Raw genomic sequence first — 144179 nt, 5'->3', positions numbered from 1 at the left:
CCTTCCCAAACAGAGATTCTGAATGAAACACTAAGTATACTAATAGATGAAAATCGCTAATGCTTTATCATGTCCAGCTTCCTGTTGGCAGTGACTGGAATCAGCTGTGAATTAAGTTATTGCTATTCATATGGCTGTTCATGTCCTTCAGTCTCTACAAATGCCTAAAGGGGCTTAAGGGAGTAAGGTCCTCTGCTGCCATGGTTGGGAAAGTGGAACTGTAGAGCCCTTTGAGAGTCTTTGTTTAGAGTAAAATGTTGATATATTCAGCCCAAAGTCATCCTTCACCATTATGTTTGCTAGTTAAGAATCTTTGTAAACAGTCTAAACTGATGTGCTAGTCTTCAATATGATGCAGAAGTTTATTAAAGGTACACTTTGATGAGTGAAAGTAATTAAAGAAATCAGACTGAAACATAAGACTTGTAGTACCATGTAGGATCAGTTTAGCTTTAGATGGTACAAGGACTGCATAAAAAAGAAAATTTTATTCCTGACCTAGCATGTAGGAATAAATAAAGGTTATTACTGAGCTAACTTCAGTTTAAAACTGTTAGAAACAGGTATTTACAAACCCTTTAAAATAATATGGTAGCTTATTCCTCTCTTTTTAAAATGTAACTGAAAAAGGACAGAAGACTAGTGAAGCTTACGAAAGAGTCCAGGCTGGTTGACAGAAGCATCTGTACCTTTAAAAAATCTGTTATACGAAATCCAGTAAAGGTCAAATGATGGTAATAAAGGACATGGGACATCATTTTGCCAAAGTTTCAGTAAATGGGACCCATGCTTTTATCATCAAGTGATCTTCTTTCTCTAGATTTTCATATTTCAGCATCATTGAAAAAAGGCTGTAGAATAACTACACATTAGCTGTACACATGATAGTAATTTTTTCTATGAACAGTAGTAAATACATAATGTTAACAGAGGCTCTACAGTCAACAATTTTTCTACATGTAGCTCTACAAATCACTAGTAAATGTTGAAGTCCATTTATTTAAAGAATCAATCTCCTCCCATCTGCTCACTTCAGTTCACCACATATTGTCTTCTTGGATAATCTCAGATTGTGCATTACGATTACAAAGGTGACTCATTTCAACCATGTTTAACAGCTAAGCAGACAAGCAATTTTTAAGGCTCTTGGTACATTATACTACTAATGGATTTTCATGATCATAGGTAGAAGTAATTGAATTTCCCAGTACAATTTAGAATTATAATAACCATATCAAAGAATAACTACCTAAAAATGAACAAAAATACATCACACACACAGTCTTTTCATTTTTACAGCTTTGCTTAAGCCTTCTCCCTGCCTCTCCATTTATTTGGTCACTTAAAATTGTATGCTTAGTTAAAAAACGTCTATATCCATTTACCGTAGTTAAATCTGTGTCAACTGTATAAAAGTGCTTAATAAATGAAAGAAAAATAATACCTGTGAAGTCATTATAAATTCCAGTAAGGAAAAAGATATATTTAATTTCTCCCCTTTTGCTCCCTTCTTTCCTCCTTCCCAACCTTTCCTCCAGCATCAACAATCCAAAATACATTTCAGACCCAAGAGAAAGCATCATAGTTTCCAGAACCATTTGATGTAATAAGCAAAAGTGGATGGAATAAGAAGAGAAGCATGCAATTTAATGCAGCTCTGACCAGCAAAGTGTCATAGCAGAAGCTTGGAGGCTTATCAGTAATAAGAGTTGGAAGTTCTAGAACTGTTTAGTTCTCGCACAACCCTCACGTTGGCCTTTACTATATGAGGGGCCCAGGGGGCCATGGGCTGGCAATGTCCAGGCAAGGTGCCGGGGTGGTGGGTGCCAGAGCAGGCTGGGCAGTTGGGGAGGCCAGTGGCTGGGACAGGACCAGGGCTGGGGCTCCAAGGCAGCACTCAAGCATGAGATGAGGACCTCATCAAGGCCTCTCCTGGCTACTTTTCACCTGGCTCCTGCTCGACAGCTGCAGCCCAGGTCCCGCCATGGTGGGGAGACAGAGCCCGCTGCTGCCTGCAGGGCCCTTCCCTGCCTCGGGAAGTCCAACCAACAGTGTGGTCACCTCCGTGCTGCTGCTGGTCCCTCCTGGGTGAGTGCCTGTAGGAGTTCCCAGTGCATAGCTCAGCTAGGGAAAAGAAATGTAACAGTACTGTCAATGTAACGACATGCCTTATGTCCAGCTAGAGCTAGAGAATTAAACGACAACTGCTCCGAGGGACTGAGACAAAGGAGGAACAGTTTTATATTTAACTGAGAACCTAAAGAAAACAGGCTTGAAAAGCTGTTTAGCAGGTGTCGTCAAGCACTGCAGTTTGTGGCGTGTTAGCTAGACCCGTATTATGTCAGCCTGTAACAGGCTCAAGACAAGGGTGCACATCCAGAACAACGCCAGATGGAGACAAGTGGGCCCTGTCCTGCTACGGATGTTCTGCCACCCCAGGGATGTCCTGTAGGTCTGCAGCACCGGGGTGAAGTGGCAGCTGGAAAGTAAAATACCAGGATGCTTTGGCTATGGCCTTGCATTTCACAGTTAGGACTGTGACCAGCAGTGTAACTGTGATCCCTGTAAACATAAAACACAGAGCTTGTGTTCTTTTCAAAACAAGGCCTGTTAATTTAAGCTGTTACAAAAAAAAACCAACCCCAAAACCCAAAAAAACAAACCACATATACAAAAAACCCCTTCCTTTTTTAAGAGCAGTCTCTACTTCTGTTTGCTGAGATGATTTTAAGCTAGCCAGTTTAGGAAATGTGGGCACTTCAGCTGCAAACTTTGTTGACCAGCTTGTTGCCACAAAATCCATCGGAGATTTAGGCAGCCTGCACTGAGCCTCAGCAGTCACTGGGTGAGTGACTTGTGTGAAGGCTGTTGGAACTCCAGTGGTCTCTTTGGTGCAGGAAGAACATGCAAAGGACAGGAGTCTCACAGCAAGATTAAAATTTCATAGATTTAATTGTAGCTTCTGGGTGACACTTCAGAAGAATTTATCAATTTAGTTGCTGATGGATTCATTTTAATCTCCCCTCCTGCTGTTTGACCTATGTGATAAGGAGTAAATAATCTGTAGCCCTGAATGACAATTGACACCTTGCAGCCACTGAACCTGAAATAATTAGCTTTTGTGAACTGACCTATGTTGCCATGTGAACAGATATACAGATTCAAACTATAATGCAGGCAAGAGGATTTAGCTGGTAGAACTAAACTCCATCAAATGTTGCTCTCAGTGAGAATTCCCAAGAAACACCACAGAGTTTGTCAACAGCAGCCAGATTAATTTTGACTGCCACAAAGAAAAGGAATAGTTGGAACCAGCCCTGCTGCAGTGCAATGAAGATGCACAGTAACAAAGCTGATAGCGTTCATGGTTAGTAAAGGCAGCTTTTGCTCCTAGAGCTTCACGTTTACTAACAGGTCATTACAATGCACCCAAGAGATAACACACCTTTTCCAGAGACTGAAAGTTGAACTACAGGCTGGGTCTCCAGTTCCCTATTTAGACTAACCCCTAACCTGAATTTACTGAGGTTCACCTAGAACATCTATTCAAGGTAAATATGTAGCACTAACTTGGAGAACCAACACCATTTTTTACCTTTGATCATCCAGATTTTAAATTTATGTCCATGTTACTGCACATAATATTTTTCCCCCACAATGCAGCCTTTCTGGTTTTATACCTTCCCAGACACAGCTGCATTTCCAGAACTGCTCTGTGACTATCCAGTTTAATTTTTATTCATCATGAGAAAAGCTTTGTGTTTGCCTGATATGCCAAAATCTGCTTCACAGGCTTGAAAAATTCCCAAGTATATTCCTTATCCATTCTGAGAGGGATGGGATACTTGGTATCTCAGCTCAGCATGTTTAAGCCATAGCTAGGCAATTCTTTTGAAACTCATTAGATAATTGGCTAGCCCAAATTTTGTAGACATTTGAAGAAAATTCTCATAGCTTAGCGTTCAGAGTGGTGTTTGAAGTCCGAGTAGAAAGTATTTTTCTCTCCCCTGTGCTACCTGTCATCCTGCTCCACAAGTAAGAACATACAGGAAAGAAAAATAATGGAAGTTCTGTTTCCTGAAGATTTTATAAAAAGCTTTCCTTCAACAATGTAAAGTCTTTTCAAATGAAAAAAACCTAACTACCTAGCATTCCTAGCTGTGTCAGACACTTATAGGCTACACTTATTTACACATCCATAAGTTTTAGCTCTACAAAACAAAAACAGGTAATAGGCTGAGATTAAACATTTGGATCAACAGTTGTCAGACCTTGTCAAATGCTGAGGTTTACATGGGGCATGGACCTACTGGCAAGCCAGAGTAAATTTACAGATTTTTGAAGTCATAAAGTAGCCCAAATATTACACCTGTTGGCTATGACTATGTGATCTAGAGTGCCAAATGATTATGATTTGGAGACTTGGAGTCATTTTAGTTCAAGTTCATTTTAGCTATCAAACAACCAGGTTTCCTACAGAATATTTTTCTGATCCACATGTTTGTGCCTTTAGAGCCTAAGCAGGCAGACAGCTAGAAGCTGATAATGACAAAGAACATCATAACTTTTTGATTTATTAATATCTGTGGGTTTATGATACAGATTACCTGGATTAATCTGGGAGATGTACATCCAGTGGAAGAACTCAGAGAAAGCATTTATGCAGTGGGTGTTGACACATGCACAGCCTATAGCAGCATCCTGAAAGTCATTGGCTCCCCTGTTACCATGTGACTGAATGCCTCTGTCCTTGAAAAATAATATTTAATGAAAGCCATAAATCTTCAATATAGTTTAATTTAGTTTGCGCTATACACCATTGCTCATCTTCTTTTGCCGATTCTTATCTTCTGAGTTATTGCCACCACTTGAGCATTTAACTAAAGTGGTATTTAATATTAAACTAGAGGGTTCATCACTTTCCTTGTTATCATATTCTTCAGCACTCAAAAATATATTTTCATTAGAATTAACACTAACAGTTCCTTTAATTGATGTTAGGTATGCTAGGTCACTAATCCAACGGTCTTTGCATTGTGTTCTCAGTATGGGTTAGCTTCATGTATTAACACAATCTCTTTTTGAACTGAAGACATGGGGGTTCACAGTTACAGGACATTAACTGTGTAGCATTTACTGATTTGTTAGGACCATTACGCATTCATCTTTTGTCAGTGAAGTAATTTTGGAAGAGCTTTTTAAAATCTACCTATCATACACATATAAAGGCAAATCTGTACACAAAAATGAAACATGATAACCTGATTTTAATTCTACTAAAACCAAGAAAATAGGTTCTTACAGCTGTACAGAAGGTGTATTCAAATGTATCAGCACACAGATTCAGCTGAATTTGAACGCATTGTGTTAATTTGCGGTTAAGAAATTTTGTAGTCTATAGATGATCTGGGTCTTAACAGCAAAGTTAAATCTTAACAGAAGCTATTTCTTGTGGTAAACTGACAGATTCAGCTTTATTGGGCTTCTATTTTCCTGTTACGGAGGTGTGACATTTAAACACTACTTAAGAGCTTGTTACCTTTCACTAAGGTGCTCTCAACTGTCAAGAAAGACCTGCAAAGATATCTAGATTTGCAGACTAGAGCTGCCAAAAATCTCCTGGCTGGTAGAATTTGCAGTAGCACAACGCTTCACTATGAAGCTCAATCAATTGATTCTTAAGTGGCCGTTATTTGTGAAGTAGACAGTCTGTTCATTAATGGAACTGATGAAGAGTGAGATGTTAACAGAAAGTATTTTACTGCCAGCTTTCAGAGCTGCAAGGGGAATATGCAGAGGGAAAGTGAGCCTTCAAAATCTCCATTCCTCATCATTACAGCTACATCCTTAGAAATGCAAAGAAAGCAGAGGAACAGCTTTGATGACTTGCCAAAGGTTGCCTTTTACAGCAATTCATGCCTCGGATAGTTTAATCATACCATGGTGCTTTTCTTCAGATATCAGTTTGAGAGAAGTCTAGTCACTAGGCTCTTATGCCCCTATTTAGCCTTGATTTATCAGAAGTTTGTGATTCTTTCTCATATGGCAAAAATCCCAGTCTTTTGAAAAGTGCAGAACTATGAACACATGCAGCACTGCTGTCTTCAAGTGGTGGAAGGTACATGTCCTTCTTTCACAGCCCTACACAAAGTGGACTTGATACTACTTGTGAAGAGTTGTCAGGGTGTATGAGAAGCAGCCATCTTCTCCTTTCAGCTCCTCAGAGGTTAGCCCTTGTAATGCAGAGAGATAACCTCTTCCCTCACTGCAAAACCCTATTGAAACCAGGTTTCAGCCCTCAACCTTTAGAAGTATGGTATGGACAGCTACCCTTTAAGAGAAGGACTAGTTACCAAAGATGGTAACAGTAAGACTTACTTTTAAAATGCCAATAATTGGTCTTAAAGGCTTTATTTTAAAGCTGTTGGTCAGAAAGAAGAAAACAGCCAGGTATGGCTTCATTTCTATCACCTCTGCTCAGAAACTGGTGAATACAAAGGACAGGACGGTGGACCTTTCCATGTTTAATGGATGAAGGTGAATTCTCAGTCATACTTTTGTTCCCCAGCCTTGGAAGGGCAGTTTCAGCTCAAGCAGAAGGATCACTAGACCTAAGTGTTCAGCAAGGAGATATCAACACAGGATTTTTCTCTGTTCCACAAGGCTCTAGAAATTCCTAGTGCTTTTGGATATTATGTTGACAACATGAGCCAAACTGTAGCATTTGTTTAATCATTTGACAGACTGCCACATATCTCAGGAGTTCAGGCAGGAAGTTAAAAACAACAATTAAGATCCCCTGTCTCAGTAAATTTGAGATATTTGAGGAACGGATCTTTTGGGGTGAGCTTTTGTCCCTTGCTGACCACAGCCTGCCATGTGAATACATTTAGAAAAGGCTCCAACAATCTTTTAATATTGAAAATATTAGGTAACTGAGCTGTTAAGCTCTCAGTCCAAACAAACCTTACCTTTTCAAGCCTCCACTTACAGAAAGTACCTCCACTTACAAACAATAAATTTCAAACTCCATTATGACATTTTGACAATCCTAATAATTTTTTCTAGTTACATCTTCCTGTTAACATGTCATGTGATTTGCAGAATTTACACTACTGCCACAGGACCTGTAGCACACTTATTTTCATTAATATTTCAGATTCTCAGAGACCAAGGAGGGATACTATTAGCTCCAAGTACCACATGACATGGAAAAAGAAGCTCTAAGATATCTAAATATTATCTCTGGCAACCTGCATTTTAGATACCAGTTGTGATTTCTGCTATGTTTTGCATCTGATGATAGTTTTGCCTTGTATCTGTTCTGTGCTGCAGTTTTCTTTGTTTTTATGCCAAGCAGTATATGTCTGAATATGCTTACAGTTTATTACTTATTTAAGGAATTTTGGCAAGATGAGTATTTTTTTTTTCAGTTCAACAACATATCACAAGCCTTCCCTCTGTTCTTGGAACAGACAGTTTGAAATGTGAGAATTTGGTTAGAACTGAACAGTTTCTTCCATTTTCTCTTAATGACACTTTCCAGTATATACCCAGAGGTAGCTGTAAAAATACAAGTGAAAGCAAGTATGTTCAGAATAATTTGTTTTGTCTGAAACTGGACATGCTCGATGCATTGTAATAACACAATTTCCTTTTTGATGTAGATTGTGTACGATGATGAAGTACATATTGCATCTGATGATCCCTAAACAGTTAAGCAATTGTCACAGCACTGACAAATCACCGCAAAGCAGAACATTTAATGCAGCTGCTGGGAGCCCATGTTTTCCTGCAGAAATAATAAATAGGTTGCAGATTCATCAACTCAATAAGCCTCAGGTTTTTATTCCTAAGTAGTTTCTTTCAGTAAGAAGTCAGCTCATCCATTGCTCAAATATATTCACCTACAGTTATTACTTCTCCATTAAAAAACTATCAATGACATGTCCTGTCTCAGGTCTTCAGGTCTTCACACTGAAGTACTGTAATGTAAAGTCTTACTTCTGAATCAATCGATTGTACTGATGTAGATAAGAATCTCTTGCTTTAGGCTTGTGACACCTGACACAGTAAAGACAACAGAACGCTTTCTGTCAAGTACAATGGGTGAAAAATTACGTTCCATTATGCATGAGTAGATCAATCAATTTATTATTTTCAAAAAACAGGCTCTTGAACCTATTCCACTATCTTCTTGCAAAAAAAGTACAAGTTGGTACTCAGCTGCCTGAGGATTATTGCTAATTTTGTTTCTGATGAGTATATGTGGTTCTCCTTCTATAAATCAAGTGATAGTACTGCATGACAATTGTAGCATGACCTGTACATTTCAAGGGAACGCACTGTCTACAAAATGGAGTCACTTCTCCTGCCTGGAGGTTTGAAGTGCCACTTGATTAAATCAGCCTCAGGCAGACCTGGAGGCTGGTGTTCTACTCCCTCGCAAGCAACTAATGATGCTAGGCCTGCAACTGCAAAACTTAAAGCAAAGCATTACATAGCACAGTAATTTCAAAGGGAATGCATATCTTGCAAGACAGATGCTCTGTAACTTAAGTCTTGTTTAATGAAATTAGATATCTTCTGCATATAAATGTGTGCTGAAGAACACATACTCCAGCTCACTAAAATCACATCCACGTTTGCTGTTCAAACAGCTCCATGTTAGGGCAGATTAATGTAATCAAAGGAAAGCGGTTATGCAGTCTCTTCACTACACGTACCAACTTGGTTAGAAAGTTTATAATGTTATCAGCCAACGGAAGGATATACAATGTTACTGTGTTGCTGACAGAAAGAGCAAATACCTGGATCATCCTTTTAGTCAGTATGTTCCTCTGACTTTCTCTGGAGGAGGTGGTGTTGCTGTAGCAGGACTGCAGTCTATAGCCTTCTCTTTTGAAGCTGCTTTTTGAAGATAATGGGCTACCCCAACCTCCTCCAACATGTCATCGCAGTCTTCCCACAAATCTCACAGAAGCTTGGCTGCCTGGCCCACATCACATCTGTGCGGCCCCTTGAACACACTGCTACCAACAGACTTTCTTTGAACACAAAAGCATGTTTTACCCCAATGCTCCCTTCTCCAGCTTTCATACGCTGACTCCTCTCCTTCAGTACCTCCAGCTTAGGTATCTTGAAACCTCCGTCACCTCCTCACAAGGCCTCAACCTTGTCCCCAGCCTCTCTCTCAAGGACCTCTAGGAAAGGAATTTCTAAGCTTGACATACTTGGACTCTTATTACCCAACACCTGACAATATAGTCCCTTCCCCAGATGCCTTTTCCTCTCTCCAGTCCTGGAGTTCCCATATATTCCCAGTGTAGCAGCCAGTACTTTCTCAATAATCACAGTCACGCTGCTACAGGAGCAATAAGGAAGCAGTATCACCTGCTTGTCCTTGAAGCCTCAAGTTGTTCTGGCAGTAGCCTAACCCCCTACTTTCTCCATCTGTGCACAGAAGACTACTTTCCTTCCTTGGCTATGACAATTTTGGAACGAATGGCAGTCCTTGATCTAAAAGATCTCAGTTATAGGATCAACACTCCTATAGCAATCCTGCACTTATTTGGCTTGGGAGTTCTACTCAAGAGACTAACACTGACACTCCTTAATGTACACCACGACTAGTGCTTTTCTTTCCCTTAAAATCACATGTAGGCATAAAACAAGATACAGAACCTTAAAGATTTAGATGTTTTCTCAGCTGCTATAAGCACACAAGTTGAACTACAACATTAATATTTAGATAAAGCCATGCATTTTTTATGCTCTTTGTGATGAAGTAAATCCCCCGATGGTATTGAGAAATTCTGCTCTGTAATTTCTAGTTATGAAGCAGAATTCATAATAGTCTATTTTTAAATGGAGATGAATACGAGTTTTGACAACTTTGATCATTTCTCTAGTTATACCACTACTTTTTATGCAGAGCCAGAAATGTGAAATAACTTTCAATCAATCATAGGCACCTGCCCTAGGCAAGAGAACCTGTGAGGTGTGCTTGTACATCATTTCTTGATACATGGAAAGAACTGGAAGTTAAGTGGCAACAATCAATTCCTCCCAACACTGTTTCATGTGTATTTTAATTACCTTCAGTTTTAAAACCTGACTGAACACTTGCTAAGATAATGAAAAAAGAAACTTTGCAGATATTTTTGTTTTATGAGAGCAACAGAAGCAAGGACACATTTTAGAATTATAACTGAAATACATGGACATTTTTTTTCCTTGACCCTTTCAACCTAATAAAAACTGCAGTATCCCAAACGTATGTTCTCTGTTGCAAGAAGACCCTATTCAGATGGATTCTGTAGAACAGAAATAACCTTTTCCAAACTGTGGTATTTGTCTCTGACATGAGGCCTGTCACCCACCATAAACAATAGTCTGCTCTTAATGTCTGCTTTACACCTTCGTCAGGGCTTGCAGCATGGTTTTGTTCAATCTTTGAAGAATCTTCTGTAAGAGGTGATCAATTTTTCCCCCTGGTTCATATGCCACAATTTAAAATGTATTGTGGCGAACTTTAAATAAGAGCATAACAAATTAAACTAGAGGAGTCCCTAGGCATTTAGAATGTTAACAGCTGGAGCACTGTAACAAATATTTTTCCAATTTAAAAAGCTCTAGCTCGTTAAGTGTGAAGGAAACTTCATTTCAGATCTTCAAATGCAACAGGCTACTAAACTTTTGAGTCAATTAACTTTTGAGTCTTGTCTTGTTCTCCAACCTGAATGTTAATAGAACTCTATTAATTTAACATTATACCTAAGAAAGAACAAACAATCCATTTCATATCTAGTAATTGTTTAAATGAGCCCAATTATAGGCCACCTTTAATGCCACATGTATTACATTCCTAAGTTCAGCACATACATATACTGTCTGCATTGTTGACTTTGAAATTTCTGTGCAGTAATCAAAATAATGATTATGCTGCAATGGTGAGAGTGATGGTTACAGACAGTCAAGGCTACATTTCCTTTCACTTTCATATCAGCAATTTTACCATTTCACCACTTTTATCCATCGTTTACTGTTTTCAATCCTGCATATTGCAGTTGGTATACATGTGGCTGTCTTGATTTTTAAGGGCATCTTAACATGCACAGAGTCCACATCTTAAAAAAATGCACTTGGGGAAAAGAACCACAGGTTCAGCTGCAGCTTGAAGTACAGTATGTTTTTCACTCTGCCGAACCACGTACTTCACTGTAAGGAATAGCATTAGAGATGGCAGGAAAAATTTCTAAAAATTACTCAGAAAAAAAAAAGAAATTCCCAGAAGTAGGAGGAGGGAGATGATCATTTGCAAAGAAGCTTTTAAACAGAAAGGTACCATGGGTGGAGTTTCAGCTCAGATAAACCACTACAGAGCAGGGAGTAGCTCCTTGTTGACACAGGATAAAATTAGATGAAGTGACATGACACTGTATGTAACTGTATGCTAGAGATCTACATAGCCAAGCTCAGGGGCTGAGTTTGTAGAGACAGAGTTTTCTGCACTCCATCATTTCTCCTTACTTATAAAAGAAGGAATATCAAGTTTCATTAACAAGATATACTGAAGAGGGAAACTCCATAGATTTGAGGGAAGAAGAGACTTGCACTAAAGAAAGGGCGTGCACAGAAACGTTCAGATTCCAGACATATATACCATGTTATCTTCAAGAGCGACAGCTACTGCTTAGTTTTTAAACCAGGATAATGTTTATCACAGGTGTTTCATGGATATGCAACAGGGGAGAGATATATTTTGAAGAAAAACTTCTTAAGCAGACAGTAAAGAAAAAAGCCCTGTTCACCAAAGATAACTGCAGCTAGTTATCATAACTCTCCTATGAGGCGGGAGACTGGCAGATCTGAGCCTGAACAGTGATTCTGCTGAACATCTTTCCTTGGGCACAGGGGGACTGAACGAACTTCAAAAGATCTTGTTTTCATCCTCCTTAGTTTCATTTTTTCTGTTCTTAGAGAAGTCTTACTTGTGTGTAACTGACTCCTCAAGAATTAGTTTCATGAAACAAGAAGTCCCAGGTCAGAAATCCCCCAACTCACTCGCGGTGCAAGGATCCAGATTGGGACCACCCTGAGGATTTAACATGCAAGCATGATGCTTAGGAGCTGCATGTAGCCTGAGAAAGAGCCTCCAGCTCCAGTATGCTTAACTGCTTTTCCTCTGAAGCTAGTCACACTATACCTAGAGTCAACTGCTATCCACGTGGTAGTGAATTCTGATTTAGACAACATTGCTCCTACTCATTGTCCTGCCCCAGACTTCAGAAAGCATATCACATTTTGAGACAGCATGCAAACCATGTAGAGAGAGAACAGAACCCATGAAGCTATTTTGTCCAGGACAAGAGACATGCTAAGTTATGCCTTGGAGAAATCAAAGTTCACTGTGGAATCTAATGCCAATAACTTGACAACTTACATACATACACCACCAGCTTTTACAAAAAGAAAGAAAGGGGAAAAAAGGGCAATAGCCTATTTTTCACTTTTGTCTGCAGTACACTTCTCTCTATTTCTACAGAGTAAAAGCTCATCTTCAAAATGTTATTCCCTTCTGTATCTCTTTCTGACAAAACTCTATTTTTAATCTAATATTTAATTGCTATAGCCTCTCACTGGATGCTCTGTCCCTCGAAGTAAGCAATACAGGCCTGCATTTCTGTTTCTCTTGTGAAAGTCTAATCCTACTCTATAAGGTTTATAGATTACACTAGCATTTTTATATCTTTTCTGTTTCAGAAAATCAGAATGTAAAGACAGTTTTAAATACCTTTTACTTGAAACTGAATAAGAATCAGTGAGCATTAAAGGCAGCTTCATCTTCATCCTGAAGAATGATTTACATCAGAGTAGAGAATAGGCTGGTACAATAACTGTAGTATTAAGAAATGCCAGTCTCATTTAACCTGTCTCCACAGGAGAGATTCAGTACAGATGGATTTCAAAACAACAATGAAAATTAAATGAATGTTAAAGAGCAATTCAGTTCCTATGTGCAATCTCAAGCTACTACACTCTTCACATTCCTATGTGAATGCAATTTGCTGCTATTATTCTAGCATAATTCAATTGTCTTAAGAACTAAGATCACAACCTCTTGAGCAGTGAATGAAGATAACAAGAGATGTTTAACCTGGAATACTAAAATTATATCTGAAGCCATTACTTTCTGAGGAGACAACGGCCTCAATAAGTAGGTACCATGAGAAATGTTTCCTAGCAAAATGTTTTTACATCATGACCGTTCTTTCCCAATTTTTGAGCTATTTCAGCTGAACAAAGTCTGAACCAGTACTTACACCTATTTAAAAAAATAAGAATGTTACCATCTTTCCTGGTGAGTTTCCTTCTCTGTTTTGGTGGGTTTAGAGCTCTCAAAGTTTCATCGTTTTATACAAGATGGACCAGGATGGATTAGTACAAGATAAAATTTCTTTACGACAATTAGGCATCTCCTGGGATCTTTTAAAGATCTCTTGTCTACATTATGAGAGAAAATGCTTTCCAAAACCATCCTGAAGTTTCACTCAGAAAAATCTCCCCTGAATGCATTACGCTGCCATTCACATCCAGAGGGAAACTTGAGCAACATGAGAAAACAGGAGGAATATACATTGTCTGAAGGAAAGTTAATGTTCAAGAAATTCAAGAAATTCCAAACCCAGTAGAAAAGTTGATTATAAGACCTCATAAGTAAAGACTTGACAGAGCAATATATCTTCACAAATCTGTAGAGGTGTCTGCTTTGAAATAGTCTTAACACCACCCCTGCCACTTTACTGGCATTTCCATCCACAGCGTAGGAGCACATCCTGGACAGCTCTCAGCAGACAGAAGTAAGACACAGGACTTACCTGGGATGTTCCCTGAGCAGATCATTTCACAGTCTATTAAAGGCCAATATTAGCAAGTCCCCAGAGAGGTGTTTTTGACAGGACAAGAGGCAATGGGTGCAAACTGAAACACAAGATGTTCTCTCTGAACACTAGGAAACACATTTTTACTGGGAGGGTGACCAACCGCTGCACAGGTTGCCCAGAGGGGTGTTGGAGTCTCCATCCTTGGAGATATTCAAAAGCCATCTGGACATGGTCCTGGGCAACTGGCTCTAGTTGGCCCTGCTTGAGCAAGGGGGTCAGACCAGGTGACCTCCAGAGGTCCCTTCCAACCTCAGCCATTCAGTGATTCTTTTTTTAATACTTTGGGGGAATGTCTTGTGCCAGGAATGCACCTGGAGAGAACCTGGCTTGCATTCCTAGATCCTTAAACTTTATGCAGAGGATGTAAGCCTTTATGGAGCCTGTAGTTTTCCAGGCTGAGCCCTTTCAAACCCCAGGGTTCAGGGCACAGAAGAATAAATACTCATTTTCATGTAAAAGACTGGCTCAAATCCTAAAGGCTTAGTAAATAGAAAAAGAGAAATTTTAACTCATCATTTGTTTTTGAAGGATCTGGCTGGAGTCAGTAACTTCTGTTGAGCTCTTCTTATGCAAAGTGACAAATTCCTAAGTCTGAACTTCTACAAAGATGGATTGCTAATGTCTTCCTATAGAAGCCTGAATCAATTAACACTTCACAAGGCTTAGGACCTGATTGCTTTCAGGTTCATGAAGTCTGCAGGCTGAATATTCAAGCAGTCAGGCCTCTGACCTTTCATTTGAGCCTCTCTGTTCAAAAGCAATAAAGATGCCAGGTAGATAGCTTCATTCAGAGTAGAACATCACCCTCTCTTTCAGCAATTTTGTTATCACCACTTCCCTGTAACTCCTGTGACATCTTGAAAATGTACTTCCCTGAGCCTTTTAATTACTCATGTGAAAGCTGAAGTACTTCTCCCAATAAGGCACTTGTGGTTGCAAAACATGAGACAGAAAAGTGACTAAGACCCATTTCTGTGGTCAGTCAATAGAAAGCATGGATCAAGATGTTCCAGGCAGCATCAGAGCTTGCTTAGCCTAAGAAAAGCTCAGGGTCTTATGCATCAGATGCAAGGAAACAGTCATCTTCATGTCTAGCTGGGGTCCTCTGTCAGGGCTGAGTTGCAAGAGAACGAAGCACAACTAAAGAGACAAGTAGTCTGAAGGAAGGTTCTTTTCCAGCTGAAGACCAACTTTCTGAATAGCTAGGGAGGATGCACGTACAAAGAAAAAGTGGCAGCAACAGCATATACTTCCACTTGACAGTACATGCATAGTCAGGTCTACCTTCATAGAAGTGAATGTGTTTAGCTTAGAACAGTTCAGCACGTTTCTGGCAAATATTTATAGGTTAGTCTGCAAGGAATTATGTTTAGTCAGAGAAACAATTGCTATTCCAAGTACAAAATGAGGAGGAAACATTATTCAGTAACTATGTGAAAAAATGAATCATATTTATGCCTCCTCTTATGGGCACTTACGTAGAAGTATCAGAATAAAATGTTATTTTAACTTATACTGACATATTATTTCAATAGGCATCTTTATTACACAAAATATGCATCATAGATCAATGTGAAGTGAATTTTGTTTTAATTAAAACTTTCTTTGTATTTATTATGAAATCCAGCTCATGATCACTACTCACTACTTCTCATTCACTACACCCTTCTCAGTGACTCACTGAGTACATCCCCTAACAAAGGGAATACCATCAGTCAGGAGCTCACAGATCAAGGATACCTGCTTATAGGACAGTACTTCTTCGGGCTTCATACAAGAGACACTTGAAGTTTGTTAATGTTGAAGTTTTCCAAAGCCTAAGGTACTTCCAAACATAGGACCCATGATGATGCCAGCTGCACTTTTTTTGTTGTTGGAGGACACCACTTTGAAGTGACCAAGTAAAGATACAAGATGAAAACATCACGCTGTTGCAGCAGTTGTGCTGGGGGGTGGAAGAAGGCAGGGACAGCCTCCTTTCCCACTGTTTTTAACAGAAGGAAGCAGAATCAAATTTGCTTGCTTTTTTGTAAGAATTATTCTCTTACAAGAACCACAACAGACTCTAGATGTTGTTTTAGTCATTGCATGACTTCAGAAGAGCAGCAAGACTGAAATCTGAATCAATCCTGTGGATCCTCTGAAGACAATGCACAAAAATGCTTTGGCTTTGGCAACCAAGAAAGTCAACACTAGCAATCAAAGAGTTAGGGTAGAAGTAAGCTAGTCCCCCAAAAAATGTTGGGTTAGAGGACCTACAGTTCTCCCTCAAGTCTTTTGGAGGTCAGCAAAACACCTTGATTCTTCTTGTCCTGTGTTTAGAATGTCTTTGTTCCTGAATCCAAGGCTCCTGCAGTGAGATGCTGGAGTCAGACTGGGCTTCCAGCCTGTACTATCCTAGTGTAACCTATACACTAAAGCATTTCTGCCTGAGAAGACAGCTATCAAGCACCATTTTACCTCATCAGAAAGCACGAGATTTCACATGCAAGGCTTTGCATTATTGAAGAGTTCTCTTACTTTAGGAATACTGTCTGGTCCCCTAATAGGGAGCAGTAACAGTGAAGAGTATATGCCATTGACTAAGGACATGAATAGCAAGCAGAGGAATTTATGACCATCAATGCTGAAGTATTACAGGAAATAAAACCTTACATAAATACAGTTAATACTAGGAAGATCTCAATGACAAGGTATCAATGCACACATTTTGCAAACAATAGCTCAACTTTCCTTTTTATCAGGAATTTAGTGGTAGATGACAAAGGCTACCATTCAGTGGCTTAACTATCAAATACATGAAAAAGCCTTTGCAGAACAATCTCATGTTAATTCCACTCATAGAATAGAATCATAGAACAGTTTGGGTTGGAAGGGACCTTTAAAGGTCATCTAGTCCAACTGCCCCTGAAATGAGCAGGGACATCTTCAACTAGATCAGGCCGCTCAGAGCCCCGTCCAACCTCACCTTGAATGTTTCCAGGGATGGGGCATCTACCATCTCTCTGGGCAACCTGTTCCAGTGTTTCACCACCCTCATCGTAAAAAATTCCTTCATTATATCTAGTCTGAATCTACCCTCTTCTAGTTTAAAACCATTACCCCTTGTCCTATTGGAACAAGCCCTACTAAAAAATCCGTCCCCATCTTTCTAATAAGCCCCCTTTAAGTATTGAAAGGCCACAGTAAGGTTTCCCCGGAGCCGTCTCTTCTCCAGGCTGAACAACCCCAACTCAGCCTTTCTTCACGGGAGAGGTGTTCCATCCCTCTGATCATTTTTGTGGCCCTCCTCTGGACCCGCTCCAACAGGTCCATGTCCTTCCTGTGCTGAGGACCCCAGAGCTGGACGCAGTACTCCAGGTGGGGTCTCACCAGAGCAGAGTAGAGGGGCAGAATCACCTCCCTTGACCTGCTGGCCATGCTTCCCTTGATGCAGCCCAGAACATGGTTGGCCTTCCGGGCTGCAAGAGCACATTGCCAGCCCATGTCCAGCTTTTCGTTCACCAGTACCCCCAAGTCCTTCTCGGCAGAGCTGCTCTCAATCCCTTCATCGCCCAGCCTCTCCCTTTTTTTCAGTTGACCACTACATTAAGTGGTATTCTTTAATAACAATTAGTTTCCCAATATTTCTAGTTATTTCTCCTTCATCTCTAGGATTCTGCTATCTTACAAATCCAACATGTTTTTAAAAAAGTGAAAGTTACTGCCATTTTATTTCGTGCTTTCTCATTCTGAGGGAAAAAGGGGGTTATAATGCACGCAGCCCTGGCTCCATACATTACAATATTACACAGTTCCCATCCTTAGCAATAAGAGAAATCCCTGAGTGAACTTTTCATTATAAGGGCACCTCAAGAAATGAGATATCAGCCTAAATGCATTCAGTGAACCAATGCTGTTTACCCAAGGCTACAAAGACTAAACAGTACACACTGCTCCAGGTTATTTTGGCAGCCCTTCCTATTTCACCTGTATAATCCAGCAAAGAGCTGGGACTGGGGCAGCTAATTTAATCAATAGAGTAGTTTTCTTTCATGAGCAGAAGGCTAACTGTCTCATTCAACACCACCAGTGTTTCGAAAGATCCAAGTTTCCAGGAAACACTGTTCCCCATGCACACACAACGCCAGGCATGCTTCCCAAACTCACCCTCCAGTTATTCTCTCTAGTTTCAACAGTCTTCTCCCATCCACTAGTTGATTAACGAGAATAAATGCAGTGGTCCCCAGTCCCTACTCGTTATAAATATGCACATCACAGACCACTTTCCAACACAGCCTAACTTCCAAGCAGCTCTTCAGACACCCCCCCCCCCCCAGCTTCTTCACCCTCCTCTGCTTTTCCCTTCTCACCGTATCACACATCCTCTTCACCAGCTGCCATCTGCTACAGCCACTAAACACCACTTCTGCCTCATTACAGCTACCGATTCACCCTCTGAACTCCCTGGCTTCTCAATTATATGATTTCCCCAGAAGCAGAGCTTGTGGCATCTCCTTTTAAAGGTCTGTCACCATTCTTAACATGCTTTCTATCTATCTATCTCCTTTATATCTGAGGAATGTTAAAATTGAAGTATAAACACATTTGATGAAGTGTAAAAATCTAAAAAGAGAGCTATAACGAGTTACACTGAGTTGGGGAAAACTGGAAAAAGCCTGAGGGTCTCATACTCTCTGGGTGAAGCAGCTGTTGCTCTTACAGCAGGTAATTTAAAGATCAGAATTACCAACTACTTAGACATCTCTAAATGGCACATTGAGCACTGCAAGTAAAAGTAAATGAAGCGTTAAGCTACCCACGAAAGCCTTTCATTTTCCCACAACAAAGGAGTATATGACTATATAAGACCAAAGCAAGTAATTTTATTTACAGATCTAGAACCTTCCAGGTGACTGAAAGTGGAAAGCCTGTCAGTAAAGGCCTAAGATAAGCTACTACAGCAATTAAATACTTCAGGAGAAAAATAAAAAAAAAAAATTATGTAATTTTTGTGATTATTTCCCAAGTCTTGTGTCTCATTGTGCAGTTAGCACACTAGCAGACTAGTAGGAATGAAATTTGCTGTACACATATACTACTGATTACTTAATTTTTATAGGAGGTAATGTCCAGCTCTTAAATGTCTTGAGGTCTCAGGTTTCACTTTGCAAGATGAGGTGGTGAGACAAACTTTAGCAGCTGTTTTATTTTCCAATAAAAAAGCCTTCTAAAGTATCAAAAAGGCTCAACTTTCAAAAGGGTCAAAATTGTTATAACCTTCCTTTAACCCACAGAAAAGGGAATAACTATTGTCTGCAGTAAAGGGCTGATTCAGATGTTTTTGTCTTTGATGCTGCTGTTGCTACTGCCCAAGATGCATACTTTTGTGATTCTCCTTGGACTGTCAGGACTGTAGATTTCTACTCAATCTCCAGTAACATGAAACTCATCAGTTTCAGATTACCTGGAAAACACTGTGTAAGAGCCCACATTTCCCCCTAGCAACCCCCATCCCATTGTTAGAAAAACCTCCAAAACTAGTAAAAGTATATTCAAGATAAGTGTCATCAGAGTCAAAGTACTTCTTTCTCCCAGGCTCAGTGTTGCGCAAGAGTTTCTTATCTTAGGCAAACTGTGGTGCAGCGAACAGCTGTATCCATTGTACTCTGAGTTACTGGCCTTAATTTTAACTGTTTTCCTGCTGCAGATGTTCTGGAGCTGTCTTTGCTCCCAACAAACCTCTGGTTTGCTGATCCATGAGTTTCCTCTTCACCGCTGACTGCTGCACTGTTTCTGATGGTTGTGTCCACGCTCGCTGTGTTTGACCCTAGACGCACAAGAGGTGACCCCTGGGATAGACAACTTTAGCTCAGACCATGGCAGGCTGGGTGAAAATCAGACTCAGCTCGACCAGAATTAAGGAGGCTTCTTTCCTTGCACAGTTGTGTCTTCTGCGTGATGCCATTGTGTCAAAGAGAATGAGCAGCTACCGGACTTCTCTCCACCACTGGGAGGTCCAGAAGGGTTGTGCGCGTGTGTGCGTGTGTGTGTGAGAGCCTGTGCACGTGTGCATGTGTGTGTCTGTGTACTCTCTAGTGTCTAATAAAGAGTCGGCTCATGCTGCTGCCTCACTGGGAGCACTTGTAATGTCTCTTCCCAGTTCCTGGTTTACTCTTTATACAGAGCTTATGGCAGGGTGAGGCTGACAAGTCTGAGACACTAATCATCTGCAGAGTTTGCCTGAAGCAGATCAACAGAATTGGCACTTATTTGGGGGAAAGGGAAGATGGATGACAACAGTCACACTTCCACACTGTGGTGATAGATGTCTCATTTCTTTAGGAGGCTACAGATTTTTGAGAACTTCTCTAGCTCTCCTCCAGATCAAGTTGTTTCTCTGTCCTCCATCCACAGAATGGATAGGGCATAAAGTGTTAATTCAGGTCCTTTTGCTTGATAGCTTATTACAGAGTGCAGATTAGTAGGTCTGTCACAGTCCCTTCCTTCCAGACCTGGAGAATCATCACCAGCATCCTTTGTTGTCCTGAAAGCCTCCTCAGCTTATGAAGTAATTAAACTTTCTAAACCATAGCTGGGAATATTTTTCTGTCGTATCAAATACCCATGATACTTGTGTGTGTGACCATATATGATTTCTCTTTCTGGAAATAAAAATAGAAAATAGTTTTGTCCATAAATTTCTTCTCGGGTTTATGTTTTGCAACTGGAAGACCAATTTTCCAAATGTGGCAAATACAAACAATACATTATTTTCCTTGTATGTTACATTCTTATTTTTAAAGGAAAGAAATTTTTTTTTCCTCTCTCTAGCTATCATTGTTTGAAAATGATATATGCAACTTGACCTTTACCAGCAGATGGCTCATATCTAATGCTATTCCATCCTTAGGAAGGATATAATTCTGAAAATCAAAACTATATCATCAAAACATAGCCACAGTATTAATCCTGTTGGCCACAGGGAGAACTCTCAGAGAATAAACATATTTGAGATAATGTCAAAGGTAATGTCAATAACAACTTACTAGTTCCTGTGTTTTCACTGGTCAATCAGAAATACACAGAGAATCAGGGAGATAAAAACTCTGCAGTAATAAATGTGACAAATGATGGAATAACATTTTCTTCTTCCTTTTCTCCTTTATTCAGTGCAATATTCACTGTGATTGAGAAGGTTGAAGAAAGTGTACGTTGATTAAGATTCATGTATGTCTAAAATAAGTTTTAATAAAAGATGAAATGCTATACACTGTATAATGTAACAGGTTCTTCTAAGACCAGAGACCAACAAGCTGTTTATAACTCTATGTAACGCTTTCTACGGGTAAATCTCTAAAGCCATTTATGACATATGCTATTCAGACCTGCCCTATATTTACAAGTTAAATCATGTATTAACTTGTCTTAGGTGATTCTTAATATGCCATGTTGCAAAGTGTGATCAATACAATGATCACTTTCTTTTTATACCTAGGTAAGAAGCTGAACATAGGATGGTCATATTTAAATGACAAAATAACTTTCTGTTGGGAACAAGTAAGTACTGGCCTGATTTGAAAATCATCAAAGCTAAGAAATGGGCACAGACAGTGGAAGAAAGTTTTCAGAAAAAAAACCATAAATATTATCAGGAATAAATAAACTCTTTGGTGCAAAAAATAAACATTCTGGAAAGCTATCTTTCATTCATGCAAAAAAGCAAACAATTGCACATAGCAAACCAATTTGTAAAATCCAGAAGTAGGTCATGCTTTTTACTAACAGGGAAGAAAGGTAAATGTAGTAAATAAAGTATTTACAATAAATAATCTAGCTGTTAAAGCCCTTTCATCAATTTTATTGATTGCTCCTGTGGAACTATGGACGTCACTAAAAGGGAAGTCTTAGAAGCAGACTTGGAAGCTGCTGTGACTTGCAGACAACTGTGGTGGGTTTTTTTAAATTATTTTTTTTTCTTTCACATTAGATAATGTGACATAAAATATGACAAGGACTGCTTCTGGAAGAAAAATACAGAAGAAATTAAGTACAATTAATCTCCACCCCACAACTGTTAAGTATCAGTATTTTAGCATCCTAGTTGACAAGATTTATCTTGTCCTTAGCTACTGTTAGTATTTTTTCTTTGTATCAGAAAAATGTATTTTTCTCCTGAAAGACCTGAGTTGGAACATTTTGATATTATTTCAATTAAAAATTTCTCATTTTTCAGGTGAAATTATTTTTATTCATACATTTCCTTAATCTTACTTTAAAAAGTATTTCAAAGACTCCACATTGAAGCAAACACATTAAAAACATAAGCAGTTTTGACCAACTCAGTATGAAAAATTTTTACAAACTAGTAAAATTACAGATAAAAATGCTGAAGTTTCACTATTGCCAGTGAATGATAAGGGAGGTGGATTTTTTTTTTAATGACCTAACCAACATTTACCAACTATGAGTTATAAATAGGCATCAAAAATTAGACATCAAAATACAAAAGGGAGAAATGGAAATTGAGGGAGTATCTTTGACAGGATAGGGAAGGACATAAGACACAAAAGAAGGGGATAATACAGCATATTTATATTTGGAAATTTCTCCTAAAAATACCTTTCAGTGAGCAGTCTCTCTTGTGTTTCCAGTCACTTTTTTTTTAAAAGGTTATTGACCTGTGTCGGGTACATACCAGGGTTTCCTCAGAAACCTGAAGAATCACAAGCAGCACCAAAAATAAACACATTAGTGAGAAGTTGTCCCCAATAGCTTTTAGTGCTTTAAAAGTGTTTCTTCTCCATGGGGCCAGTCCCAGGCATTTTGTTCACTGACCAGTTCTCCTTTTCAGCTGTTGGACCTAATTATGAGGACATTTTGGCAAAGGGCTTAAGCAGCACGACAGTATAACTAGCTACCTTCTCTTTAGTCAGATGTCTAGTTTGATGGTTTTAGTGTTACTTACTCTGCATCGCGCACAGGGTTGTGACTTAAAGTAGGGTATTTAATACTATGGCATCAGAGCTGGCTAAAGTAGGATATTTAATACTACGGCATTCAGGGCTTAGAGGTGTCTTGTGCCTTACGTGTTTTTAACGCTCTGTGTTGGACACAACTCGCAGCTCCAGCACACCTGCATCTCCTGCTGTAACACAGAACCCAGGACCAGGAAGGGCAAAAGAAAGAGCCTGAAAGTCTGAGGCAGTAAGAGTAGCTTTCCATTCTCCTCTTGCCTGAACTGAATGAAAGAAGCTGTGTAATTGATTAATACAAAGGCAAATTAATAAGAAAGGTGTTTTTCAGAGTGTGTGAGGCATGAATGACTGTTGCCCAGAGCCAGCAAGCAGAAGAGGCAAAGAGGAGAGAACCAAGGCAAAGGAAGTAGATTGAAAAAAAGGATGAGCAGGTGGGAGGGGAAGGAGCAGAGGTTTTGTTGCTGGGATTGATTGCCTCCTTGAAATCTGAGAAACAAAGGAAAAAAAGGGAACTACTTCTATTCTTCTGCACTGTCTAATGATACATGAAGTGACTTGTTAGAAAAGAAGAAGCAGTATCCATAACCTCAAAAAAGGCAGGAATTTTAATCCGCAGATTTTATTCTGTGAAACCTCCAAGAACAGCATCTCTTTCCTAGGGACTGAAGAACTGAGCAATTTGGGTTTTTTGCTGCCAAGCACCCTATAGAAACTGTGGTATATCATATATATTTTATAAACATATTTCTGTTCTTGCAATTTATAAACAAGGAAACAAAAAATCCTATTAGTGAAGTATTTCTGTCTGACATTATATTGTTGCCTGCATTGAAACATTTGGACTGTCTGGGAAATGGAAGTCACTAATGCATCAGCTTTTGATTTGCACTTCTCAGGAACTTTAATGAGCTAGCTGTGAGCAGTCTCCTATTCACTTGAAATAAAATAGCACTTAGAGGCATGGAAACAGAACCCATCCAAGATCTGGTTTTAGTTACAGGAATTTACAAAATGCCACACTTCAAAAAAAATAAAAAAAAAAAAAAGAGTTGTCTTTCTTTTTCAGTGTTCAAGGTGTGAGGAAGGACTGAGATTTATCACATCAGAGTTGCTTTTTGAGAAGAATTAGCCCTGTGTGCTGATTGAGGAGGACCGGCCACCTCCCAGTTTAATGACTAGCCTAGAGCCAAGGTAGGGAGGGACTCAGAGAAGCAGCGGGCTGCCTGGAAGAATGGGCCATTCAAGTTTGGGCAACTGGAATTACACAGATGATAGCAGAAATTCAGTGTTAATGGGAATTGGGTAGCTGGTGACCTGTACTACCTTTAAGTGAAAAAATAAATAAAGCTGAAGTAAAGAGAAGAAAGTCCCAAGGCAGGCTTTGATGCACTGAAGTCAGGTATTTGAGTTAGCTTGGACATTAGCATTCAGAGCTGAGCGAAATCAGGCAGCGGGGAAGGGCCACCTTGTGCGAGGCAGAGCGTTCCAGAAGGCTTTCATACACCTTGGAGTCTTATTCGATTCATGTTTTCCAAAACAAGTTTATGGCAATAACAAGAATGGCTGGAAGAGATGCTGGGTAGCAAGCAGAGTACAAAGGACATAAACATCAGAACGGAACACAGTACAGTGAGATTCAGCGCATTATCTCAGCTTTGTATTAATAACACTGCTGTGAGATGTTTCTGGACTGACTGACACTGTACATTGCATAAATCTAAGATTTAATATCACTTAGGGCAGGCGAGGGACGGACATGTGTTAGACCTGTTTTAGGAGGTCTAGCCCTAAGTTTGCACATAACGGACCTCATTGTGTAGTGAAAGACAAACACAAATGTAATATTATTTTTCTTTGTTTTGCCAAGGGCCTTGAGTAAAATTATACGCTAACAATTCTGCTAAAGGTAAGGAATCCCATAAGAACGCTCCCTACCAGACAATGCAGTCCCCTGTGGTAGAAGACGTGCAAAACCACCAGGACATTTATGAAAACTGATGAAAATATGTAACTAGCATTTAGCGAGGGAGGGCTGGAATGATTTGTCTCTCTCCAGTGAGGCGTCTCCTTCCTTGAGAGGGCTAAATATCCTTATTTGAAATGATGTATGCCCAAAGTGAATTGCAATTAAACTGTAAAAAAAACCCAACCACAAAACAGAAACAGACGAAAATTCAGACCAGAGCCATTTCTTGAATGTTTGGGGATACAGTGAGCAGCAGCTTTTCCTTGCAGAAGAGAGTTCCCTTACCTGAGAGAGGAGGGAGTTGGGAGTCCCTGTAAGGCTGCAGGGAGGTGAGCACCAGTGAAGGGATCCAGCACCTTCACGAGCTGTGCTTGTGACAGAGAAGCAGGGCAGCCAGGGACCCACAGACTGAAAGAAAGGTAAGGAATTAATCTGCCTTTGTGGGGGTGTTATGGAACTCCCCTGTGGTCATTGTGGACCTAGCCAGACTGCCTCTCTTCTGAGATGTGTCTGGGGCTGAAGCTGATGAGGGTGAGGGAGGAGGTCTGTGCCAAGGCAGGAGCTGGAACTGGGTTTGCTGGGGCCCGGACTTCCAATCTGCACTGGGGTGTGGGAACTGCACCTCTGGTGTGGGGACAGAGGAGTTCCTCCTGCAACAGACACTGAAAGCTAAAGGCAGAAAACTGATGTCTTTCCTCTCATCTTCCCTCCTGAAAGTGGATGGGGCATCCAAAGGATTTGTGGCACTGATGGGGCCAGCAGGGACCATCAGGCAGGCCAGGACCGGCCCTTCCAGGTCCGGCCCACTGGAGGCATAAGGAGGCAGGACCATTATCCTGTGTCTCCTAGAAATGGGTCTCTTCCCCAAGACTGACCTTGCTGGAGAGTGATTTTCTTCCTCAACAGCAGCAGCAGAAGGAAAATATTCATGCAGTTGACTCTTCGACCCTCACAGTCCAGCTCTGTCTGTGGCTAGGGAGATTGACTCACAGTGCAGTCATCAGGGGAAGGACAGAGCTGCCAGGGACAGAGACAGAAAGCCTGCAATGAGGGGAAGAAATAGTAACAGAGGGCACGGTAACCTCAGCCATCTGACTCATCTCCTGTCCATTTTTCTTGAAAAAGCTCATTTCATTCCACAGTGACAAGCAGGGAAAACTGCAGTGTGGCTGGCGTGGAGAGCTAGTGATGCACAGGGAAGCCAGTCGCTGCTCAGTATATCTGGTTTAAGACCCTATTTTGTATTGCACACAAATGCGTGATAGTTTTACCGTTTGTACCAAAATGCTCAGGCTGATGGTCCATCTTGGAAGCTGAACCACAATTAAGATACAGCTATCTCTGCGTACCTCTGCTGCTGAGGAATATCTGTAAATGCCCTCCAAAGTGAGCATCCTCACTCCTCAGTGGTACCAAAGGGAGCAGCAGGGCTGGCAAGGGCATCTAGCTACAAGAGACAATGTGGAGCTGCTGTCTTATATGGCACTGCTATGCCGATATCCCCAAGTGAGTTTATTTCTAATGGGCCTTCATGCCTGTCCTGGTTTCAGCTGGGATAGAGTTAATTTTCTTCTTAGTAGCTGGTATAGTGCCATGTTTTGGATTTAGGATGAGAATAATGTTGATAACACACTGATGTTTTGGTTGTTGTTGTGTAGTGCTTACACTGGTCAAGGACTTTTCAGCTTCCCATGCTCTGCCGGGGGCACAAGAAGCTGGGAGGGGGCACAGCTAGGACAGCTGACCCAGACTGGCCAAGGGGCTATGCCACACCATATGATGTCATGCTCAGCATATAAAGCTGGGGGAAGAAGAAGGAAGGGGGGGATGTTGGGCATGATGGCATTTGTCTTCCCAAGTAACTGTTATGCGTGATGGAGCCCGGCTTTCCTGGGGATGGCTGAACACCTGCCTGCCCATGGGAAGTAGTGAATGAATTCCTTCCTTTGCTTTGCTTGCGTGTGCGGCTTTTGCTTTGCCTATTTAACTGTCTTTATCTCAACCCATGAGTTTTCTCACTTTTGCTCTTCGGATTCTCTCCCCCATCCCATCAGGGTGGGAGTGAGCGAGCGGCTGGGTGGTGCTTAGTTGCTGGCTGGGGTTAAACCACAACAATGTCCCATCCTTACAGCACTGATTAGAGGTGTTATCATTACAATTTTGTTGTCTTGCTCTGCATAATAGATATTGAAATAAGCTGAGAGGAAATTGAGGCAGATGCAAGTAATGGAGGATTTGTACACATGGTCAATAAATAAGCCATATCCAGCAGAAGCAAGAAACAGAGATATCTGTTTCTGGTTTTGTTTGACTACTTTTTGCCAAAGTAGAAAATAACTTTGCAAATGTCCTCTTATTGTAGAAATTAATGTCTTTGTAATTATGTAAGACTGGCATTTTCTGGAACATATTGCACAATTTGTGTTAGTCATAGATGTTAGATGATACCAATTTGACATTCATAAACAAAAACTGCACCTAAAAGGCACAAATAACTTGGCTAACACATAGACAATTCATGATTTTACTTTAATTTTGCAGAACCATAGTGAATGTGTGTGTGCGCGTCAGCACAGTCAGGACGCAGGAACAACCACAAAACCACGGACGAAATGCAGAGAGTAAATTTATTTTCGTTACCTCGCCAATCAGGGGATCCTCCAAGCAGCACCTGGGCAGAGGCACACAAGGGGGGACAGAGGCACCACTGAGCTCGGTCCATGCTTGTGTGCCTCTGCCCGGGTGCTGCTTGGAGGATCCCCCGATTGGCGAGGTAACGAAAATAAATCCGCTCTTTGCATTTTGTCCGTGGTTTTGTGGTTGTTCCTGTGTCCTGTCTGTGCTGACTCGCACATTTGGTGTAGTTGCAGGATCCAGGAACAGCTATGCCATGGCCAGCAAAAAAGTCGGGGACTTGGGAGGTGACTCCCAGTATTCCGGGATGGCCCAGTAAGGAGTGCCAAACCCCCATGGCCACTTTCCTGGCTACATTGGCTCCGCCGGAAGCATGGCCTGAAATAGATGGTGGGGCGGTGGTTACTCCCAGACAACTGAAACGGCTATGCGCAGATTGCCATGGAAAGCGGCATCGGAGTCTTCTCGCAAGTTAGTGGGGAGATTGGGATGGTTATTAGTTACCGGTCCTAGAGCTCTTGATAGTGAAGTTGTAGCATTACGGAGTAAAATGAGAGTTGGAAAGGGGAGTCGGGACTATAAGATGCAAAGGTGATCACGCAAGAAGTCATTACTACTCAAGCAGAACTACTCAAGTCATTACTACTCAAGCATTACTACTCAAGCAGAACTCAAGCTTGCCATGGGCTGCAAGCTACTGTAGAGTGGCTAGTAGCACATATTGCTAATAAATGAAGGGACAGATATGGAAAAAGTAAGGTTTTGATTTCCCGAGTTTGTGCTCTCACCCCAAAACCTTCGTGGGATCCTGAGGAATGGGATAGAAATATCTGGGGTGAATCCTCGGACTCCAAGGTTGAATTTGAGTCAGATTTAGAAGGCAGGGAGGTGGTGGAAGCACAACCCCTCATACAAATGAGGGGGAAGCAGGAACAAGCAGATGAGGGAGTGCAGATCACATGTACGTACACCCTGAAAGGGTTAAGGGAATTTTTAGAGATCTAACAGCAAAACAGCAGGGTCAGCAATTCTCTAGCATGGATCAAGCTCAGTTGTGCCTGAGTCCCTGCTTGTGTGCCTCTGCCTGGGTGCTGCTTTGGGGATCCCTCGGTTGGCAAGGTAGTGAAAATAAATCTACTCTTTGCATTTCATCTGTGTTTTTGTGGTTGTTCCTGTGTCCTGTCTGTGCTGACTCACACAGTGTGCTCCTGTTGAGATACGCTACCAGTGATTTTAACAAAGAAACATCCAGACATAACTAAAGACAGACAAATGAGTATGTAAGAAACAAATGGGAATTTTATTGAAGCAAGACACGCATGTATTGTAACGGCAGTATTTGCAGTCTTAAGACTTTTATCCAGCGCATTACAGTAGGCCCTGTACCTTTGCAGGGAAAATATCTATACCACGCTTGGGTCAAAACTGTTACTAAAAAAACCATATTCATAAGATTAGGAAGGGGGTTTTTTGCTTAAAAATTAGGTACCTTAAGATACTTTGCCAGTGCATCCTTCATATTTTCTTATTTTACTTGGAACTATCCTATTTCTTTGCAAGTTTTTTTGGAGATGCATCAGCTATTAAAATGGTAAAAAGCAGCGCTGAGCTTTCAATATAATAGAAAATCCTTGAATACCCAGGAGGGAATTATCCCATTGCTTTTTCATGATCACTGTTTAGTCAGGGGATGAACTTGCAAAGGTTCCAGGTTTCTTACACCTTACTTCCAGCCCTCCAAGCAGCTTTCAAATTATGCATTTATTGCTCCACCTAGTGACCATAACAAATATCTCCACGGTCAGGAAGGATTCCTCAGTTCAGGAAACAATTGCAGCTCATGGGGCTCCAGGAACTGGAGGGTCACGAGAGGATGGTTAGCTGCTTAGATGCTCTGAGCTGCAGAGAACCACAAAGCAAGATGATTTACTTTTCCAAACGTCACTTTTGGGTGACATAGAAAGTGTCTGCACAAAGGATAGTGGTGAGTGATGAAGCTATTGCTAAGCTGCACAAAGTTGAAAAGTCTTCGTTTCATCCCAGTGTGGGATGCGAGTGAGTTCTGAGGTTTTTAAAAGACAGAGAACTGTCTCCAGTGCAGTCTCTAATGCAGGGACTGGATTAGGCTTGGCTTGCTGTCTGAGCTTCTTCTAGAGTTTCTTTCTGGACATCCTTCCTTCCAACCCTAAGACAACTCTTCTGACTAATAACAGCTAATTCAAAGCCTATCACTTGCAAGTCTCACTAGGATCACTGCCTATTACAGCATGGTTAAACTAGCAGAGCCCTAAATATTTCTTCACCCTTGGGGTGACTTTTGACTCCTTCTAGGGCCTTCAGTTTCCTCAAGCGAAAGGTGAATGTTAACTAAATGTGATGAGCTCCTACATAGACTGAGATTCCAGCCTTTCTGGGGTTTTAATAGACCTCTTTTTCTTCAGGCAGAAATCCGATGGCTGTGTCTAGCCCAGAAGGGAGTGGAATGTCTCCATATGCTGTTTTTTTTTTCCTGTTGTTTCTAAACAACAGAAAATTGTAAAATTCAGTTTCACTTCAGTGATTCCAGAGGCATATGTGCATCCAGAAAATAAGATCTAGCCTCAAGAAATATGTTTTTAAAAATGTGTCCTCTTGCACATGAAGATGGTAATAGGGATGAAGTAGGTGACATTTGTAGTTTGTGTGTCCAAGAAATTATTGCCTATTTCTGGATGGTTCTGTGGCTTTGCATCAGAATTACCCAGTCCTCCATCTGTGCACAGATGCAAATGCAATCATTGCCTATCTCCAGTTCATAAGGCTGCACCAAATACTACATTTTAAAACATAAATACCATATTCGAGCAACACTAGCTATTCTGTGTTTCAAAGCAGTAGTGGATAAATGCAGTTTTAAAAGGCTTTCCTTCTTCAAACTTGAAAAAAAAAAAGGCTTGTATTGCAAACAGGCCCATCTTAAGTGACTCCTGTGTCAATGTCTCAGAGAAGAGAAAAAAGCATCTTCTACTGCAGTGCTGAAAAATGTCAGTTTTATTCCATTTCTTGACGTAGAAGAAAATCAGTGCTGATGGATTTAAGAATAAAAATGGAAATGAAGTGTCATTTTAAACAGTAATCTAAATTCTAATTGTAAGAGAAATCCCACAACATTCTCAAACTTGCACTTCATTGTAATATGCTGCTGCTGTTCCAGGCTAATTAGTCCAAGTCAGTTATCTAATTACAATGAACAAAGAATATCATTATGTGTTGAAAAGATCATGTATAACTTCTATGAAAGTCTCAGAGCAAACACTAAGTCTAAGATTAATGTTTCCAGGGAGACAACCATCTTGATGTGCAGACGGCTTGAGAACTACCTAACATAAAAACTTTCTGAATGCTTCCAGTTCTGTTCCCAGAGTCATCCAGGCCTTGTCTTGGTTAAGGTCAAGCAAACGCCAAAGAGTAATGGTAAAATTTCAAAAAGGAAAAGCAGAGGAAGATGCAGAAATTTGTTTTTGCAGTGATAACCAAATTGAGGGTGGGCTATTCCATTTAGTTGGCAAAGACCCACCACAAAACACAGCAAAGCAAACGGCAAATTAAAAACCTCATCACTCAAGCTGCAGCGAAGGGTTCCCTCTCCTTTATTCCCCTTTTAGATGAGTTTCTGCCAGTGGGCACAACTTACCTTCCCTACATCTTTAATCTTTGCCCCTCCATAGGAGGTGTAGACCACCAAGGACTTAATCTTGACTCTTTTTGCTTCTCAAGCTGGAAATCCACTCTGACAGAACAGTAGATTTCCTTGGCAAGATCCAAATCTTGATACCTCTAACATCCAGTGTAGCTGATGTTTCCAGGGGCCCGAGGGGTACCTGAGGCAGGGATGACCTGAGTGCACGGTGGTACGTATCAGCCAGGATGAGGCACTGCCAGATGTCCCCCCGTCCTGGTGTAAGCCCAGGGTTGTTGTGTTTTTCCCCCTGTGACTTTGAATGTTCTGGGGCACTGAGGGGGCTCAGCACATCTCCCAGGTCATTTCAAGAGGGTTGCAGGCTACATGTTGGTGACTGCGTTAGAGTGACCAGTCATTGCCCTGTTGTCCTAAGTCCCAGTTAAGAGGCTTTATATGGAGCAGAGCATGGCAAATTTTATCTATAACTTAATTATTACTCTTTCTTCTGCACTAAAGGCTGGAGATTTCTGGAGCTGTTCTGTATGCTGCCTGGGGTTTGCACAGGCTCTCAAATTTTGCGGGTTGATGGAGTAGTGAATACCTATGTTAGCCACTCTGCTGTTATAGGTGCTATTTAAAATAAAATCCACTCTTCTCTTAAAATTGGCAGCTGCTCGTTCCTTGCAAAAAAATGTTATTTTATTCTTTATTTAAACTGAGTAAATTATAATCCTGGTGCCTTCATGGTGGTGTTTAAAAGCACTATACTGATCAAATTTCTTTAATAGCATATCTGTACAAAAGAGTAAATGGCTTAAGCTTGTTTCTAATAATTTTATTTTTCCAAACACAAGGATATCACACACTTTAACTGTATTACTTAAGTAAGTAATGCATGCTTCCAGTTCATTTAATTACAACCTTTTCCTTTATCCTGAGGAAGTTCTTTACAATGTACCTTATTTTTTTCTTTTCTTTTCTGGATGAAATATGTGAAATGTTAAATGAAAAAAAGTGTCCATTGGTATTGGGATAAGTAAAAACTTATATTGCACTGATGTCCTATTGCAAGAAACAGAAAAAAACACAGCTGGATCTAGGTGACTGAAAACATTCCCCATAAAGAAAACTGTAACTTTGAGTACTCGTTGCATTTGTTCAGACAAAGGTCCTGACTGGTGAAGTGTTTGCATTAATATGTCACAGTAAATTGGTCAGAGGAATTTCTCACCTATACGTGTTCTTCAAGTGTCATCCTGTGGCAAAACAAGCTACAGGAGTTAGGCAAAAAATTAATTGTTGGTCATCTGGAGGGACTGGCAGAGAAAGGTGGAGTGGGAATTTAAAAAATATATTCTAAAGTACAGGTATGACCTTCTACAAGTAGCCAGTAAGTGAAAGCAAGATGAAAATGTTGCATTGTGCCAGGCAAAAAAACTCAATGAAGACAGAGTTCCTGTTGTCTGACAGAATAAAGTTTGGATAGGAATGCTTTTCTGGTAGAAAACTTACTCTTGACAAGTAAATTATATGTTGTAAAACCCATTTGCTATGTAGTTGCCAGATATCTCATGACAAGCAAATTGAGCCAGGCTCAGCAAAGGTTCTTTAAAAGTCACCAACACGTTATAATAAAAATTAATCCCTCAGACTCAGATTCAGTTTTGCCTACGCTAGGCTGAATTCAATAGGTGATGAACCATGCAGCTTTTCATCATTGCTATGGACAGACAGGTTCTTGGGAAGGCTTTTGTTTGCTTTCCAGTCTTTCCTCTAAAGCCCTGCAAGCTGGCTATTGCATAATCATATAAGCAAAAAGCAACCCCACCTGAAGATGGCTGGTTGACATCCACATAGAAGACAAATAGCCACAAAGGAAGTGAAGGAAACATTAAATTATGTCATATTTGTGGGAAACTGTGGTATAAACAGACCAGGTGTAACTATGAACCTGAACTGGAGCTTGAGCTAGACTTTGATTTGGCATAGAGCATCTGTCAGAGGAGTGTATGCTGGTTTACAAATTCAGCCCTTTCCAGATGAATCACAGTAAGTCTTTTCAGCCAGGAACACAGGCAGCAGCTCAGCAGCACCCACTTCTCACCAGTTCTGTCCTCTTTGTGGATGATTGCCTTCCTGGATGCCTGCTGCCAGACTGGACATGAGCTCTGAGTTTCCCTTCCCGCTGTCCTCTTTGGGAAAAAATTAAGAGTTAATCCTTTCTCCCCAGGTCAGCAGCCTGTCTATTAATTTATCACAGCATCTCCAAAATGAATTCATTTGTACACCATTGTCTACTATGAATTTCAGGGTACTCAGAGACTTTGCACTCATACTTTATTAGAGAAGGGTAATTTTCATGGGTATAAGAATTATCTTGTCTTACTGACAGGTGCTTCTGAGAGTGGAAATCAGTGCAGTGCTGATTGCAGAGAGAAATAAATATACTCCATTCAAGCAGGAAGCTGTTTCTGCAGCAAGGAAAATATTTGATCCCTGAAAAGGCAAGTCTAGCTGTACGTCAGCAATGAACTTTCATATTTCTCGTAGCTATGTAGGAGGAAGGACACAAATGGAAGAAATTTCGTTAGAATTTGTTGGTACAGCCAAATTCACTTAGCGTCCAATCTCAGACAAGAAAGGCATGTAGAAACACTGTTAATTTTGCCTTGTTGGCCTTCCTCAATGCTTCTGACCTGAAGACAGCAGAAGAGAGGGCTACAGACTGCACAATATGCTTAGAAATGCCCCAGAAGTGTACTTTGGTGTCTTCCTGGACTCTAATACCATCACAGGAGGTACCAGCTGTTGCAGAACCCTTCTTGACCTGAGGGCAAATTCCTCCTGTCACATCTTCTGAGAAGGACCAGCCTGATCCAGTGCCCCTCAATAGGCTGGGGACCAGCTAAAGGCCCTTCTTTCGGGGAACTTTATGACAATATTGAAATTAAAGGTCTTTTTCCATCAGAAAGTAATTTTAACATCTAATAGCTTCATTTTGAAAGCTTTTTTAACTCTCAAGGGTCTATTAAGAATGTCTCAAGTTTCTACATTGTTTAAAAATTCTATAACAGAATAATTCAAAGACACTTGCTTTGCCCTTTCTTGATCTCCTTCCAGACCTTAACTATAGGTTTCGTCTCTTTTTAAGTGTTTTTAGTAACGTACGTGCCTTTTGGCTACAAAAGAAAAGCAAGCTGTGAACTGAAGAGATGACATTACAACCCGTGGTCCTGAAGTAAAACTGGACTAGCTGATGTTAGTGTGCAACACAACCTAAGTGTGCAAGAGAAAACTGGTAACAATGGTGTAATCTTTTCCTTTATTTCCTACTATTGCATTTAAAACTAGCTTTTTTTCTGTAAAGGTGCCATTGATGAAGGTGACTGTTGTGACAAAATCACAAGTATGCTGGTGGAAATAGGAGGCAGATTTGTGATTTTTGTTAGCCTTCCTGAACATGTATAATTGAATTTGGATCTCTAACACTACTGCAAGGGCACTTTTCTCCCCACACTCCTTCCCATTGCACTAATGTGCCAGTGGTTGGTAAAAACTGTTCCAAAGAGGCAAACTTTCTTGCCACTCAGCTTGCTATCACACTGTAGTTTATTTCTGACTCCCGAATGGCCCTACTTTCTGTATAAAGAATAGGAACCAGCTTCAGAGACTAAATTCATCCCTCTCTCTACCCACTAGGTGAAGACACATCATGGGGAGATCAGTGCCATAGATACCCTATCCTGATCTTGCTACTTGTCCTGTGACACTCCTCTGGACACACTCTACTAGTCTGATGTCCTTCTTATATTGAGGCACCCAAAACTACACACAGGACTCGAGTTGGGGCCGCACCAGTGTAGTGCAGAGTGGGACAATATCACCTCCCTCAGTGGGCTAGCTATGCTGTGCTTGATGCACCCCAGGGCACGGTTGGCCCTTTTGGCTGCCAGGGCACAGTTGACTCATATTCAACTTGCCATCAACCCAGCCCCCCAGATCTCTTTCCATGGAGCTGCTCTCCAGCCTCTTGTCCCCCAATTTGTACATATAACCAGGATTACTCCATCCCAGCTGGAAAATCCAGCACTTGCTCTTTTTAAATTTCATACGGTTGGTGATTGCTCAGCTCTCTAGTCTATCCAGATCTCCCTGTAAGGCCTCTCTACCCTCGAGGGACTCCACAGCTCCTCCTAGTTTAACATCATCGGCAAACTTAAGGTACATTCGATTCCTGCGTCCAGATCGTTTATAAAAGCATTAAAGAGCACTGGCCCTAAAATTGAGCCCTGGGGAAGCCCACTGGTGATTGGCCAGCAGCCTGATGTAACCCCATTTACTACAGCTCTTTGAGCCCAACCTGTCAGCCAATTGGTCACCCAACATATTATGGACTTGTCTAGCTGTGTGCTGGACATCTTGTCCAGAAGAATACTGTGAGAGACAGTATCAAAAGTTTTGCTCAAATCCAAAGCCACCACATCTACTGGCTACCCTTGGTCAACTAGATGGGTGACCTTGCCATAAAAGGAAATTTAGATGGTTAAGCAGGACTTTCTCCTTGTAAACCCATGCTGGCAATGACCGATGACTGTCTTGTCTCTCAAGTGTTTTTCAGTAACTCCCAGAATAACCTTCTCCGTAATTTTGCCAGGCACTGAAGTGGGACTGACAGGCCTGTAACTAACAGGGTCTTCCTTCTTTCCTTTCTTGAAAATTGGGACAGCATTTGCTAGCTTCCAGTTGATTGGGACCTTTCCGGACTTCCAAGACCACTGAAAAATGTTGGAGAGGGGTCCTGTGATGACACCAGCCAGCTGTTTCAGTACCCTGGGACGAATCCCATCAGGCCCCATAGACTTACATTCATCCAGTTGGAGCAGCAAGTCTCGAACTCAAGTTCAAGGTCAGCTGGGAGTTTATCATCCCCTCAGTCACAGTCTTCCAACACAGGGCTCCAGGGGTCCCAGGGCCCATCAGTGGTGTTAAAGACAGAAGTGAAGGCGGCATTAAATGTCTCTGCTTTGTCTACGTCCCTATTTGTGAGGTGACCCACCTCATCAAGTAACAGACCAACGTTACCTCTGATCCTCCTTTTGCTGTTAACATATTTAAAAAAGCCCTTTTTGTTGTCCTTCACAGTGCTGGCCAGCTTGAACTCTATCTGAGCTTTGGCCACACTAATTTTCTCTCTACAGTGGCAAACAGCGTCTCTGTAGTCCTCCTGTGTCGCCTCTCCTTGTTTCCAATGTCCATACACTTTCCTTTTCCGCCTAAGTTCTAGAAGAAGATCTCTACCCAGCCAAGATGGCCTTCTGCACCGCTTGCTTGACTTCTGACACTTTGGAAGTGCCTGCTCTGCGCTCCGAAGAGATGGCTCTTAAGAAGTGACCAGCATTCATGGGCCCCAATACCTTCAAACGCAGATTCCCAAGGGACCTTACTAACAAGTTCCTTCAGCAGCCCCAAGTCTGCTCTCCCCATATCCAGGGTTGAAGTTTTGCTGGCAGTTTTCCTCCTATCGCCAACGATTTGAAACTCAGCTACTTCGCGGTCACTGTGACCAAGACAGCCACCAATCACCACTTTTTCCACGAGACCCTCTCTGTTTACAAAGAACAAATCTAGGAGGGCATCATCTTTCTTAGTCGGCTCCCTTAGTACCTGCGCCAAGCAGTTATCTTCTATGTGCTGCAGGAATTTCCTGGACTGGTTTGTGTCTGCTGTATGATATTCCCGGTCAATGCCCGGGAAGTTAAAATCACCCATAAGGACAAGGGCAGCTCATCTAGAGATATCCCTTAATTCCTTATGGAATAATTCATCGGTGTCGTTGTCCGGGCTAGGAGGTTGTGACAGGTACAGTGTGTCCCCCTCCGCCCCCCTCCCGAAGGTCGGGGCTTTTAACCTGGCGATCACCGGCTTTTCGCGCCTCATTTTCCCGCCTTCTGCGCTCTGCCGCGCCCCGAGGCCCGCGCACCCCGCGGCAGGAGGGGCAGGAGGGGCGGGGCCTCTCGGTTGCCAGGCGGGGTCCGCAGCCAATGAGGCGCCTCGGCTCGGAGAAGCTTCTGGATCACGGCCAACGATGGCCACAGCGCAGATCGACCCAGGGCATAAATGGGGCGCCGCGGGGGAACCTCTTGGAGTGCTCTGCTCAGAGCGGTGGGCCTGCGTTTGGAAGCTCTCCCGCCGCGCCGCTGCCTGAGGAAACTTCCCGGGACTGAGTGCCCTCACCTCCTTCTGGTGAGTGATTCCTTCTGGATGCCCTGGAGTGAGCCCTCCCCACCACCCCTCCCCACCCCCGGTGAGCGATTGTGTCCTCTGGGTACCCACGGGAGGGAGGGAGAGAGTTTCCCCCCTTTGTGAGTGAGTGAGCGTGTGTGTGCGCACTTTGGATCATCGTTGCCATGTGTGTTGATGTGTAGTAGCGATACCCTGCCTGCCTGACACCTTGAATGTGTTACATGTTATGTTATCCGAGTGTTGGTTGATTTTGGTTTACTCCTGTTTCTCATTGGTTTCTGTTGTGCGGTTTTGGTTGCTTTGTGCAATAAAGTTGGTTTTGTCCTTAGTTTTGGTTAGTCTTAGCGTACCTCCGTGACAGTGGTCGACAGTAGACTCCCACAACAACATCTGCTTTATTTGCTTTCCCCATTCATCCTTACCCAGAGGCTCTCAACCAAGTCGTCACCAACTGTAAGTGCCATACAGTCCAACCCCTCCCTTACACACAGCGCCAGCTGAATGTGGACCATGAGATATTTCCCTAAGAAAGCGCAGCAGCCTTACTGCCTTTGTGGTTGTGAGGGCATTGCCCGAGTGGGTGCTAGCATGCCAGGTTCACGGAAGCAGCTGGCAGTTTTTTATCAGTGTGGAAAGATTTCAGACCCCTGTTTTCTCTGGGTGCTGATCTGTGATGATGCTAACTGCTTAGTGTATCGAGCCAAAAGTTGCTTTGACTGATGTTTTATTTTGAAAGGGGGGGTTGGGGAAGACAAAAAAGAAAGAGGTGGGGTTTTGTGGCTGTTCTGAAGTGCAGATCGAATGTTGCTGAAATACTGCAAGGAAGATGTGGCATGGTGTTGTGCCACACAGAGGTCAAGCCATCTCTCTTCATTCAAAGATCCCAGAAGAGGGGGACTGATTTGACATTAAGTATTGCAAGGCATGTGATTTTTTCCATAAGAATCTTTCCTTGAGACAAGTAAATTACACACTGTAAAAAGCAATGGTCCCACACTGTTTGTCAAATCTTGTAATGTAATTAGGGCTGATTTCTTTAAAACTGTCCCCCACCACCCCCCAAACTTTTAAAAGAACGTGACCCAAACAGCTTGGGTAAACAGGAACTCCCTTGATCTATGTGCAGTTTTACCTTCTCAGCCTGCGTTGGGAGAGGCTAAGCAGTCTTGTAGCATTTCTATCAGGAGGTAGATTCTTGAGGGACAGTATTATTTTTACAAGAACTGCCCTGTGGGGTAGCAGTGAAGGAACAGGACTGCAGGTCAGGAATTCTGAGCCAAGAAACTGATTTGATTCCATGTTATAAATAAAGTCCATACTGTCGTGGTTTAACCCCAGTCAGCAACCAAGCACCACACAGCCGCTTGCTCACCCTCCCCACTCTGCCCTGGTGGGATGGGGGAGAAAATTGGGGGGAAAAAAAAAACCAAACCTGTGGGCTGAGATACAGTTTAATAGGACAGCAGAGGAAGAGGAAAATAATAATAATCATGATAAGAGTATACAAAACAAGTGATGCACAATGCAATTGCTCACTACCCACTGACTCATGCCTAGCCCGTTCCCAAGCAGTGGTCACTGCCCCCCCGTTTATATGCTGAGCATGACATCACATGGTACGGCATAGCCCTTTGGCCAGTCTGGGTCAGCCCCCCTGGCTGTGCCCCCTCCCAGCTTCTTGTGCACCTGGCAGAGCATGGGAAGCTGAAAAGTCCTTGACCAATGTAAGCACTACTTAGCAACGACTAAAACATCAGTGTGTTATCAACATTATTCTCATACTAAATCCAAAACACAGCACTATACCAGCTACTAGGAAGAAAATTAACTCTGTCCCAGCTGAAACCAGGACACATACCTATATATCTAGATCTAAATCTAGATTATCTGGATTAGATGGTGGGGCTAAGCCACCACATTCATAAATGAAGAACTCATCAGAGAACTGACAGGAATCTTTCCTCTTGTAGGCAGAAACATGGGTCAGACAACCGGCTCAGCAGCACCAACTTTTCCCCTCTTGTTCCTTCCCTCCAGCTACCCTGTGAGGGTTGTGTGCCTCACTGCATTGTCCTGTATGGCCAAGGACCTCCCCTTTTCCACCGTTACTCCCTTTGGAAACAACTGGAGCATCAGAGTCGGTGGCAGGGCTGCATCCCTGGGACTGGGCTGACTGGAGAGCCTGGGTACATCCCAGCAGTGAGAAAAGCTAGGGCAGGACAGACCCGAGGGAGAGAGGGTGGGGAGAAGTCACCCTGGTTACAGCCATGGCTCCGAGGGGCTGTGTTGTCTGGGCCAGCCCCTGGATATCTGAGCCCCCAAGAAATGCTCAGGACAGCTTCAAGGACAGTGATGGGATGGGACAGGTAACAGCTCCTCCTCGTTACTCCTTCCTCCTCACACTTCTCCCCTGCTCCAACGTGAGGTGCTCCATGGGCTACTGTTCCTTCAGGAAGTAACCACCTCCTCTGGTAGGGTCCTCTCCCAGGGGCCGCAGGGAAACACCTGCCCCAGCGGGGCCTCTCCCGGGGCCGCAGGGGAATCTCTGCCGGGGCGCCTGGAGCCCCCCCTCCCCTCCTCCCGCTCCCCCCTCGGGGCTCGCAGGGCTGTTTCTCACCCTGCCGCCCTCAGCCCCAGCTGCTTCTCACAGGGGCTGCCCCTGCAGACCCCACTGCTGCTGTGAGCACCTGGGCACCTGCACCCGGTACAAGCTGATGTGCTGCAGGTGCTCTGTTTTGGGACATGGAAACAGAATATCAGAGGGCCAGGCAGAACTGTGCTATCACACCCTGCGAACTTCTCTTTCTGTGGCTAACGTAATTCTCTACAGCACAGAAGTACCCCGGCACCTTTGATCCTTTTTTTTCTGTTTGTTTTCTACAGCCTTATTCAAAGCCCAGCAAAGAGCATCTCTTACTTTAAAAAAGCCAAAAAATTTTACACAAGCTGTACGTGATCTGACTCCACTTAGTTTCTGCACGCAATGTATGGCTGTGTATGATGTATTAAGGATCTTGGATCCAAGGCTAGCCGTGTCTTTGTGACAGAATGCATAAGCACAAAGAAAATGGGTCCATGGTCATGGAATTTATTCTACTTGAAGAAATATTTTAAAATAATTACATATTTACAATTTATAATATAGTCATTTATACCAACAGCAGAAGTAGTAAAAAAACTGTAAAAGCGCACAAAGTCTCTGTAGAGCAAATAGTAATGTTAACAAATGAACTCAACAATTGCAGAAGAAATTACAAGCAAAATTTATTCATAATAAAATACAATATTCTAGGTGGTATTTTCTCTTTCCCATTTCAGTTTCATTCCCAAATAAATCCTGTGGGTTTTTGTTCCTCTGGAAGTGGCAGTTTTCTCTAGAACCAGATTGCTTTCTAAATTAAATGGTTCTAAAACTGTTATTTTCCAAATAGCAAAACTGAAATGAGCGAAAACCTGGTACAGAAGATTTCACTGCTGACTTTAATGAAGTTAAATCTTTGTTTCTGAAGAAAACATCAATTCAACTCCTTACAGGATTCAACAGAAAAAAGCATGCACATGCATGCATACTTTTTATCCTTAGAAATACGTAAAAATGAAAATACCAAGCCAATATCTGTACATTAGGGATATTATCTGAGTCACCAATTAAATACTCTAAGGCAAAAGAAGACAATATTAATGCAATTGTGTATAAATATAAGTGATATTCTGTGGATGGGGCAGAAGCCATAAGCTGCTCTAGAGAAATGATAGGGGGATGCCTGATCATCTCGAGCACAGCAGTTAAGAAAAATCACTATGTAAACCTAATGTCTTAATGGCATTATTGAGATGATTTTTTTTTTTTAAAAGATACAATGCAACTCAGGAACATGTCTGTTACTCACCAAACTCCATCAAAAAAAAGTTTAATTACATAAAAGAAATCCATTTATTTTAAGAAGTTATATATATAATTTTTTTTTTACAGACACTTAAAGAAATCATGTGAAAAAATACATTTTATGGACAAAAAATAGTTTCTCTTGTACTGATTTTAAGAAGCAAGTCAGTAAAAATAATAATCACAGAACTAATCTGAACAAAGCCAAACAGATAACAGTTCAGATGCAGTTGACTTGGAGAAAGCAATGCAACTCAAAACTAGCTCTTGGTCAGCTTGGGTTCTAGTGCCACCTGCTGAAATAACAGTATTTTTCCCCTTGCAACCATAGCTAATATACAATTTAAATTAATGCACTGCATTAGAAGGCAATAGATGAAGAAAGGTCACAAAGAAGATGAGGTGCTTGAGTAATCTAAGTGCACATCCAGAGTGCCATACACCGAACCTAGTAAATTGAGAACCTTCTCTTGAATGATGTCAACCTGCTCTGAAGGGCAATAATCATCCAAACTTGATCTGTAACAAGGAATTGAAAAAAGCATGAGAGAGATGAGACATCGCCCCCATCACCACATTTTGTATTCTTGTAATGCTTTGCGTCTAGGCTGAAGCTACTTTCGAACTGTTGTGAGTTCTGCCTCCCAGCATCCCTTCAAAGCATAGTGCTGTGCTTCTCCTCACTACTTTCAATGGTAACAGTTTGCCTGAAGTTGAACAGAAAGTCTGGAGCAGATTCAGAATGTGACCTATTCATCCTTCCAATTCTGCTCTGTTCCTGACTCTTGACACAGAACATGTTGGCAGTCAAAGTTCAAGCAAATGATCTAATTAAAGACTTGGTGGAAAGTTAAGACTGAAAAATTCAGATGGTACTAGTAAAAAAAAAAAATAGGTAGGAAAACTTGTAAAACAAATCTTTACAATCCGTGGAATATAATATTATTTACAGTATCTATTAATGAACTGTAAACAGATACTAGTAAAAAAGCAGAGCTGACGCTTCTTGGATTTTATATCTGTCAAGATCTACATAAATGATTCTGTATTTTCTCTGCAACAGTAGATGATAACCCTGCAGCCAGCCCAGGAAATACAGCTTTCTTTTAGTATAGATATTAGCCATACTATTTCTTGTTGACAAAAACAATTTCATGTCAGCTTCTGCTATTGTTGCCTGGCCTTTATGGGCACACTTAGTATTTTTGAAGCGATTAAATTACAACAATTTGTCAACAGATAAACTGTGGTCTTCAAATTAAGTTTTCCCAGGACAGATCCCTGGTTGTCCCAGTTCCCTAGCCTCAAACTCCATCCTGTTCTCCCAAATAATACCCTTACAGTCCTGGAAGTGTAACTTTTACCCCATACAAAGCTTTACTAGAGCTTTCTAGAATATAAATCCCTTTCAGCCTATTAGATGAAAACCACTTCCATCAGAAGTTTCACTGAAAACAGAAATCCTATCTGTAGTACAATGAACCCTAGAACAAGAGAGTAAGGAAGGTGTGATTTCAGCCCGTGCAGGCTTGTCCAAGCTAGCTTTGCTCTAACTACCACAAGTAATAAAAGTAGTGGAGATGTATGAACCCTAGTGACAGCTATCAGTCTCACGACACACAGGGCATCATCACAGGCTTTGTATAGCCTGTGCTGAAGCTCATTAAGACAGCATGTTTTCACTGCTTTTGAAATCTGTGCTAGCTACTCTAAAGCCCAGTAAAACTGGCCATCAGCACAGAACCTTCCTTTAGCTGTGTAGATACTGTCACTGCCTTATGATCAACATTTTCAAATATCCATTTTCAGTATGCTGTAGGGCTTCCACTTTAAGACAGAATTTAAGAAGTCCCAACCAGTGCTATGTTGATAGAATCATTTAGCTTCGTAAGCACAGTCTGAGCATTTTAAAGTAAAAATATCTACATAGTCTTACCGAGCAACTGTCACAAGTGTGGGCTTAGGCATATCTTTTAGTAGAATTTTAATGGATTGTATGAGACCTTCTATCTCCTCTTCAGTGCTAACATGGTGAGGAAGCTCCATATAATCACAGGTCAGACCGGCCTGATGGACCTACATGTAAATTAAACAGAGATTTAATTTCTGTTGATGAATTATTGATATAGCTTATCTTTGTAAAAAGTCTCTAAGATACCATCCCTAGCCCAGTAGGTAACTTACACCTCTTCAGGCAGTAACAGTTGGGCTTTTTTTCCCCAATTTGTTCTTTAAACAAAGAGAATAAAATTCTGGAGGTTGTATGGATTGTTTCAGTATCTCCAGTACACTGTACCTCTCCTATGAGTTCAGAGTATGCTGCAGCCCTTGAAGAGGATAGGTACCTTAAGTTCTATAAAGTATATTAACAGATGCTGGTGAAATGAAACCTTCCTTCACAGGAAGCAGCCTGAGACGTCACAGTCCTGAAAGATCACATTAATGTTCCCTAAATATAGACGAGTAGACTTTTAGAAGCTTTAAAAAGAAAAGCTGGCCTAAGATATAAAAAAAAGGAAAACTACCAAAATCTTTCAAAGTCCTAAATCAAGAAGCACATCTGAAATGAAGCATGATCTTTTGCCTCCCTGTTGAAGCTATTCTTTTGAAATCTGTCTATTTTCTGGTCTTTTACCTAGTCACCTACCATTTCGTAGTCTGGGCTTTCCATCCTGGTTTTCAAACTATGAACTAGTTGAACAAGTGACTTCATTCTGGAGTTAAAACAAAACCAAAACTTATTACATAAACAGCTGGAAACACATATATTTACCTTAAGTGGTTAAAAAAAAAAAAAAAGAGAGAGAGAGGAAAAAAAGAAGAAAGTAGAAGTTATCATGGCCTAGGATTTGAAAATGAAGTTTGCCCCTCTGTGTCATTTTGCACCTAATAAAAATGGAAATTATCAGTACTATTGTACTGTTTCACCAGGTCTTTCTTAGAAAGCCCCTATACTCATACCTGCCTCTGGCAAGACCTCTTTTAGGGCCGATCTGGAGAGAAGCTGTTGTAGCTCGAAGTTGTATGAACTAGATAGGAAATGCTTGTGGTCACTGTTACACAGGTCTGGCAGTAACTGCTGTATTTGATGGGGAAAATGAGTGATTTTCCTATCAAGGGAAAGCTTGGACTTTCGCTGTTTCTTTTCAGTGAAAACACTTAGTTTAAAAGCATAGCAGATACTGCTGAGATGTTTTGTGGACACTGTTGCTCAGGTACAGCCTTTCCTTCACTTCCATTTTTCCACAAGAAAGCAGAACCTTCAGGAACACCAAAGAAGTCCTTCTCCATATCCTCCACAGTTTGTTCCTTTTTTGAGAACTCTGCTTCACACAGATCACTGAATTTTTAGTCGCCAAATGTGCCTCCCTCCACAGACAACAGAATTTGCATGAAGCTGTACAAGGCTGATCTTGGAAGGCTTGCCATGGCACCGAAAACAGCAGACTGTCTTGTCTTTTGTTTTGTCTGACTCACTCTCCTCTAGAACTAAAGGAAAAATGGTAGCCTTGCATAGATCCTATCCAGCCTCTCTCCTTTTCTGTTAGTAAAGTGCTGGGCTAATCAGTTCCCAAACTACTGTTTGCATTTTAAGCCATTTAGAAATCTCCTACCCAGGATATGAAGCCCACTTCTGTAGGGTGTCTTCATCATCATTGTCACACAAATCTGCAAATGCTGCTTCCAGATCTTCTAGCTGATGAACACGGTTTTCAACACAATCCAGCAAGCCCTCCTTTAAATAAGCACATATAAAAGTACGTTAGGAAAAAAAGAGGTAAGAATGTCATGTCTTACCCTATGATTTAAATTCTGAAATGACTGATCTACTGGAAGTGGGGAGTCAGAAACAACTGATTCATTACTACAGAACATCTTTTCAAGAGGATCAGAATGAATGCCTGCAGAAGCTGTTATACCTTCAGAATAAATCACCTCTCTCTGCTCTGTCTTTCCCACAACAAATAAAAAAAAAAAAAAAAAAAAAAAGCCACGTTTACGTTCTGGCAGAATACACCGGGGAGAGCTAAGAAACTTTTTCTATATTTGTTTCTACAGCACTGAAATGCTCAGATGAGTACAAGCTTTTCATTTATATAACAAAAGGAGAATTTAATTTTTTAAGTTTAAAAAAAAAATGAATATTATTAAATCAAATGCATTTTCAGAAAAACAAAACCAAATTTGATGCTTTGACATTGTTTCAACTCTGTGTGCCTGAAAAAAACATGGAATTATTTTAAAATGTCAGTTATTGCTCTGATCCTGCAAAGGTTTATGCCCTTTCTTTAAAAGTTCAGAACACATAAAGATGCAATCTTCTTGGAGCGAGGCTACATACATTAATATAGTTGTACATGCAAACATTTGCAGAAAGAGATCCTACATAACATATCAACTGAAAAGCAATGCTTGGCATATTTGGTATTAAAAATGCAGTGGTGTGTGAAGGAAAATTATTAAAAAGCACATTGAAATAGATGGGTAACAATTAAGAACATAACAATTCCCTCTTAAGATTCTGCTGGCTGTATCATATAACAGATGATGATTCCTTTGCCCAGTGATGTCAACTTTGGGCTAATTTTTAAGAGGAGCTGAGAGTATCAACCATTCATGAAGTATAGCTTTATGATCATATCCTGGGGTATGAGTAAGATACTTTTCCAAGCAGCACCAGTAACTAACCTTAAAGAAACATCCGATCCCCCTCTATACTACTAAAAAACCAGCCAAACAAAAAAACCCCAAACGACACGCTATTTTTTATCTTGTAGAATGATAGAAATGTACATCTAACCATACTCTGGAGCTATGAAAACAGATTTTAAGAAACTAGACAGCTAGGATATTTTCTGAAACTTCGAAAAACACGAAGTTCACTAGCTTTCTACCTTCAAACCCTTTAAACTGACTGTCTCACTATAAAAACATCCATGAATCTAGTCTTGCCTGGTTCGGTTCTATACCTATCCATTACCCACTGTCTGCTAACCATTTCAGTTGCCTCCTATAAATTCATTGGCTTTTGTAACTAACTTATGCCTGAAATCATATTGGGCACTTAAATCACAAGCGTTTACCCCTTTTATATTTAACTACCTTTTAAATAGGTACCTGGTTTTATTGCTGATTGATTAAGAAATATGAAAATCAATTTGACAATCTTCCATATTATCTCAATTTCTTTATACACAAATATAAATTAGGACTCATTAATCTGTGATAATTATATGTGTTGAATCTCTCTGTAATAGTGTTCAGATGAGATTATGAAAGACAAGATCATGTTTAGAAATTACTTGGTGTAATGACCATTAATATGGCTGTTTCCATGGTTTGGGCTCAGGGCTGAATGACTATTTTGGCAGCTACAGCAGGCTTACATTTCCATGACTCAGAAGCACACAACGCATACAATGAAAAGTACATTATAGTGGTATAATATCATCCTTTCCATATCTAAATAAATAGGTAAAATACCAGTTAGGCATTCAGCACAGCTCTGACTATGAAGTAAAAGCAACTAGGGCAAGGAAGGGAAGAGCCTGGAAGGGGGGAAAAAAGAACAAACCACAAAAAAAACCCCAACAAAATAAAATAAAAAAAAACAAACAACAAAACAAACCAAAGCCCTGTTGAGCCATAAAAAGAACAAGACTGGAAATGACTATGTTTTCATTTCTTTCTTGTCAATTACCACTTGTTTACAGAAATTAATTTTCACACTCACGCTAGATATTTATGCAATTCACATGTTTAACCAAAATGTTTAATAGGAAAGAATTCCTAAGATGCTGCTGATTAGCATTCAGCATGCTGCATAGCTTAATTGGAGACCACTTCATTAAGCACTTTTCATAGGTTCCTTTCTTGTTGTAACTCATTTTCATTGGGTAAATCAAAAGAATCATTCCCTCATACATCCCACAAGGAAATACCATACCTCTGTTGCATTTCTATGAGGCTTCTTGAAATTGTACAACTCTTGCAAAAGCTCATATTCCGTCTTTGAAAAAGAAAAAAGAGGCAAAAAATTAGACTCTTCAAATGAGAAACAAAATCCTCAAAAGCCTTCCTTCTTCAAGAAAAGAATTTGATCACCAAGATCATTCCTCTAGTACTGCAGACAACTCTGTAAATGCAGGTGAGGAAGATGCTGTGAGGCTTGAGAAAGAAGCAACACTTCATGGCCTCAGCCAAGCATTTTGGAATTGTCTAACTTTAAACCTGACTTCAAGAACACAGCTTTAAAAGCTAAGTATTGACAATCTGTTAGTTAAAGACTCTCTGAAATTAAACATACATGTTGCTAAACTAAGGTCCCACTGAGATGCTGATTAAAACTGAGCTGGCAGATTTAGGCAGACAAAACCAACAGGGACGTATGACTGTAAATGAAAACAGGACAGGTAAAGGCTTCAGGCTGCCTGGCCAACAAGTTCACAAGTAAACTAATACAGGGGCTTGTCAGCCCTACTCCTTGATAATATTCAGGTTTATTTAATCAAGGATAAACAGATCTCATTATTTACTTAACAGCATTAAAAAGGTCAACACTCATGAATTTTTCAGAGCAGAGGGAGAAAGGAAGGGTACACTATTCAATTTTTACAGAAATACAAAGCATCTTTAGGACAACATTTTGGATTTTAGACTGTTTTGGTGGGAAGACAATCCTCTTCTGGACTGGTGAACTATATTTGCTTTTTAGCTTTTCCTTGGTTTCTTACATTTCAAGTGTTAACTTGGGAAAAATGTCTGGATGGAATTATTGTAATTTACAACAGAGGGAACATAGTTAAGAAATATTAACTGCAAATGAAATTGTTATATCAAAGAAGGTACACTAGGTGCTCTGTGCAAGACCACTTCCAAAAGTGGTTCCTAGAACTGAGAACCTATCATAGCACAAAACCGAAAAAAAAGCTCAGGAAAAAAAACAAACCCCACCCCCAAAACCCAACCAACCAAACCCCTTCAAAAACCTCCTCCATTATTTTATTCAGAATGTATTTCAAGCCCTAAGAGGGGTATTGAATTTTATTCTTATATGGCAAGACCCCAACAGTGTTTTCCCTTTGCTGTACGCTTCTCTTTGTGATTCAGAACAACTGGCATTGCATATTGTCTGAAGATACTGTGATCATAAATTCTGAATGTCAGAAGCTAACAGAGGTCAGGGGCACTCTATTCACTTCTTTACGGTGAACAAGGAAGCAGTAGTTTAGCTGAAACTTAAAAGATGTCAGATGTTCTCCCGCATAGTCTGAAGTTAAAACAATGTTAAAAAGAGAGATTTAAATGCTAAAAACAGTCAGGATATTGCAGAAGAATTTGTAAATCTAAATGCCACACCCAATTTTCAGGGCACATTAGTTAGTTCCTAAAAATCTGTTCACATGAAGAAAAGGTGCTAACTACTTTGCATTGTGGCTTTCCAGTATCATAAAAAAGGATACAATCTGTCATCCCTCCCTGATGAATCTTGCTGTGGTTATTTGGAACATTACCTTTGGAAACCCAAGCACAGCTTTTATGTCCCAAGCAACAGGCAGAAGTGAGCCATACACCTCTGAGCTTCAATGTGCACTCAATACCCATTTCAAACCTAAGGACCTACCCCTATTAGTTCTCTTGAGTGTACACTCCCTTAGAATGTCTCTCCTTCAAATATTACCATGAATCATTAATCATGATCAGCTGATCTGCTAATTTACCTTAGATGAAAGTTTCTCCATAGACATAAATGCTAGGACTGGTACTCTTTTTGTGAATGGTAGGAGGCCTCTCCATTGTCGCGCTTACCTGTGTGTACATTTCTTTGAATGGATTTTTAACGGAAAAAAAATCTAAGTCGATGTCTAAAACATATGCATCCCCTTTCTGCAGTACTTGGCAGACATCTTTAACAACTTCCCTTATTCGGCATTCACTGTTTCTGAGAGAGGTTGAAGATGAGCACTCTGACAATGTTTCTGCCTTTTTCAGGGCACTTGCATTTTGTATTTCCTTTTTCTTCAGACTTGGGGCGCTATGATCAAGGTCACCAGGAACCACTGATGAAGAGGGAGAAGCAGTGCTTGCTGCGTCATCTGTATTTAGTTTCAGTCTCTTAGCAGATGCTATTTCGCCATTTTCTTCCCGGCTGTTTGATGCTTCAGTAGGATTGATGAGAATGACGTGCAAATTTAAAGGCTTCTGGTTTTCTAGCTGATCAGCAGGAACATAAAGACCATCACTTAAAAAGTAATGATCTGTACCTGTAACCCTACAATGGACAATAACTCACAGTTAATATACATCTTTGCAAAGACCTTAGGAAAAAGCATGTGCACTAACGGGATCCTGAGAAGAATGAATAGATGTTTGATATACACAAAATTATTTATTTTAATCCACAGTTTTTTAAATTGAAGTTTTTTCCTACTTCTTTATTGCTGAATCAATATATTAAAATCCACTCTGTATTTTTTATGATAGCCCTACAAGGTTTTTAATGGATAAGAAAAAGATTATACATTGTGTGCTACTAAGGTTAATTTGCCATTGAATTGCATTTTAAAGACAACATCCAGAATTTAACAAGGTATTGTCAATATTATGGCATATAAGACTGCAAAGCTATGGATATTTTGTCTTGGATTGCCTACTTTTTAAGAAAAATTCTGTTAGTTGTGCTTGAGAGGTGCCCTGAAACCCATGGATATTGATTTAGTAAAAGTAAAATATTATTAATCAATAGGTAGCATTTAACTTTTCTTTACCACCAATAGGGATTCTCTATTCTAAGTGGGGGAGAGCACGTAAATTGAGGATGAATAGCTACATATCAATGGTATCCACTTAATTAAAAACAAACAAACAAACAAAACCCAGCAACACTGAAAACTCCCCTTACAGTGAAAATTTAAAGAATATTAATTTCAAGCCATATTTCAGTACGTTAAGCCGTAAGCATCATAAATTCAGATTAAAAAAATAAGCTTAAGAAGAAGTGTATTCTGCTGCTCACTTGCATTAAGGCCTCATTTGATTACAGGCTATCACCATCAATCAACCACAAAGACAAATAATTTCATGAGCAGCAGAAATTGGAAGCTTAGTTCCCCCGTGTCTTGTGGCTGGATTATCCTAGGCCTGCTGAGAGCCTGGATCACAACTTCATCTTGTTGATGGGGCGTTCACAGGGCCTCTTCTCAGAAATTCTCCAGGGTTCAACATGAGCTCATGCTACAGCCGTTCCTTTAGTGGGACACTAAGGTATCTATGCCTATCCATCCACCCGTTGTCAACAAAACTTTTAGAAAGTTCGTATTTCTGAGGACTCTCTCCCTTTCTTCCTTCATGATTGTTGTAAGCCTGGAACCTGAAGAAAAGGTACCTGACCACCTTCAAAACGCAGCTGGAAATGTTGTTTTCAAGGTTGCTAAGCCGACCAGAGGATCTGTGGGAGAGCTATTCAGCCATCATGAAGTATTTCTCTATGTGTGCTAGTTCTCATGGTTGAATGTAACTGAAAGCACCAGCTTTTGTCTTCTTATTTAGCTTTACTTTAGGTCTCAGATTCAGAATTGTAGAGCTTGTGTGTTTTATTTTAGGTGGTAAAACAAAGCATTTCTCTGCTGCCTTGTGTTAAACTTGCTTCAAAAGATTTATTCTGATATGCTGGCAAGAGACATGATTTGTAAACGTCCATTCAAGCTGTACAAAATCACAATGCAGTGAATATGGTGAATGTGAAATTGTCATTGACTGCATCCCAGAGAACGATGAGGGGCTCTGACTGGAACTTGAATCACAGAAGGATTAAGATTGGAAGGGACACCTGGAAGTCTCTCGTCAATCATCTGATCGAAGCAGAACTAACTTCAAAGCTAGCTCAGGCTGCCCAGGACCTCGTCCAGTTGATTTTTGACTTTATCAAAGAATGGAGAATTCACCATCTGCTTGTGTACCTGTCTCAGTGCTTAACGAGTATATCAACGTAAAAAAAACGAACAGAAATAGACAAACAAACCAACCAACCCCAAAAAACCACACATGAGAAAAACAAAATCATCAAGGCAAGGCAAGAGATTTCTCCTCTTATCCAGCACTACTGAGGTCACATTTGACATACTCTGCCCAGGTTTGGGCCTCCAGGACAAGAGAGATGACGACAAACTGAAGAAGGGCTGCTAAGGTGATCAGAGGGCCGGAGCACATGATGGGGAAGTGGGGGGAACTGGGTTTGTTTTGTCCTGATAAGGGAGGACTAAGGAGGATCTCATTGCTGCCCTCTGTTACCCACATTCTCTGTTAAAAATTACTGCTTTCTGAGATTTTGACTTTAATGAAGAGAACTAATTTAAAACTTGGGTAGCTGAAATGAAATGTGAATAGCTAGAATTACCTGTAAAAAAAAAGAATTTAAGGCACCATTTTAACTGCACCAACTCACACAAATAGTCAGTCACATTAGGTCATAAGGAACTCACAAATACAAATTACATTTTCAAATTTTTGTAGAAGAAGCACCCATGAAGAGCTATAGAGATAGCCTTTATATTGTCAGCATATGACAGCAGACAATTTACCTGATTGTAGTTGTTGATAAGTCTTTCCCAATTAAAAAATGATGTTTTCCTTCTGAGATCTGCTGAGCCCAGGGTGGGTGAAGCCATACTACTTGAGAAATATGGCCAGCATAAACAGCAGGCATAATCCAGTTCTCAATACTTAATTCACTGTAATGAATGGAGAAAGGCTGGAGATAATACTGCTACTTTCCCTGTAAGTAAAACATGGTCAAGAACACAACAAACATATTCCACATCTTGAAAGCCCCCATGCAAATCATCTGAAATTAGTACTCTGTGTAAGGTTCACATCATCAAAGAAAGAATAAGAGGGAAATCTTTATTCATAAGACAGACCAAAAATGTCTACAGTAGAATTTTAAAAGTTAGGATTATAGAGTGCAATCAGCTTCACTCTTAGTATGGCAACTTGATTATAAACTACATGGATTTGTTGTCCTTTTTCTCTTGATACACCACACAGAGGAAAGTACAAGGAGCATCATCAATGCTGTTCTAAATAACTTGAAACTGACCTCAAGGAGTACTTTATTGTAAACTGCTCTATGTAGATTTTAAATATAATCTCGGTAATTAAAGTGAGTCAATCAGCACCTACAGAACAGCAACTTTCTTGATTATCAATACCCTCTTTTTCATGTGTATGATACAGCCCACAAAACTTCTTATTGATCCAACAAAGAAAACAAAATATTGACTACGGCTAGCATGATACAATTACTTACACACCAATTACATCATCTTGTCATTGTTGTAAATCACCATAACACTGAAGCAATCGATACTTATTTTAAAACAGGAAAAGAAAGACAACAGCAAAGATCATTCTGTGGCTTGTTATCTACCGAAGAAGTTGGGGGAAAATATTGGTCTTAATGATCTTAATAGGAAAATCTTGTTCAACTTCACATATTTACCATGTCAACATAGGAGATATTATTTCAATCTCAAAGGCAATTTTTCAGTATGAAGAGAGAAAGGCTGTTTTAAAACCACAGCTCTTCAGACATAAAGCATCCACTCAGGGTGCTGTCCTTTTACTCAGAGGAACTAATTGACCTAATAACACGATATACTACTGAAAAACTAAACAAAGCAAATTTATAAGTCTTAAATTGCTTGATATGGGACTTAAATATTTGACCACATTCAATAAACACACACATAACTTTTTCCATCCAAAAAAATAAAGTTTTCAGCAAAAATAAAAAGACAGAAGATACACATTGAGACTGACTTACACTTCTTTTTTTCACACATCCTACACAGTCATACCAATATTCACTGTAAATCAAAGGCAGCAGGAAGCAGACTTAAAGTGTTCTGATGCAGTACCCAGGACTTACTTAAAAAGAGCTTCTTTGTCAAATACAGTGTCTGCAGGCATATTCACAGGAATAAGAAGGTCTGGATGGGAATCAAGATGAACAAAGCTGATGTTACTGGCAGGAAGATGCTTTGAACCAATGGCACGATAGATGAAAGGCAGCACCTAAAACACCACAAATAAAAATATTTCCATTGTAACCAGTGAACTGAAAAATGTAATGGCTTTAACAGCAAAAACACTAGTTCCACTCTTATTCCTTTAGAATTTGGGTTAGAGGGAGGAGGAGATGGAAAACAATACAAAGGGGAAACAACTCCAGCAGCAGGACAGCTCATGAACCATGATCATTATGAGCCCAAGAGTTCCACACAATAGAAGCTGCTGAAGAATCATAGTTTTACTCCCTCTTTCCTTCTTTATAGGAAGTCTTGTTTGCAGAAGCTCTTCTCACTAATCACTCAACTCAATTCCTAGTTTTTTTCATTTGCAGCTGAACCCCAGGAATGCCTTTCCTCTTCTGCAGAACATTGCCCCTGCATTGCCTTCTCCATGCTATAAAGCTTCCTTGCCATGCATGGGTGCTGTGGAGATAAACATCTCATTACGTGTCTTTTAGAAATTAACTAATAGCCAGTGAAAACTGACCCCACCATCATTTAAACTTCAGCTGATCTTTTAACCTATCCCCCTTGAAGAAAGGGCTTAGTTCCTAATCCTGGCATGATTTAGTGGCTGCGATCAAGAGACTACCTTTCTCAACTGCCCAACTTCATCCCCTGCTAAAGGTCTTCACTCATAGGTGGGAAAAACAGGAGATGAGGCAACTCATCAGTTTATAGCATAGCGAACCACTGAAATGCAATAATGTAGGGTGGCAAAGTGAGAAAACTGATGGCTGATTCACGATGCCTTTTACACTGAACTGCAGTACATGAAGTCCTTCCACAGTTATGGGAGAGTAACTGCCTTAGCTGCCAGAACAAATCCAGCACGGACTGTGAATCATGTTCCTATTACACAGGGAATGTGAAGACTGTAAAAGGACTGGGCAATAAAAATTACACGATCTTTACATTAAAACAGAAACGGAGCTAATTTTTTGGCATAAAAGTGATTAAGATGACAAATCCTGTGTACTGCATGGGCATAACCATAAAACATGACTGACAGCTGAAATTTGGACTGTATTCAATCTGTCTAGTAATAAATTCCTCAGTTTACTCAGTACATATGCAGTAATATGTACACTACTGTAATAGTAGATAAATCAAGGTTAAAAATAACAAGGGTTCCCTGATCCATGACTTAATACTTCTTTGGAAAAATGAAATAATCTGGCCTACCTGAAAAACCTACAATCTTTGCAATTAAAGTTAAAAAGTTCTTCTACTTTGGATGAAGAACAAAATTTCCTTTATACCAGCTGTTATTATTAATCAAAGTATGATGCATCCAGTGACACCTTGCCCTAGAGAAACATCAGTGTCAGCAAAGGACTATATAAAGTTTCTGTGAAATTCTTACGCTTTGGAATGAAAGGCCATATATGCTTTATGCAAGATAGACCAATGCCTATATGCACATATACTGAAAACTCAGCATATATATTTAGTATGAATAGACTTTGTTAATTGAAAACAGAAGTATAGAGAGTAAAACAAAGACGAATCATTAATATTCATTATCTCAGTACTCCTATCACAGTGACACTCTTAGTCCTTGGTGACCACGGAAAAATAGCTATCACAGCATCCTATTTTCCAGTGAGTCTTAGCAAAAATGACCTGCATTAAACTATTTACTTACAAGTTCAGAACATTATTTTCTTTAATAAACTTTATTACACTAAAATTTTCTGTTTGTGAAACACTGATAAATATTTTTCACTTTTTTCTCCACAAGGTTTTCATGCCCCCAGCAATCCTCAGTGAAATCAGTGGCTTTCTGCACCACTGGGTGAAGAATCTGCTCAGGACTAAGGTCTCAGTTTATGCCACTATAAACGAACCATATGAGAAAACAGAAACAGCTGTTCAAAAGCAACTTCTTCTTCACCCCCTTGTTTAATTACTTAACTAAAAAAGCAAAGTTCCAAATCTGACATTTCTTCTCAAGTGGCAGTCAATCTGCTTGTTAGGATGTGATTATATTTACCGATTTGCTGCTGACATGCCATATACTGTGTAGGGTTGAGTTTCAAAGTACTGCACTAACGCCTAGCTAACTCTAAGAGCAGCGTAATGCAGATATTATTTCCTTTCAACTACAGCAACTACGACCCAAAGAAGGAAAGAAAAAAAAAAAATAAATCAGCCATAATTGCTTAAAAAGATGCCAAAATCCGATCACGGCATTAATAAACTTAATCACTGAATCGGGAAGGAAATTCAGGTCACCTGGGCAGCGAACTTCATTTATGCTTCATTAGTGAAAGAGGACGCCGCGGAGGCGGGGACTATTCCTGAGGGAGCGCCGGCGAGAAGCCGGTTACCCGGCGGGAAGGCGCGTCCTGCCGGGAGGCAGCCGGCGACCGCACAGGGGCTCCGGCGGGCCCCTCCCTTCGCTTCCACCTGCCGGCCTAAGCCTCCGCGCCGCGCAGGCAGGAAGAAGCGAAGCTACTCCCCATGCACCACCCGAGGGATCCCCCATTCCACCGCCCGGCCCGGCCCAGCCCCGCTGCCCAGCGCCGGGCACTCACGTCCTGATGGTCCTCAACCACCCACACCGGCAGCGCCGGGTAGGCCCGCAGGCGGCCCCCGCCGGACCGGTCCCCGCTGCCAGCCGCCGGGCCACTCATGCCGCCGCGGCCACAGGCCGGGCAGGGCAAAGCCCGGCCCCAGCCTCCCTCCCTCCGGCGGGCGGTGCTTCCGCCCGCGGCGCCCTCCCACCGCTTTCCTCTTCCGGAGCCGGCGCGCTGCGGGCCGGGCTGGCCTCGGTGGCGGGGCGCCAGGTGGGCTCGGCGGGCCCGGCTGCCCGCTGGGGGGCGGCGGGGCGGGCTGCGCCGGGTCTTCCCTTGGGCCGCTCCGCTCTGCTCGCGGTGCCGCCGTTCCCCGGCGCGGTTCGTGGCCAGGGCGGGCGGCGGGGGCAGATCCGGGGCGGGGGGGGGGGCGCCGGTGCTGGCGAGCTCCTGGGTGCTGGTGTGGGTCGGTGTGGCGGGGCCCAGGCGGCCCCTGCCGGCAGCGCCTCCCGCCGCGGCCGGGCTGCGGCTGAGGCGGCCTCTCCGTGTGGGGCGGGAAGGCAGCGCGGCAGAGCCTGCCCGGCCGGCTGTCGGTTTCCTCGCCGGGTTTGTCTGCGCCGACCCTTCGGTGGCCGTTGGAGGCCGTTACAGACCGTTGGGAGCCGGTGGCTGCATGTGGCCTGGTCTCGGTGCCCTGTTGCTCTCAGCTGTGTGTCTGCAGGCAGAGAAGAGTTCTCGGTGTTTTTTAAGGAACCGATGTTACTTTTGTGTGTGGTTCCTTCAACCAGCACAATAAATTTCCTCTTCTGGGTGACAGGAAAAGGAAAGTTTGTCCTTTATAGTGTTTTTGAACTTACTTAAATTTAAATGAAAATGGAATGTGGCCAAACTTTGCAGCAGAGGGAGCTTTAAAATAATTTGGGCGTTTAAAATAATTTCATGTATATTTTTTTTTATTTTTTTCAGCTCTGATTCTGTGCATTCTGAAGCAGTGAAATTAAGGTGGTAGGACCAGAGTGGTTCTCTGGTGGTGAGGAAATCTTAGAGCTCTATTTAAGAGAGAGCTGATAAACAAGACCTTTTATTTGAATCCTGTGACATGTTAAAAAGAAATGTGCTTTAAGGCAAGGCACCGTGGTACAGTGACCTTTGGTTTAATTTGTTTAAAGCAATAAGAGTTTAACTCAGCCTGTTTAAATTAAATGTGTATATAAATGTCAGCAAAGTATGAAACAGTTTTCTGTTACAAGCCTGAGCTGTGTAAGATCATGACTGGAGAGCTAAAGCAAAATTGATTCAGCATCTAATGGATTAGAATTAATAATGACAAAAGGTTGCACTATTGCCAGACAAAATAATGGAAATGGACTTCTTCTCTCCCTTCCCCCCCTTATTTCTTTTTGAGAGTCTTTACAAGGTTGGATGGTACTGAGCAGGCACAGACTGACTGGAAGGAACAAGTGGCTTTACCATCATGGCCGCTACCTCCTAGAAAGGCGGGATTCTCACTTGCTTTGGCCTTTGGTTGCTGTGGAGAGGGAATGAATGCCACCACCACCAATTCCAGTGGCTTCCACTAAGCCTTGTGTGTGTAAGGAGAGACTTAGGGTCCTCTTGGTTCCTCCTCCTTGATGTCTGTCCTTTCCTCCTTCATTTCTTTTCCTTACTCCCTCTGGTTCATCAGAAGTTGTCTGCTGTCTCTCAGCAAGCTACAACTTTTGCAGCGCTGGCACCAGAATGCAGCAGAAAGCAGTGCTCTGAGCACTCCAGGTTGGCCATGTTGCATGGTAGCAGGTGGGAGAATAGTCTGCGCGTGTACTTCAGCATCAGCAAAGCCTCTGTAAAAAGGAGGCTTTGTTTCCTTTATCTGGTGATCTTTCCAATTATGTGTGTCCCTTGCCTTTCTTTCTCTCCCTCTGCCTTATGGAAAACAGGATTTAAGTTCTGTGACTGCGTAACTAATTTTTTTTTTTTCCTCTTCCTCCGTTCTAGCCAAGACACCATGAATGATTTTTAGATTTTATTTTAGATGTGTTTTCTTCCTTTTTTCCAGTTTTTGAAACTTAACATTGTAATTAAAGAATGAATTTTAACTTTAATGAAGCACAGTGGTTTTCATTTATAAACATTAATACAATGCATTAAATACACGCATAGTTTTGAGCAAGACTTAAGCCTACTTGAAGCAGTGGCAATTGCTGGAAAGGTAACAGGGCCAAGCTGGCAGCTCAGGGTGTTTTTTTTTTAGTCATTGTTTATTTCACTGAAATTGGAGTAACAGCACAGTCTATATAAAAATCTTTCTGCAACCTGAAAGATTCTCAGTCTACAAAAATATACCTACCTAACTTAAAATACTTTGAAATATCTGTTGAATTCAGTCCTTTACTAAATTGGGGTTTCAATGTTAATTGCTAGTATCTCATTTAAAATTTACATGATTTGTTGGACCAGGGAACTTGCAGTGAGGTGTTAGTAAAGTCATTCTTCCTGAAGTTTAGAATCATGGTCTAGAAAGGACTCCTTGTTATGGGACTAGGGATGACAACTGCGGTTGTTAAAATGAGTGGTTTCTTTGGTGTGAGGTATCTGAAGGCTTTATATCAAAGTGTCTGGTAGAGGTGCTTGTGTTCTTGGCCAGTCATATCAATCATTTGTTGAAATTAATGTTGTCCGAAGTCAGAGTGTGGTCCAGTTTGGGTTCTGGGTTAAAGACAGTAGAGTGCTTTCATGGATTAGAGGTTTAAGGAATCAAAGGGGCATAAATGACCCATAAATAGTAGAGGTCCGAGGAGCACAAAGCTCCCAGTGAAAGAGAGTGGACATCGTTCACTGCTTCTGTTAAAGAAAATTGCAGAAACTGGAATTTCAGCACTTTGGGAGTAGTTCCTGCAAATGCATTAAGGACATCCTACAAACATTGTGTGACACTGGACTTTTATTTTCCTCGTTAAAGGTGAGCCATGTCTTTCCATTCCGGGCGAGGATGTCCCCGTGGTCAGGGGGGACCAGGAGCAAGAACTTCAACACAGACCTACCGCCCTCAGAACCTACGGCAGCTTCACCCACAGCAGCCCTCTGTACAATACCAGTATGACCAGCAAACTGCCCCTCCAGCAACCTATTCAAACCCTCCCACCACGGGTTACATGCCTCCCAGGACAGACTTTGTGCCCTATCCTCCGCCAGTGCCCCCTTCCACGCAAAATCCCATCAGCCAGTGCCCCATGAGGCCACCGTTTCCAAACCACCAGATGAGGCAGAGCTTCCCGGTGCCTCCGTGCTTCCCTCCCGCTCCTCCGCCTGTGCCAAATCCTAGCAACGCTCCTGTGCCAGGAACTCCTGCCGGGCAAAGCACCTTTCCTTACATGATGCCTCCTCCCGCAGTACCGCACCCTCCCCCCCCACCAGTCATACCACAGCAAGTCAGCTACCAGCCTGTGTACCCCGCAGGGTATTCACAGCAATCGTTCCCACCACCTAACTTCAATAGCTATCAGCACAACTCTGGCTCCTTTCAGAGCGGCACTACCAACAGCAGCGGTGGCAGCAGCCATTTTCGGCACACGGGTCAGTACCAGGGAGAGAAGTCACAAAGTGACCGACGGTCTCCAGAGAGGAGCAAGCACTATGATGAGCACAGACATCGTGAACATGGTCACATCCACAGTGACAGGCATCGGTCCACTACCCATGGGGATCGTCGGGATCGAGGCCGGAGTCCAGATAGGAGGAGGCAGGAAAGCAGTCGGCACCGGACAGATTATGACAGAGGAAGGCTGTCACCTCATCACAGAAGTTACGAGCGTAACAGGTAACTTGAGGCATCTTCTGCCTGCAGAGGGAGAGCTGTCGTCATTGACCCGTAGTATTTGTTTGCACTGATGTTCTTCCCTCGCCCTTGTTTTTCCCTCTAGCTCAGGAGGTAGCCAGTACTCAGATCTGATGGAAAGAGCTATTGTTTTGACATCTTTCAGGTATGCTGCTTCTGCCTCACCTTTGCAAGCTTGGCAGACTTGTTGCCCTTGTCCGTGGAGATAGCTGGAAGCAAAGAAGCTCTCGTTTGAAAACTGAGTGGATTGCTGAGTAGTGCTCTGCCCTCATGGGTATTTACCGTAGAAACTTATGCACATGTGGTGTGAAAGTAGAGTTGGCACAACTTTGTGCAAAAGACTATGTTCAGAGTTGAGCCTTACAAACCATTAAGTCTCAGCACTTCAAAATTCAAGATGTAGGTACCAGAGTTAGGGTTCCAGGTGTTACTTGAATTTGGTCTTTCTTTGAGTAAGCTCTGTATTTGTAGAGAACCAGCACTTGGAGGGGTTTGTAGTCTGATAGGTGCACGTATCTAATCCCTGCAGTGAGGTGTTTTAGTGAAAAGCATGTTGCGCAGCGTTCTTCATCCTGCTCTGTCCTCATCCTCGTGGGACACCAGCACAGATGTGTGCAGGCTTCACGGGACCTCCCAGTGGGTGCTTAGACCTGCCCGTGTGATTCTGTTCAGGATGAAGACTTCAGCAAGCTAGCCTGTGATCTCAAGAGAGGACTGAGGTGAAAATTAGCATACACCAGTTAATAGAAATAGGCAAGTTGTAGGCTGTGTTGACATGTTACGATTCAGATGGATGAGTGTGGACTGCTTATTTTGGGATGTATCATGAAGTTTCTGTCCCTTTGCTTCATAGACACAAACAGCTTGCAAATTGTGAGCTGACCTGATGCAGTTTGCTGCATGGTGTTTTAGAGCAAACCACCATCAGCTGAAACTTTCAGATGTCTTAGATTTGCTCTCTTGGTGGCTCTTTTTGTGTCTAATGATCTAGGTCAGAATATTTGGAGAGAGATACCAGAAAGTTAAGTATCTAAATATTTAACAGGGCCCCTGGATCACATGCTCTAGTTTTAGAAGCTCTAAGCTTTTTCATGTAACATGTGAAACATGAATTTACACATAGTTCCTGTCGAAATGAAGCTACTTTCATTTAGATATGCAGAGATTTAATTGAAGAACCTTAGACAGCTGTATTAAAAAACAAAACAAACAAACAAACCCAAACTTCACATTCAGCAAGTTTACTTTGATTTCAAAAAAGGATTTTCCTAAAACTGGATGCAACTGGCATTAAGCCACTGGCCTTTTCTGTATGACGAGCTTGTAGAATTTTCTGCCCTTTGTAGGTGACTCAAATATTTGCCACATAATTTCACAATTTATTGTTTAGATTTTAAATTTCAGTTTTAAGTTTTGAAAATGCATGTTTTCAGCAGCATCTTTCTCAGACACTTGTGGATTACTGCTTGAGGCCAACTGCTTCCTGGGCTACTTGGCAATGTATCTGCTTATTTTAATGAGAACTGTTTGCCGCCCTTGGTGTATTTTTTGCACAGCATCCATCTCTCAAGCAAATCAGATGACATAGAATATGCTCTCTCTGAAGACTGAAATCCATGCTGAGCAAGGCACAGGCAGAGAGGATGAACGGGTGTGGGGAGGAACAGTAGATAATTTGTATGAACTTTGTGCTTTGTAAATTTGCGTTCTATTTCATGTTATGCATATGGAAACATACATGTATATGTTCATAAATAATCTTGACTCATTCTATTACCCTACCAAACCGCCCGAAGCACATATTTACAATTCCTTATGTATCAGCAGACTCATTTACTAGGACATTGGACAAATCCACAAATGATTGTGGACTAACGAGTTGTCAGCTGTTAGCAGAGTATGAAAACTGCCTGTGTGATCTTTGCTGCTTCATAAACACAGTAATTTCATAGAATCATTTAGGTTGGAAAGGACCCTTAACACAAGGCCAGCCATAAACCTAACACTGCCAAGTTCACCACTAAACCATGTCCCTAGGCGCCATGTCTACCTGTCTTTTAAATACCTCCAGGGATGGTAACTCAACCACTGTTCCAGTGCTTGATAACCCTTTTGGTGAAGAAATTTTTCCTAATATCCAACCTAAACTTCCCCTGGCACAAGTTGAGGCAATTTCCTTTCAGCCTATCACTTGCTACTCAGGAGAAGAGACTGACACCCACCTCGCTACAGCCTCCTTTCAGGTCTTCTACGAAGAGAGCAATAAGGTCTCCCCTCAGCCTCCTTTTCTCCAGACTAAACAACCCCAGCTCCCTCAGTCACTCCTCATAAGACTTGTGCTCTAGACCCTTCACCAGCTTCGTTGCCCTCCTCTGGACACGCTCCAGCACCTCTATGTCCTTCTTGTAGTGAGGGGCCCAAAACTGAACACAGTACTCGAGGTGCGGCCTCACCAGTGCCGAGTCTGGGGCACTATCACCTCCCTGGTCCTGCTGGCCACACTATTTCTGACATGAGCCAGGATGCTTTTGGCCTTGGCCACCTGGGCACGCTGCTGGCTCATATTCAGCTGGCAGTTGCCCAACACTCCTATGTCCTTTTCCCCAAGCTTTCAGTTAGTTTAAAGCTCTTTTGCCCCAGAAATATGTTTGGGTTGACAAGTTCTTTATGTGTATGTGCAAGCTGAGTCTTGTATATGAAATTCATAGTTTCAGCGTGATGCAGATTTTCTGTGTTTATCAGTTTTTTTGTGTGTGCTTGAGGTGGCTGTTGGGAAGAGAGAGCTTGCCTGAAACACTTGAATGCCTGCTGTGCTTACAAAGCTCTTGTGCATGGAATAGGTTTTCTTTCTCTTTATTGAGGCATTAAGAATGGTTAAAGCTATCTCACCCTTTGCCATTCTTAATAGAAGACGGAGAATGGCAACAAGTCCTGTATTGAATTTATAGAAGTTACCTCTGTATGGTATGAATTAACCGTCATATTGAGATAGATGGCTTTATGACAAAGGCAGAAGAAATAGGTGATTGTCTTTTACAAACTTCTTGAAGGTCAGCATTAAGAATGTCTAGGCTTCTAGCAGTCAGCACATGTATATAATTTTGCATAACATGATCTCAGTCTGCTTCTGTGCTCCTTTCAGGTGTGTAATGTATCAAATGCCAGATTTCTCATTTAACTTATGTTTTCAACTCTCCAAGGGAACGGGAGAGGGAGAGGCATAGGCACCGTGACACCAGAAGATCACCATCACCAGACAGATCCTACAAAAAAGATTACAAGAGAGCAGGAAGGTAAGGAAGGTTACATTCACTCTCTTGTATATTTGAGCCTCTGTGTATGCATGCATGTGAGTTTTTGTGTATGTATATGTGCATACGTGCCTGGGTTGAAACTCAGAAAAGATGAGTGTCTCAAATTTATAACCATCTGCGTACACATGCAGTTGTCAGTTATCTCAAGACCTTGTAGAGTTACAAACAAGATTAATCTCTGGGGAGAGGGCTTCGCTGCTGTGTCCCAAAGACTTACACCTGCTTCCAGTCTGTAAAGTACCAAGATTATTTAAAGTCATTCTATGTTTAGATCATCTTTTAAGAGCTTTTTTTTTGTATTGATATATAAAGAAAAAAATTCCTTCTGAATCCTGGATAGTTAAAGTCAGTGCAACGTTATTGGCTTTGTAGGCAGAGGAGACTGAAAAAAAAAAAAAAAAGTTGCTTTCCTACATTCAGCTTCTGAAAGCATTACTCTTGTAATACATAAGGAATATCACAGGTTGTGTTGTTCAAAGGAGTGCCAGAGTTAGGGTAACATAAACAGTGTGGCTTATAGAATAATAGAATCATTAAGGTTGGAAAGGACCTCCGAGATCATTGAGTCCAAACGTTAAACTAACTGCCAGGTCTACCTCTAAACCATGTCCCTAAGCACCACATCCACGCATTTTTTGAATACTTCCAGGGACCGTGATTGCATCACTTCCCTAGGCAGTCTGTTCCAATGCCTAACTACTCTCTCCATGAAGAAATTTTTCCTAATATCTAACCTAAATCTCCCCTGGCACACTTGGCCATTTCCTCCCATCCTGTTGCTTGCTACCTGGGAGAAGAGATGAACCCCCACCTCGCTACAGCCTCCTTTGAGGTAGTTGTAGAGAGCACTAAGGTCTCCCCTCAGCCTCCTCTTCTCCAGGCTAAACAACCCCAGCTCCCTCAACCGCTCCTCGTAAGACTTGTTTTTTAGACCCTTCACCAGCTTCGTTGCCCTTCTTTGGACACGCTTCACCACCTCAATGTCTTTCTTGTAGTGAGGGGCCCAAAACTGAACACTATTCGAGGTGTGGCCTCACCAGTGCCAAGTACAGGGGCATGATCACCTCCCTGGTCCTGCTGGTGTCGTGGTTTAACCCCAGCCAGCAACTAACCACCACGCAGCCACTCGCTCACTCCCCCACTGGTGGGATGGGGGAGAGAATCTGAAGGGCAAGAGGGGAAAACTTGTGGGTTGAGATAAGAACAGTTTAATAACTAAAGTAAAATAAAAATAGAACAGTAGTAATACTAATAATAACAATAATAATAAAAACAAGTAATAATAGTACAATAGTAATACAAAGCAAGCGATACATTCTACAATTGCTCACCACCTGCCAACTGATGCCTGGCACGTCCCCCCAAGCAGCGATCATTGTCCCTCCCCTGGCCAACGCCCCACCCCACCCCCCACTCATATACTGAGCATGACATCACATGGTATGGAATAGCCCCTTGGCCAGTCTGGGTCAGCTGTCCTGGCTGTGCCCCTTCCCAGCTTCTTGTGTACATGGCAGAGCATGGGAAGCTGAAAAGTCCTTGACCAGTGTGAGCACCACTTAGCACTACTTAGCAAGAACAAAACATCAGTGTATCATCGACATTGTTCTCATTCTAAACCCAAAACACAGCCCCATACCCCAAAACACAGCCCCATACCGGCTACCAAGAAGAAAATTAACTCTATCCCAGCTGGAACCAGGACAGCTGGCCACACTATTCCTGATACAAGCCAGGATGCCATTGGCCCTCTTGGCCACCTGGGCACACTGCTGGCTCATGTTCAAGCGGCTGTCAGCCAACACCCCCAGGTCCTTTTCCGCCAGGCAGCTCTCCAGCCACTCCTCCCCCAGCCTGTAGCGTCGCATGGGGTTGTTGTGACCCAAGTGCAGGACCCGGCACTCAGCCTTGATGAACCTCATACAGTTGGCCTCAGCCCATCAATCCAGCCTGTCCAGGTCCCTCTGTAGGGCCTTCCTACCCTCCAGCAGGTCAACACTCCCGCCCAATTTGGTGTCGTCTGCAAACTTACTGAGGGTGCACTCAATCCCCTCATCCAGATCATCAATGAAGATAGTGAACAGGACCGTCCCCAATACTGAGCCCTGGGGAACACCACTCGTGACCGGCCGCCAACTGGATTTGACTCCATTCACCACCACTCTCTGGGCTCGGCCATTCAGCCATTTTTTTACCCAGCGGAGAGTGCACTTATCCAAGCCATGAGCAGCCAGCTTCTCCAGGAGAATGCTGTGGGAGACAGTGTCAAAGGCCTTACTAAAGTCCAGGTAGACAAAGTCCAAGTAGCTTCTGTATAATCCTTCTAATAAAACTCTAATTCTTTTCTCATGCAAATAGTTTGTGGGCTATGTATTAAAACTTCTTTATATTGTAACTTTCAATTGTGAGTGATGTTACTTTTAGTTTTTAGTGATGAGTTTCTAACTTTGGAACAAAGTTAAAATCATCTAGAATGCAAGTAGGAGTTTTAATCTAAAATAGCATATATTTTTTCATTCTAATTCTTGAATAAGGTTTAAAATACAAAAGCACTTTGAATTTTAAGTCATTTTTTGTAGTAGGTCAGAACTACAAAGTACTCTTTATGTTGCACGTTAAAAGCAGGAAGAGGCAATTGGATATTGCTGTAGCTTATATGATAGAATGATGCACTGATCTGAAGCAAACTATTTTTTTTTCATTATAAAACTGTCACTGTTAAAATAATAAAGAGAATTGCTTTTGTTTGCTTTCTCCCACTAAGCCGGTCCCCAAGCAGAGAGAGAAAGAGACCCCGATGGGAGGAGGACAGAGAAAGGTGGTCTGAGAACCAGAGCTCCAGCAAAGAGAAAAATTATACTGCTATCAAAGACAAAGAATCAGAGGAGAATGCATCTGAAAAAAACGAAGAGGAAGATGAGGAATTACTTAAGCCAGTATGGGTTCGCTGTACCCATTCTGAAAGCTATTATTCCAATGACCCTATGGATCAAGTGGTATGTTTGTGAGAGAACTCTAAAATTCTGTACACAGTCCTTTATTGATTGTTTGATTACTTGATTAATATGAACCCTTCAGCAGGATCATGTTTTGTGTCTCTTAATCCTTCTCTCCTCCCAACCATGCCAGTCTTTTAACCCTGTTAAGGGCTTTATTTGTTGGTATTCTCTATTTTCATCAGTTTCTTCTGTCTGTTTTCATTCAGATCAGTGGTACATGGAAGACAGGTACTTTTTTGTCACCAGAAGGGAAGGGTGGTTTTTTTTTTTCATTATACCTGTGTTTGAGCAAAGATGCCTCAATCACCATATATTCCCACAACCTTGGAGAAGTTTTGTACAGAGGCAGGAAGTCAGGATTCTTTGTACTTGACAATAACACTTGCTGGTGGAGTAGTGACAGAGGAGGGGTGCTTTCTGGTTTTTTATGGTTTGTTTTTTTTTTTGTGGTTAGTTGGCTGTGGGTTATGTTTTTTGAGAATGACATGGAGAGTGAATTCATGGTGATTCAAAGCAGGCAACAAAATTTGCTGAGCTTTGTGTTTCTTGTGTTTGATAAAATTCTTAATTGCAAAATACTTCCACAGGTCTCCTGTTTCTTCTGAACCTGTTGAAAATCAATGCTGAGCTATACTAAATATGCCTAGCCATAGTTCTGCTTTGTTAGGCCAAAGATTTGATGATAATGCACCAGCAAATGAAGTAATTTCTCTGCTAATTCATCTGACTGAGCAATATAATGGTATGCTAAAGCCTTAACAAATATTTCCATGTTTAATTGAACTACACTGAGATCCATCTTTTCGCCCCCTTGCTTTTCATTGTGAAATGCTGGTGCGTGTTGTGTTTATGTGCTGTTTCAACACTGTCTTTTTGTTGTTGTTCTGTTTTTTAATTAACAGGGGGACTCTACTGTGGTAGGAACAAGCAAGCTCCGAGATCTATATGAAAAATTTGACGAGGAGTTAGGAAAGCGACAGGCAAAGGCCAAAGCAGCCAGGCCACCGTGGGAGCCACCAAAGACCAAGCTGGATGAAGATTTAGGTAGGCAGAAATGCTGACAAAGCTCTGAAATGGAATAATCTGTAGTTAACCTGTTGTTGGCAGTTGTTTGTATTTAATAATGTCAGTAGGTTAATACGTGTTTTTTAAATCCTTCCTTTCTGTTGCATATCCATGGGAGTTTTACTGTTGCTTTTTACTGAAGTAGAGCTAGATTCTTTACCCAGAAGGCGTAAGGGTATCGAGCACTGCCTTATGCTAAAGTCTCTTCCATGGCATGAAAGCACCCTGAGCATGATCAGATAGGCCAAAACATGGTGCACAAGAGGCTTTGAGGAGCTCCTGGTCTTATATTTCTAAAAAGGAAGCGAGAGTAGTGATGGTAAACTCATATGGCTGCTTGTTATGGCACTGAGTTCATCTTTCTTCTGGATTGTATTTTGGTTGTGCAGCTCTGCTTACTATGATCTTATGCAGAAGTATCAGTTTTCAAAACATAGTTTGTCTGCATTGTCATGCACCACCGATATGGGTCTTCTTGCAGTGAAATAAGTCTGCTAGCTCTATCAGTTATTGGGGAAATATTGGTGGAATTAGCAGGGCATACTTTTTGATAGCAATTTGTCTACTCAGAAGTCAGTGAAAGCTGTTTTTCTTATTTTGTTTTGTGAGAACTGCTAGCTGTTCTTATTATACTTCCAGCATTTCAGTGTTTCATAGTGTGTTTTTCAGTCAGTTGCATTAGTTCAAGAAATTCTTAGGCGTATCACGTTAATTTAGATACTTCACTGGGCTTGCTTTTTAACTGATGCTTCATGTCTGCCCATTGAGCTGCTTCAGACTCTCATATCTGAACCTAGTAACTCTTTAAAAATCACATATCAAAAATTCTAAAGTTGAAATACAGGTATATAATGACACGGTCAGTTACGTGTGGGCAGTATAAAAAGATACAAGAAGGATGAAAGAAAAATAATAAACACAGATTAAATAAAATGTGAATTCACTTTTGTAAAGGAAGCACCTTTTTCACCTTTTTTTGAGCAGCAGATTTGCACATATTTAAGTTCACTGAAGAATCACTATCAGAGTTAACTGCAGGGTTTTTCAGGAGGTATATTTTCATGTGGATGAAGCGAGGACAAAACTACTACATTCTACATACCTGTGTAAAACTTCACTTCCTCAGATATCTGCAGTAAGAGTTCCTTTGCTGCTCCAGGCTAAAATATAGGGCCAAGAGCAACTTCTCTGTGTTTCTTTTTCCACTCTTTCTGGAGGACCCGAAGGCTCTATGTTTACACTGGTCCCCTGGGCTGACTTGGTGTCTGTGCTGGCTTCTCCTACAGCCACACTTCTGTAGTGTCTATTAGTTTGTCTTATTTTGTACTGAAGTAAATGCTGTCTCTGTTCTGGCTTGCGTTAGCGGTACTTGTGTACTGTAGTGAGATAGCGATGCACTTGAAGAGCGCTTTTAGGTCATGAAAGGCTGATTTCAGTACATGAAATCCAAAAGTTCTGCATTGGTTTTTCAGAATTCCAGCTTACTCTCACAGGTCCCACACTCATTTTGCACCTAAAATTAGTCTTATACAACTAATTAATGTTTATGAGAGAACTTTTAAAACTCAAGTGTTTGTGAATATTTGTAGGAATATATGTGTATGCACATTCAGACAAAGCTTGATTGCAACTGAGCATGTATGACCTATGTAAACCATATGTCTCAAGGACATATTTTAACACCACCTTATGCTGAATTATGGACTGTATAAAAATACATCTTGATTTAAAAAAAAAAAAAAAGAAGCATATTTTACTAGTAATATTCTCTCATTTTTCTCTCCTTCTTTTTCTTTTAACTAAGGAGAGTCTTGTATTCAATAAATACATATATTTCAAACCACAGTTTCACAGTATTTCAAAGCACTGGCAGTGTAGTAATATCTTTTCTCTTAAGTCAGAACTTAGAAATGGAAGAAATGTTGCATCCCTCCTTCCAAGAATAATAAATCTTACTTGCTTCATGCTATATGTCTTGGCTATGAAGGCATTTATTTAATTGGGAGCTGAGATCATCTGTGGAAATGACTGACATTACATACGTAGTAAAGGGGTCACTTGTGAGTACGACAGGAGGTTAGAGATAGGTGAGATTGGGCTCTGGGTTGTTTGTGGGTTTGGTGGTTTTTTTACTAAGTCCAGACACTTATTAACATTACTTTGACAAGACCACAAAGGAGACATTTTAACAAGTCTAAGACCATCTTCTGTTGTTTTTTTTTTTTTTTCTTTAACGTTGTTCTCCCCTCTGATATATGAGAAAAATTGTTTCAGTTAATACAAAGAAATGTCTTAAAAAAAAAAAAAAAAAAAAAAAGTAAGGAAGAAACCTCACAGAACAGGGCTTCCAAAAAACTAATGGCTGGATTCACTTAGCTAGTAGTTCCAGGTTTTCTTCTTGTCTGTGGTTTCTAATATGTGGTAATGAATTTAGGAGAAATAATTGATTTTGAAAAATGAGTCTAGCAGTACATGTTCTATAATAATGCTATCCATATGTGCAGTTTTGTAACTCTTAAATAGACAATATCTTGCTACAGACAAGCATTTGTAGGTAAAGTAAGACTAGGCATAAGCACTTTGCTCATAGCAAGCAGAATTAACTTTTAAACAAGAGGTTCTGTTTAGCTCATGCTAATGACCTTATGTGTATTCTTCTTTTCTCTCTCTTTTTTTGCTTTTTCGTTTGTTGTTGTTTTTTTTTTTGGTTTTTTTTTTTTTTTTAACTTTATGGTCACACTTGTGTTTGTTATAGCTCTATAATCTTTAATGTCAAGTAACTGAAATTGCTCTTCTACATGTGATCAGTGGTGCTCCTGGACATCCAAACAGCAATCTGATGCATGCAAACAGATGCAGTTGTTGCAGGCATTTAATATCCATAGCGTTTGCTGTCATTTTTAATTAAAAATGCAGTTGCTATCCCTCTTTTTGTTAGTGTGAACGTCATGCACAACTTTAATAACTTTCAGTATGGCACACTTAGATATGTCATGTCAGAAAATGCATTGCTACTGGGGAGGAAAGCGTGTGGAATTATTTTTCAGCTGACTTTATTTTCCCTGTGTGAATCAGAGAGCTCCAGTGACTCAGACTGTGACTCTGAAGATGACAGCAGCTGCTCTAGCAGTTCAGATTCTGAAGTTTTTGACGTCATTGCAGAAATTAAGCGTAAAAAGGCACACCCTGATCGTCTTCATGAAGAACTGTGGTACAATGATCCAGGACAGGTACGGTGAAAGGAAAAAGTACTGTGTGTCTGAAAGTCAGTCTTCCCCGTAGACCTAAAATTTTACATTGTTGTCAAACATGCTGAGCGACATCTATTTCGACACGCTTGTTTTACCCCCCTTTTCTCTCTCATCTTCTTCAAAGCACTTCACTTTTGATTTCAAGAGTGTGGTTCCAGCTCATGAATCCTGGGGATTATTCAGATGGAATCACGTCTGAACGTGTTAATAAAACCTGGATTGCTAACAGTGTACTAATGCTGTCCTCTTAGCCCTGAGATAAAAGTACACAGATGAATTCTAGGATGGCGAAAAGGCAGCATGTTTACCTCCTCTACAAATTTTTCACCTAAAAGCTTTCAGCTCATAATGATAAATAATGTTTTAAATATGCGTTTAATGCTCTTAATTTCTTGTCTAATGGTTCTTTTGTAATTGCATGGAGATTATAGTTCTCATTAAATGTAATTGCTGAGCTCATGAAGTGTTGTTTTGAATGTATACATTGCACAGAAGACTAGTTTTTGTTTGCAAATTTGCCATCTTCATCTTTCTTACTTAAATATTTTACAGTCTATTCTAACTCATTGTCAAATGGCATGTCAGTAAATTTATTTTTCTGGCACTTTGTGTGATGCATGAGTTTAGCATGCAGCAAATCATAATGTGAAGAGATACTGCAATGATTATTGCCACTGTGGTAATTCAAAGGTCTGTTGAATATTCTCTCTCTGACTCATATTTATGCTTCTAGTTAAAAAAAAAAAAAAATTGACTAAGCATAGCTAGCTGTTTTTATTTATATGGAAAAGAAAATTAGCAAACTGTTCAGATATTTAACTGAAAAAAATTGTGTAGCTCTTGGGCACACTTCAAAGTGATGTTCTAGGCCAGAATATTAGCTAAATAAAAAGAAGTGGAGTAACTGTAGGATGAATAGATTAAGCAAGGTGTGGTTTATGAGTTTCCTGCTGAAAAACTTTCTTTCCCGAAAACTTTCTTGAGACTGACTCTTGATCTTTATTAAAAGGGCTGAAATCAGATCATGGTGAGCTTGTCAGTGCTGTACAACTTTTGAGTAGATTTTATTTGAAAATGTTTGAAGTTTTCCTAGGTGTTTTTCTGGTATGCCAGAATGCTTTCTAGCTATCACTACATAAAACAGGAGTGATTTCTGTGCACACTGGCACATACGAGTACACCGTCTGACGTGGAACTAAATTTTTAGGATGGATCTTCCCAACCCTTCAATCTGAGCCATGTGTGTGTTACTTTGGATAATCTCCAGCAGTGCTGGCTGTTGCCAGAAAATAAATTGTTGAAGTTGATGCCACCACAGTGGCCTTCTGCTTACAAGTATTATCTGCTTGTTTGTGTTGCCCTGTGGGCCAGAGGAAGTTAGAAACCATTGCCTTAGTTTATGTAAAATTGTGATCTTTCAACATCATTTTATCATCACTTCATGATTGCTCTTCTGCATTTTTTTCCATGAGCTGTGTCATTAGGAACAAGGTAGATATGTATCTGACTTGCTTCTCAAGTCCTGGGCTTTACAGGTACTTCACATCTCCCTCAGTTTCAGTCTGTGCATTTAATGTAACAGAGGCAGTGTTAGTGCTGAACAGCTCTAAAAATTAAGGATGAGATTTTCAAAAATAATTTTAGTAGCCTCAGTAGGCCCTTATTTTTTGGGGAGTGATGAGTGATTTGCTGTTGACTACATTTTTTAACTCTCTTCCATTTTGTGGCTGTGCAAGCCAGTGAGGAAGTATGCTTTTACCTACAAGCATGATTCAGTGTCATTGAGCCGTACTTTCTTCAGGGGTCTCAGTGTGTGGAGCAAAAATGTGTGAACAAAAAGCTGTCATGTCACTCTGTTAAGATTGCATGACTAGTTCCCAAAAGAGTAGAGAAGTGCTCTACTTCTTATGTTCCTTTGCATGTATGAAGAAATTAAACTGAGATTAACATTCAGAGAATTAACATCAAAACTAAAAAGTTGCATCCCTCTCCCAACTGTCTGAAGACTACATTAACAGCAGTTTGGGGATTCTTGCTTCCTGAGGTATCTTCACATTATATCTATTTGCTGATGATAGTATTTAACCCCACCATGGATGCTGTTTCCATTTTCAGACTGCTTGTAATGGCATGGAAAGTTTTACTGGTTTTTGTATTGCACTGCAAGGTTGTTGGGTTTTTTCTAAGTCTAAAAAGAATGATTCAGTTCTTGGATTCAAACTTTGAAAAACTCCATTAAAGCCTGGGGTTGGGAACTTTTTTTGTTTCTCTGGTTTGGGTCTGTTTTTTTTTCTGTTGGATCTCCTCAATGGGCATGATGTTAAGAGCAGAAGGCTTTAGGCTATTGCAGTAATTAATGTCTGCATTGAACTCGGTCATAAAAGTGAAAAGAAAGACACTAGCTGTATACTGTGTGCAATGGCCCTTTTTGATGTAGCTACTTGATGCACTCATACAGAATACTGAAGTGGATATTTTTCCCCCCCTTCCTCTTTTTTACTGATCTGTTTGCAGGATGCATTTGAAGTGCTCCCATTACTTTAAAGTAACAAGTAAAATCTTTGAATGGTCTGCTTTGTATACTTTTGGTGATAATCAAGGACGGGATTTCAGTCAGTGAGCTGAGCAGAACTCTTTGAACATGGATATTTCAGCATGTAAATATTTGCATGTGCATGTTTAGGACCCGAATCTCATTTTAGACAGGCAGTGTGCTGTTTGTATGTATAAGAAATGGAAAAGATGTATATGATAGTAGAGTGGTACAATTCTGCTGAGAGCATTTTTCCATCTTGTTCTTCTGAAACAGTGATGAAGTTCTAATGCTATTGTGCAGTTTTCTTACATTAGTCTATACTGTTTTCAGTTTTATTGGCTTAAGAACATCCACTTAATCTACGCATGACAGGCTTTTAGAAGCATCAGCACTCTGGGCATTAAAACCAACATACTTTTCTAAAACCATTTTTCAATAAAAGCAGAATCCTATTTTGTTTTTGACAGATGAATGATGGACCCTTGTGCAAGTGCAGTGCTAAAGCCCGACGAACAGGAATAAGACATGGCATTTATCCTGGCGAAGAGGTAAGTAATTCTAAGAATTGCAATTATGAATACAAACTTGCTGCTGTAAACTCATACTTGGGTTGATTTGAGGTTTTTTTCCCCATGATTTACAGGCTTAGTAAAAACTCCTGTGCAACGTTAAATCGCTTAGTTGTGTAACCTCATATTTAAAGCATAATACTGGTAATGAAATCTACCTGAAAACTACGGAAAACTTTTGCTTGTATTTGTTTAGTTTTAGTTTTTGGGGTTTTTTTTTTAAGTTTCTGAAACACAATTACATTAATAAAAAAGAACTTGTGGTCAAAGATCTACCATCTTGAAGTGGATGAGTATGTTATGAGGGCACTCTTTGTGAAGGGATTGCTTTAAAAGTAAAAGGAAAAGTAAATAAAATAGTAATTCTGCTTCTGGCATGAGCAGGAAGCTTGTCAGGAGGTGTTCTTACCTTAGCACTAGAGCATGTCTGCACTGTAAACGTTCCTCCCCACATTGTCTCTAGCGTTTCTCTTGCAGAGAAGGAGGGAGAAAATTTTGGCAGGAGAAAACTGATATATAAAACTTGCTGCATGAAGGCCACTGCTCCCTGGAGCAAGGCCAGCTGGCAATGTGAGGTTTCGGAAAATCTCCTCGGATATGCTAGTTTCTACAGTGTCCTGTAGATAAAACTGCCTAGCTTTAAACTGGCTGGTTTGTAACTGTCTTGTTGCAGCAGTGAGAAGCTTAATTTGGGGCTGAACATCCAGAGTAATTACCCTACTTATTAGATGGGTTTTGCAAAGTCCACAGAGCTGTGTAGTGGTGTAGCTATCTTGCCATTGCCATCAGGCCAACTTTTGTAATGCTCTTTAGAGTAGTACCCTGCTTGCTGCGGTGATTTTTTTTTCTTTTTTTTTTTTTTTTTTTTTTTTTTTTTTGCCATGCAGACAGATGTATTCTGAAGAGGCTGGTGGCAGCCTCTGAACTGCAGAAAATTGGATATAGGGCATAAGAGAAACTGATTTTGTCTGACTGCTGAGGATTTTTAGATCTTTAAACTGGACTGCTTCAGAACAAGCTGGAAGAAAACATGAATCCCAGGCATTTGGTGGTGCATCAGAGTGCACAGAGGGCTGGCTGCCTTTGGACCTCACAGGCAGGCTTTACAACCTGGCAGACAGAGCAGGGTTACCAGAGCTGCCTCTTGGTGACGGACTAATCCCTTCTCTTCAGGCCCCAGATTTGCCCCAAGCAGATGAGCTGATACCTGTCTATCTTGATAACATACTTTGAGATCTTCTCATGTGAGGTCCAGGTTCCTTTTTGTAAGCTTTTAAAATCAGTTTCCTGAAACAAATTCCTATAAAAGAGGAAATTAGTCTGGTATGTAAACAACTAACTGCTGTCTGTAAGAAGGATGGAGAGTCAAATGGAAAATGAAAAAAATTACAGCAATGTTTTTCACCTTTTTTTCCTTTTGAATAGCTTTAAAAATATTTCTGAAAGTGAAAATGTAGATAAGGCCCCACTTTCCCTCTTCCCAGAATCCTTAATTATGACTACCTGCTTTTATTTAATTTTTCCTAGTGCATGTTTCATGGCTATTAGAAATGCTTTATTCTCTCTTTTAATCTAAATTTGCCTTGACTCTACACATAATTCTACTTATCTCTTCCTTTAAGCCCATTAAACCATGTCGCCCCATGACCAACAATGCTGGAAGACTATACCACTATCGAATTACTGTGTCGCCTCCCACAAACTTCTTAGTAAGTACTTTATAAATAATTCTAACTAGGGTTCTAATTTTGTTTTCAGTGATGGAAGTAGTACTACTTCTTGTTTACTCCATGGTGGTTTTGTTTGCTTTTTTTAGACAGACAGACCTACTGTTATTGAGTATGATGACCATGAATATATCTTTGAAGGGTTCTCAATGTTTGCACATGCTCCACTAACAAACGTAAGTATGCTCATTGCTACAGACACGGGATTTTTTTGGAAGGCAAGCTGTTTCTGCCCTGAAGTACAACTTCTCTAAAACAATGGTACATGTATCTCGCCAGCACTGGGGACGTGGGAAAGACATTTGTGCTAATGAGTCTCAGGTTTTGTCTTGACTAATTGTGGTAAGCATTGTCTTCAAACTGTGACTGAGACTGTGATGTGCATCAAAGTAACATTTTTACATGTTTCACAGTTTGGAAGTGAAATAAACCATGGAATAAATTGTTAAAACTGTTAATTGGATTTAAATTGGATTAGGAGGTTTGTTAAGTTGGAAAAGTTTAGAAAAACAGCAACAACAATAAAAAAAAGGTTTTCCCTTTATTAAGTGACAAAAGGACTTTTTTCAGAGATCCACTCGACAGGGATTTCTCTTTTCTAAAAACTTACCTGGACGTATCCACTACTTTGTAGCATGTGTTCAGCTTCTTCAGGAGGTAGGCAAGTTATGATTTTTATTAAAAGTTGTAGGTATTTGAAGGCAATTAATTTTGTGTTTTGAAAGCAAATATAACAAAAAAAGCACAACTGGTACTTGACTGCCCTGCTTTTCCAACATAAGCTGTTAGCCGTATCTGAATGAAAAAATATGCAAATACTTAATTTCTGTACATTTGAAGATTTTTTTTGTTGTTATCTTGATATTTCAACAACTAGTTTTTTTAAATGTTGTAGGGTTTGTTTCTTTCCTTGGTTGTATACCTATTACTAGCTACACCACCAATGCCAAAACCCAGTGTAAGAATGGTTATCAGTACAGGACTGGGATATAAGAATACTGGAACTGAGAAGCACTGAGAAGAAAGCATTTTTTTTTGTGACAGTTTGCTTGCATAATCTATATGACAGCATGACTTTTGGTAAGCAGGGGAAGGGACTCTAATCTTGATGAGAAGTCAGTAAGAGGGTGGGTAGAGTTCAGCCTGTGGGATTGCAGTGTGAAGCAGTCCTGCCAGGCAGCATTAACAGCCTTGGGGTTCAAGGCAGATTTGTCCCGAGGCTTTACATTTTCACTTTGCAAACAAGTAAAAAGGAACAGTTTTGTTTTACTCCCATTAGAAGGGAAAAAAGACCACCTTATTTTTATAATTTTTGTGTGTACTGCATGACAGGAAGGCAGAGTTATGGAAATCTTTAATAGACAGAGAACAAGAAAAACTCTTCTTGTCTGACATGAGTAGTTAGTGAAGACATTGAGCTTACACTTACTGTAAAGTGCATGTGTGTTTTTTTTTCTCATTCCAAATAGGGGAAGTGATCAGCAGCAAATTATTACTTTTTTACAGAGTTGAATACAAAACAACACCACATTGTCAGTTCCTGTTACTAACAGATATAAAGCCCTTTGGAAGGAGTCTCTTGCCGTCTTGAGATGATTTTTGGCAACATAAAAACTGCTGTTTGAGAAACATTTTGGAACATATGTGATAAAAGGGAGGTGACAAAGGGTAGCAAAAATAGAGATCCGAACACCAACGTCTTTGAATGAACCAAATTTCTGTAATTTGAAGTCTTAGCTTTGTACCCGGTTAGAAGTCTTACTACTGTTATTACTGTTACACAGTAATAACTGAGGAGGTCAGATATTAGGGAAAATGATTAGTATGGTCATATGAGAAATTATGATTTTCTTAATATAACTACCAAAACAATTTTGTAGTACCAACCACATGTACCTTTGCTATGTATTTGCTTGTGTATTTGGAACTCTAATTCACGGAGATTTTTGTCGTGGTCACTTCTCTAAAGCATTCATTTTCTATTCAATACAAAGAAAAATACCCCAGGCTACAGAGCTTCTGAATCAGAATATCCTCTCCTGGTTGAACTCACATGTTAGAAAGTAAGCAAACGCTCTCTGTGTTTTCATCTTTTTTTAAAAAGCCCCGCTGGCTTAAGTGTGACAGGTTTTCCTCTTGGATTCTAAATGGGACATTTTTATTTTTGTATTCACATTTAATATTGTATCAAATTTGGGAAATGCAGTTTTTTATTTGGTGGTTTGGTGTAGCTCCTTAGTTTATCGTGCAGATATCAACAGATTTTTGTAGACAAAATAATCAAATGTTTGACAGTGGGCTGCAAGAAGAATATTGCACCTCTGCTAAGTCCATTGATTTCAGTGCAACCCCAGCATCGTTCAGATATTTATTTGTGTGCTTATCAATGCAAAATAACCTTGAGTTGCCTCATTTTCACAGACCACTGAATTGTTCTAAGATTCTTTTATGCTTACAAGGGCAGTGAATATTAAAACTTTCTAAGAGCTGTAGATGTGTAGGGTAGGATTAGGCATTTCTGTAGTCTTTTAGAAATTTAGCATTTTTGTTTTTAAAAATCCCATTTAAAAAACCGACCAACCACACATCTTCAGCAGTCCATGGACTTTGCAAACAAAGGAACCTTTTTTCAAAGGTGAAAAAAAAGGAATTAGATGTTTGTCTTACTAGTTAGTTGAGTGAACTTCTGAGAATATTTATAGGATGAAATTAGTATAAACCTATAAATTTATCCTGAAGCTCTTATATTGTGTTGCTATGACTTAAAGCCATATTTTAAGACAGTGTAGCTAACAGGATTGGCAGTATGCTAAAAACACCTCCCCTTCAGGTCACTGTATCAATCTGACATGTTGTGTCACCAACAATAAATTCACTTCCAAATATACAAGTGAGAGAAGATACGGGTTTACTGAGCTTTGCTTTTTCTTCTGAACAAAATTTCATCTCCAGTAGATGGCATTATTTAATCTTCCTTTAGTATCCCTCCTGTCAGCTCTGTGTTATTACAGAAGTGGAGGTTAGAACTGTTACTTCTGTTGCACATGCTTGTGTTCCAGTCTTTGCATGATCCCCAGAGCAGCTGTTTTAGTAAGTGCCCTTTTCAGCAGACAGTAATACCTTTGCATACAAATTGTATTAACTATACATTTGATGCTGTATAGTTTTTCATGCTGAATTTCTATTTTCATTCCAGATTCCTCTATGTAAAGTAATCAGATTTAACATTGACTATACAATTCATTTCATTGAGGAGATGATGCCTGAGGTAAGAAGGATAATTAGTCAAAAAGTCAGAGTGAGTTATGAGTCGTTGATATGCTTAATGGATTAAACTCTTTAGAATCCCATCTTGTGAAGTCTCTAGAGACAGGCTGTGTTCTGAACGAATGGCTGAAAAGGAGCTTGTACTCACAGGTGCTAACATAAATCCTTCTACCTAGGCTATCATATATTAAAATCAAAGAGTAAGAAGTGCTTATATCCATAGCTTCTTTTCATTTTAAGTTATATACAATATATGTCAGGTACTCTTATCTGTAAGCTGAGTTAGGCATTATCCTTCTTTTATGGATGACAAAAATAAGGCATGTGGAGGTGCTGGTTTGCCAGGATCACAGAAGGCAATGGCAGAGCTGAAACTAATCATGAGTTTGAAGCTCTGAAGATTGCTTATCAGTACTTAATATAAGCTGTTGCCAAAACAAATTTCCGGTGGATACAAACAAAGCACATCCAGTTCATAATCTTTTTTTTTTATTACAAATTAATCCCTGGTGAAGCCAGTTTGTGAAGTAAATTGCTGCAGTGGAACAGCATGTGTAGGTACAGAAACACCCCTGCATATTAACTACAAAGATAGGATCAGTGTTTAATTTAGTCACATATATTTACATTTTTCTTTCTAGTTATTTCTCTTTTTGTTGCTCAACAGCATCTAAATATATGCAAGAGCCCTGAAATTCCTCAGCAAGATTAATGTGATCAAAGCAATTCATTGTCGCTGAATCTGCTGTGTTGTCTCCAAATCTTATTCTAAAACAACAAATGGCCACCAAGCAAAATGGGGAATTTGACATTTTTTTGGACTCCTGGTCAATTGGCTACAGCACTATTTGCAAGACCATCTTTACTAATGCATTCTTGTGAACGAGATTCTCTTGTTGGGTTTAGAATTTATGGCTGATATCATACATATACAATTTATATAAACCTGGCCTGATTCTGTTTGTTAAGGAAGGCTTTTTAAGTTCCTTCATTTCTGAATGAAAGCTTTTTGCTTTGGAGGAGCTGCTTCCCCACTTGATGAGAAGAATCCCTCTTTTTTTTTTTTTTTTTCTTTCTTCTTTTTTTTTTCTTCTCCCCTTTCCTGTTGGCTCTTGAGGTTCAAAATCCTCAATTCATTGTTCTGATGTGTTGCTATGGAAGTAATCATGATATCACAAATGGTGATTTCTAAACTTTTAATATGAACATGTAGAAAAAAGTGAATTATGAAGAAGATTCTTAGAAATATGTCATCTGCTTATCTTACTCGGGTGAAAGGGGTTTAGTGCATGGCAAATTATCGCAGATTCATGATTTCTGCCTATAGTGTTGATTTGGACATTGACTAAAGAGTCTTCATTACAATGCTTTCTGACAGTGCTTTCTGAAGAGATCACTGTGTTATGTTACAGTAGGTGATTACAGATATATCAATACTGTTTCCAAAGCCCAGTGTCTAGCAGTTGGCAAGTATGAAGACACCGTTTTTTCAGTTGTTTTATTTAAGTATATTTGAGTGGCATTATTTGTGTTACAGTTATATGTATTATTATTATATAATTATAATTCTGGTTTACTTTTTTCTTTCCCCAGAATTTTTGTGTAAGAGGTCTTGAGTTGTTCTCTTCATATCTATTCAAAGATATTTTGGAGCTCTATGACTGGAATCTTAAAGGTAACTTTTATTTAGGAAAAAAAAAAAACATACAAAAACCCAATTAATTGCAGTTTTTGTAAACAGGACTCTATGTTGTTATGTTCGTTGGTTTAAAAAGAAAAAAGTGGGGAGAGGCCTCAAAAGAACAAAGTCAGATGCTGGTTTACGTGAGAAGGACAAACTTGCACTTTGTTCTTCAAGAAGATGAAATATATTAGAGTTCATTAGTGTGGGCTGTAGCAATTATAATGCACTAACTTGGCACTGTATTCTTGCAGATAAACTAAATTTCTTCCTTGATCCAAAACTGTTCTTTTTAATCAAATAGTAAATATTATTGTATGTTTAATATTGCATAGTATCGTATGCATGGTATTTTGAAAGCCAAGATGTCAGGTAAACTATTCTCCCTGTTTTTACAAGCTGACAAACAAGTTACTCATACAGTATTTCTCTACAGTCAACTTAGAAAGCAGTGTCATACAGACAGCCGTAGAGGGATAACATATCATTATAGCTGAATGTTTTTGACTTGACAAGATGAAAATATATGTTTCTGTGAAGACTGCGACAAAGGAGAATTTCAGGGATGATCCTTCGCTTGCTCTAAAAGAAAACCAAGAATTTCAAAGGAATTTCATTTCAGAATCTGTAGGCGTGTTTCGGTGTCTTGACCTTGTCTATGGAGATGCACTGTGCACTTATTGCAGTTAAACAGAGGAGCGTACAAGTTTCATACATTTTGCGTAGCCTTCTTTGGTTTGATACTAAATGGATTCTAATATCAATGTTGTGTTTCGTATCACTGGTTCCAGTTGCTCTTTCTTTTTTAACACCAGGTACTTACTGGTTTTGTTTTTATTTTCATGTAAAGCTTTGGGTGATTAAATAGGAAATGAAAAAAAACCCAAAAATACCATAATGGAAATTTCCTTGTTATCTTTGTTATTGTAACCAAAAAACACCCCACTAATTGGGAGGGACTAATAAACTAGTGCTTGTGTCTGTAAGGCTTAAGTGAATTAATTATATAAATTTTTTTCTGTATCACTTCTAAATAAAACTACTACGTTTTTCTTAGATTCTTTTTATTTTTAAGTTATTGTAGCTTTCTTTGAAATTGTCCATGTGAAAGCTTTCTGTTCCTCTCTACTGTGCATTTTGTTACTTTTCTGATTGAAACTTAGGTCCTATCAAATGTAATCACTGTTCATTGATTTCATCTGTGGCAAGGTTGCCTTCTTTTTTTCTTCTTTTGCAGATATGTTGCTGTTCATAAATTTTCCTTATTTTTTTTCATATTTAAGGTCCTTCACCTGAAAATGATTCTATTTGCTGTCCCAGATTTCACTTCATGCCGCGATTTGTGAGATTTCTTCCAGGTAATGTTTGTGTTATGTAGCTTTATGAAAATTAGATCTAAAAGACAAAAAAAACCACCCCAACAAATCCCCCCAAAACACTCCCCCCCAAAGAAAAACCACAAAAAAAATTATTGCAAGTCAAATGGTTCAGTCAGTGTAGAGATCTGGTGCTTCCGTCTGCACCTGGCAGTGCTTGCTGGCAGTGTGGATGGTTTAGTCAGAACTGGGATTTCAGATGGGCAGGCCAAGTCTCGCTTCCAGCTTTTGTCTCTGTCATGGTGATTTTCGGCAGTGCTGGGTCATCCTTGTCTTGCCCTGTGATGGAGCTGTGGCATTTGAGGAGTGAAACTGAAATTAATGTCCCCTCTGCTCTTCAGGATACCATGTGATTATATTAAAATTCTTGATGTGCAGTTTTGAGGGTCAGCGTGATTGGCACCCCTGAGCACATGTTGTTCTGATTGTTTCTTTCTTTATCTTAATGCGAGCTTAGACCTTGCAGCAAATGGTGAAAGACAGAAAAACACCATTCCATTGCAATCCAACCCTAGCCTGCCAGCTAAGGACAAACTTCAGTGTGGAGCGTTACACTGGTTTTGAGTGAACAGCTTACACAGGCATTTAACACATCCTAAGATACTAAGGCAGACTTTCAGTTGGTATAAATGTCATGGCTCCATTGAAAATGCGTCCTGCTGAGATCCTGGAAGTGATTGCTCCAGAAGGGTTGTGTGGACAGGAGGATGCGTTTCGGCTGCTGGGCTGAGGATGCAGATGAGACATGGAACAATCTTCATCAAGAGGGCTGTGGCCTGGAGGTGCTCTCTGCTCTGGGCTTTGAAACTTAGTTGGGGTATTAATTATAGCTGTGGCTCAATGAGGTTTGGCTCGTTACTGTGGAGAGTACTGATGGCTGGATGTCTATATTTCTAATTGTTGTTCCTTCCTAGATACACAACACTGTTCAATCAGAAGCAGAGCTCTGAGCCTTGCTAGCAAACATTGATTTGGTTCTGCTGAAGCAATTTACAAAATAAGCCATCAAGCCACATGTGGCTGATTAACTTGACCTCATCACAAAATGAGAACAAGTTTGACCTGCCTGGTTTGTGTAGCTTGAGGGTGTTTCCTGTTAGTTTGGGGTTTTTATATTCTGATTTGTTTTATTTTAGTTTAGAATTCAGCTCTTTCTGCGCTGTTGGATTGTTTACTGATAGGGAGAGATAAGTCTACAACATGTATTCCTGTGTGCTTCCTCTTTAAGGTTCCCAGCCTTCTAACTCTTTATAAAAATGTCCTTTTCCTGATACTTCTGCATATATAGTTGCCTTTTAGCATCTTTATGACAGATATTTTTTTAATCAAGTTTGCATTTTGTATTGATTATTTTTTGAGACATCCTTGGAGATTTTTAATTTCCAGAGAGTGGGAATCTATTTCCTTCAGGTATGTTTGCAGAACATTATTTATCTATGTCTAATCAAAGAAGATATATTGGTGCAACAGATCTCCAGACATCCCTCAACTGTCTCTTTAAAGATAGAAATGAATTGCTGATTTCCTATCCCCTCTACTTTTCTTTCTTTCTTATTTTTCTAACATGGTCTAAAAATATGAGGTTTGGGATGTCAGGTTTTCTACGTGGATTACTTAGAGACAAGCCTTGGGGTAGCTCCAAGCTTTGAGCTAATCGTACTCGGTTTACTGAGTGCTAGAGATGCATAGTATGCGGAAGAGTTACTGTACTGTATTCATTGACATAGATCTTTATGATGATAAGTATATTAAGAGAGTAAAGGACTAGAAAAAAACATTTGAGGTCCCAAGTACTGCATGTTCTGATCCAGGAAAGTTGGGTCTCTAACTACTCTGTAGCAACCTGTACATGATCTTCAGTGAGTAAGGCTACGCTTTTTTTTAATGATTGTTGGACATGAGCTACCTCTTGCCTAACAGTATAATCTAGTTGTTCACAAAGACCAAAGTCTTGTAAACTGAGTCCCCCTTTAATTTGAAGGAAAGCGTTGCGCATTTAAAAATGTGCTTCTGTAGCTATTTAGAAGTATTTTCTGTTTCTGGTTAGGTTTGGGGTGTATTTTCCCCATTTAAGATTCCCTCTTGGAATTTGAATGAGGTTAATTGTTCTAAGAGGCCAAGTTATATCATTCCCTTTCATCTTCTCTGTACCATAGTGCTGTAATCCCAGCTGAACTAGGAGACGCACTTGTTCCCTTGCATGTCTTGTAGAGGACATCATCTTATGCAACACTGCTGTTGTGCAGCAGTTCTGCAAGGCTTTTCCTGTGTGCTTGGGATCACATTCCTTGTGCTGTGGCATCATCCCCCATATTGCTCTAAGGCTTTACTTCTGGTTTTTCTCCATTCCTGTTTTGTGTGTGTAGTGATAGAGAGAATGTACTCAGTGACAGGACCAGATTGCTTGTGCTCCCTGGAGAAGGGAAATCAACGTTTGTGCTCTGTGCAGATGAAACTGCAGATGCCTCCATACCTCCAAATTAACACCCTGTTGTTGAAGGAGGGGGTCAGAGATGTGTGTCAAAATTAAAGCACTGTAGTAAGATGTCTATCTTTCTACTCATATGAGCAGACATACTGAATTTGAATAGTCAGTGTCTTCTGAATGGTGGACTGTCTGGACTGTCACTCACTTGTCTTTCCTGTTTGCATCCTCACATCTGTAACTGGCTACCTGGAGCCAGTCAGATGTTTATTATACTGTCTTCCTTTGTTACAAGCAGTCTTTGCTGTGCATGTTTCCTGGGGTCTCGGAAGTATTTAGCAGTTTTCATGTGCCCTTGATTCATTTAATGACAGAAGGCAGCATGAGGCTCTTTAGTCTTCATTACTGCAGGTACAGCATGTAAGCACTACAGATGAGTTTAAAATGCAAGGATAACTTGCTACATTCATCCAGAAGTATCCTGTAAAATTTTGAGTATTCTTTAAAAAAGCTGCATAAATGGCTAAAGGCTTTTTAACTACCATTGTAAAAAGAATGATAGAAGTGTGAAAAGGAAGACATCACTGGACAATGTAACTGATTGTTCTGTCTGCTCATCTTAAAGTTTTTTCAGGCAAGTTAGAAACTTCAGCTTTACAGTATGATGAAACTGTTACTCTTGCTACTATTACCGTTATTGCTTCCCGTTTAGCAAAGTGTTTATGCATGTGCCGTATTCATCAATAAAACATTTGCCTTTGTATTTGTCAAGTCGCTTAAGCATTTTGCATTTTATTTTGCTCATCCAGGTATTTTATGTGTTCTGCATATTTTCTCTTTTGCTGATGCTTTAGGAGTGAGTATCTGAAATGTGTTTTGTTTTATTTATTTATGTTTTTAAGATGGAGGAAAAGAAGTACTCTCAATGCATCAGATTCTTCTCTACTTGTTACGATGCAATAAAGCTCTGGTGCCTGAAGAGGAGATTGCCAACATGCTTCAGTGGGAAGAACTGGAATGGCAGAAATATGCAGAAGAATGCAAAGGGATGATCGTTACCAGCCCTGGCATGGTAGAGCAAATAATTCTGAATTATGAACAACCCAATGACATGTACATGTCTTGTTTCAGAGAGTCTGCTACAGGCTGAATTGGAAAGGGAAAAGATGACCAGTGACAGTTGCAGATTGCTATAGGAACAGTTCATGGACTTGTTCCAACCCTGGGAAGAATTGCACCTTCTGCTGCTCTACTAAAGGGCAGATTTCCAGATGAACAGTGTTTCAACATGCATGTTAAAAGCAATGGCTATATTTTATGTATGTGAAACTGTAGTTTGCTCCTCTGCTTTCTTATTTTCTCAGACAGTCTTTATGTGCATGATCTCATTCTCTTTTCCCTGACACAGGACCAGAGAATTAGTAACTATTTGCTGTTTTCTTTCATCTTCCTCTTTTGACCCCCTAGCTCTATTTAAAGTGCTCGATCCAGATTCTGCCCTGAATATGGAAAAGGTGTTTTCTGCCTATGTGTTTTTTTCCACATTGTTTCTATGTTGCTCTCACTCACACTGAGGAATTTTGCGTACGTTAATGAATGCATCCATTAATTTTCAGTCCCAAGCTTGAAACCCCTATGGCCTTATTATTTTTGGAACAATTAGTATTTTAAAGCATATGTTCTCTGAACACAGCTCCTTTCAACTCCAGTGTTTATGTGAATTTAGCCCATTTTTCTGACTTTTACACTTAAGAAATGTGGGTCACAAGAGTAGATGATGTCCACTAAAAGCTGCAGGGTTCTGTTTGCGTGGTTTGATCAGTAGTGCAAAGTGGTATCAGTAGTAGAGGCATGTTTTGGACCTGATATTTTAGATTGCCATGCAGTTTTCTCAGTTGTAATACCTTTCTTTCTCTGACTTAATTTTCCTCCTTTGCTCATAGCTCAACTTCTTAGCTTCTCCAGAAAAAGTGTGACTTGGTATCACGCCTAAGGGGAAATTTAGTTTGCTAACTGAAAAACCTGTCCCCAAACTGCAGCCAAGGTGACTTCCTAAATATATTTATCAAGTTCATATTTTTATGTATGGCAGCATTACATTTAGTAAACTACTTTATAACTTCGGCAGGATAATTTATTTGTCCCTTGATTTCATTCTGAGTGTTTTTGTTCTGGCTAAAACTTTCTAGACCAAAAGGAAAATAAGATTATCTGTGGGAACATGAAATACAGAATACCTGTGAACTCTCACTATGGAAAATTCTACCTGAGCTGATTAAAACTGAGTGCTAAACCAGAATCTCGTAATAGAAATTGATAGATGGCCTTAACTGTTTAACTTAACATTGCCTGTGGTTTCTGTGATACAAGAGACATGCTAGTGCACAAGTCATCAGCATCTGAATGGTTTACGCTGACATAACTTCAGTGGTTTTGCTGAAGATGTGCTGATTTCAGCTAGCTGAAAACTTGCTTTTTTGTTTGGCATGAAGGAACGGATATATGCTCCTTCCTTGTGTCACTGAACTGTAAATGTCTGTGTGCACAAGGCAATGCAGTTTGTGAGTGGTAGTGTTAATTTTGAGATTTTGTGATTTTTACTGACAAACTTTGCATTCTACAAGACAATGTTTTGAGAGATGCGTGTGGATATCAAAATATGTAAGCGTAAAAGAAATGTGCAGCACTTTGAAAAGTTGTCATGTTATAATGCCATCATTAGAACATGCTTTTTCTCTCAAGAAGATTGCAATGACTTTCTTCTTAGTTTGTGGATTTTTTTTCTGTTCATTGCAGCATATTCTACTGAGTATGAAAGTAAGTGAAAAATAGAGTATGAAAGTATTTTCTATATGTTTTACAACGTTAGAAGATAAAACAGTTCTGTTATAGAGACAATGTGAAACCGTTTTAGAAAATGACAGCTCTTCAATTCAGTTTTATCCACTTGACACAACAAAGTAAAAACGCTAAATTTTATTTTGCTGCTTTCTTCCACAACATCACTTCAGAAATAATAGTTCATCTTGTGAGCAGATGTAGGTTTTATATGTGTATTTTATTTTTTTAAAAGTGAGGTGTACATATATGCATGATGGAGAAGGGAAAAAATTTTGATAGGCATATAAATCCCATTTGCTTAAACAACTAACAATAGTTCAGCATTATTTAAAACCATTTAATTTATTCACGGTGTTTCATTAGTTCACTGAAACTTTGTGTCGGATAGATTTAAAGGTTCAGAAATTTTAATCCTCTTTAATACTTTGCTATTTCTAAAGTATTGCTGCTTTTCTCACGAGTACAAATATATATGTATTTTAACATACTTTTGTACTGCATCTTCATGCAATCTCATCACGTCTTCTAATTCAGCAAAGACTTATTGATGAGGTTTGGAGTAGGAAACAAAGATAATGGGCCTCTGTTCTGTCAGAATTTGTTTTCGATGAGAATTTAAAAGCAAGGTTATGATTATTAGGTGGTCTCTCACAGCACTTTTAAAAGAACACAGGGATAAAAATCTGGAAGAAGAACATCTAATTTGCTTGCGTCCTGTCTGCTGGTGTGCAATTTATACTGTATGTTTCTGTATGGTGCTGTTTGTTCATTTAACCTTCACGAACGGCAGCAGAGAGGAAGCTAGTGTTCACCCTGCGGAAGGAATGAAGCATGGCCTAGCTACTCCCCTCTCCTAACTGTCAGTGAAGGTTCCTTCACCACATTGTGGTTAAGTCTTAAGTCTTAAGGACAGGTTCTTTTGTCCTGGTTGTTATCAGGCATCTGTGAACAGCTGTGTAACTGAGTGACAAAACTCAAAGGCAGTGGCATATAAATAAAGAGGGAGAGGCTGGTTTTGAGTGATCCCAAGGCCACACGTTTCACACAACCCTGCTGTAGGCATATTGAAAGCTCTTCTCCCTTTCATGCTTTTGAGGATCAGATTGCTTCTATTTAAGTGCAATTTTTAAAAATATATTGATTATAATTGGTGTATTGAGTATAATAATTGTTTCATAGTCTGTTAATCATGTTTTGCTGCCTTGGTTCTCAGAGGAGTTGTTGTGTAGCAAGGCTGCTTTTTTGAGGAGGACGGGAATGAGAGAAGTTCCTCATTTTTAATGTTAAGAGAGGGGGAGAACCAATGAATGACTTTTGTGAAGATAAAAACTTTTCAAATTGGCTTTGTGCAAACCCTACAAAAACAGATAAACTTGAATTTCAGGACTTTAAGGTCTGGTTCAGAGAACAACATTCTGCCTGCTGCAAATCCTCCCCATGTTTTTCATTAGATTTTGTTGTCCTAATCCCTTTTTATTGGAAGCCCTGTGGGGAAAACCTTTTCTCTTCTTTTTCCTTTTTTTCTTTTCTTTTTTTAAACCTGGCAGCATGAGCTAACTAACTTAAAAAATTTTATTTTTGTCTTTTTTTGGCTGGGGAGATGTAGGTTTATGTTCAGTCGTCATATCCAAAGGGAAGCTGATAAGCATTTTTCCCTTGGAAAATGTTTCTCTATCTGAATGTCAAAGTTTTTAAATAAGTTTTTGCTTTTCTAGAATAGATTGGAAATGTGGCCACCTGATGAGGCTTACCTTTATTTCTAGAATTGGCTTTGCTTATCCATGCAGAAAATTATTCCTTTGAACAGTTCTACCAAGGTGGTTTGAAGGGTAAAAGCTTTGTTCTTGACACAGTTTTTATTGTTTTGTGAAGAGAATGGTGGGAGCTGTTTCTGTAACTCTGAAACTCATCTTTGAGAAATTCACAATGCTAAATTAGAAGTTTTGAGATGCAGGTAACTAGAAGTAATGCCCTTTTTCTGAAACCTTAGACAAGCAGAAAATATTAGCCTCATCCAGCTGATTGCAAAGTAGGGAGTAAGCAGGCACATAACAAAGCAGCTTGCCAGGTAATGGAGAAAATGTTTACTTGGAGACAAACTATGCACCTTCAACTGAGTTTTTAAATATGTTAGATAAGTGATCGAGAGCTCTGTAAGCAGCATGTCTTCTACAGTGATGTGCAATTACTCATTTTCTGCATTTTTAGAGGTGAAGTGAAAGTTGCCTCCTTCTACACTGTCCTTTTTAACTATAAAAAGAACTTCTGTTTTGAAGTGTAAAAAGGACAAAAGTCTCCTCATTATACAAGACTGTATTCCTCATTGTGCACATCAGCCTAGGAGCCTTTTCTAAGAGTCGCATGGCAGATTTTTTTTAATACTGTTTAGTCGGTGTGATTGAATGGATCTAATAATGGCTTCACTTGCTTTGGGAAATCAGGAACAGAACTAAAATTAGAGAGGTAACCTGATCTTAGTGAACTGCTCAGGCATGTGGGAGCTTGGATGCCAGAATGCTAATCATGATTTTATTTCCAGTGTGGTGTTCAACCAAAGAAAGTTGCTTTAAGTTCTCAGAAACAAAGTTGCTTTAAGTTCTCAGAAACAATCAAACAGGAAATTTCCTGACTTGTAAAATGAAAATAAAAAAACCTCTTTTTTTTTTTTTCCGCTGGGAGAACTAAGTCAATTAACTTTGTTTCAGTCATTGTCATTGCCAAATATTTATTATAATATTAATGATTATTTTTATGTGTATTTTAATAAGCTTGGAATATTGCTGCTTTGTGGTTCCTGGATAGTGTGGGCTAGAGGCAATAAATTTTCCATGGAGCTGTTGTTCATTAGGTATATTTTGTTTTTTCTCCTAGAAACCCAGTTCAGTTCGTATTGATCAACTGGACCGCGAACAATTCAATCCTGATGTAATTACTTTCCCCATTATTGTCCACTTTGGGATACGACCTGCTCAACTCAGTTATGCCGGAGATCCTCAGTAAGATGCTTTTCCTTCCATCTTTCGTTCAGAAACTCACTACTGTTGTCATTTGTGGCTTAAATAGGGCTTGTTTATGTGCTTAATTGAGTCCAATATAAAGCTTAGTGCTTATGGCATTGGACACTAGCTCTTGTAAATTCGAGAATATAAGGTATAACTTCTTTTTTTTTGGCATAATTCAGGATCTGCTGAAGTAAATGTGCAGGCGTGTACAGTATGAAATTTCTCATACTGAGAACAGCTCTTCTAGGTCAGACCAAAGGTTCCTCAAGCTCCGCATTACTTCTCTGAGAGGCCAGTTGCGGGTTTTTAGAGAGAGAATAGCGTAACAGGAAGACAGAGGGGGAAAAAAATACCCAGGCTTCCAAAGGTCTGTAGCATATGAACTTCTGAGCTAGAGGATGTATTTAGTTCATTTTGTGTAACAGCCCTGAATGGACCTTCCATCACTAAATTTCTCAAATCGCTGTTTGAATCTTTTTATGCTACTGACAGGGAGAAGATTCCAGGTAATCATTTCCCCAGTACTATTGTGCATCATATGAAAAAGGACTGACTTTTGTTTCAGAGCTGCTACTTGATCATTTAATGAAGTGCTCTTCAGGTCTTATATCCAATAATGAAGAATGTGGCCATTTTCTGTTTGCTTTCTTCATGCCATTTATGTATCTTGCACCCTGCCATATCCTATTTAGTTGTCTCTTTCTATGCCTTGAAGGATCAAGTCTATTGTACTGTTTCCTAGGTTGGAAGCAGTTGCGTTCATGCCCCTTTTCTCTGTACCTTTTATATCCTTCTAGAGATTGGGAGGAATGTCGTGAAGGAGTGGAGAGGGAATCAGAACTTCAGGCAGAGCAAGAAATACTGTTTCACTGAGGATTCCTGTAGTGGCATAAAAGTGATTGCTGGATTTTGTTCACAATTCTTTTCTTGATTTCTGACAATTTCAGGGAACTTTTTCAATGATTTGGAGATCTGTTTTCTGATTGATGACAGACAATATAGAGTCCATCTCTTGTGCATGTATAGTTAAGGTTGTCTTTTTCCTCATGCATTTTCCTCTCGTGTCTTTTAAGGACATTGAATTTCACCTGCAGTTTTGAGGCCCAATCACTCATATGTGCATGTATGACAGACATATTCTTCTACAACTCCTTCCTTGCTGAGAATTTTAGATTTAATATGGTGGGAAGTGGGAAGAGTGAGTGCTTATCCAGATAATAACATATTTTCTTTTGGCTTTGAGCATGACTTTTATTCCTCATCATCTTTTAGTTTTCTTATCCATAAAAAGAAAATAATTAGACCAAAGAATATAAGAACCACATCTATTTTGATGCTGAATTTCTTAATATTTGTAAAGTTCTAGTACCTTGCATTGAAAGCAGTATAAAGATACAAAAATTATTCTTCCCACACTTTTTTATTTTAATTTTCTTTATCATTTCCATGGCTTTTTTTTTTTCCCAGAGCTGCTTACAGAATTTAGGCATGCTTCTTTTTGTCAAAGTAACAAAGCAGTTTTTGTGAAAGACCTCTGTGGTGCCATCATAAATCTCAGGCTTAGCTTTGGTGTATGTGTGAAATAGATAATGCCCAGAAAAGATTTTTCTCTAGTGTGTCTTTTCTATATGAGGTTCTAATACAGAGTTTTTGTTATTGTAATCTGTTCATTAATTCTCAAACTTAATTGCAATAACAGAGCTTGTTCCACCCATATTAATAGTAGTAGTAAAATGTGTATTGTTTCAGGTTCTTGTTTTTGAGCTGAAACCTCCTTGTGGCATTTGTTTGTTTTCTGGTTTGTTGATTTGTTCATTAACCCATTTTTCTTCTTCAGAAGGGGATTTGTCAGAAATAGATGGGCTGTTCTGCAGAGTGCAGAAATGTGGAGAACAGAGCATAAGAAAAATCTATGGATTGACCATTTCAGATGTGTTTATAGACTCAAAAAAATATCAGCATCTCTAGAGGGAGAGAGTATGCATTCAAGAATGCTGCAGAGAAATAGCTATGGAGAAAATGGCAATAAGAAAAGATCTGTTTGTGTGCCTGTGAATGTGGGATGCTGGGAAGATCATGAAATAGTAAAAGAGCTACTGCTTTGCCACTGGTGTGGTAACTTCCTACTACACCCACTGCTCTCAGTTGGTGCTGAGAAAGATCTTCTTTTATAATGTAAATATAAAAGAAGATAAATTACTTGGGTAAACTTCTCTCTCTGTCCTCCAATTCGCTGCTTCATATTAAAAGTCTAGTTTTATGGGTTTTCTTAAAAAACTCTACAGAGGTGATACGATTTTGAAGATAACATTGTTTCCTAAGGACACAAGGTCCATGTAATGATTGTCTTGGTTGCTTCTCCCATAGTAACTTTTGAACCTGTTGGTCAGTTGCAGCTGAATATAGTGGTGGGATGTTGTCTACAAATGGAGTAAGTTCTACAGGTTTTGTGAAAATACGTGCTAGATTGCAGAGAGACTCCCACTGAGGAAAAAGTTCTGTTATTGAAGTTTATGTGTAATTAGACAGCCCCAAAATATGAAACAGCTAGGCGGCTGGAGAAAACCAGAAGCCTTAAGTATATGCTAACCACAGAGAAAACTTGACTTGCTGTTTCCATTCAGCACAAACCCCATAGGGAATGAAACTTTTATTTCACTGTTCACAGAATGACTTCATGTTGCACATGACTTGTAGAGCTTTTCCTCATGTGCTTCACTGAAATGTTTCAGCCAGTGTAAGGACAGACACTTCTTGGGAAAGGTTGCTACTGCTTTTCAGTGAGTGATAGGTAAACCCTGTGGAGAAGAGGGAGTTTTCACCTGCCTGAATTGAGATGACATGCCACGGGCAAGTCTTTTCAGCATGCGGAGGTGGCCCTTTGGTGGGTATCTGGGAGACCTGGGTTCTGCCCTGAGCTTTGCTGTTCACCTCACACTGCACACAAATGCCTCCTCTCTGCTGCTGTGTCCACCCCACTGGAACAACTGCAGAGACACTGTCAGCTCTCGTAGAAAATGCTTTGAGATTTTTTTCTCTGGAGCAAGAAGATGCTTGTAAGCAATCTGCATGTATATGGGTGCATTATTAGCAGCTGGAATGTTCCTAAGGACAAATGGTGAGAAACTTCTGTTGTATCGACCAAAATATTTGTTTTCTGGTTTTGTCCTTCAGATACCAAAAGCTCTGGAAGAGTTATGTGAAGCTGCGTCACCTGCTGGCTAATAGTCCCAAAGTCAAACAGGCTGATAAGCAGAAGTTGTCACAAAGAGAGGTATGCTGAGCCTTCCTATAACTGATACTTAAGGACAGTAATTCAGGATGGAATAAAGCCATATGACTACCCTGTTTATGGAAACAATAGAAATTCTTTACAAAAGATTTTCTTTTCAGGCTGGTAACACTGATTTTATTTTTATCTTTGCTTGTTAGTGAATGGATTTTTTTTTTTTTCCCTTTTTCAGCTGTCAAACTACTGCAAGTTTTTTACCTAATTATAGAAATGATCATTATAGAACCATAACTTCGTTATAGCTGTTGCCATTAATGGTTTCAAGAATTAGCATAGAGAAGGACTTTTTATTTCGGAGTGCACTTTTAACTGGCTCATAATTTTAAACATTTTTCTTCTGAGATAAAAACTGCCACACTTGTGCATGGTTTTAAACCGTAATTTATTAGGCAGTCTTAGTGACATTCCTTAAGATCTTCGAGTCTAAATCATCTGGTTGTTGTTATTTTCAGTAATCTTTAATGACAAATGAGGTACTTGTTGAATTTTTGTCTTTTCTCTCTTTTTTTCCCTGAAGTGATGAGCAATAAGCATTTCCTAAATGCAGATACTCAACCAATTGGAAATTAAAATCAGAAAAATAATGTCACCTAAATATAGACTAAAGCAGCCTGCTCTCAGGTATTTGTTTTTTTAAGATCTTGGACTGAAGCTTTGAATTTTCCTGGTGCATGGCTACCAGGCACTCTTAATTAGACAACTTACGTAAAGAATATATGGAGGAGAAATTAACTTCTTTGGTACCGGATGGAATTTAATTAAGTGGTGGTGTATTTTTTATTTATTGATTAGAAACCCTGATGGTTCATAGAATCATACACTATCCTGAGTTGGAAAGTACCCATGAGGATCATTGAGTCCAATTCCTGAGTCTTCCCCAGTTTACTAACTGTGTAGTGTTGGTTGCAGTAAATGTTTGATACAGTTGACATTGCACCTGATTTTTATTATTACTGCAAAGCATAGTATGCTGTTGCATGAACAAGGGTCTTAGTTAACATTTTATATATGCTGATATTAAATAAGCCCTTGGCTTCCTTACTTGTGAATGGGAAAAAACACAATGTTGTGACTTAACTGTGCCACAGTTATAAGGAAAAAAAAAATTTTTCCCTATAGGAGATGATTTTGTTTGCTTACACTTTCTACAGTCAGAGCAAGTAGAAGGGAAGACAATTGTTTTATGGACATCCTTTCATTAGGGGCTAATGGATAACTTATTTGTAAAATTGTAGTGGATTGGATATAGAGGGGTGATTGTGTTTTGCTTCAAAAGATAAAATGCTCCTTTGGTATTTATCACTTACTGTGTGGTGTGCTGATTTTTGTTACTAGACCGTATTATCTAGTATAATGGGTTTATCAAGTATTTGTCTGCCATCTGAGAGGCATACGGGGCTGGAGCAGAAGCTTTATGTGAGGATAACCTATGCATTTTGCCAATGGATGTGTCAGTAACTTAGAAGGAACTGTAGGGCTGCACCTGACTGGTACATGGGCTTTTAAAGATTATGAATCATATATTATGAGTAACACTGGAGTGCTCCTGAGCCAGTCAGCCTGAAATTACAGCTAGGTCTAGCAAACACTGTAGCACCTGTCTGAGAAAACACCCAATGCACGGCCTTGAAATGCAAATTTTAGACAATGCACAAGGGGTGCAGTGCTGTAAGCATCTCTGTTCCCTCTGCCATCGGTCATTCGCTACTACAAGATTGTATGATGTTATTATTTGTGGCAAGGTCATGCCTGGGGGCTTTATTCCTCTAACCTAACTTTGAGCATGTACAGCAGGTGCATAAATTGGGACCTGAAGGCTCACTTCGAAGTCAATAGAGAGAGAAATGCATTTTTTGAAGCCGTTTATCCCCCCTCATTGAATATAAAAGGAGCCAGGGCTAAGTAGCCTCCTACCCTAGATGCCTCAGTATTGATTTGATGAATCTGCATCTGGATAGATGCGCCTCTTGGAACCACTCTGTGCGTCTCTGCAGAACAGAAGACAGAGCCCGTTCCTGCCCAGAGATGCTCACAGGCTTCAGACTGGAAGCTGGGAAGAGATGGCTTTGAGCAAGTGCCCTGTAACGAAAAAGAGGAGCAGAGGGAGGATGGGTTGCAGTTTTGAAAAGTTTTGTGTTCTGAAGAAGGAAGAGCACCGAGGAAGTCCTTACCATTAGTGCATGCTGTGTGGGCAGCTTGCATACCCTGGGGGCTTTGTAGTACTGGAAACAGGAGATCCTGATCCAGGGGTGTTTTATTTTAGCTGATTTTCTTTCATTCCATTTTTACAGAAATATTTTCTTTTAATGATTCTGTCAGAATCTTTTAATGTTCACAGTTTCTAGAGACAAGTAAACTGTTTGGACAAGACCAAACAGCCAGTGGTCAAGGCAAAACAGATTTTTTTTATTTGTATTTTTTAGTTGAACTAATGTTGTTAGATTTCATCGTAATAGGCTCCAGGACTAGTGAATGCTGACCCCTTTCCCAGACTGGGAGTACTGACAATGTTGAACAGGAACTATTATGAAGTAGCCGAGATCACAAAACAAAACCTTTCTTCTACTTAGTCTGTTTTACTCCTACTGAATGCTTCAAACCAGGAGTACTCATGGTGATGGACTTGAATGAAGAAGTTGTTTTGCACACAGGGGTAAAGAAGGTGCTTTCATTATAAGGACCTTAACTTGCTTACTTACGTATCATCTTGGATGTATCAGTTGGACTGGTTTGTTCCATCATTTGAAGTAAAAAATGTAGTCACGTCTGTTCTCTTCTTGGTCTACCAAAATCCTGTGTCTACACCGTACTCCTGCACGTCCACCACAGTCTGTGGCTTGGCAGTTACAAGATTTGGACTAGTCTTAGAAACTGCTCACCAAAAGCGAACCTTAAAACGAGTGTTGTGAGCACACTCACGCGTGCATTGATACTGCTTTGTTGTAGAAAGTTATTCACAGGAGCTCCGTTCTCTCCCTGTCTAGGAAGCACTGCAGAAAATTCGTCAGAAGAACACAATGAGACGTGAAGTGACCGTTGAGTTGAGTAGCCAGGGATTCTGGAAAACAGGGATACGCTCTGACGTCTGCCAGGTGACTAAACTGCAGAGATGTCTGATGTATTTTCTTTCTTGATAACTGACATTTACCTCTTGTAAGGGTTTGCAGTGATTCTAGGCTGACGAGCCAAATGGAAATTAATACCTTTGCCTCAATGAGATCTGCTGATTTAGGGAACTGTTCTGGTGTCCTGCCCACCCCCTCCCCACAAAAAAAGTTATTTTAAAATTTTAATTTTCTTGCCACTGGTTGATTAGCGCAAGGGAGAGGGGGTAGGAATGGCCAGCTTGAGGCTGCAGGTTAGCCAAATGTTGAGTCTAGTGTGGAACTCCAAGGGCTTCTTCATCCATCAATTGGGTTGGTTTTAGATATTTTTATTTTAATATATTTTCCTATTTAGGTATTTTTAAAAAACAATTTTACAGTGAAGCATGAAGAAATATCTTTTTACCTGAAAGAAAAGAGCAAAAAAAGCCCCACCACAACTAACTTGTGGATTAAAACAGGTGACCTTCAGTAGGAACATACCTTTCAGATACTCTGTTTCATATGCATGACATCTCCAAGGTACAGATCTCTGCCAGATCCTATTCTGAAGCAGTTGACAGCCACCAGTTTTGTAATATGATAAAAATAAGTGCAATTTTTGAATTTTACTGATACAATATTATATAAGTAGTTATAACAGCCAAATAAATATACTAGAGGTATACTTGCATGATTTTTTCAGCTGTTGTTTTGGAGATGTTATTTAAGAATTAAATGCTTACAATTTAATATTAACTTAACAGTGTGAAGTATAAACTTTGGAGATTGCTAGGCAAAGGTAAAGGTAGAAGTCTCGTTGTTATCTTAGAGGTCTGGTAAGGCCAAAGAGGAAATTCTAACGGGAGAGAAATGCTAATAGCTAAAATTGCTTTTCTTCCATCTGAAACATTTCTTGTGATTCTACTATTGCTTCTGAAGTCGAAGAAAGAGAATAGTGGGACAGTATCTTCCCACATAGCTGAGGAAAATTACAGCCCTTTTCTAATTTTTTGTTGTGAACTGTGTCTATTTTTACAGGTTAAGTAAACTGTAAATTTCTAATTTAGGAGCTTTGAAACAGTTCTGTGTTATTCATAATATCTTCTGTGATTCATCTTTTAATGTCTTGGAGATTCCTGTTTCGTTTTGTTGTTGAAGGACAGCAAAACACCAAAGAATGATAAAAGTAAAGCTATTTCATGTTTTTGTGCCCATCTGCAGCCATAATATCTAAATCAGCCAGTTCTGGTATTAAGGTCTTTTGATTTGATTTCTTTGAGAGACCAGGGGTAGGCAAACTGTATGTCTGTAAAATGAAAGATTGCTGCTGTTGCTACATGCTTTTTCCCAGATTAAAGAAGACTAAAACTAATATGCATAAATCAACTCTGTGGGTAGAACTGAAGTGCAGTGATTTTAAAATTAAAGCTTTTAAAAGCATTGCTGTTTAGAAGATTGAAACTCCTTTAAGTCACTCTGATAGCTTGTAGTTGCTCTAAGTTCCACGTAGCAGTAATGACACTGGTCTTTGCAGTCTCAGAAGTTAACTGCTTGGAGGGGGAGGAAAAACAGTGAGCGAAATGTTCCAAAAATGTAAAATGGCTGTTTTCTGCCCAGCTCACTTGAAGTTATCCAGGAGATGAAGTGCACTACTTGTCCACTAAGCTGTGCAGGACTTACTACGCAGTCTGGCAGGATGGGGCCGTGCTGAGAAGATACCACATCCCCCCTGCCCAACCCCCAACCCATCCCAGCGTTGCCTGTAATGTTGCTGCTGTGCCTTGAACAGCTGTGTTAAGTGTTCAGGGTGAGGAGAGAAATAATGCATTTCAAAATATTTCAGCTCACCTGGTTCTTCTTAGTAGCTTCAGGTTAGGAGTGTCGGCCAGCTTGGGGGATGCTGGCGCTATCTGGGGGCACCTGAGAGAGTCCCTGCCTTGCCATGCCAGCTGCAGCAAGAAAAGAACATGCAGCATAGTTAAAATCATACATATTTAAAAACAAAAAAAAAGTTAATTGTATGTTTATAACCAGATGCAAGTACCAAGGCTATGGGACTCCTGTGGCCATATGGTTTCAGGAGACTTATTTTTTAATCATTAGCCATTCTTTAGCCTAATACAATTTTTAAAGTAAATATTTTATTTTCTTATAAAGATCTAAATACATAAAACATCCGAAACATCAAATAGCTATAATCCAACATGACGCACATTAATTGAATCAATCAAGTATTTAGTGCCATGACAGCAGCACTTTGTCAGTATAACTGCAAGAGTCAAATTAAAGGCCTTCTGTGTGCTCCCAGGGAGATGTCAATTCTTCGTTCACTGCACCACAGCTGATAAAAATCTAAAACTTTATATTTCAGTCCTCAAACTTAGGGCCACATATATTGGTATAAAGAATATGAAACCTTGCTTGAGGGACTCTTTCTGCCTAGTGCAGTGGAACGTAGAGGCAGGGAAGCAGAGTTGTTCCATGAAACAAGCTTTGGAGGGTTTTTTTGGTGTTTGGTTGTTTTTTTTTTTTTTCCTTAATGAATTCCTTCTATGAAGGAAGACATAGGAAGCACGCCTGTACAGTTTATGTGGAGATAAGAGGGGTGTTCCCCTAGCTTGTAAACTACCCTAAGAAAACTCTAAATGAGTGACACGGTAACAAAATAAAATTTCACTTACACTTAGTTTGCTTGGAGCGGTTTTGCATTTTTCTGCCATTCAGAGATCCAGAGAGTCTTTTTTCTTGCTGTTCACTAGTTACTTCCATCCAGCGGAAAAGGACCTGGGGGTGTTGGTCGACAGCCGCCTGAATATGAGCTGGCAGTGTGCCCAGGTGGCCAAGAAGACCAACAGCATACTGGCTTCTATCAGAAATAGTGTGGCCAGTAGGACTAGGGATGTGATCTCCCCCCTGTACTCGGCACCAGCAAGGCCACACCTCAGATACTGTATTCGGTTTTGGGCCCCTCACTACAAGAAGGACACAGAGGTGCTGGAGCGTGTCCAGAGGGCAACGAAGGTGGTGAGGGGTCTAGAGCACAAGTCTTATGAGGAGCGGCTGAGGGAGATGGGGTTGTTTAGTCTGGAGAAGAGGAGGCTGAGGGGAGACCTTATTGCTCTCTTTGTAGAAGACCTGAAACAAGGTTGTAGTGAGGTGGGGGTCGGTTTCTTCTCTCAAGTAACAAGCAATAGGACAAGAGGAAGTGGCCTCAAGCTGCGCCAGGGGAGGTTTAGATTGTATATTAGGAAAAATTTCTTCACCAAAAGGGTAGTCAGGCACTGGATCAGGCTGCCCAGGGAAGTGGTTGCATCCCCATCCCCGGAGATATTTAAAAGATATGTAGACGTGGCACTTAGGGGTATAGGGGATAGGTTTAGTGGTGGAGTTGGCAGTGTTAGGTTAACGGCTGGACTCGATAATCTTAAGGGTCTTTTCCAACCTAAATGATTCTATGATTGCCTTCCAGCTGTGTTCGGTTTTCAAGAATTTTGCGGTCTTTTCATTAAACAGAAAGCATTGCCATTGGTTATTCTTAACTTCTCAATCTTGTAACATTCACCAGTTTGTATTTTCTGCTGTTCTTTCTTTAATAACATGCAGAAACCCATAACATCATTCATTCTGTAAATTACACATCATCTGCTTTGTATGCTTGTTTTTCTTGCATCTCTCCACATTATACGCTCATCTTCTGTAATCATACACATTCCTCTTTCTGAAATTAATAGTGATAGCGCTCAGATTTTGATTCCCTTAAAACACATCTTTCTTTTGAATATATTCATGTCATGTCACTAATAGGAATGATTAGAAGAACTGAAATTTGATATCAGTGTCACAAAAATGGTCACATGCATAAAATTCTTTAAATACTGACATTTCTCCTGTAGCTCTTACTTTTCACTGTCATGCAAGAATTTTGATGTTGATATCATACTTGCTGTACCGCAGTACTGATAAACTGTACTACTTGCTTATTTCAACCCAGATCCATCCGAAGTCAATATTAGTGTAGGATTCCTGCTTTACAACACTGAAAGAGGGAGACTTTCATTGTCGCAACAGAGTTAAATTTGTATTGAAGTTTTCCTCAACAGAAAAACATTATCTGTTTCCTTAGATGATCAAATGGCAAACTTTCTGATATTTTTTTAGCACATTGAGCCAGGAAATGCCAGACTACAGCATTTCAAAAAGCCCTTAATTCTTCCTCAGAAGGAAATGAAGCAAGACACTAATAACTGTGCCTGAAAAGCAAGTAGCTACTGTTGTTTGGTGAAAGCTGGTTAAAGTGGTATAAAGTGCTTCTTCCCTAATGTTATGAGGCAGAGGGGAAATGGTCTTTCTTCATCTTTGGTACTAACCTAAAACTGCAGGGTGTTAAATGAGAAGGTACAAACATACAGCATTGTATTCAGTCACAGCTTATTGAAATTTGATGTTACGGGTGACCAGATATTTTTTTACCTCTTTCAAGTTACTTAAGTAGAAGACTGGTTTTATGTATTTATTTATTTAGTCTGGGTGGGGCTGTGTCCCAACCGTGATTATGCAGATGGACAAATCTGATTTAATTAAGCACTCTGATGATAAAGGTTGGGAAACCATGGTGGGGTTTTTTTCTCATTTAAACCAAAACAATAAAACTCAATGTTGTGACAAATGGAAAGTGTTTGTATTTATAGCTTAGTCAGCTGAGTACTCTGTATGCTGAAGTTGAATGCTTTTCCTTATTGCAATTGTTTTTCAGCACGCAATGATGCTTCCTGTCCTCACCCACCATGTCCGCTACCATCAGTGTCTGATGCATTTGGACAAATTGATAGGCTACACTTTTCGAGATAGGTGCTTGCTGCAGGTAAGATATGAAAACTATAAACTACTTGCTCATTTGTCGTCCTAATATTATTGAGTTTATCCGTAATCCTGCCTGCTGTGCAAACTTGAGAAATGCAATGTGTTGCCACAGCTTGGACATCCTTGATTACTTGCACTGCAGAGCTTTCAAAAGTTTAAGTTATCCCAAGAGATTTCTAAATAGAGGCATCTATTGTGCATGTAGGCATACACTTACCTTTGCTCCAGTGATAGGTCTGGATTTGCTTGTAATGTGTAGAAAGACAAAAATATGCTTACTGAAAAGACTGTCAGGTACATTACTCATTATTTCTGTGTAAGTTCTTTTTTTTTTTTTAGATATTTGTGAAGAATACAATGTTATTCTGCAGATGAGCGTATATGCCTTTCTTCTTCCTTTTATAGTCTGTTGTTCCAAAAAAGAATAACTTCAGTGTTGTGTTTTTATTTTGCATTTATAGCTAGTGAAAAGGAATTTGCAAACTTCTGTTCAGCTCTTGATTTCTACAAGTACATGATGAAATTTTTGCATTTACGAACAAGGGCAGGAGCGGGAGAGGACAATTCTTATTTGTTTTAAACGCATCCGTGTCGCATGACCAGTCATTTATGTAAGTGCGTATTTGGAATTGATCAGCTCCAGAAGGCTGACTCTTGGCATGGTGTCCCCTTTCTTACGTTTTTTCTGAAGTTACTGGAGGGAAATGGAGACTCTTGTTCCGGATTTCCCCCTGAAATTAACATCCTTTCTCTCCACTGACTGGGGCTGAGAAAGGTGAATTTTCTCTGAGTTCAAAACATGGAGTTTCTGTATACGTATGGAGACTTTACTCCCAAACTACTTTAAGCAGAGGCTTACAGAGAAATCTTTTCTCATAGCGTCTCTGTTTTCTAGAATTTGGTTTCCGGGGCTTGTCCTACTGAAAGTTACATTAAACATTGAGAATCTTGTAGGATTTGGTTGTTTGCAGGCTGCCTATAGTTTTGGTATGAAAGATAAAAATGCAATGATGGAAATCCTCAAAATGTTGAGACCAAACACACAAACCAAAAAGGAAATTGCAATCGAAAGGGGAGAAAGGAAAAAATCAAGTGCATCAGCATTAGTCAAATTAATGTTTAGTTATAACAAAATTACTTTTTAATGCTTGATCCCTATGCAAATTTATTTAAAACCTACAAACTTGTTCCAGAAGAGAAAGAGCTTTCTAAAAATGTATGCAGCACCAGTCACCTAATTAAGCATAGGCAATATTAGATGTATAATTTTGCATTGATTTTTTTACCTGTTTCATTATGATGTATTCTTTTTAAAATACAGACTGGGCAAGAAAGATTACATTAATTTAACTATTTAGAGAAGTTGTAATGCGTCATCCAGTTCAGATGGAGCAGAAGTTAAGAATGTGCAATTATGACAAACTTATTAATATTAGCGAGGCATTAAAAAGGACTTGGAGAAAGTTCTTATTGTTGATTAAATGTAATTTTACTCTCTAAAATAATTAAAATAAACTTCTCTAAGGTTTAGAAAGCCATAGACAGTGTTTGAATGTACTACTGGAATGTCTTTGCTCATGGTCTGCAGCACCAGTCTTGCAAGTGTTTCAGAATTAACTTTCTGCAGCTTGAATTTGCCAATGTATCTCTTGTTTTATATACAAGGTGTATATACACATACATTTATACATGCATAATATTTTTAGGTATGTATGTGTAAAGAAAGAGAAAATGTGTGAGCTTGCAGGATGGAGTCATAAAAGCCAGCTGTAGTTCTATTTACTGCGGCCATTTTTGTAGTGGTGGTGTCAGCAGCAGAGTAAGCTTTTGATAATGCTAGATAGTACAAATGGAAAACAGAAGACCAATCCTGCCGTTGCTGTTCACTTCCGATTGAAGAGTGGCCCTGTATAGTCACGAGAGGTTCTGTGAATAACCATGCCAGAGATAATATACTCGTTTGTTACTGTTTGGTTTTTTTTGAAGTAGGAAAGTTTTATAGATATTTAAATAACCTAAATCAAATATGTGAATGTTTGAGAAGTTCTTTTAATTGTTCATATTTTTAATATGAATACTGACGCTGCAATGTTAGAGTGAATATATGTTTAAATAAGCAAATGTATTGAAATCAGGTCAGCAGAGCTGGTAAGCAAAACTCTTAGGGCAAATTGACAGTTCTTCTAAACTAATTTTTCTTTAAAGAAAAAAAACTGTTGAAAGTTAATTAGTTAAACTGATGATTGGGCATAAATATTGCTTCTTTCTGACATCTGAAATAGTACATCCTACAAATACAGGATGTACTGTTGCTGGAACCAAGCTGCTAATTGAGGACATCACTTTCTAGCCTTTCTTCAAAGTAAAAAATAACAATTATTAGCTACCAGTCCTAAGATTTTTTTTTTTTTCTTCTATTTGCAAAAATACATCTAAGACTCTTTTTCCTGTATGTGCTACATTACAGCTTGCCATGACTCATCCAAGCCATCACTTAAACTTTGGAATGAATCCGGATCATGCCAGAAATTCCTTATCCAACTGTGGGATTCGACAGCCGAAGTATGGAGATAGAAAAGTTCACCATATGCACATGAGAAAAAAAGGTATGCTGTTACACCATGCCATTTTTCTCTCACCTCACACTTAATCAGTAAGAAAACATTTTGTCCATTATTATTTTGTTGGCCATTTTTCTCCTGAGAGATCCCTTCAGTGGAGGATTTCAATGGTTGTATGCTGACACCAATGGGATCTTTCTAAAAGGCTGGATTTTGCAAATTAGTCAACAAGTAAAGAGCCGAGAAACAGCAAGGATAATAAATGGGACGACGTATTTTCTTTGATTTTTTTGGCAAGTATTGTTTTCTTCATTTGCTGCTCAACATGGTGAGCAAGCTGGAGAATATTTTGTAAAAATGTCTTATTAATGTGAAAATATGTGGTCTGTCTGCTGCAGAATATTCCTCACCCCTTAAAAGTATATTCAGCTGTAATGAAGTAAATTGTTTATTTTTTCTATAATGTTTGGAATGTCTTTTTCATGCAAAGGTGGTATTTTTATCTGGCTGAATGCAAAACTGCAACAGTGTTGTAATGGGACTGGGGTCAGTTAGGCAGGGAGCATCTGTAAGGATTATACTTGCTGTAAGTAAACCCTGTAAATAACAGGATGATCTGGTGTACATAAATTACAAAGTAACATTTTTGAGTAATTATTTTCTAAGCCTATTAAAATTGAATTAGTGGTTGCTTATTTAATAGTGCATTGTTTATATTTCTAGGGATAAACACCCTGATAAATATTATGTCCCGTTTGGGACAGGATGATCCAGCTCCTTCCAGGTAATGAAAATAATTGTTTGCAAGTAGGGAAGCTGTTGCAGAGGGAGATGTTTAATAGAAACAACCAACTTACTGTCAGCAACAGCTTTGGCAAATAGTTGAAATGAAAAGTCATTTTGAATTGACTTTTATATCATGAAAATGTGCTGAACCTCCATTAGCAGTGACATAGTAAATGTTTGGTCATGTCTGCAGAAAACTCCTGAGGAAGGTCTTAACATAACTCTATCATTTTTGTTTATCCTTGAAATGAGGAGGACGAAAAGGCTACCTTTTTGCTTTTTGCAGACTGAAAAATAAGATTTGTTGTTATTGTTATCATTGCTATAAATTGGATTCTCCATCACATTTCCTCACAGTAGTACCTTCCTGGCATGGCACCTTGTTAACATGAGTGTGATACTGAACGTGGGCTTCGCTGATTTACTGGTCTAATTTAAAGACGTATGCAAAAACCATTAATGTTGTAATGTAATAATCCTTAAATGACCACTAAGAATTCTGTGCAAATAAATAATGTTTAAGATATGGTTTATAGACACAGGCACCATATTTAGCCAAAGTGAATAAAGAAAGCTCATAGGGCTAATGCAAGAAACAGTTACATGTGAAATCTCCTAAATGCATTAACTAGAGGGCAGAGTGTATTTTAGTTAACTAGTGCTATAACCGGGCCTCTTAAGAGTCATCATTTTGGAGGAAGCTCGGGAATGAGAGAAGTTGAATGCTGAATACATTATTGTTGCAGTGTTTCCCAAATGCTGTTTCAGCTAGACCATGCCCTTTTCTTTGACAATCAGCCTCAATCTTATTTCAGCCCTCTTAAGATAACATGAGATAAGGCTAAATTGCGTTAATTCTCACAAAATAACACACAAATATAAAATCCCACTTCTGAGAGATCTGTGTTTTCCGCTATGTTGCTACACAGAGGAGTTGTAGTTTTGCTCACGCTTTATTGTTTTACACAGCAGAGGTACTTGAATTCTTTCAGCCCATTACAAAGGCCTGCTATTTCAGAAATTAGACTAACTATATAATTGTTGGGGGAGTGCAAATTACAATAAAAGCTGTCAGACACTTGAGAAGGATCTTCTGGATTAAAAAAAAAAAAATCCTGTTGCAATGGCCTTGATTCTATTATGATTGTGTAAAGTCAAAATGATGCTACATATATGCTTTGATGTGTAGAGCAAAAATTTGTATATATTTGAAGACAAACTCCTGTTCTTTTTCAGCTGATGTGTCCTGTTAGTCCTTTGTTATATAAGCAGGCAGAGAGCTTGGAGGAAATAAAACTTTATGCAAAACAGGAAGATCAGGAGCAGTGATAGAAGAAAAGGAAAACACAGGAAATATAAGATTCTACTAGCTTAATGCCATCTTTGAATGCATCTTCTTGTACAGCCATTTTTTCTTTCAAGCTCAAAGGAAGTTACAGAAAACAGGGCATTTAAAGGTGCTATGAAAAATGGAAGTACTTACTCCCATGTAGCTCTGCCGTACCAACGAATCTGTTGCAGTCATCACACCCTGCAAGTGTTGATGTTAATTACGTACACTTCCCTAGTTGCATGCACAAGACTGAAGACAGGCCGTTTGTTTCAGTCAGCTGGTGCCCTCTGATGGACAAAGAAACCTGACCTCAGTGCCAGTCAACGGTACTGTCTCCTTTCTCCATTTGTTAAGCTCTGACAATATCTCAGAATGGAACATATGAAAATTTCAAAGGCAGTGGTGTCAGTCCTGAGTTTCAAGATTCATGTAGTTGTTATTCTGTTTTGGAAAGGATTGTAACCCAGAGAGGGTGGGGGAGGCTGCAAGGATGTCTATCATGGCTGATTAGCAAACAACTCTGATTTGTTCTATTTTAATTGTATTGTGTAAATAACCAGCGTATGTTACTTAGCTGATAGTAAACCTTAAAATGCCTTTTTCAGGATTAACCACAACGAGCGTTTAGAATTTCTGGGAGATGCTGTGGTGGAGTTCTTAACAAGGTAAATGGGGAATTCTTCAACAGTCCTCACCTTTGTATGTTATTGTCATACCACTGGGCTTATTAAGCTTTGCAGTGTTTACTTTATGACTGTGTATGTTTGCAGTCCTGCCTGGTATTTAGAGCTGCACATCTGCACACAGCTCTCTTGAAAATTCCTTCAGTGCTGATGATACAACAACGAAGATTACAAAATGAAAAACTAGAGTTTCTGTTTCATGGAGTGCAATTTTAAGTTGGTTGGGGTTAGAGGTTATTCAGCTACAGACAAGTTGAACTTTGTACCCTTTTTTTAAAGGCAGGATATTTTTCTTAGCACACCATGTTGTTTCCATGGGTTCTTTTTCTCTAGTTGCAAGTGAAAAGCATTTATTGGTAATATTGAATGCATTGCAGTTCTTATATTTCTAGTTATTAGGGCTGTAGCTTGCATAATGTCTGTATGTAAATAAAATAGTTGAGCACAAATGTAATTTATTTAGAAGTAATAACAAGAAACCATGGTTCATCAAAAATGTTCCACTTTTGGTCTGAGTGTTTTGAAATCAGTGAACAGTACAGGGATGTTATCAGTTACCTCCGTTGGCCTCTCTTATCTGAGCACTAGAGGCAGGCAGTTCACACAAAACAAAGATTATAATCCATTTTCAGCTGCTTTGTTCTACTCTTTTTAATAGGGGAGTAGTCTTGTTTACTGTAAAGCTTCTCTTGAAGCAAGTTTGTTGTATGAATAACAAAACTGCCCTTATAGCTCCATTCTCTACTAACCTCTACTAGCCATTAGCTACTCAGTATTAAAAGCTATTAGTCTATAAAGGTCTCCACTGCCCTTAAAACCCATGGCCTTTTCTCTTATACAGCAGTACAGGCTGATAAGATGGAAGACTTGCTGATTTAAATGTCTTGCATTTTTCATTGTCATTGTTCATCAACCATCAGTTGACTTTCTGAGCTAACTTCTGTCTCAATTCAGAAAAAAACTGAGCTACATTTCTCTTCAGTAGAGCATGTAAGCACCTATTTAAGTCTGATTTTTTTTTTTCCTAACCCTTTACTTCAGGTCTCTGCTTTTGTGAATTATGATGCTTGATTAGATTGCCTCTAAGTTTAATAGTAATTTTTATTCTTAAATAATCTTGCATCCATCTGCACTTTTCTCCCTGTGTATTGGGTTAATAAAATATTTTAATAATTAGTGCCATCCACTATCTTATTTGTGGGATGTTGAAAACCGTCTCTGTATTAACTTCTTTCTGACATGGTTAGATAGTCATATATGAAGATATTCGGAACCTTTTATCTGTTACTCAGATCTTGGTTGGATCACTGAATTACTTCAAAGTTTTGTTTCTGTTCTATGAAGTATCTTCCTTGCATGATGACAAATATCATTAAAAGCAGTTGAAAGCCTGTCATTTTTACTCATTTTTTTCCTGTGGTATTAATGACTTCACACATTTGATAAATACAGACTGTTGAGTTCTGTTCTTTGGCTCCATTAGCATCTGTTAAAGGGCTGTAAGAACCTTGTAAACCACATATCCGGAGTGGTGGTCCAGCCTGAATCACTAGTATTATCTTAAAGCCCTGCATAGCTGCGGCATGGAGTTTCTCAAGGCTGGCTGGCAGTTCCCTTGTGCTTTATTCCTCAGCATCCTCTAGGTGTCAACCTTGCTGAATCCACTGCTACTGATAGATGGAAACCTTCAGTTGAGGGAAGTGCATGTCCTTGCTGGGATTTAGAGATTATGTACTGCCCAGTAGAGAAACAGCACTCTTCCTCCCCTGCTGCCAATGCTATCCAGTCGAATATTATTGAGCATTGTTTTAATATTTGTTTCTTTACCTTACTTCGAGCTGAGTTGCTGGCTTGGGAAGGAACACAGGGAAGCCTGTGTTACCAGCGAGGATCTGAGAGACGGGCACTGTTCCCTAGAGGCACAGGTGGTTCATTTTTAACCAAATGCTGACAGCATCTGATTTGATTTTTGTTTTGCCAGCGTCCACTTGTACTACCTGTTTCCCACTCTGGAAGAAGGAGGATTAGCTACATACCGCACTGCCATCGTACAGAACCAACACCTGGCCATGTTGGCTAAGGTACAGTTTTATACGTCTCTGTATTTGACACCCATAGGTAGGATACTGTTAGTGCGTGGATTGCCTCTTGAGGAATCTGCCTGCTTTGAACATCAGTGTCCTTACTGTGTTTTGTGTACAGCATTTGGGATACAGGAACTCTTCAGTTTGAAAGTAGATTTTAAAGATGAAGTAGGACCTAGTGTTTTCTCCAAAGCATATTTTTAGGAGGAGTAATTTTTGCAGGCAGAAGAATTAAGTTTTTAGGATGCCTATGTTGAAGGTGTGTCTATATTTACCTTTAAATTGCACAGGTAATGAAGCTGATAGTAGAAATTTAGTGAAGAAAAAGAAACAAGCTGGTTGTTTATAAAAGGACTTCCTGATAGAATATGTAGAGAGAACATGGCAGCATGTAGAGAAAGTGGTGAAAAAATGATTTTGTCTGCTCACTAACCTACATAGTCATTTTGAGATTTGCTGTGAACTGTGGAAGAGAAATATGTTAAAAAGGCTTTTGGTGAAAAGTTGTATTACCTCATGGGAAAAATTGAGGTGCCTCTGAATTTTATTTCATTTAATTCTGTGAGTGACAAGAGCTTTTTAGATTTCTATGTGATACTGGGGGTCAGCAATATGATATAGAAAGTTGATTAAGTCTCTATTCGTAGATAATTTGATATTCCCTTAGTCAGATTTGATTTTGTTAGCATGTTTTTTAAAAAACAGTCTGAGACTTACTGATGTAACGTATGAAGCTGTGCATGCATGCATGCGCCCACACATGTCCACTGTGTATTGCCTGTAGTTTTCAAGTGCTCTTTTAATCTTCTCTGTTCATATTCACGCAGTAATTTAAACAAGCGTAACCAATCTTGAGATGTTGGCAAAAACTGCATGATTTCTAACGTCATCTTTTTGCTCAGTTCTCAGGAGAGGCATTGGGTATTGAGTGAACACAATCTTTTTCCTCCGAAGCTTTAATGATTTAGATGAGCATGAATTGATTGAAATGTTTCAAGTCAGGGTTTTGCTTACAAATATAGTATTGAACTGCGTGACATTTGAATTCATGTTATTATTTTAAAACCTGCATCAGGAAAGCTCGTATGTTCTTAAAGCTCTGTTCACAGCCTTTATCATTGTACATGGACAACTTTTGAAAATTTTTATTGCAAAAATTTTTTAAACTGTATTTATTTTTATTAGATACAACTGTAAATATTAGATATCTATACATTCCTGTTTTCCCAACTTACCCTTTTTTCCTCTTGTATATCCTGTATGACCTTCCTGGTTTCATTCCTTTTAATTATCCCCTGCAGTGTCAGTGGGATTGCATTCACTTTACTTCCTCAGGATAATTCTCAGCTTCTCAATTTCTCTTGTGCGTGTGGAATGCAGTTTTAATTGAGGATCAAATGATAAATTTCTGTAGCTTCTAAGGGTCATCGTAGCAGGAATTTTAAAAATAATCTGAAATGTGTTATGATCAAAATTTAGAAGCAAAACACATGCAAAATAGGTTGAATGCAAGCTCCGAAAATGGAGATAAGCCATTGGAGAGAGGGGACAGAGGCCAACTCCCAAACACCACCAGTTAACATGAACATATGACAATAATCTGTAAGAAGTTTAAATTTGACATAAAACAATTAATGTTCCACTTTTATGTTGACTCTAACGAGCGTTCCCTGCGCATTAGAAAGTGCGGTGGAACATCATAAGTGGTAATTCCCTGGGTTCTAGAGCAGCGAATAGGCTCTCATTCATTGAAAATGGAAGACTTCTTTTTTCCAATTGAAATGTGTCTAAACCACGTGCCTCAAGCAACTTCGTCTCCACTTTTACATCTTAAATTTACTCTAGGAGGAAGAAGTTGAATGTTGAAGAGAAATTAGTCAGTAGAAACTTACACCCAGTTGGGAAGAATTTATTCTCATACAGACTTCGCAAGATGCACAAATCTCTTTAAAAATCTCAATAATGGTTTTGTGTCAAAAAGATGAATATGTAAAGAGAACCTAGTAGCTCTTGCCTGCATTTCTATAGCAGAATTATCATATAAGATATCTGACTTGCTACCTGAGATTCCGACTGCCAAGCAGAACTATGGTTTAAGCAACAGATGAATGTCAATGATGCACATTTGAAAAGAAAAAGAAAGATAGGTGGCACTGTGGATTAAAGTATCAGTCTTCTGCTTGCAGTGCCCAGAAGCTTTTGTTACTGCCACCTGTTGACACTCTTAAAGAAAAAAGTCAGATGTTCACTGGATTGTGTCTACCAGAGTTCCTGTTCCTCACTGTTGTACTTTATCTTCTTGTAGGCAAAACCTTTTTCCTCAGTGTTATCTCCTTAACCTTTGAATGTCCCTTCGGCATTTCTGAAGGCAAATCACACGAGGGCAAACTACCAGCAAGAAACACAGCACATTGCACCATCCAGCTGGTATCAGGCTGTTTTTCTGTTACATGCTCAGCCCACCTCTTGAACTCATTCCTAAATCTCACTAGTAACATGTTTTGATCTGGCTTCCCTTGACAATTTGGTTTGATAATTCCTAGCTTTCCCACGCTATCACACTCTAGTTGCTTGCCTCCGATAAACAAATATGAAGTCTTCTATTTTTAGCCTATGTCTGAACTGAAACTATGGAGAAAAGCTTTAAAGTTCCCTTAAACACAGTTGCTGCATAATAATAGTATAGATGTACTCTAGTGACTAGAACTGTACTCTTGTACTTCTAAAGCCACGGTTTTAACTCTTTCCACATATTCTGCAGAAGCTGGAACTAGATCGATTTATGCTTTATGCTCATGGTCCAGACCTTTGCAGGGAATCGGATCTCCGCCATGCCATGGCCAACTGCTTTGAAGCCCTAATAGGTAAAGCATGTGTACTTTTCTGTGCAGACAGTTACGTTTTAATATGTCTACATGCCATGTTGACTGCGATGGAGGAGACATGGGTCTGTGTTGAGTAGTGTTAGTAAGGGCAGGTGACAGTAAAGCTTCTTAAATCTTCTTCGTCTCTTCCCATCTCCTGCACATACGCCGTGTGTATAACATGACGAGCATGCAGTATTATGGTGAAAATCTCATCTTCCGTATCCTGCCTCCCACACACTGAAGATGCACTCATTTCATACCGTTGGGGCGCAGCGCTTCTGTCCGTCACCGCAGGACTCCACCTCTCGTGCGCCACCACGGCCTGCCCCCCTGTCTGGGGGGAGTAGTTCAGTCACCGTGGCCTGGCAGGAAAAGTGCAGGTTCACTGCTTCGTATAGTACTTGCAGAAACCTGCGAAATGTGGAGTTGCACTTCAGCCTTGAATTTTAAACTCTGCAGCTTGCTTTCTGAATGCACCAGGCACTCCCAACCAAGTCACCAGCCCGCTTCCTCTGTGCCCTGCTAACCTTCTCCTGTGAATTAAACGTGACATTTGCCAAGTAAATATTTTTGGTCTCTGCATTTTCCTTACAAATAAAAAGCATGGCAATATGCCATGGCTGGTGTAATAAAGCTACCAAAACCCCCTAGCTTAGGATGAAGGGGAGTTGTGTCAAATTTGCTGTTGGGCACTAAGATGCTGATTAGTGACTGGCTGCGCTAGTCGATAAATTTATGTTGAAGAAGAAATCAGGACGGCCTGACCATAGTTACCAAATAAGCAGGCAGTAAGGTGGAAATCTGATCCATTTATCCACACAAGCTCTATTCTAAGTAGCGTGTTTTTGTAAAACATTACTTGTTTGAATACACAAAGCAAGTTAAATCTCACTGACTGGGCTTCATATTCATCCAAATGTACTGTACATTATATTAGCTATGGGAATGGTTTAGCCCTGATCCAAGTCTTTACATACTACACAAACTCCTAAAGCATTTTGTCCTGCTTTGAAAAATAGATCGTTGTTGGCTTAGATGTCAACAGTTCTGTGCATTCTGCCTTGGGCCAAATTGCATTTCATCTTATCAAGAAATAAGAGTTTTCTTTTTAACTCTATTTTGCTTTCCAAGAGTGCTTTGATCTTTAATTTAAAAATAAAAAACAAACAGAAAAGGAACACTAGATATGTATCTGTGGCTTTGTTCATATACTTCGGTTTGTCTAGGATGTAATGATGAGGACTATTTGGCAAGCATTGAGATTTGCTAAGAGAGCAGGCTTGCGTGTTTAACCTCCAATACAAAGTTGTTCGCAAAGTTAATTGAGCAATAAGATTTTGTCAGGGCCATAGCTAAAATCTGAGAGCTTGTTAAGGGACTACGAAAGTATATGTGGGGTCTGGAGCTCCTACTTGAGAACCTTTGTAAAAGGCTGGTGCTTATTCCCTGTGATGAAAATAATAACCAAAAGTATAAGCAGCCTGCCTACGGCCTGTTTGAAGTTCTGTGCTCTCATAATATGCCTCTGGCAAGGTAGTCTTATCCCCAAACTATTCTCCAAAGAGTCCAAAGTAGTTGACCTAGTGAGGAATTAAAAGGAAAGATGGGTGGAAAGACACAGCAAGGCAAACCATGTTCTCCCTGTATGTGGGAACATCAACTCCCTTTCTCTGTGTTCTTCATGTAGCTCTGTATTCCCTTTGCTTTTATAAAGATGTGCTTACAAGAACTAGTTTGAGGTTTTCAGAAGCCCTCCTGTGAAGAGTACCAAAGGACAAAATGTTGATACTGAATTTATAGTGCCTGTGCAGATAGAGTGTGTATGGTACACACAAAAAATATAATATAGTAGCACAAATTTTGCAGAGCTTGTTACTAATGGGCATGTGGAGGGCTAGAGAGGGCTGTATATGCAGTTTAAAAGAAAAACAAAAAACAAACAAACCAAAAAACAACGTACCATAATCTCCAGAAACTGAGAGATGCAGAGGTGCAGTTTCCAGTTCAGACAATGTATTGGGGTGCTATTGGGGAGGCACTGAGGTTTGGAATAGCCCTGATGCATCATTTATGTTGCTGAATGTAATGTTGTTGAAAGTACGGAATAAATGAAAATTATTTGGTAGCTATTGAAATGTATTTCATGGCTTTCACTGTCTACATATATGGTATAGTTAGCTGATTACTGGAGACTATGTTTAGAAATAAATTGCTTCTAGCCTAATTTGTTTAAACTTTGCTCTTCGAATGTATAATTTTCTATCACTGATTTAACTATTTCAGGTTTTTCTGTGCATTTTATGACCATTGATTTATATTGGTGTTTTACATGGTTTAAATTTCTCAAAAAATTAGGATTTACTACAGAAAGCATCCTTTTTAAAAATGTATTGGAGATGAAGAAGGCAGAGATCTTTGACTTTCCTGTGCTTAGTAATTTTCTAAGTACTAATGCATTATTGACCTTTGATGTATTGGTCCCCTTATGCAGGAGCTGTTTATCTCGAGGGGAGCCTTGAAGAAGCAAAACAATTATTTGGACGTTTACTCTTCAATGACAAGGTATTTATGTATTTATATGATTTGATTTCTGTTTTAAAAATAACTGAAGACATGCTTTCTTGTCCATTGTTTTATTTGAGAATCAGAAATGAACAGCAATACACCTGTAATACTTTGTTACTGGAAACTGAATGTAGCATAGTGTGTTTAGGACAGCAAGCTGCACTGGTTCAGGCAAAAAAATTATGGTGTTTTCTCAGGTGTGCTGTTTGTTGGTTGGCTTAGCGAAGGGTGGGTGGTGTGGGAAACCTGCAGACTTCCATTCAAAGTGCTGCTCTAACAACAGAGGTGGGTGCTGTGGAACCAGGCAGCATGCTTTGGGGAAATGATGCACATGTAGAGTGACTATTCCTGTTTATTCAGTTAAATCCTCCCGCCCCTAAAAGTTTTAAACATATCTTTGAAAAAAATACAGGGGATTTCATCCAGCGTTTGCCCAATTGCATAATTAAAGTCTGATCTATTCTTGCATACTGTATCTTAGATCACTGTTGGTTGGAATTTATCCCATGTAATGGCTAAGGAAAGTAACCAGTACATACTGCTGGGACAATACATGTGGCAGTGGTGAGGGGCTGAATTATACAGTCTTTCCTTCTTGAAAGTCTCCGAGTCTGTGAAATGACAAAGCTTATTAGAAATAAAAATATTTTGACGCCTATCGTAATTCAGTGGTTCTTTTGCTGCTCAGTGCCTGTAGTGAAGGAAGCCTATGTGAAATAGAAGAAAATAAATGTTTTTTTTTCTTTTTTAGTCCTTGCCTTTGGTGAAGTCAAACTTGCTACTGAGGAGTACTTGCAAATAAAGTTAGTCTTGAGGCTTAAACAAATCTTTTTCTTCCTTTGAGCACTTTTTATTTGGTTCAAGGATTTTTCCACCTCTTTGACACAAGCTAATTGGGAGAACTACAGGCAGTTTGAACGGCAAATACACGATTTTAAAAATTAGTTTGCCAGCACTATTGAATTTGCAATAAGCAGAGCCAGCATCTGAAATAGTTCAGTATTTCAAGTAATGACATTTTATTTAGTACTGTGGAATTTGTTAAATGATTCCCTTGAGCATTAAAGGCATCTCTCAATGTTTGCAGGACCTGCGGGATGTATGGCTTAATTATCCACTACATCCACTCCAAGTAAGTGTATCCCTTTCTGTAATAAATTTCATAGCTCTGTTTTATTTTCAGGGATGCTTTTCCATAGGTTTCTATCGTAATGACACCTCAGAAATTGTGCTAAAAAGAAGCCAAAGGAGTGTATATATTTGCCTTTGTGTTTGGTTTTAGTTTTTTTTTTTTTTTGTAAATAATGAGTCTCTGCCTCTCTGAGGATTAATCATACACCTTTCCTTGGCTCATGTTTGATACATAACTGTGCTTCTCATATGATAAATCTAGTGAGAGGTAACATTTTGGTGGCTTCTTGTTCATCTTCTTGAAGTTGGGGGAAAAAGGGTACAAAAACAATGTACATATTTTGTTAACCTGAAATTAAGACTGAAACCTTACTAGTAGGAAGGCACATTAGTTGAATGGAATAAGAGTGTGATTCTAATATTTTTTTTTTTGTGTGTGTGTGTGCGCAATGATAGCATGGTTGTTTTGGTGATTCCAGTAGCTCTAATACCAAGTAAGTACTGAAATTATCTGAAGGCTAATTTATTCTCCGTGTATTGGAGGATACAAGCTCACAAGTTGTTAGTTTACAAGGCTGGAAGTTGGGAGAATGGTTTCCTAGTCCTTGTTCCCTGACTGAATTCTGGGGGAGACCTAGAGCAAGTCACAGAGCCTCTCTGCACTGTAGCTCCTTGTCTTCACAGCAAATGTAGTAGCATTTTCCAAGTGTGCAGGGGTGCTGCAAGAATAGCTCTATTCAAATTGTCATCCCGTCAGTGAGTAAGGTGTTTAGGATCATATGAACATCTGAGAGGTTGCTTCTGTCCAACCAAATCTCTGATGTTTTGTGCAGTCGGTTTGACTCCTTTGAAACTATTTATGAGCACACCCTTCCAGCAGAAGGTCACTTTGAGGCCTTCATCTGAAATGTCTCATATTTGCATGTATTTTGCAATGGGTACGTAGACAAAATCTTCAGCAACAAATAGCGCACCTGAAACATTTTTTTATGACCAACTCTCTGTGAGTGTAAATAGAAGAGTCTTAATGGGGAGATAAACTTTGGAGATTCAGCACTACCTATCCTGCATGGTGGCACAAGCTCCCAAGAAAATTCTTAGCCCAGATTTCTTTCTTTTCTCATACTTTATTTTATTTTAACCTCTTTATCTCTGCTTTCACAAAGAAGACTTGGACTCTGCTTAGAGATTGGAGACAGCCAGTATATGCAACTTATCATTTCTTGCGACTACCTTAACTTGTGTGATGAAAATTTATTTTCTTCCATGTCCCAGAAGTCATCCTAGCTCTCTACTTACCAGTAGAGGAAACACAGGCTGCTCAGGTAGGCCTTTGGGCACAGCTAGCCTGAAAAATGGCATTTTAAAAATTATTAAAAGTCACTGTAATAATATGGCAAATAAGATGCCAATTTAAAAAAAAAAAGCTCTGGGTAAGATACACAGAACTGAAGGCCTGTAACCCTGTTATGTGGCAGTAGTCTAGTCAGTAGAAATAGTGATGAAAAAAGAGTAATTAGTGGTCACCTGGATAAATGTGGTCTCTTTGGAAAGAGTTAACATGTAAAGGCAAGTCCTGCCTCACAAATGAATAGGAGATTTTAGAGGAGAGAACAAAGCATGTGATGATGCAGATGATACTGTCTGCTGGGTTTCCTAAAAGGCTGTTGGAAAAGCACTCATTAAAGGCTTTTAAAAATGTGTTTAAAAAAACAAAAGAAAGGAAGGAAAAAAAATAAAGCAACCCCAGTGAATATTGCCAGTCCTTACAAGATTTAAAGGAATGGCTGAAGCATAAGAAATGGAGAACAGCAGTGAAATGGCCACATCTTACAAGGGATGGAGATCACTGGCAGATTTCCCTAGGGATCTTTGCTGAAGAACAGGCTGTTCATATCGACAGCTTAGAGAAGAGGATGAGCAGTGAGGTGGCAATTTGTTAACAATACCAAATTATTCAGGGTAGCAGGGACAACAGCAGAGTGAAGAATTGCAGTCTGATTGTGAGAATGCAAGAGTGACTAACTATGGAGTAAAAAAGCAGATCAAATTCTGTGTAGGTAAATATAAAGGACTGTGCATGAGGAAGCAAAAAGCAGTCTCAGCTCCACATGCAACTGAACTCCACACTGACCATTATCACCCAGGCATGGGATTTTGGTGCTGGGATATGTAGGTATATGAAAATGTCATCTGAAAGCTCAGTTGTGTTTAAGGAAAAAAGTCAATTTGAATTTAATCAGTTAATAGAAAAGGGACAGGCAACAAACCAAGAAAGATCTTAATGCCACTTTAAAAAACTGTGGCTGTTCTTACTTTTCCTTTAGGCATCCTCATCTGGATGATTCCTCCTCTGAGGCATTGCTATACCAGAGGGATGCCCAGAGTGGCTGGAGGAAATGCCTAAGCCATTTCCCGACTCCAGAAAGTCATTTAACAGTGTCACTACATCAAGGATATCAGACAAGAAACTGATAAGAAAAGATACTGACGCAAAGTGATCATTTTAATTTTCTTGTGTTATTGTGCCTTTTGAATTTTATATACTAAGTATTTATTCTTTATTTTTGATACTGAAGGAAAGTGGGAGAAATAGATTTGGTTTTTGTCTCATCTTGACATGTCTGCCAGCCCTATTCTAATAATTTTTGAATCTGTTGCTCTGTTGCAAACAATATGATAATATTAGAAAACTGAGACATGTACAGTTATGCATGTTGTGTGAAAATAAGTAGCCCATGCTATCCACATGTAGAGCTAGGACCATATAAGCAATGTTTTAAAAATGCCTCAGCTGTTAAAAAGGCATACATCAGAGCTCATATCTTCTTTGAGTGGTAATTATCCAAGACAAAAAACCAGAGGAAACTGGGTTTTCTCAGTTCAGCTGTCCACAGAACGACTTGTTCCCTGTATTCTTTGCCCTTGTGCTTTACAGAAGGCTTGCTTTTCTCTGAAAAGTTCTAAAACAGTGTCAGTTTGTCATTGTTTGCACTTAATTTTATTTACAGCTGCAAGAGTCCAATACTGACAGGCAACTCATTGAGACCTCTCCAGTTCTTCAGAAGCTTACAGAGTTTGAGGATGCAATTGGAGTCATCTTTACTCATGTTCGGCTTCTAGCACGTGCATTCACTCTGAGGACAGTAGGCTTTAACCACCTGACTCTGTGAGTACACGGCAAGAGTCCTCGTGTAGCTCTCTTGTTCCTTCTGTTAGTATCCCACATTGCTTTATTTGTAAACAAACCCTAGATGTTATATCTGTTCTCCAGAAGAGAATAGAGCAGCTATGTTCACAAGCCCACCTGGCTCAGTATCCCATCTCTGACAGTAGTCAGTAGTGGATACCTTGGGAAAGACTATAGATGATGTTAGAGAGACATCCCAGTCTTTCTTCTGAGCTTCCTGCATCATTGATACTTGCATATCACTCCTGAGACAGTAGCAAAACATACTTGGAGGTACATTTGGCAGAGGAAAGAAGTAAAATCATGCTCTTTGGTCCAAGTGAAGCCCTTGTGTTCCGTGGCGTGTAGAGCTGCCATGCCTCGTTTTAAAGCAAAGAGTAGAGCCATACCAGTGGTTACCCAGTCCAGGATCTCGCATGGATTTAAACCCTGATCCTTTTATTTCTTGTGAATGGACAGACCTTTTTCTCTATTGAAGTCGTTGCAGTCATTAGTTCACTTTCTTATAAGAAGTTACAGGTACAGAACTTATCCTGTTACAAACTTGATGTCAACTGCTTTTCTACTTCAGTTGGTCCCAGATCTGTGATCTAATAAGTGTGTTTATATGTAGCTACCCTGATTTGCTTTCTCCCTGAAAGTTGGGGTTACAACAGTAATGAACTGTGTTTTCATCTCACCTGGTTAATGCTGGAAAATTATCTTAAATGCGTTTGGAAATGAGTGAGGCTTACTCTCAGATCACTCTTTATTTTAATATGTGTGTGCATGCTGGTTTTGTTTTTTCCTCCCTGAGTGCTTATTGATTTTTGCTGCATTGATGTCTCATTTTTCAGAGGCCACAACCAGAGGATGGAATTCCTGGGTGACTCAATAATGCAGTTGGTAGCCACAGAGTATTTATTCATACATTTCCCTGATCATCATGAAGGGCACTTAACGGTGAGTCTGTCATCAATCATGCTCTCTGGAAGAGCAAGAGTGGGATGGAGACTGAAATTATGGAAGCAGCTAGTGAATTATTCTGGATTTGATTAATAAAAGAAGCCTCAGCAACCACTGCTCTTAATAAGGCTTTGTTAATTTTAAGTCATGAGCACTGCAATGAATAGGAAATGGTGATTTATGAGCCCAGTGCAATAATTTTTGTTCTGTCTGTGAAATGGATCAATAATTTTAAGGATGTCAGTGATGAAATTGGGAGATAAGACTAGTTCTTGTTTAAAGATGGGTCTCTTAAACCATTTATTTAAATAGGCACATCACATGACTTTTTTTATTCATGACTTCTAGCCTGTTGAACCTGCAACCAGGCAGGGTTATGTTTCCTGATAAGAAGTTTTTACAATCTATTTTACTCTGGTTTTCCTGTTGTCTTCAATCTGGAGCTCCTGTGGTAGCTTTTGAATTTAATTTTACTATTGTTATAGGCATCTGTTGTTGATTACTGTAGCCTTTCAGTCTCTCTTATCTGGGCTCTAAACAACCCAGTTTGGGGATCTTTCAGCAATTTACGGTACTTTAAACACAGAGTGGTAGTATATGTAGTTTTTTTCCGGATTGATTCATTTAGTACTGCACTTAGACAGCTGTGGCTTTATTTGTGAGGAAGAAATTTTCTTAGGCTTACTAAATTTTTTTTAGTTTTCTTGACTAGCATAAAAAAGCAATACATGTATCAGGAATATGAGTCGAGTCTTCTAGTTAAAACTATGAAGTAGCACTGTACGTTTCTTAGCTACTTGGAGTGGTTTTCTCAAATCAATAAAGGGATGGCAATGCTAAGTCTCTAGCAGGCAATGTGTTTTCCAGAATATGCTGCTTGGGTGTTTTGGTCTAAAGATGTTTACAAGAAAAAAAGTACATGCTCTGACTAAAAGTTATTGTAATTTTTCTTCACCAGTTCTTAAGGTTCATTTACATCTGTATGGATTCTTCTGCACCATTCAGGAGACAGAGAGGACAAAGCCTGAACTTTTGAAGTAAAAGTTAAAAGGGGAAGAGCCTTGTCATATTAATTCTTCAGAGAAACAAAAACATAAGGCAGAAATCCCAGACTAGTGGTATTCTTTTGCTTTGTGGGTGACTTTTAAGAATGTAGGCATCAGTGTTGTTACAGTAAGATAAATCTTTCAAGAACTATTTGGCAGGAAGGATATGAAGTGTTGCTATTAATGGGTGTAAATACTCAGAACAATGATCAGAACATCTCTGTGTTGCTTAATTTAATGATTAGTGAGTTGGCAAGTAGAACAAGTTGCACAGTCCAAGTTTGTAGGGGGAACTACAAAGATAGAGTGGAATGGATGCTGAAAACACATTAAGATACGGAGAAGTAGGCAACGCCTAGAATAAAATTTCAACTCTGGGGATGCACATGCAGTGAAAAAGAAAATTGTCTTAGAATATTTTTAAATGTGAGGACAAATGAAATGAGACATGTGAGAAAGGAGACTGATGATGTGGGATCTGAAGAGAAACAGCAAACAGAGATCTTTCTTCTGTTATCTGGGAACATACTTAGATTTGAAGTAATAACAGGACATCAGCCGAATGGTGTCTGTCGTGTTGAGGACAATTTTGGTCAAGGATGGGAAGACTCCACTTGACTGCCAATGCAGTGGCTTCCCAGTGTATAGTGATTACTTGTGAAGAGATGTCTGTAAATTAACTATTTTTAAGCAAAAGAAAGGAGAATGTAGTCTTGTCTACATATTTTGAGATAGCCAAGTGATCTGCCAAAAAAGAGGATGAAATTTTGTTGGCTATTGGAAGATACAGCTTCTCCAGTACTGGCTTATGCAACAGTCATGGGTAGTAGTATGCTGTGTGAAGATGGAAGAATAAAAAAAAATTGCTTTGTAATTAGATTTAAGCTCCAGTTGAGTATCCGTCACACATTACAGCATCTGCAATGATGCAGGCTGCGTGTTGCCAGAGTGGAGACTAGCTCTAAAAAAGTTGCTGGGTAGGCACAGGTACTGTATCTTCCCCATATCATTAGGGGGAATTGAGTTTCTTGCTAGATCACACTTGCAGAGGAGGCAAATTCTAATATGGAGCAAGTTGATAACCACAGTGCTAGAAGGATAACTGTGTTTTTTTTCCTGTCCCTAATTCACTGTGTAGTGTGTATGTTGCTCTTGTTTTATGATGCTACTAATCATGATTAAGGGTCCCATCAAAATAAATATTCTGCAAACACAGCAAAAGAGATCCTTCTTGTCCCATTACAAGAAACAGATTTTGTCACATGATACCGCACTTCTGTCTTGTAGGTTGCATATCATACTTAGGATTTTGTTGGGGAAAGTATTGCTTATTTATCTTAGGGACGTAAAAGGGGAGAATTTTGGAAAGGAACAAGCAGAAAATGAGTTTAAGCAGAGGTTAGGGAGGCAGGTAATAATCCTATCTGCAGTCTGCCTAGTTTACGAAGATCAAGTTGTGAGTATCTGCTTCATACATCATTGCCAAACAAATTATGAACATACTGTTCTTTATTTATCTGTTGTCAGAGATGAAGTATCAAGTGCAGCAAATAAATCTTGATTTTCATAAGCTCAGTTGACATGCTGGAGCCAGGTAGCATATAACTTGGTTCTAATAAGCTGAGCAAATGTGACATGGAAGACAAAAGAGAGAAAAAATGCGTATACGGCTTCTCAACTGTAGATTACATATAAACAGTGGAAAAGAGAGACATTCTTTCCCTCCCACCCCCACCTCCCATAATATCCCTAACTTCTTAAATTAATGCTGTTCCATTTAAAGCAGAAAAGCAAACAAACAGGAAAAAAGCTCAACTTAACCAGGGGTTCCGAAAATTGTATGAAACCCTAAAATTCCAAAATACTCCTTTAAGCTGTATGAGATTGTGTCTTTGGCAGAGCTCTATTTTTATTTAGGCAATTCGGCCTAGAGCCTAGGTTAAGCACTTAAAGGAACTCTGCTGGAGAACCAGGTGTCCTGGACATTGTCATCCATTGAAAATGTTTGAGACAGATCTTTGTCAGGGATGCATCAGCTCAGCTATACTGCCTTCAGTAGAGCAAAGAGTACATACAGGCTGTCCAGCTATGCATATTCTTCTCTGGCCAAATGAATGGAGCAGCTTCCTCATCTGTGCATTTGTTTTTCTTACTGCGTATTTATTTCTTATTTGGTGGACACTGGGGACTGCTCTATAGACTCCAGAATATTGTATGTTTATACTTTATGTGGAAAAATGTATATAACTGTATTACTTAAACTAGAAAAATGCAGATTAGCTGAAAAAGTGTAGGACTGATGAGGAGATGGTATATGAGTGCAAAGAAGCTCACAAACAAGCATTTTAAATGCAAGACATATCTACAGAAGTAATGTGTCCATAGAATAAATAAAATTTGGTGAGAAGAATTGAAAGAGAAGGAAAAATCAGCAGTAGAAAGAACGAGAGCATGTGTTTATGTGAATCATTTGAAGTGTGCTGAAACAAAATGTCAATGAACTGAGAGAAGTGAGAGGCTACAAGGATAAAAGTAACTTTTTTTCCCCAGCTCTCCCTACCTTCTATAGTTTGGTATTGCTAATTGTTACCATTGAGTGGAACTTCTTTCTATTGCAGTTGTTGAGAAGTTCTTTGGTGAACAACAGGACACAGGCCAAGGTGGCAGAAGAGCTGGGTATGCAAGAATTTGCCATCACTAATGACAAGACAAAAAGACCTGTTGCTCTTCGAACTAAGACTTTGGCTGATCTCTTGGAATGTGAGTTAATTTGGTTATAACAGCTTAGTACTTATGTAACTTCTTTTTCCTTGGGGCTTGTTTAAGAAAGCCATTAGAAATCCCCCAAATCACTATTAGAATATATGTTCAGGTTTTCAAATGAATTATGCCTATACCTCTGAAAGCCAGATTTTCGACCACTAGCCTAGATTTTTGAAGTCTGTATGAAAGCAGGAAGGAGGTGTAATTGCAGATACAAAGTTGTAGGCTTAGAAATTGACGGGTCATGATGGCCAGGTCAAAAGCATGTCTAGAAAGTTAAAGCTTGTATTCCGAGTTGAGCTATTTAACAGCAGTTTCAGTGTTTCATTAATATGTTCTTGTTGCTGTTGGAAGATAAAGTAGTTCGTTCAGCAGGTGAATGTTTCCGTGGCTCATTTGACTGCGTTTTAGGAGGTTTCAAAATGGTCATTCCACAAGAGGGAAAGCGACATTGAAATTAAATTATTTTTAGTCCATTTATGAAAGTTTCTGCTACCGTCTTTCCAAAGAAAGTGGGAACAGTGATAAATATTCTGCAAAGAAAGTTAATCTGTATCTTGTATATTTTGATGTATTTTGTGAGCCATTCAGACACCTTGGCTTTTGCCAAATCCTCTTAACAAATGGAAATTGCACACAAGCAGGAGTGATATATATCTAAAACTTTTTTATGGTACTCAGTAGTGATTTATTGTAAGTATCTATGGTCTTCTGGTTAAAATGTGAGATTAGGAGCTGAGTGTTGTTTCTAGCTCTTTAAATGACTGAGTGGATTTGGGTAAGTCACTTAATCTCTTGGTCAACTTTATTTTTTCCTGTGTGTGCAGGATAATAATACCCTCATCAGATCACTGCTGTCAAACATAATTGAATATGGCTTTAGAGTACTCAGAGATACTTGTTTCTAAAAGTGCAAGCCATTAATGTTCTCCTTGGATGAGTGACAGTACCTTTTTTTTTCCCTAGCCTTTATTGCTGCCCTGTACATTGATAAAGATTTGGAATACGTTCACACTTTCATGAATGTATGCTTTTTTCCACGGCTAAAGGTAAGACCAGTCAGGTTCCTACTTTGCTGCTATTATGTTTTAATGCATTATTGTGTTTTGGACTCTTACCACAACCTCTCAATCATAAAAGCATCTTTGTGAACTTCTTACAGGAGTTTATTTTAAATCAAGATTGGAATGATCCTAAATCTCAGCTTCAGCAGTGCTGCTTGACTCTCAGGACAGAAGGAAAAGAGCCAGACATTCCTCTTTACAAGTAAGAATGGGCATCTTATGGATACAAGCTAGTTGTCAGTTGTTTATAGAGGAAGATGTGATCAGTCACCCTACGTTTCTCCCATAGTTTGGTTTTATTGTAGTTGTCCAAGCCCTGCAGTCTCTCTTTGTCTGAAGATGGAAAATCTTGAACCAATGTTTTCCAAGCTTTAGGTGTTTTAAGCAATTGCAAGGAAGAATGAGTAAGCATTTTAACTTGTGCGGTTTCAAGAGACAATATATTTTTTATGTTCGAATGGAGTATTTCATTGGCATCATTCTACATTTGCTCTTCTTTTAACATAAGGAATGGCAGTATTTTGAATGAAATGAATGGAACAATGGCTGTTTGGATATGAAGTCAAGATACCTCCATTCTATTTTCAGTCATAGTATGAAGTTTCTCTACACTCTACATTATTACGCAAACATAATAAATGCCTTGTGTTACACATCCTGATTATAGGCTCTGTTTCTAACCCAAAGAGTCAGGCGCTGAAGGGCAGCACAAGTTTTGGACATTTTCGCTGTGCAGTTCAGCCCACGTATGTCCTCATGTTCAGTGACAGAAGAGCTCGGGGCAGTGAACCTCTTAACTTGTACACCTCAGTTAGATACCTGAAGCTGGATGGGATGGATCTCCCTTCTGTCTTTCAGTTTTAAAATAGCATAATAGCTGCTTCAAAGAGGCAATAATAAACTTAAGATTGTATATCGTATCCATATGCATTCAATTAATGTAGGGATTGGGTGCACTCTTAGCCCCCAAAAGAAGAGATAAAGGCTATGAAAGTTCAAGGCTTGTGTTGTTGGGATTATTACATCAAAAAATATGAAGAATGAAAGTCTTAAGTGCATTTGTCACATGTACTGAAATAAAGTTTTCAATGTAATGTAGCAGTTCAGTTATAGTGACAAACAGTGCACTTCAGAAATACGATCGCTTTAACACTGCAACTGATGCTCTGCAGATCTGACTCCTCAGTGTCTTTGTATGAGGGCTCACAGCTTTGTCTTGAGTGAGGGAGATGAATACAAAAGAAACAATTCCCGATTCTTGTAAAACCCACTGCGTATCAAGTACCAAATGTTTGTTTTGTTTTGCTGTGATGATAAATTGATTTTTATAGTACAGCTTAGAGCTAGTAATATGCTGTTATCTTCCTATTATCTTGTTAAATTCCTTTTCTAGGAGTTATCTGTTTCACTGCAGTCAGTACTATTGCTTTTAAATTTGGGGTGGGTTTTATTTGCTCTTGTCACAGCTCACAGAGACTGAGTACTATAGTTAGATGCTTTAAAAATTGATGTGAATTTGGTGCTCCTTCCAAAAAGAAAGAAGGTAGTGGACAGAACTCGAGCTGACAGTGGAGAGAGATTTGGGACAGCAGGAAGAAACAGCAGAAGAAGAAATTCATTGCATGTCTAGGAATTATCTTTTTTTCCCTTTAGATAGTTGTTGATGCATGTCCTAGACTTTAGCTCAAATGGAAAGTTTGTTTTGTGACGAACTGTAACTGTTCAAAGCTGATGGAAAATTTTTTGTACTGTGATGATTCAGTATTATAGAGAGCTACCATTTCCAACATAAAGTCCTTTTAAAACCTTGCTAACTGCACAACTCTCAGGAATGAAAATTTTAGTGCACACAATAATCATATTCATGTGATTATTTGCAATTGCACAGCTACGCACGGTTTATGACTGTTACAAGTGTTTTCACAGTGTTTAACCACTTTGTGTTATAGTTTGCATTTTTGCTTATAGGCTAAAGTTTTAATTTTCATATGGTGCTCCTCAGTGAACCTGGAGGAATAAATGTAAGCAATGTATAAACAAGGTGCATTTTTTGTAAATTTCTCCTTTTTATTGTATGCCGTACTGGTAATCTCTGGGTTAATGTGATTTATGCAGGCATCTTTCAACCCTTGCTCCATGCTTTGCACTAATTCCACTCTCTGTATTGACCAGACTGAAAGCTTGGTGATGTATGTGCCACAGACAGATTCTGGGTTTTAGTACTTCCTGCTTGAATAAATCATATCTTTCCTATTTCAGGACTTTGCAGACAGTGGGACCGTCTCATGCCAGGACATACACAGTAGCTGTTTACTTCAAAGGGGAACGAATAGGATGTGGTAAAGGCCCAAGGTATAGTGAAAAATTAATCACGTTGTGTTAAAGTTTAAGTGTGGCAGTGTCCAAAATGACTAGCCACGGAGATAGACAAGTGTGTGGTTGGCCTTAGAAAAGAAAGCTATAGAGGCTTCTTCAAGCTATTCTGAGTTTCTGCCTCAGGAATACCTGAAGGGTTCAATGTCTGTATAGTTTTGGGTCTTAAGCTTTTTTGGTGAACTTGCCTACAAGGTGGCTAGCAATGCTAACCCATTTGTGGTTCTCAGACTAGAAACTGCAGAACAGCTTCCAGGAAGCAGTGACTTTTTCTTTGGCTTTGCTACTGGATTATTGTCCAACTTAAGCTGGCAAGTTAAGGGTGCAAGGCTCTCAGGTTTTTTTTCTGATGTTATTACTTCTAGGCATTTTAGAATGGTTTCTAAAGTTGCAAAGACTTCAACATGAACCCCAAAGACCTCATCTTATTTTCTGCTACCAAATCTGGTGGTGGTTATAAAAATATCATTGATTTTATAGCGTTCACACCTCTGTGATTTTGTTCCTTTTTTTTCTCTCAAGTAAAAGAAAATGCTTCAGTGAAGAATGAACTAGAATATTCTGTTAGTGTTATTGATCTAAGTTTAAAAATATTCTACTAGAGCTGTAGTGCTATTGCTCACATATTTATGGAAAGGTTGATATATCATACACTCTGGGAATTACTAGCTACTGGTTATCCAAAGAGTTTTATTACAAAAGAGTAGCTAGTGTTCCACTTTGTCAGAAGTTTTAGTTTATTCCGTACAACTTATCTCATGTAACGTGTTTTTGTTTGGCTTTCGCAGTATTCAGCAAGCGGAAATGGGAGCTGCAATGGATGCACTTGAAAAATGTAAGATATATGGGCAACAAAGAAAAGAATTTATAGTTTACATCCTTGGTCTTTAGCAAGGTGAGGTGCAGGTTTTGTGAGGGATAAGATTTGAACAGAATACCTATGCTGAATCCTGTCAGCTTCCGAGCAGCAGGTTTTCATCTTAGTACTTTGAAGACAATTTTGTAATAGGTGAAGTTAATATGATACCAACAGGTATTTTTTAAGGGGAGTCAATCAGCTACAGAGGTTGCAACTTACAGGAAACCCTGCACAGTGAAGTCTCATTGAGATTTTCCATGCTTAAATATGCAGTGGAATAAGACTGCTTGGTCTCGGACAGTGTCATCTCATCCTCCAATTTAGGGGAGGAGGAAAATTACTTTTCAGTTGCCGATTTAGAAAATAAAATTTGATCTCAGAGTATACAGTAGAATAGGTTAAAATCTAACAGGCAGATCCCCAGCCAATGTAAGTCAATATTTATCTGGTAAGAACAGCTTATATCAGCTGAGGATCCAGTGATCTGTGTATGCATCTCTTACAATTATGCATGGGGTAGCCAGCATGGGAGCAGTCCTTCATATTGCAATGGAGTCTCAGATATGAAAGGAATGAGTGTATGTAAACATCTTATATGAAAGAGCTTCAGTCAGTTGAGTTAAAGTGCCAGGTGTGGACGTACTGTAAGCAAATACATTACATACATTTTGTGCAGAAGAAACTCTCTATTCAGAAGAATATGGGGAGGTACATTTTTTGCATTTGATTCAAAGGAAAGACATGCAGTTCCTCAGATGCCAAAGATTTTTAATCTGTTACCTCTGCATCTAGAAATCCCAGGACTTAAAAATTTCAGAAAACAGTGAATCCCTGTAATTCAGAATTTTTTTATATCCCTCTGCTAGGCATGTACTTCTCACCACCAGTAAATCTGACAAGCAGGAAAATGTAACTTCCCTTCTTCGCTGAATATCTACAAAATGTTACTGAAGTTTCCTTAGAGTGTTTTTTCTTGTGATGGTATTGCTGCTCAGAGAGTTGTGGGCTTCATCTCCTATCAGTCCAAGGACTTCACAGCTCTTTTATGACATGTATTTGTTTGAATACCATAGACCTGGAGGTCTCTACTCCAACCACCCCTCAAAACAGAGTCAACTTTCAAGTTAGGTCATGTTTCTCAGTGCCATGCCAGTCAAGTTTTGACCATCTTTAGGGATGGAGACTCCACAGCCCCTATGGGCACCTGTTCTAGTATGTATGTATTTGTGGAGTGGAGTTTTTTGTTTATTTTTTTTTTTTTTTTAGTGCATAAGTAGTTAACTTCAAGTAAAAGTAATTTTCATGTACCTGTTTATATATATGATAGCCATGATGAGTTTATTACATAAATTTCCTTCTCAACGTATTAAATGCATTATAAACAAACAAGTTGCTACCAAGCTGAGTTCTTCAGAGTTCTTAAAGAATCACGTTACAGGCACAGTGCTGAAAATCCGATTTTCATTTTATGGTGCACATGAACAACAAAATATCCCAGAACTCCATTAAACAAAGCACTAGTGTTTTTAAAAACAGCAGCAATTTAAAAACAATTTGCTTTTGTTTAGATTGCTTTCTGGTTTAAATAAATATACACTCCTATGCCCGAGTTGTAAATAACTGATGAATAAACCTTTTATTCCTGTAGTACATAACAAAAGGCACAAATTTCACCAGCCAATAAAACAAAGCAGTAGAAAGTCATTGTGCTCTACCACAAACTCCTGCAGATTATGTGGCTTCTGCCCCGTGTTCTCTGGCTGTGCTGCCTGGGACCCAGAAAGAGGAGGAAAACGCTTGGTGCCAAGGCACTCCTCCCTGAGGAGCCTCAGCTGAATTCTCTCTCGGTACCCAACTAGAGAGAGAGCAGTCCTGTGCTGAGACATCTCCCAGATTTTTTTATGGCTTTAAAGGTCAGTGTAGTAACCTTTTGCGTTCATCTCAGACACAGATAGGTAGCCAGTGCTGATCCCAGAGCTCTGTGTGATCCCAGCAGGATTTACCACCAACTGCAGGCTGCCACATACTCTACCACCTCTTCGTTCTCTGACCGACTGGAGGGTGCGGGTGTCTGCAGCACAGAGACACAGATGAATGTCAGCACCCTGGTCATGCAGAAAACGTTATATTCTGTCAGCTGTGCACTAAATTGAGAGCAATTACATAACCTGGTTTTACAGCCTCAGTTCTAACTACTGTACATATGTACCAGCCAATGGACAAATGTCTGAAGTCAGAAGCATCCATCCCCCTAGCTATTTCTCCATCACCTCAGCCTTGTCTAGTCTGTTTTAGCCAGTCTTCACTCATCCATGCTCTTAGACTACGCTAAGACTGTATTCTGGTACATAGCCAAGCATTAAGTTTTTCAGGAACAGATTTTACTGCATTCCATTTTGCTACACTATTACTTTCCCATTAGGAACCCTGCCATAATGTGGGGCATATAGTGGATTCTGTGTGGTATAAAATAATAATAATAATAATGGAAACATCTGTCCAGTGATTGGAACCAGTGGCTCATACTTTTTGGAGTGAGAACAAGACAAAAAAGCCCTGACAGCATTAACAGTAGTCTCACATTCATTTTTCAGTATTGACTACCTGTTGCTAAGGGAACAGAATGGAAAATCCAGGTAACACCTGGCCATGTTGCTAGACCAGGATTTTGTATTTTATTTTTGTGAGTGTATTGTATTTGGCAGTGCTTTGTAGCAGGAGAAACGGATGTGGAAATCATAAAGAAACCAAAGTCTTATGACACACAGCCCTGGTTTATTATGGATTATTAGAAATAAATGAGTAAAAATGGTAATAACATTGTTCCCCCCTACCTCTAATCTCATCAAAGTTTAAAAAAAAAAAAAAAAAGAGCTGAGGCTTTCTGTGTTACCAGTTTGTTTATTAATGTAAAATATTTTTCCTTGTGTCAGATAACTTTCCCCAGATGGCCCATCAGAAACGGTTCATTGAACGGAAGTACAGACAAGAGTTGAAAGAAATGAGGTGGGAAAGAGAGCATCAAGAGAGAGAGCCAGATGAGACTGAAGAAGCAAGGAAATAAAAGGAGGGCACAGAAGCAGTGGCATATTTACTTACTTAATAACTCTGACTGTGGCCTATGGAGACCTAACCTAGTTTCTTGCAGATGATGAATGAAGAGTGCCTGTTGATATCAAATAGAAAATCATAATCTTTTCTTAAAAAAATGTGTGTGTATATAGTATTTCTTTAGTTTGGTTTTAAGTGCAAAGTTTGTTTGGCTTTTTAATAAGATTTGTTTTTAAATCCTTTTAATTTTTATGAAAAGTTGTGGGATTATTTTTATTATTTTTACTGTCTTGTATGAAGTAATAAAGTATTAATTTCAAAAGCCTGTAGGAGAAAAAGCTGTTTAACAATTGTCTCCTATGTCCAAATGCTGTTTTGTCAGTGACCAGCAAAGGTATTGCATGAACTCCGCTGTGGAGGAGGAAAGTATTATGAGAAACTAATTCAGCAGAGCACTTAAGCATGTACCTAACTTAAGTTTTGCAGCTAAATGTACTTCTTGACTCTGCTAAACCAGAGCCATAAACTTCAGGTTCTTTTACAGAAACTGGTACAGTAATTTAAGCAAAGGAGATATTCAGTTTTGTTTTAAATGGTAGATTCCACATCTGGAATGTCACACAGGTGTGTGTGTGGAAGGTTGGGGGTTTTTGTCTCTAAATCAGTATTATAAAACTCTAAGAAAAAGAAAAAAAAAGGTAATTATGAAGCAAGAGAGTGACAACTTCCTTCATAGAGAATGTACTGAGTTTACATTTACAAGTTTAGTTTCATTCTCAACTTCTTCCTCTATCAAACTGACGTCTACTTTACTTGATTTCTTTGTCCAGAAGATACCAGTGTGACCACAATAGTCAAATGGTGCATTAGAAAGTCCATATAGGTGCTGTTCCAGGTAGGTTCATTGAAAACTGCTTGTATCCAAAGGAGGGCAGAATTTGTCTCCATGGTGTAGTTCAAAGGTGGCATACAGTTTTAAGTCACCGAGTTTCCTTGATTTTGGGTGTCTGTGGTTGTATTAGACAAACAGATATTTCTTCTATAAAAGCTCTGAATGGTACCAAAAGTGGAACATCCACTGTGTCTGTTGACTGACTACCAGCTTCATTGTAGATGTTGGTGCATTGTTCATACTTTTAATTTGCCTGCTTCGAGCCATTCATTTTCGTTGTGCTGATTTCTGATTTATAACAGTCCCTTGGTGCATGTTGTGTAGTCATTTCTCCATCTTTCTTTTCTGATAAGTGAAACAGATACAACTGTCATTTTCCTTAACTCTGCATTTTCTGTCTGCTTCAGATCCTTTTTGGTGAGTTAGTTATGCATCTTTGCTGATACAAGTAACACAGATGAATGTGGTAAGATACCATGCAGCTTTGTGAGTGTGGATGCATGAGTCTGGCCCAAAGAATTCATACAGACTCTTGAAAGAAAACTTTTGCCCAATGGCCACACTACGCTGAGCAACTAATTCAGTGGTCGTCTGAAGCACCTTTCTGTAAGTGTGCGATGGGCATCCATGAAAGCACTTTATTGCAGGTGCCAAAGTAGACACAATCATAGAGGAAAAGTTCAGACTACCCAAATGTCTTCCCAAAGTTTCACTTCTGAGCTAATCAATGTGTGTATTTTCATAAGCACATTTTTGTATGCATGCAATGTGAGATGCACTTAAATGTAGGTTTTTTTAAAACTTGACCCCACAGCACTACCTCACTTCTTCCAGCTTCTGCGATTGCCCTTTCTTCATGGATTGATGCTTTAAATCCATTTCAGAGGATGAGAGAAAAAAAAACCAACAAACCCATTCTGTAATTTAGAGGGTGATAATAAACCATTAAAACATAAAGGAGAGGATAAAAACAACAAGATAGAGGCAAGGAGCTGCTCTCTGCTGGATGCTGCTGTTCTTTGACTTTTGAGAAGTGATTGTAACTCCTTATTGCTTCAGTCTGTAAATAAAAAGCTGAAATGCCTCTGAACAGCAGCAGGCTTGAAAAGCAAGCAGCGACAACTCCCCTGCCCTCAATCTTTTGTATTTCAAATTCTTTTGTAGAATTGCCCATCTGCTTCTAGCAGTAAGTAGAAATGGTGCGTTGGAAGAGCATTAAGGGTAATTGTGTACACCATTATTTTATTTTTCCCCCTTAACTGTGACCAGATTCATGTGTTTAACAAGTAGAACATGCAGTGACTTCATTTTCAGGTGTGTGGTTACTTTGCAAATTCCTCTCATAATATTTGGTATCACCAGAGTCCCCCAGTGGAATTGCAAGCTCGTAGTTTAACATTACTTTCAGTCTTCCTATACATCATTTCATTTTTCAGCTGTAAGAAGACTGTGAGCTTCTTCATAAACATTTGCATAAAAATAGATTGAAGTTACCAGATATGCTGTTTGAGGGGAGGAACCCCAAACTGTTCTCTTTTCTTCTTTCACCCAGAAATTGCTTGAAAACAGACTTTTAAAACAATTTCTGCGTTAAATTACTACAGTTAATGAATTTTAGGTGTTCCTCAATAAAATGGTGATGATAACCATTTTTTCATGAGTGGGCTCTTTCCCCTTTTTTCACTGTATATGCATGGGCTAGGAAGATTGCCTGAAGAAATTTTGTTTTCCTTGTCTTGAGGGTGGAAAACAAAAGGTAAAGAAATTCATGTTTCCTTTGTCTATGTGAAAACCGCAGTGTCTTTCTGTGTACGCACTGTCTAAAAACAGTGGCTGTGAATGTTTCTGATAATGTATGGAGTTGCACAGAATGTGTAATGAGAGCACAGTCCTTTATAACGCACAGTAAGGAGAGAGTTTTTTCTTCAAATTTGAAATTTGGGAAAAATTACTGAGCTCATGTTAATCAGTGGAACAGCTATATTCTATAACTAGGCAAATTTGGCTGCTTTTTTGGAAACGTGAAGGTGTCTCTGGCTTATTGATGAAGTAAGGTCTATTTTTAATTGCTCCAGAGCCTGATTTGTTCTGACCTAGATGTTCTCATGCAAGATCCGTTGACTCGATTTGAGTACAGGTGGGTGAATGAAGAACAAGACTTGAGATCTTTGTGGATCCAGCAGATCCTATGAAACCACATCTTTCTTTTTTTTTTTCTCTTTTTTTTTTCTTTTTTTTTTTAATGTGTCTATGTACAGAGCATTGAATAAAATTGTAGCTCATTTGATTAGGAATTTTAATTGAATTTACATAAAATTTATCATTGTTATTTGCAGAGCCTAAGTTTGCTTTGTAAGATTTCGGTTTCTGTAAGACTATTTAACAGTGATACTAAGAGAACCTTGATCTCCAAGACTGTTGTAAACATTGTTGCTAATAAAATTTTCCAGAAAAGACTTCAGGCATAGTTGTTACTTGCTAAAACAATTTGGAAAGATCAAAAGGCTAATCCTGATCATCTGTCTCCCTACTTCAAAGACTCTGATTATACAGGCTACATATTTAAATGAAGTAAGCGGTTCACTTGTAAAAAGTTTCTGTTTGGTGGAAGTTTGTAAAGCCCTGTAAGAGCTTAGGGAGTTGATTGTCTACGCTGTTATCATTCTGCATTGTCTTTGGGGGGGAGGTGGTATTGTGGTAGAAATTTCTGTGACCCGTACATCCCACCCTGCTTCTCCCCTCTTCCCCCCCACGGGTTATATATTTGTCATTGAGCATTTCAAATAGTTTTACCTAAATGGGGAATAATAACCAGAAAGTGGCTCCTGCTTTGTTCCTTGAAGCGTAGTGAGAACTTGGAGTTGAAGGGTGCTCTGCTGTCTTTGGTTCCATGCAAGTCTAAATGTTTAGCTCTTGGAATGACTGACATCTTACTGTGAGTAGGCTCAGAAAGAGATGTGACATGTCCCATCATTTCTTGCTGGTAATTATTCTTCACCGGTAAGCCACGATGTCCGAGGACAGGCGTTCTGGATTCTGCTGTCTGTTCTTTCATTCATAGTTAAGCAAATAACAGTGAATAGCCTGTAAAGCAGGTGCAAAATAAACTGGTGACGGCATAATGAACTTGCATTTACTTATTACACTAACAAAAAAAAAATTTCCATAACAATGTGGTAGGTGGAGCAGGGAATTGGATCTCTCATCTGTCACGGACACATCTCAATACCATTTATTCTTATTGTAGAGCTGCTCGTTAGACCATCTACCACTGAAAAATAGATTAACTCCTTGTATTTCGAAGACATAATTTCTCTTTGTATGAAGATGCTGATAAAAATGGATTGCAAATCTGGAGGTGTACTGGTCACTTTAAATTATAGGCAAGGTGGAGATGTCTATTTCAGTAAGTATGGTCTTTTTAAAATACTTCATGACTTTTTCTTCCCTCATATTCTGATGTATTTTGTGTTCCCAGCTTGAGTTACAGATGATGTATTTCTTAGCAAATTGTTCATGTTTATGGACATACTATGTCTACCTAGCAATGAAATGCTAGGTTAAGACCATCAGTTGCATCTCAGTGTTTCTCTCGATTCCTCTTTTAAAGCAATTCTCTGTAGAAGGAAATAAGGCTCAATGACGTTGCCCTGGTCTTGTTTTGTTTTCCTTATTTTCTTCTCTTCATGGTAGCCTACCTCGTTGCTGTTGCAGCGAGTTGCTCAGCTAGAGCAGCTCTCTGAAGCTTGCAGAAGGGAAGACCGTCTTAGGCTCTTTTGTCTGTGCTTTCTGCTCGTAGGCACTTTCTTGACCTGGAAGGTAATGAGCTGAGGGAAAGGAGCATTGCTGACTGGAGTGCATTGGCTGGTATCAGCATGCTGGAAATCAGGAAAAGGGAGTCACAAAAGCAGTGCAATCAGAGAGGCTGACCCCGTGCGTTGGCCAGAACAGGTAGGCTGAGTCTGTGAAGAAAAATTAAAGGGAATATCTCCCTTGTTTTTAAAAAGTCAAAAGACAAGGGCTGCTCAAAGACAAGAAAGAAAAGACCGACTGTCTTCTCCAACTCTCCTGGATTTTTTGTTTCCATGCCTGTTCAGGTACCCTCAAATTTCACAGATTCTTTTTGGCATCCTAAGATTAAATAGGTTATGTGCTCCAGCCCCTCAGATTTCCCTATTCATCAGGGAGCAGGTTTACCTCAGAGGCCCTTTTCTTCACCTGCTTGCTACAGAGAACAAAGGGAGCAACAAACTACACTCAAAACCTCGCTAACTTTGTCTAAATCCTCACTGCATTCCACAAAAGGATTCCAAAATCTTTCACGAATACGGGTATTAATCATATGCCTGTGACTTACAACACAATCATACCTGAACGCCTCAAGCATGTGATTCTGTTGCTCTTCACAGCACCTGTGTGGGGGAATAAGGGACTATTTACTTTGTTGCTGAAACATGAAACAAGGATGAAATTGTCGCTTAGGTCCAGGACTTGGGAAGTCTCTGTCAGGGCAATGATGCCTTATCCAGTGGATGCCTCAGGCTGTGGATTAAGTATCTTTTTTTCTTTGAAAGCCTGCTACATTTCTCTTCCCGTGCCTGAGAGTGTCTTTGAGGGAGAAAAAGAGAACTTGGCCGTGCAAGCTGGGCACTGTCACCCCCATCCCTTTTTCCCGTAGAGTCTTGGGAAACAATGATCAAGGTGGTCTCTAAAACTGGGGACTCTACTACAAGAAGCCAGAGCCCAAACAGTGTGTTGCTTGTACGCATTTTTAGGAAAAGTAAATAAATAAAGAAAAACTTCCACTTACAGCACACATTTCAAAAGTAATCCATTAGCAAAGGACAGACTCTTGAGCTGACAAGGTGGCAGAAGCAGCTCATACATCAGTGGTCCAGAAGGGATGCAGCAGTGATGGGTGAGTGTTTGTCACTGGAGGTGGCTTGTTACTTTATTTAAAGATGGAGATGGTGGTCATGGGACCCCATGGGACCCCACTGATGCAAGCTGAGCCAACATTTCTAAAAAAATAAAATAAAATAAAAAAATTACTTCCCTGCAGATTTCCTCCTGTCATTACTTCAGCTATTTACTGTGTCAGAACAGTTCTGACATGGTGACCAGTTTTTGCTGCCAACTAGAATTACAATTCAAATGTTGCAGCTCTGTTTCCAGAGGGATACTTGAACTGGCAAACAAAAAGCAGTGATCTCCCAATCCAGCAGCACTTGAAATTCTGATGTTTTTCAATATCCAATTATAAAGTCTTTTTTTAAAAAAAAAAAAAAAAATCCAATTAAAATTCTCTAAGATAAGAATTTTTAATGACCTCATTGGACAAGTCATCCAAAATTTCTGCTCTTACCTTCTGTTCTTGTGATAATAAACATTGTCAAATACGTGAGAATCTTTTAGTTTTGTCATCATTAAGAAAAAAATAAATATCATGACATCCAAAGGAAAAAAATGAGAAAAAAACTGTTTTAAACTTTGATGTTTAAAATTTGTCATTCAGTACTGTTGTCTCCTTCCTTCTTCCAAAAACCAAGCCAAATACTTTAAATACGTTTTCCACCTGTCAGAATGTGTCAGATTTTACAACCAATATCCTGGCTCAGGTGTCTGTACACTAACAATTGAAAGCAATCTATGTGTTATTGCTTGCTGTTTTCTGAATTGGGGCTTGACCAGACATCCAAAATGGTAGGACACTGCCAACCTTATAAGCCCTCAAAACTTTCAGAGAACTCAGTGGCTTTACCCAGCAACTGGTTTTCAAGAGTTTGCATTCCTTTTGCTCCCATTGCTATCAATGTTTTATTTTTCAACGTTTTCATTGTTTGTTTATTTGGTTTTCAATGTGGTCCATAGCACTACTGTCTCCTATTTCAAAGTTCCCTGATCCCTACTTTTGGTTAGCAGATACAGCATCAATTCTTTGCCCACTGTGAGAAAAGAAAATAAATGACCCTGAAGTCTTTGCCCTTGCAAGTCATACCTCAATATTTATATCAGAAATCAAGTGCGAACAGCAAGAACAAAAGTGTCACTGCGCACCCATGCAAATAAAATACTGAATCTTTCCAGTATCATTTTGTGGGGATTCTGTCGGACATTTTAAGAGAGATTGTGAAGTCTTCAGGCATCTAGTGATGTGCTTTTTGCAGCTTTTGTTGTGAATTTATGCAATTGGATTAAGTTTGGCATCTATTTCAGCTGGCAGCTTATAAATGGACATTTATACATGTAAGCAAGGAGAGAGAGGTAAGAAAAGGCAGAACTGATACCTAAAACACTAGAAAAAGGCCTATTTCAACACTGACTGCTGAGAAGCAGATTGATTTGGATAGAAAAATGTTAACCACTTGCAAATACGTACTGAAAAATATGGGGTTTCTTTGTAACGTAAATACAATTCTGTGCCATGTGCTTGAGATAATGATGGCTTTAAAAAAATGCATTGGGTTGAGTTTTATGCGAAGCCAGAGTATAAATCTTAAAGATAAGATATAGCAAATCAATACTTTTTATTAGAAGTAGAAGTGAGGTGATAAAATTTTAATATCTTAAGATACAGAGGTGGGAAATAATCTAGCAAAGCTGTAATAGGTGTCTGGAGTTTAATTAGGAACGTATTTGAATAAATGTGTTTGGAGTAAATGCAGATATATATGTTTATATTTATTTATGAAACATCTGAAGTTTTCACTCATTGCAACACGATATTTTTTTACCAAGGGAAAAAAGTCTCCTCCATGTTCATTGTGTGTTTAATTGGTATTTAAATATTGTTTATATTGTAGTAGTACCCAGAGATCTTCACTAGCACTGGGGCTTTTCATGCCAGCCACTATATGAACACAAAATGACAGGCAGTCCCTGACCCAGAAAGAAATAGAAAGCAAGCAATGACTTACTCCAAGTCACCAAACAGGTCAAGGATAGAAATGAGAACAAAACCTGAGTCCGTCAAGTCCCAGCTGAGATTCGTCCTCTCTTCATGCCACGTAGCTACTTGTTTACAGCATCTAGCTTTAGATATAGTAGTTGTTTTATTTCTGCATTAACGTGGGCATTTTAAATTTCATGCACAGCAGACTAGGGTGCAATTTTACGTAATCTCTTTCATACTGAAAGCTTATAGAAGTAATTTAAAAAAGTGAAAGAAAATTCAAGTGGCTGGTGCTGCATGGTCGAAATCTCTCTCCACAGGCAGCACGTTTGCGTTAGCCGGCTTTTGCTGTTGAGCTCCTGCTGTGGCAGCTCGGGCTCGTAGCTCCAAGGTCCACTGTTCAGCGTGTTGTGATGGGCCATGTGACAGGCGTCGCTCGGGTAGTAACAAGCAGTGTCACTTGTGCCGTGGCGGAGCTGGCGTCAGCTCCGTTACCCGCGCGCAGGACAAGGCAGGTCTCTGTTCTGGGTTCACGGCCAGGTATTATGGCTGTTGTTTTTTTAAGTCTGATCGTATCCTCACCAAACCCATTAGAGGTTAGTATGGCTCCAAGCACATATAATATACTTCCAGCATGATTACAAAAGAATATAATCATGCAAACAGGTGTGCTCTCATTTATGCAAAGTACTTGATTTCAAAGTGCCTAAGCAATTTCCTTGGTTCCTTGAAAAATAAATTGTTTGAGAACTGTTTGCCTTCCAGTAATGGCCACAGCTAGGTAGAGGGGGCCATGGATTAACATCACTAAAAGAGAAGACTTCCCCTCTTCTTGGTCTTATGCCGCCATGTGTACTCGCTCCTGCAGGAGGATTAGCAGCTGCCAACCCCCGCGGCAGCAGCGGAAGGTGGAGGTGGGGGCAAGAGCACCCGTCGCGTGCTTGAGCACGGTCCCCGGGCTGGGACTGTCGGGCGCCGGTGCTGAGGCAGGCTAGTGGGAATCCATCTCGTGCCTTTTCAGGTGGTAAGAAGGCAGACAGAGGAATAAGCATGGGTTTTAGCCCAGCTTTGACTGGCAGAAATCAGTGAGACGGGAGTGAGAGCTGAAGGCAGAAGCAGGACCTCTCTCCTTACAAGCCGGGGTTATTCTCTGACCGAAATAGTGTTTCCTGTGAGGTGGTGAGGGGGAAGACTGGAGGTCCAGAGGACAGTACACGTGCAGAAGAGCTCAGTGCGATCAGCTCTTGCTTCCATACTGTTTGGTAATGCCTTATCTCATGGCTTCCGATGTTTTGAGGGGATTTTTGCCTGGTCCACATGCGCACGCATTGTACAGACATACGTATGCATACATGTGCATGGATGAGAGCGTGTGTGTGTGTGTATAAAGAAGTTTGGGACTGTGCAAGTGTGGGAGTGAAGGAGGCACAGAGAGACAGCTGCATGACTCCTTTGCCTCCTAGGCAGATCTGTCATTTCTGGCTATAGGATTGGTTTGTTTATTCTGTTTAATGATACTGACCTTTGTGTTGAATAGGTTGGCCTGTTGCAAAGCTAGGATTTGTGGCCTTTTGGGACTTTAGCTGTTTGGAAGACTGAGGATATTTTTTACTACATCAGGTCCAAAGAGAACGACTACTGATGACCCAGCTGCCCTTATAACTCATTTGCCCTTTACCTTTTGACAGACAAAGTGACTTCAGATTTAGTCATATGTTAGAGACTGTCTAAACTTGAAGAACATTCTGGTAATAAATGATGTCTTATGGCAAAGGGAAATTGGAAGTGGTTTTGAAAGTTCCTGTTTTTATTATGTATTGCATGTACTTTCTTGGGGGAAACTAATCCTGAATTTGTAGTGAGAGTTTTAGAAAACACTTACCTTGAAAAGGAGAAAAAAAAAAAAAAAAATTTGGATACATTGGAGGGAGTATTGCCTCAACCTGTATTGTCTTCCACAAGACATCTTACACCAATGTTACTTTATCTGTCTCTGAAAGAACAATCAGTTTCTCTCTTACAATGTAAGAAATTGTCCCCAAATCTTATTTGATTTTAGGACCCCCAATCTGATTCCACAATCTATTTTAGCTAAGCGAATCCCTCAGGATTGGTGCAGAAAGGTTCAACACCTGAGATGTTTTGCAGCACATCAACAAATAGCCTCGTTTGGTTTTTAGTCCCTAGACTTGTAGCGGCCCTGATCCTGCAATGCTTATGCCTAAGATTAATTTTAAGCATGTGACTGACTGTCTCTGTGGAGTTGAGCACGTCAGCTAGGATTGGGAACTTGCGTTGTTTTGACTTGTGTGTCATCAGTGACAACAGCTTTACAAGCTCTGCTTGTACGTACAGCCCTCCGCTGTCTGCAGCGCGAGTCTAACGGTGGTCACAATCCAGAGACCTGGAGGCTGCCCAAGTGGCCCTGCAGTTCATTTAACAGTCCCATAAATACACGAGCTAAAAATCCTGTCCTGTTTGCTTCCCCTTAGCTGTGTTGGTTCTGCTGGGTGAAAAGCAGGGAAGGTGGAAAAACAGATTTTAGTACTTTTTATGGTAAGTTAAGCAGGACTCTTTCTGACTTCGCGCAGGAAAGGGATCTGCTGAGTAAGAAAGTGCTAATTTCACATCGTTGTTTTTCGCGGTAGAGCTACACTGTAAGTACCAAGCCCGAGAGGAACAAGAGCATAGTCAAATTAACGAAAAATAGGTTATAATGATAAATTATTCAAGTGGATAAAATTACTTTGGATTCGGAAGATGCTGAAACTTAAGGGCCAGATCCTTTTCTGGTATAAAAAGAGTCAGCTTCGTCACTTATATCATTCAGTTGAGAATCTGACTATGATTGGCAGCATGAGCAAGCATTTAAAACTTGGTGGCACATACTTCATCTACTTTGGGTGACAGCCATAAGGTGAATGTTTTAAATTCTGACATGGCATAGCCTTTCTTTTGAGATCTGTGGTGTGATTTTAAAGAAGATGAGATAAAAGCTGTGCCTCTCCAAAGGCACCTTTTCTCTGATGTTAAAGGAAACAATGTAAAAATATGCCCACTAAATAAATCATCAGGGACTTCCAGAATAGATCACATCCTTCTGTCTTAAAACTTGTAATACAACTCAAGAGGTTCACCTTAACTCAGTTGCTTTTGTTCAGCAATTTTTCCATACAAGGAGGCATATGTAGCGAAGGCAAGTCTGGAGGAGACACTCCATCAGAAGGTGTTCCAGTAAACAGAGATAAGAAGCTCTTCTTTTGACTTCTGGCATGGCACTTTCACAATTTTAATCCTCATTGATCCCTCTCACATTTCCAAGGAGGGGATAGTGGAGAAAAGACTGAGGGCTGTCATTTTGCTGAAGGTGAATACCAGCGACCTGTGAACGTACCTGGATCTGCAGAATAGCCTCCGTTTTTTTAAATACCTTAGCCAATACAGTGGAGGAAGTGTGCTGGTTTGGCTTCTGCTGCTCTAGGATGAATTTTCAGTAATGTTTGTCTTCAGCTTGTATGCATGTAAGCACACAGAGCGGTGAAGGGAAGCATAGGCTGGCACAACAGGCTTTTAAGGACAATGTCTGAAGTTAGAACTTGCAGCAAGTTGCATTTATAGAAAAAGAAAATGCCCCAAACTCAAGAACTCCTGGCAAGTTCATCTACTATACTAAACTCCAAGGTTGAAATGCATCCTACCAAATAGTAGACACCGAAGTCATAGCTATGGCCCCTAGGACCTGCTGTGGTAAGTGGAGAGAGAAAGCAACACCTCCAGGGACTAGTTCATGGCTTAGGCAGGATGAATCACCCACTCTTGTCTGAGAACTGAAGGGTGACAGCTCTGTAACCTTTCTGATCAGTCCAATGCCCATAGTGAGATGAGTTGAACCTAGGCTTTAAACGTTTGTGGCATGTAGCTGTAATAAGACACAAGTGCTCAAATTGAGCCAGCATGGCATAGCCTCCTTAACACTTTGCATAGCCATTGCTCTGCGGAGGACACTTCTTTATCGCCAGATGACTCCTTCAGCCATCCCATTATGTGCAGATGTGAGGAGGAGTGACAGTTTGTCCAAAGTGAGAGTATTTTCAAATGTCAAGAAGCTTTATTTTTTGTGTTAAACCGTATAAAATCCCCAGATAATACACCTCATAAATGAAATGAGACTAGTTAGTAGGAAGGTAATGAGAGAGCATTTACAGAGGTTACATCCCAAAATCCGGTCACTGCTATGGAAAATGCGGGAGAGAGGTAAAAACTGCAGTCTATTTTGTTCTTCTAGTATTGTCATGCATAGGTGTTCATTAACCCCAGCACGGGCAATTTTAGAATGGCAAAATGAGGAGAAAAATGTCAAAGGACTATGAACATTTTCCCTTCCTTTCTCTCCCCTTTGCCTCCTGTCAGTGTCCCGGGGCTGGCATGAGCGTGCCATACTGCTCCACCAACCTGCCCTTGCATCCATAGCAGGGCTTTGGCTCCATCCAGCTTTCCCTGTGTTGCAGTCACACACTGGGAAACTCGGGTTCAAGTGCTTTTTCCAGGAAAAGGTTAAGGGCTACTGGAACACCACAGAAGTCCTTTTGGCATAGGTCATCAAGGTTATGTAGGCACCCAGCTCCTTTTTAACTGAGTGTTAATTGCCCATCTGCAAAAGCGGAAAATAGCACTTCTTGACCTTATAGTATTGGAAGTGTAAGTAAGAATGTTATGGGTTTTTGAGCACTTGCATAGAAAGGTATGGAGAGTTGTGTGAGGACTTAAAACAGATCGTTGAATTAGAATGCCATCTGTGATAGCAGAAGTGAAAGCTATTGAACTGACTGCACAGTAAAGGATCCAAATGGCAAATTTATGTTCTGGGTTACTTAAGCTTGAACAGAAGCATAAGGTCTCATTCTAAACTCATCTGACTTGATAGGGTCCTTCCCTTGACTTTAAAAAGCATCTATATTGAGCTGAAAGTTGAACCTTGAAATGAAACCTTGGCATGCGAGCAACTGAGACTTTAAAAGCATGAATTTACAGTTTGTCAAAATATCAAGGAGATACTGCTGATGAAACAACATCTATGCTGTGTACTAAATCTTAATGTACTTAGTGAAACACAGATGTCTGTTGAAAGACCTACTGAAAACTAGCCCCATGTTAAACAAGGGTCATCCGTTTGCACAGCTTTTAACAGTCACCACTTACACCTGAACAGCTACAGGCTCTCTTGGAACACGACAGAATTCGCAATGCCGGAGGCAAATGCAACTGAAGGAACATACAGTCAAATCAGTGCTCGCTGCAAAAGAAGCATCTGTGTCTATATACTGATTGAAGGAGCTGGATGGAAAGGGAACAAAATGATGAGCTGAGGAGATGCGGTGACTGAAGTATAACTGATGAGAAGTCAAATAAGATAAAAAAGTAGAGAAAAGAATAGCACTGATGTCAGCTGCCACAAAAGAAAAAAAATTACGAACAAGCAGGTGTAATGAGAAAACAGGTATGTTGCAAGTAACAGAATTTGAACACTGTGCCAATCTGAAGTTGATCAGACCATTGTGGAGAAAAATCATAGACAGGGTGCCAGGGAAGACTTTCTTCTTTGTTTCCTCTCAAAACTTAAATTTTACAGATCTTATCTTTTCATCATTTTATTCTTGGTCCAGTGTTCTTAAATATGTGCATTAACTGCACCTTAGCTACCTTTGAATTTTTCACTAGCCTAATTACTCTTAGATTTTTGCTCATGTTTAGCCTAAACTTTTCCTTCCGTTGCTTATGGCCATTACTTCTTTTTCTATTTTCTTCTGAGACGTACTTCCCATCCTTCATGTACATTGTTACCTTGAAGATATTTACAGGCTGTGTTCATTTTCCTCCTGAGGTTTCTCTTTTCTCCTGTGTTGCTCTTTTCAGTGCCTTTCTTTTTTCTTCTCTTTCCCTAATTTGTATGCTCCCCATCTCTTTTTATCACCAGTACAGCTAAGCATTTTGACTAATTTTACATGTGATCTTTTTCTCATATGTTTAAGACTAATAGCTAAGTAGCAGAACTGACCTTAAAATGCTGCGAGGGACATTTCCACAAAAA

At 39.7% G+C, this 144179-nt stretch overlaps 2 protein-coding genes across 5 annotated transcripts; one reads left to right on the top strand and one right to left on the bottom strand.

Annotated features, from left to right (window-relative positions):
- Positions 1-40651: 40651 nt before the first annotated feature.
- On the bottom strand, positions 40652-56046 carry LOC309589142 (UPF0489 protein C5orf22 homolog). 2 transcript variants are annotated; one of them, XM_082309039.1, is made up of 9 exons: positions 55905-56046; positions 53223-53368; positions 51874-52023; positions 49103-49565; positions 47241-47303; positions 44908-45029; positions 43941-44007; positions 43230-43369; positions 40652-41812 (listed from the first exon to the last, which is right to left on the bottom strand). In XM_082309039.1, exons 1-9 carry the CDS (start codon positions 56001-56003, stop codon positions 41680-41682), a joined length of 1383 nt encoding a protein of 460 aa, XP_082165165.1. In that variant the 5' UTR covers positions 56004-56046; the 3' UTR covers positions 40652-41679. The 2 variants fall into 2 exon arrangements, with proteins under 2 accessions (XP_082165165.1, XP_082165166.1); XM_082309040.1 differs by lacking the exon at positions 55905-56046 and having other exon boundaries at positions 51874-52067; positions 53223-53310.
- Positions 56047-56079: 33 nt separating this feature from the next.
- DROSHA (drosha ribonuclease III) lies at positions 56080-133387 on the top strand. Of its 3 annotated transcripts, XM_082314568.1 has the most exons (34): positions 56116-56156; positions 57289-57474; positions 58840-59697; positions 59801-59860; positions 62916-63008; positions 65794-66025; positions 66931-67072; positions 70169-70323; positions 73348-73428; positions 75072-75158; positions 75266-75352; positions 78373-78444; positions 80037-80118; positions 81408-81482; positions 84828-84997; positions 89638-89762; positions 92943-93042; positions 96045-96152; positions 100900-101007; positions 103474-103612; positions 104291-104351; positions 106292-106351; positions 108351-108450; positions 111215-111317; positions 113812-113882; positions 114973-115017; positions 118028-118185; positions 119043-119148; positions 122816-122957; positions 123927-124009; positions 124123-124226; positions 126284-126376; positions 127186-127232; positions 130190-133387. In XM_082314568.1, the coding sequence occupies exons 3-34, from the start codon at positions 58847-58849 to the stop codon at positions 130318-130320; spliced, it is 4071 nt and encodes a 1356-aa protein (XP_082170694.1). In that variant the 5' UTR covers positions 56116-56156; positions 57289-57474; positions 58840-58846; the 3' UTR covers positions 130321-133387. The 3 variants fall into 3 exon arrangements, with proteins under 3 accessions (XP_082170693.1, XP_082170695.1, XP_082170694.1); XM_082314567.1 differs by lacking the exon at positions 57289-57474 and having other exon boundaries at positions 56080-56156; XM_082314569.1 differs by lacking the exons at positions 57289-57474; positions 59801-59860 and having other exon boundaries at positions 56080-56156.
- The last annotated feature ends 10792 nt before the right edge of the window (positions 133388-144179 follow it).

Source organism: Platalea leucorodia (assembly GCF_965183815.1).
Source record: "Platalea leucorodia genome assembly, chromosome: 1".
Lineage (NCBI taxonomy): Eukaryota > Metazoa > Chordata > Aves > Pelecaniformes > Threskiornithidae > Platalea > Platalea leucorodia.
Note: the sequence above shows the minus strand (reverse complement) of the source record. Positions and strands in the feature narration are given on the sequence as shown.

What these genes read in the sequence shown, in the direction of transcription:
- DROSHA (XM_082314567.1), top strand. Translation starts at nt 58,847, where the DNA reads ATGTCTTTCCATTCCGGGCGAGGATGTCCCCGTGGTCAGGGGGGACCA. An exon ending in GATTACAAGAGAGCAGGAAG is followed by an intron (nt 63,009 to 65,793) that starts GTAAGGAAGGTT and finishes TCTCCCACTAAG; the next exon opens with CCGGTCCCCAAGCAGAGAGA. An exon ending in GTTTACTCTTCAATGACAAG is followed by an intron (nt 113,883 to 114,972) that starts GTATTTATGTAT and finishes CAATGTTTGCAG; the next exon opens with GACCTGCGGGATGTATGGCT.
- LOC309589142 (XM_082309039.1), bottom strand. Translation starts at nt 56,003, where the DNA reads ATGAGTGGCCCGGCGGCTGGCAGCGGGGACCGGTCCGGCGGGGGCCGC. An exon ending in TCAAAGAAATGTACACACAG is followed by an intron (nt 47,304 to 49,102) that starts GTAAGCGCGACA and finishes TCTTTTTCAAAG; the next exon opens with ACGGAATATGAGCTTTTGCA. An exon ending in ACACTTGTGACAGTTGCTCG is followed by an intron (nt 41,813 to 43,229) that starts GTAAGACTATGT and finishes TCCTTGTTACAG; the next exon opens with ATCAAGTTTGGATGATTATT.